This window comes from Tursiops truncatus, chromosome 10, assembly GCF_011762595.2.
Source record: "Tursiops truncatus isolate mTurTru1 chromosome 10, mTurTru1.mat.Y, whole genome shotgun sequence".
Taxonomy (NCBI): Eukaryota; Metazoa; Chordata; class Mammalia; order Artiodactyla; family Delphinidae; genus Tursiops; species Tursiops truncatus.
Window position 1 is genome coordinate 100,854,551 of NC_047043.1, and position 127,182 is coordinate 100,981,732.

At 47.8% G+C, this 127,182-nt stretch overlaps 4 protein-coding genes across 10 annotated transcripts; 2 read left to right on the forward strand and 2 right to left on the reverse strand.

Annotated features, from left to right (window-relative positions):
• Nucleotides 1-956: 956 nt before the first annotated feature.
• ISY1 (ISY1 splicing factor homolog) lies at nt 957-18,716 on the reverse strand. The gene is made up of 11 exons (XM_004313041.4): nt 18,408-18,716; nt 16,439-16,461; nt 15,880-15,931; nt 14,845-14,910; nt 14,624-14,666; nt 11,664-11,776; nt 8,577-8,694; nt 5,557-5,679; nt 4,089-4,204; nt 1,914-2,000; nt 957-1,592 (listed from the first exon to the last, which is right to left on the reverse strand). Exons 1-11 carry the CDS (start codon nt 18,408-18,410, stop codon nt 1,485-1,487), a joined length of 852 nt encoding a protein of 283 aa, XP_004313089.3. The 5' UTR covers nt 18,411-18,716; the 3' UTR covers nt 957-1,484.
• A 10,945-nt stretch (nt 18,717-29,661) lies between these two features.
• On the reverse strand, nt 29,662-78,419 carry CNBP (CCHC-type zinc finger nucleic acid binding protein). 5 transcript variants are annotated; one of them, XM_033865533.2, is made up of 5 exons: nt 78,265-78,419; nt 32,126-32,263; nt 31,935-32,027; nt 31,584-31,785; nt 29,662-30,732 (listed from the first exon to the last, which is right to left on the reverse strand). In XM_033865533.2, the coding sequence occupies exons 2-5, from the start codon at nt 32,247-32,249 to the stop codon at nt 30,615-30,617; spliced, it is 537 nt and encodes a 178-aa protein (XP_033721424.1). In that variant the 5' UTR covers nt 32,250-32,263; nt 78,265-78,419; the 3' UTR covers nt 29,662-30,614. The 5 variants fall into 5 exon arrangements, with proteins under 5 accessions (XP_033721424.1, XP_019802842.1, XP_004313091.1 ...); XM_019947283.2 differs by lacking the exon at nt 78,265-78,419 and adding an exon at nt 39,563-39,720 and having other exon boundaries at nt 32,147-32,263; XM_004313043.3 differs by lacking the exon at nt 78,265-78,419 and adding an exon at nt 39,563-39,719 and having other exon boundaries at nt 31,584-31,782; nt 32,147-32,263.
• Nucleotides 78,420-79,001: 582 nt separating this feature from the next.
• Nucleotides 79,002-103,408, forward strand: COPG1 (COPI coat complex subunit gamma 1). Of its 3 annotated transcripts, none has more exons than XM_033865529.2 (24): nt 79,002-79,157; nt 80,051-80,103; nt 80,767-80,847; nt 81,087-81,158; nt 81,287-81,366; nt 82,781-82,856; nt 83,067-83,159; nt 83,582-83,668; nt 84,807-84,964; nt 85,059-85,192; nt 86,800-86,867; nt 87,053-87,241; nt 89,159-89,254; nt 91,235-91,478; nt 92,272-92,347; nt 93,611-93,738; nt 94,122-94,247; nt 94,559-94,627; nt 97,182-97,324; nt 97,610-97,781; nt 98,383-98,480; nt 100,569-100,707; nt 100,942-101,040; nt 102,925-103,408. In XM_033865529.2, exons 1-24 carry the CDS (start codon nt 79,121-79,123, stop codon nt 103,053-103,055), a joined length of 2,649 nt encoding a protein of 882 aa, XP_033721420.1. In that variant the 5' UTR covers nt 79,002-79,120; the 3' UTR covers nt 103,056-103,408. The 3 variants fall into 3 exon arrangements, with proteins under 3 accessions (XP_033721420.1, XP_033721421.1, XP_033721422.1); XM_033865530.2 differs by having other exon boundaries at nt 93,635-93,738; XM_033865531.2 differs by lacking the exon at nt 80,051-80,103 and having other exon boundaries at nt 79,025-79,157.
• A 948-nt stretch (nt 103,409-104,356) lies between these two features.
• HMCES (5-hydroxymethylcytosine binding, ES cell specific) lies at nt 104,357-120,721 on the forward strand. Its single transcript, XM_033865532.2, has 7 exons — nt 104,357-104,440; nt 104,859-105,066; nt 111,646-111,789; nt 112,575-112,700; nt 115,212-115,393; nt 118,391-118,583; nt 120,068-120,721. The coding sequence occupies exons 2-7, from the start codon at nt 104,884-104,886 to the stop codon at nt 120,299-120,301; spliced, it is 1,062 nt and encodes a 353-aa protein (XP_033721423.1). The 5' UTR covers nt 104,357-104,440; nt 104,859-104,883; the 3' UTR covers nt 120,302-120,721.
• Nucleotides 120,722-127,182: the final 6,461 nt, after the last annotated feature.

A 127,182-nucleotide genomic window follows, 5' to 3' on the forward strand; every position in this document is an offset into this window, starting at 1 on the left:
CCAAACGCTCCCCAGGGGCTGGCTGTCCCAAGGCCCCCCCCTTGCCTCTGCCCACCCCATGGGACTGCCCAGACCCGGGGGGAACTCGGACGGCACCAGGTCCAGTCCTGGCCTTTAAGACAGGGCACCTGAGGCCGGTGTCCAGAGGGACCTGCTCCAAGTCCCCACTAAGTTCGCTCCTGAGCCCCTGCCTGGGGCCAGCCCCGGGCTGGGTGTGGGTCCCAGGGCTGAGTCTGACCCTGCCCAGCCCCGGGGCTCCCAGCGCTCCAGCCCTGACCCTCTCTGCTCCCGGCACACACTCGCCCAGGGGCTCGGCCGAGGGGCGCCTCCAGCCCTGCCTCCAGGGAAGTGAAGCCCCCCCACCCCCGCCCCCGGCCCAGTCGTGGGCCGTCCCCTCCCCTCCCAGCTCTGAAGCCCCAGGTCGCCTTCCCCACGGCCACTCCCCACCCTGCCCGGCCTCCGCCTGACCCCCTCCACCCTGGCTCGGGAACATCCTAAGGCAGGTCACACACTGACGGTCAGCCCCTCGCTCAGGCTGGCACTGCTCCGCTGCCCCCAGTCTCCTTCAGGAGGCCCGCCGGACACGCCCAGGACCCCTCCCGAGGGTGGGGAGCCCCCCCACTCTGCCTGGAGCTGCGCCCTCTGCTGTGGGTTCTCCCCACCGGGAGGGCAAGACTCGGCGATGGGTTTGGACCGACTCCCGGGCATCCTCTGTGTGCTCCCCAAAGGCCGGCGCCACGGGCCCTGCCGCTTCAGCCCTGATCCGCAGCCGTGGGTGCGGAGGCCATGGGAGGACGGCCCCACTACCTCCTCAGCTCCCAGACAGGCCGCCGCTGGTCCCAGCCCTCCCACACCAGGGCTGCGTGTTTCGGAACCCCGTCCCCTGCGGTGACTGTGAACCTCACTTAGGTCCCAGTGCAGACACGGCCTCAAGACAGGCAGCCCAAACCCGGGGGTTGCCTTTCACACAAAAATCTTTAATAAAAATAGCTCTCTGCAGAACCAGTCCTAGACAGCAGTAGCAAACTCAAACTCCTGCCACCTGGGCAGGAAGGAGCAAGGCCAGCTGAGGGGTCTGAACTGAGGGCAGGGCTGCCCCGAAGGTGGAGCTCCGCGGGCTGCGACGTGTGGGATGTGGGCTCGGGGCCCACACACCTTCTCATCCTTCCAGAGGAGTTACAAACACATCTGCGTTTTTTAGGAGTGTCACTAACTGGTCGCCCTCCCCACCAAATGACAGGAGGAGGCTACGTGAGACACTCAAAGGCTGACAGGGAGCAGCGTGTCCTACACACTCAAGACAGAAGTAAGTGGGTTCACACGTCAGCAAAACACCGGTACGAGGTGACACCGGGGCATCCCGGCAGGCCAACGGCCCTTGGTCAGCACACAGGCGAGAGCAGGGGAGGGAGGGAGGAGGAGAAGCGGCAGGCAGCCCGGGCTGCTCACCCACCACGGCGCTAGGTGGAAGCCCCAGCTCGGCCCTAGTAGCCCAGGAGCCGCCTGGCCTCCTCGCTCTGGGCCTGCAGCGTCTCGCTGGTGTACTTCTGCAGGAGCTCCATCTTCTTCCTCCGCACGAGCGCCTCCTCGATCTGCGGGCGGGAGAGCGGAGGGCTCAGGTCGCAGGCCCCACAAGGCCAACACGCTGCCTGGGCCCGGCCGGGAGCCCAGCACCCTGTGTCCGAGGGCCCCGATCTCCGCCCGGGGAGCAGGTGAGCGACAGAGTGCTGGACTGCTGCCTCCAAGGTAGACGGAATGCTGCCTCGTCTGGACGCCTCGCCCTAACCTGAGCCCAGGGACCAACGCCCTGTGGAAGGGAGTGAGAGCCGCCCAAAGGGACAGGAAGGACCAAGAAAACCACACAGCGCCCCGTGGGGCCCCTCGGAGGCCAGGCGGCCCCCAGCCTGTCCTACCTCTTGCTGCGACGGCACCGGGACATGAGCGATGAACTTCTGCTGCCCGTCCTCCCCTCCTTTCTCCTGGCCGCCCTCCTCATCAGACTGCAAAAGAGCACAACCAGAGGCCGCACAGAGGAGACCGTTAGTAAGTGCTGGCATCGCCATAACGTGCACCAGCCTGCAGCCACTGAAGAGGAAAAACAGTGACGAGGAAGCTCTGTTCTCAGACACAGAGACACCCAAGACACAGCGTTAAGCACAAGAAGCAACAGAACACTGTGTTTTGCGCGACCTCTTGTACGAGGAAGAAAAGAGAAGCCAGTGATCTCAGTGAGAGCCAGCGGACAGAGGACAGGGCTGCGAAAGATAAGCTCTGTTAAATCTCTGTATACTTTTTGTGTTTTGAGAATACATTATCTATTTTTTTAATTAAACTTGAAAAAAGCATATGTAGAAGAAAGCATCACTCAGAGGCTGCCTGTGAGTCAGTAGAGATCGCTCATAACCTAAGGAATGACGTAGCCCTGGAGGCATGAGGAGAAAGGAGGCCTGTGTGGAGGCAGGTCCACTGCCCACAGGTCTCTGGGCCGGACCCTGACCCCACCCCCCGCCGCAGGTCACCAGCTGCCAGGAAAGCCGCGGCGGAAGCTCTCAGACGCCGCTGGTAGGAGAAACTGGTCCCAGGGCTCTGGGAAAGTCGGGCTGCATCCACCGAGGCGAGCCCAGGGTGGAAGTTCCACTCCTCAGGGCAGACTCCAACAAGGAAGGCTGTTGTAGCCCCAAAGAATCCACACATGTGATGAAAGACACAGCACTGCCACGCGCGTCACACCACGTCAGGTCCCTCGGTGGACACTGCACTGTCACTGTGCAAGCCACTGGGGACACTGGGTGAAGGATGACACAGGACCCTCGGCAGCAGCTGTGCAACTTCCCATAAATCTTAAGCATTTCAGGATAAACAATTTTTACATCCTCTGATGGCTTTCCATCGCTCTCATGGTAAAGGAAAATGCTTCCCCAGGGGAGCCGGGGCCCTTGCTTGGCCCACCTCCCCTCCCGCAGCCTCCACTCTGCCCTCCAGCCACCGGCCCGTCCTCTGTCCCCCGCGCTCCCATGGGCTCGTCCGCTCACGCTGTTCCCTGCTGCCTCTTCGCTTGGTTACCTCCCCCTTGTTTCCGGATCTCAGCTGATAGGTCACGTCCCCAGCAAAGCCTTCACTGGCCCTGCCTTCACCATGTCGCTAACCAGAGCTCCTATCACAGCTGCCATTTCCCACGGTGTCTGCTGACCAGACTGTCCCCCAGGGCTTCAAGCTACAAGCGAAGCGTGTTTGCTGTCCTGCCCCTCGAGTGGGCCTCACAGTAGCCACTCATTAAACAAACATCCCTTGAAAGAGGCAAATGGATTATTTGTACCTAGAGAAAATCTTCCTAGGACACGCTGCCATCCTGTTTCAAATGCCTGCCTGAGGGCACGAACCTCAGGTCTGCTAGATCCTGTGTGACGGTGACTAAGTCACTAAGCCTCTCTGAGCCTGCTTCCTTGCCACTGACATCATGGCAAGCCATGTGACGTCACACAGGGCCTGACCCATAGTCCAGGCATGGGTGCTTCCCTTCCCCTTGCTCAGTCGAGCAAATCAGTTCCATCCTGGACCTGCCCAGGGAGTAAGGCCTGCAGGGGTGCTGGGAGCAAGGGGGCTCTGCCTGAGGGATTACAGCTCCATCCCCAACCGGGACCCCCCGAGGAAGTCCCTTCTCTGCTCTGGGCTGGTTTCCAGCTGTAACAGACGGTGGTTAAGACTACAGAAGAGTTACCGACACTGCCATTTAAGCAGAAACAATGAGGTCATGGGCTAAAACACACTGGCTTCAAATGTGTTTATAAATCCGATTCCAGCATGTTCAGGAGGGCCCATCTCTGAGATGCACGTAAGTCATCCCCGGTGTAAAGCAGTTTAACAAGTGCCCTCACAGCCATTCCTCTCTGAAACCCTCCCTGTGAACCCGGAAGGTGCCCTTCATCCCCACTGTCTAGGAGAGAAGGCCGAAGCCTCAGACGGCGGCAGGGGCAAGAGCCGGGCCTCGACCCTGGCCCCTCGTCTGCGCTTCCTGCTACCGTGCCCCCATCCTCCGCAGCACAGAGAACGCGGTGAGCGCCAAGGGGTCCCGCGCCGCCCCCCAATACCTCCTGGTCGGCAACGGCGTAGATGTCAGCCTCCTCCTCCTCCTCTTCCTCCTCCTCCCCTCTTGCCAGCCGGGCCTCTCTCTCTGCTTTCCACTTGTCCACTAACTCGGCTCTGACTGCACACAAGGGAGAGCAGGCGTTACTCACTCTGGCCTCTAAGAAAGCGTCAAACCCCATGCAGGGCGAGGGCGAGGCCAAGGCCTCCCTGCTGGAAAGAGTCACCTTCATCCTGCCCCGGCGGGCAGGAATCAGACAGGAATCAGATGGGAGGGCAGCTTTTAGCGGACACACCCAGATCCTCCCCAGTTCAGCACCCTGAGGTTCTCAAAAAACTAAAACTAGAACTACCATGTGATCCAGCAATTCCATTCCTGGGTATATATCTGAAAACAACAAAAACACTAATTCGAAAAGATACATGCACCCCAATGTTCATAGCAGTACTATTTACAGTTGCCAAGATATGGAAGTAAACTAAGTGCCCATCAACAGATGGATGGGTAAATAAGATGTGGTGTATGTAAACACACACACACAGACACACACACACGCACACGCACACACATACACACACACATGCATATACACAATGGGATCCTACTCAGCCATAAAAAAGAATGAAATAATGCCATTTGCAGCAACATGGATGGACCTACAGATTATCATACTAAGTGAAGTAAGTCAGATGGAGAAAGACAAATACTGTGTGATATCACTTATATGTGGAATCTAAAAAATACAACAAACTAGTGAATATAACAAAAAAGAAGCAGACTCACAGATATAGAGAAAAAACTAGTGGTTACCAGTGGAGAGACGGAAGGGAGAAGAGGCAATTTAGCGGTAGGGGATTAAGAGGTACAAACTATTAAGATAAAATAAGCTGGGGCTTCCCTGGTGGCGCAGTGGTTGAGAATCTGCCTGCCAATGCAGGGGACATGGGTTCGAGCCCTGGTCTGGGAAGATCCCACATGCCGCGGAGCAACTAGGCTCGTGAGCCACAACTACTGAGCCTGCGCGACAGGAGCTTGTGCTCCGCAATGAGAGGCCGCGACAGTGAGAGGCCCGCGCACCGCGATGAAGAGTGGCCCCCGGCTCACCACAACTAGAGAAAGCCCACGCACAGAAACGAAGACCCAACACAGCCAAAAATAAATAAATTAATTAATTAATTAAATTTAAAAAAAATTGGATTAAAAAAAGATAAAATAAGCTATACAAGGATATATTATACAACATGGGGAATACAGCCAATATTTTATAATAACTGCTAATGGAATATACCTTTAAAAATTGTGAATCTCTATACTGTACACCTGTAACTTACATAATATTGTACATCAACTACTTCAATTTTTTAAAAAGCCCTAAAAAAACAATGTTCCTTATAAAAATAAAACCCCATTTCCAAGGGAGAGAAAAGAAACCAGATGCCAGCAGCAATGAAATGAAATGCCCGCAGACCTACGTTTCTTTTCATATTCCTGTTCCAAAGGCACAATAACACCATCGTCTTCATCTAGGTAACCGTAGTATTCAAAATCGATCGCCTTCATGAGCTCAGCGCGTGTCTTTCTTGGAGGAGGAAGAGCTGAAAGAAAGAATTCACCAGCTTAGCTGAATTCCCCGTCATAATCTCACTCAAGCCTTCTCCTCATACAATGTTACGCAGGCATATAGTAGGTGTGTTCATCAAAATATCATGAAATAGGCACTTCTCTACACTAGTAATGGGATTATATACGTGGTACCACCCTTTTTAAAATCAGTGTTAAGGGCTTCCCTGGTGGCGCAGTGGTTAAGAATCCACCTGCCAATGCAGGGGACACGGGTTCAAGCCCTGGTCCCGGAAGATCCCACATGCTGCGGATAGCAACTAAGCCCTTGCGCCACAGCTACTGAGCCACAACTACTGAGCTCACGAGCCACAACTACTAAAAGCCCACACACCTAGAGCCTGTGCTCCACAAGAGAAGCTACCACGATGAGAAGCCTGTGCACTGCAACGAAGAGTAGCCCCTGCTTGCTGCATCTAGAGAAAGCCTGCACACAGCAACAGAGACCCAATGCAGCCAAAAGTAAATAAATAAATAAATTTAAAATAAATAAATAAGTAAAATTAAATAAGTGTTGAAATCTTTGACCCAATTAGTCCATTTAGAAGGAATCTATCCTAATTTAAAAACAGAAACAAAAGCTGGCAAAGCTTTACGGACAGAGGTGTGCATCACAGCGTTATTCATACAACAATGAAAACTTGGACAGCCAAGGACTGTGATCTGCAATTCAAGCATGGCGGAGGGGAGGCGATTCTGCAGCCCCAGTAATGCTGCTTCACAGGTGCTTTAACAACACAGAAAATGCCATAATATTTAATGAAAAAACTAAGAATACAGATAAAACAAAAGAAACTACAAACACAAAAGATAAATGAGAAATTCCTGAAGAAAATACTTTCAGACTAAGAATTACTATTCAGAATATTTAGTAATACTTGAAAATCAAAAGGGAAATGACAATCCAACAGATTAGTCAAAGAATGAAAGCTGATAATTGAAGGAAAAAAACTCTTACGTATGAAAATTTCATTTAGTAACTGAATTCGATTGTCAATTTCATTAGTAATGGGGAGGAAACAAAAAAAGAAAAATAATACATTGTTTCAAGCACCAGATCAGCAAAAATGTTATAATTATAAACATCTAGAAATAACTAAATACCAAAGGAGGGATGGTCACACCAAGTACGGTTAATCCCTGAGACTCTCTAATCCGTCACATCACTTGGCATTCTAAGGAGAACCATGAGAGGACATGGACGGACTGCACACACAACCCTGTCCACCCCTCCACCGCGTGGGCTGCATCCAGGACGGGGCTGAAACCTAGCAGGCTCAGAGCACTGCATGCATTCCGGCCACAGGATGGAGCTGTGATCCAACCAAAGCCAACCAGACTCAATTCTGGGAATTCTGCTTCAACTGTTGGTGGGGGGGTGGGGGGAAATCTGTTGCTGAGAGAGAACAAAATTTAAGTCGATGACGGACAACCAGCCACCACAAGAGGAGAGTGAGACAGAGAAAAAAGCTCACAGGATGGAAGCCAAAACTGCAAAACGGAGCAATGTGACCTGGAACCGGCCATTCCTGAAGGCAAACCTGTCAGTTATGTGAGCCAATAAATTTATAGACTTTTCTGCCTAAAGTAACTGGGGTTGAGTCACCTGTCACTTACGCTGATGTAATTTAGTTGATAAAATAAGCATGGAAGTGCATGGAAAAGGCTGGAAGGGAACATTCGAAACAGATAATACCAGTGACGGGTCATCTCTAGCAGGGCACTGGGATGGGGGTCAAGGGGACTGTGCTACTATTTTTATTGTTTTTTTGCCGTGCGGCATCTGGGATATTAGTTTCCCAACCAGGGTTTAAATCCGTGCCCCCTGTAGTGGAGGCACAGAGTCTTAACCACTGGACCACCAGGGAAGTCCCTGTGCTACTATTTCCATTATACGCATTAAGACTAAGTTGCGCACTTTCTTGGTTAAAAAAAAACAAAAAACACTGTATGACTGGAATAAATAAAAATAAATTTAGAAACAATGTAAAATCAGAAAAAAAAAAAGTAACATACACAGCACACTCTCATTTTAGGAGCCTTAAAACTCTGGAAGGGGATACACCCCAACATGTCAACAACCATCATCTATAAGTTGTGAAAACGTGGGTGTTTTTTCTGATTTTCTGTATTTTACAACTTATCTATAATAAAATTATACTGCATTCATAATAAACGGCATGATATTTAAACTCTGAATTATTTTAAGTGATGTCAATCATGCATGCAAAACCAGTGTGTGCGTAATGAATTTAAGAATGAGCAGAATTGTATTTTTAAACAAATAGGAAAACCGACTGGAAGGAAACAGCAGAACGCCAGCAGTGGGAGGAATCCTGGTCTCATCCTTCTCTACTTTCCACACTGCTTTCTATAAAATGCTTGGACTGCTTCTTGAAAAGTCAAAATTAAGATACACAGAAATTCCAGACCAGCAGTTTTCAACTGCATTTTGGAGGCTCCCAGGGCTGTGGAAGGAAGGGCAGGAGTGGAGAGGGTACCCGGCTTGGATTCATTCTCTTCCACTTGTGCATTTCAGGGTTTGGCCCAAGGTGTCATGTGTCCTTCAGTTAAGAGTTTTTTCAACTAAACACGTAACTGAAAATGAAGCTGACTGAACTGCAAACAGGGAGATTCCTCGTTCACACTCAGACGGGTATGGGCAGAGCCTACAATCTGACACCTGTCAGTTCTGGGTTCCCGTTCTCACCCCAACTGTGTGCCCACCTGAGAACGATAATCCTCTGAGGACACGGGGCTGCTGTGCGGCTAAGAAATGGCATAGGAAGAGTGCCCTGCAGACAGCATGTCTACTGTTACAAGCAGGACCAAGAATTCCAGGCTAACATCCCGGCGAACACCAGTTACTTACGTTCTCTCTCAAACAGTTCTCTGACGCCAGGCAAGTCTTTCGCTGCTCCGAAGTACTTGTAACCTCGATTTCCTGGGACTTCTTTCCCTTCATGATCCAGCATTTTAGGGCCAACTTTCTTATTGGGAAGGAAGAAGAGAAAATGGATCTGATCCTTAAACCCAGTATTTCCATGTTTGCAAATAGATTTAAGATAATAATGCTAAAGGGAGAAAATATTCATGTACAACAGAAATATATTTAGGTACTTTTTTTAATCCCTTAAAAATCAACCTAAATACCTAACAGTAAGAGGATGATTTAAGTAAATTATAGCATATTCAGGATGGAATATATCCTATAGCTTAAAAATGATGGTTCGTATGGAACTCTTTTATTGACTTAGAAAAACACAATATAACGTTAAGTGAATAAAAGCTTTAAAAAAATTGCAAAAAACCTAAATGACAAGCAGTAGAAGACAAATGAAATATCCAGAAGGTGGAATTCTCTCCACTAAAAATGATGATGTTGACAACTGCATACAGTATGTGACCCTGGACAAGGCTCTGTACTATAAGGGGAAAGGCCATAAAGGATGAAAATCAATAAAACAGCCAAATGATTGTATCAAAGTTAAATGTCTTAAACTCTACCATGGTTATATAAGAGAACATTCTTATTCTTAGGAAATACACACAAAAGTATTTCTTAGGAAATACCCCTTAAGTATTAAGGAGTAAAGGAACATGATGTATTTAAGCCTCAAACGGTTCAGAGAAAATAAATCTCAAGGTACACACAGAAAATGATAAAGCAAATAGAGAAAAATGTTAAAAACTGGTAAATCTGTATAAAGGGTACATAGGATTTCTCTATACAATTTGTAGAACTTTCTATGAGCTCAGAAATGCTTTTTGAAACAATTATATAAATGATTATTTACTGACATGAACATACGTGTCTGATAAACTGTTAAGTGAACAAAGCATATAGTTAGAATAATGAACCATTATCTGTAAAAATAAATATATATGTATATAGAAGAAATTCTAGAAAGATAAGTAGAAAATGTTAATAGCAGTCATTTCTCAGTGGTAGGAAAATATATAATGTAATCTGTACCACACATAGAATATATAAATTTTTTTATACTTTAGAATTTTTATATTTTTTGTTATATATTCTTTTTTCTTTTACATAAAAGTAGGTACTCTTTATACAATCAAAGTTACCATTTTGAAAAGAAGTATAAAACCTAGAACCAAAATTGTACATACATGAGTATGACCTCAGTTACAGGACTCATGGAAAAACAATGGACAGAAATATTCCAGAAGTTGCTCCTAGTTAAAAGGATCATGACTGCATGGTGTTCTGCTCTATACTTTTCTGAACTTAATAACAATATATTACTTCTTCTCTTATTATTGTACTAAAATACACGTAACATAAAATTTGCCGTCTTAACCATTTTTAAGTGTCCAGGTCAGTGGTATTAGTACATTCATAGCGTCATGCAACCATCACCACCATCTTGTAAAACAAACTCTAAACGTGTCACTTTTTTTTTTTTCAGCTGCACTGAGCGGCTTGCAGGATCTTAGTTCCCCGACGAGGGACAGAACCTGGGCCACGGCAGTTAAAGTGCTGAGTCCTAACCACTGGACCACCAGGGAATTCCCTAAATGTTACTTTTGTACATAGAAAATGAAAATAAAATTCTTTAGCATTAAAAAGACGATAGGGCTTCCCTGGTGGCGCAGTGGTTAAGAATCCGCCTGGCAACGCAGGGGACACGGGTTCGAGCCCTGGTCCGGGAAGATCCCACATGCCACGGAGCAACTAAGCCCATGCGCCACAACTACTGAGCCTGTGTTCTGGAGCCTGCGAACCACAACTACTGAAGCCCACGCGCCTTGAGCCCATGCTCCGCAACAAGAGAAGCCACGGCAAGGAGAAGCCCGCGCACCGCAATGAAGAGTAGCCCCCGCTCACCGCAACTAGAGAAAGCCCACGCACAGCCACGAAGACCCACCGCAGCCAACAAATAAAAAAAATTAATTAAAAAAAAAGACTCTACAAGGAAATACATAAAAACATTACTGTTGACTCTGGGTGGTGGAACTTAAGAATATTGTACATATTAATTTTGTAACCCTTCCAGGAAGGGTAATAAACCCCTGCACTAAAGCAGTCTGACAGGGAGCAAAATCACCATCACAGAACTACTGAAGATGCAGTGAGAACGTTCCTAGCACAGGTACTCCAGGAGTGGAAGTGCCTTTCCTTCTGCAACAAGAATAAATGCCTCATTTTTAGGCCAGGTACTAACGTGAGAACTGTGGTTTTGCATTAAATACATAGAAAAACTGCATGTATTTTTTCCATAACATACTACAGTCCACTGACTACATACTACGGGTTCAAATGACCTGGGAAAATGGGGCAGGGCCTGGGGCAGCATTTTTCAAAGTTGACACCCACTGGCGGGTCGTGGAATCCATTACATGGGTCATAATCATCAATTTTTAAAAAATCAAGATAGAACAGAAAAATAAAAAAGAACAGAATAGAAAATATCAAAGTGCAGCAACATATACCAAGTATTTTTTCAGTACTGTGTTGTGATATAGTGAGTGAGTGAGTGAGTGTGTGTGTGTGTGTTTATTTTATAGTGGGTCATGGGCCTAAAAGCTTGAAAGTCACTGTTCTAGAATACTGCATTTAAAGAATCCAGAGAAAGGAAACACAGCCATGTCCCCAGGGCCCCCTTGAGTACAGAAGCCGACCATGGAATGGTTGTCCCAATTCTCAAGGAGTTCAGAGAAGGCTGTGAGGGGCCAAGGTCATTTCAAACAAGAGGCCCAGGGAGCCTGAGCGGCTCACTCTGGAACACCTGGCCAGTACACGTACTGAGGCCTGCGCTGTGGACCTTTAAGCACCACTAGCCCGTGCTTTCACGTTTCCTGTCCACGCGCAACAGGCACTTTCAAGCCTCCTTTCATCTCTCCAGTGCCTGCTCTGTGGCAGGGCTGCGGGGGCAGCAGGAGCCACCCTGCAGGCAGACAGCACCCGAGCTCAGCCCCAGGGCTGCGGCTTGCTTACCCCATAGTCAGGACCACCGAGCTCCTTGATCCGGGCCTCCCAGTGTCCCTTCTCTCTTAGCAGCTTGTTAATTTCATCATTCAGGTCACGAATTCGGAATTCACCTAGACCAGCTAGAAAACAAAAACATCCTATCGTTTCTTGAAAATACCAGTCGATGTGTAGCCTTAAGAATGAATGTCAACACCTAAAAAGGTGCATAACACAAAGATACTATTTCAATTTGTAAGAAAGCACACCCACACCGAAATCATGGAAGGGCAACAATCATGCACAGTTTCAGCAGCGCTGCGGGGGAAGGAACTTCATCCTCATTAGCAACCACAGAAATACAAACTGAAGCAATCCTGCAGCTCCATTTATACCACCACTGAAACAGTAAACTCTTAGAGGTGGGGACACAGCGTCCAATCAATGTCAGCCAAGATGCAGTGAGGCAGCGTCAGCATCAGGGTTGGCGGCAGTCTGTGTTAGTCTAGTCCTTTCAGGAAAGGGCTTGTTCCCACCTTGTTAAGTGGGAACATCTTTGAGAAAGGCTAGGGCCTGAGAACTGAGCCTAAGGGACAGATTCTTTATTTTTTACTTATTTTTTGGCCGCACTGTGCAGCACGCTGTATCTTACTTCCCTGACCAGGGATCGAACCCGTGCCCCCTGCAGTGGAAACACGGGTTCTTAACCACTGGGCCGCCAGGGAAGTCCCTAAGGGACGGATTTAAAGGGATGACGACAGGGAGTTTGCTGAGGTGTTGTCGTTGGCAGATGGGAGCCGGGAGCAGTTGGGGCTATTCCAAGGGAGAAACCCTCCCTTTCTCCACTGAATTGCTTTTGTACTTTGTGAAGTCAACTGACCACATACGTGTGCCCCTGTTTCTGGACTTCTTACTCTGTTCAACTGGTCTGTGTGTCTATCTTTCACCAATACCCAATTGTCTTGAATACCTTTAGCTTTACATTAAATCATGAAATTAGGTGTTATGAATACTCCAATTTTTTTCTTTTTCAAAACTGTTTTGGCTATTCTAGTTCCTTTGCCTTTCCATTTAAATTTTAGAAACAGTTCGTCAACATAAACCAAAAACCACTGCTGGGATTTTGACTGTGATAGATTTTGAAAAGAAAAAGAATCGACACCTTTCCTATATTGAGTCTTCCCATCCACAAACACTGTCTATGTCTCCATTTGATTGGTTCTTTGACTCTTTCATCACTGTTTTATAGTTTTCAGCATACAGATCATATATATATTTTGTTAGATTTATACCTAAGTATTTCTTGTGTTTTGATGCTTCTGTAAATAACACTTTAATAAAAGTTCTAGTTCCAAATGTTCACTGCTAGTACACAGAAACAGAATTGATTTTTGTGTATTGACTTTCTATTCTGTGATCTTGCTAAACTCATTTATTCATTTTAGAAATCTTTCTGTAGATTCCTTGGGATTTTCTACATAGAAAATTATGTCACCTCAGAATAGAGCATTTTTCTTCCCTTCCAATCTTTGGGCCTTTTATTTCCTTTTCTTGCTTTATTGTACTGGAAAGGAATTCCAGTACAATACTGAATAGAAGCGGTGAGAATCGATATCTCCACCTTGTTCCTGATCTTAGGAGGAAAGCATTCAACCTATAGCTGGCTATAGGTTTTTTGGTAGAAGTGCCTTATCAGGGGAAAAAAAAAGTTCCCTTCAATTCCCAGTTAGCTGAGGGTTTTTTTTTTTGGTTTTTGTTTTTATTTTTGCCTGCATTGGGTCTTTGTTGCTGCACGCGGGCTTTCCTTGCGGGGCTTGTTGCGGCGTGTGTGCTCTTCTTTGCGGTGTGCGGAGTTCTCTCTTGTTGCAGCGTGTGGGCTTTCTCTCTCTAGTTGTGCAGTGCAGGCTCCAGGGAGCATGGGTTCTGTAGTTTGTGGCACACAAGCTCTCTAGTTGTGGCAAACGGGCTTAGTTGCCCTGCGGCATGCGGGATTTTAGTTCCCCGACCAGGGATTGAACCTGTGTCCCCTGCACTGGAAGGCGGACTCTATACCGCTGGACCACCAGGGAAGTCCCATGTGTCTTCGTTTTTTCTTGATCAGTCTGTCTGACTGGAAGTTTATCGATTTTACTGATCTTTTTATTTTTTTAATTTTATTTATTTATTTTTGGCTGCGCTGAGTCTCCGTTGCTGCTGCGTGCGGCACGTGGGCCCCTGCATTGGCCGGTGGATTCTTAACCATTGCGCCACCAGGTAAGTCCTGATCTTTTTAAAGAACCCGCTTTTGTTCTATTTTCTCTATTCATCTTGTTTCCAATTTCATTGACTTCTTCTCTTTATTATTTCCTTCCTTCTGCTTACTTTGGAATTAATTTGCTCTTCCTTTTTAGTTTCTTAGGGTAGAAGCTTAGATCACTGACTTGAGACCTTTCTTATTTTCTTTTATTTTGATGCTATAAATTTTCACCTAAACACTGCTTTACATGCATGCCATAAATTTTTTTGTCCCCTGAATTCTGACATTATGTTTTCATTCTCATTCAATTCAAAATATTTTCTAATCTCCTTGAGGTTTCCTCTTAGATATATGGGTTGTTTAGAAGTATGTTTAATTTCTAAATAGTTAGGAATTTTCCAGATGTCTTTTTGTTATCCATTTCTATGTTAACTGTGTTAAAATCAGTGAACATACTTTGCGAAATTTTAATTATTTTAAGTTTGCTAACATTCATATTATAACCTAAAATATGCTTTATTTTGGTGAATATTCCATTTGCTCTTAAAAAAAGAAAAGGTACTCTTTTCTGTGAGGTGGACTGTTCCATAAAGGTCAACTAGGTCAAACTGATCGATATTATTGTTCAGTTCTTCTACGTTCTTACTCATTTTGTACCTACTTGTCCTATTGATTATTGAGAGAGGAGGCTGACGTCCCCAAGGCTAACTGTGGATTTGAGAATCGAGCACTTTAAACAGACAAGCTAGCTTACCATTCTGAATTTGAGCCACTTTTTTTGAGATCTCTCCAATGATCTGTGAAAAAAATAAAAGGCAATATATTTTTGACTTTTGAGTAAGTCTGAAAGCATAAGAAATATATAATTCAAAATGCGTAATTAAAAATTCTTAGAATTCTGGTTGAAGAGTCATGTAGGTACAAAAGCCATCAGAGACCTGTTCTCCTGTAAGATCAGATTCACCCAGCACGTACCTGTCGTCTCCACTTCTCGGCTTTGGGCAGCTCAGTGCACTCCGAGGCAAGGAAGGGTCTTCGTTCCTAAGGAAAAGCAAAACACATGCTGCCGCTGTACTGTATGAAATTACAAGCTTTGTGCAACATTCATGACTGACTCAGGCCTGAAGCCTGAAATGTCTAACAGGCTAAAGACATCTGCAGCTTCAGTTGCAGGTGCTCTTCTTCAAGCCTTATGGCTCACGCTGCAGCCTCTCCTTAGGAAAGAACTACACAGGCAAAAACATTCACTGCATTGCACCTGGTACAGGCAGCCACTGGAAACAACGTAAAAGTCCAGTACACTTGACCCTTGAGCAACATGGGGGTTAACCTAAGTTAACTTACAGTCGGGCTTCAGCATCCGTGTTTCCTCCGCATCCACAGATTCAACCAAGCACAAACCGTGTAGTTCTGTAGTATTTACCGTTGAAAAAATCCGTGTATAAGTGAACCAATGCAGTTCAAACCCGTGTTGTTCAGGGTCAGTTGTTACAGAGAGATGGCGAAGTACACCGGTTATACCCATTTCATGGCATACTTATACTACCTTAGGAAATGACAGCTCTCAGTGTTTAGAACAAACATAAACATACATGCATGTCTGTGTGTATACAGGTGTGTGTGCGGGTGTGTGTATAATTAAAAAAAAAAAAATATCCAAACAACAGTACATATCACCCCTAACCTGGCTGAGTCTCCATGAGCTAAGGTCATTACTGGTTTCAGGTTAGAGCTGCTCCTCACAGCACACCCCACTTTGTACTATTCCGTATTAGACAGTGCTGGGATAACATGGAAACCCAATCATCATATTACAGAGCAGACAGAAGCACAAGTAGTCAGATCATCACACTGCCCCAGCTACCTGGGATTCAAGTGTACAGACTCATAAGACACAGGAAAGCATGGACGAGAAAGAGGAAGATCTGGAGTCCGAAGTCTGTTCAGGAGGGAGTTGTACTGCACTTCTTCTCAATAATTTAAAAATTCATGAGGAAGATTTAAACCAACCTTTACTTTTCCCTCTTCCAGCTGAGCTTGGCGAAATCTTGCTAAGGCCGTCCTACCGGGAACAGAGAAGACTCCGTTAGATGCTGCTCGAAGATCTCTTATCATCCAAGTTCCTGGATGGGTAAATCTGCTCATGACCATATTGAATGTCAACCATCACTCATAAACATATATACATATTGCAATCAAGAAACCACAGAGAAGTTATGGGTTTCCATGTTCCAAAAAGTAGCGCTTATAAGGATTTGTGTTCCTTTCACCCATACGGCGTGTAAGGACTGGACTGTGGGAAACTCTACTCATCAGGCCACTGTGGTGAGCAACACATTCAGATGTTAAAAAGACTAATATTATGGGCTGTCACTCTAACAGCCCCTGCACCACCCCAGGTGAGCCAATGTTCATCCAGAATAAGTTCTGGGAGCTGTCAGAAAACACTATGGGGAAAACAAATGTATGCGCAACTACTATACGAATACTATTTCAACACAGGTAGAGAAAGAAAGCTATATCAAAAGACCAAACAGAAATTTACAGACGAAATCGAGTTGATACGTACATGGCCTTTTCCGCATTTCGGGCCTAAAAGGAGAGAGAAGGGAAGAAAAACATCCATGTTTAAAGAGCTTTTTCTTTTACTCTCTAGAAAAACGTTTCATTTACTTTGTAGAGAAAAGTTTCACAAGGACACAGGCACAAGCGGAATGCCTACACTAGTACATGAACACAGTAACAATCGCAACATCAATCACAAGATGCCCACATCCTGTGACCTTACTTATGCTGCTCTCTCTACCTAAATTCTTTACTTCTCCACTCCCCCAAACCCCGTGGATCTGGCCACTCATCCTTCAGAATTTACCTGTGTTATCACCGTCCCAGACAATTCTTCTGTGGCCCCTTCATCCCAGCCAGGCTGCCCCCCTTTGTCTGGGTTTATACCTACCACACAATTTCCACCCAGCACACAACTGTCTGTTCCCTGCCAGTGAAATTTGAGGGAGGAAAGACTGACTTTTACAAAGTGAGTTTTATATAAATACTGTTGCACTAATGTCAAGTCAATTATCCCTGAAACACAGTGCTAGGCACGAACACATTTTCTCGGTTGTAGTGTAAGTAGAAAGAGTACTTGCTGAGTCAAGGACTTGAGTTTCACTCCCAGCTCTCCAACTTACCATCCCTGAGAAGTTGTCTCTCTAAGCCTCAGTTCCCCCACCTTTACAGCAGGGATCATACCTTTTATCTCATAAAGATGTCACGATGATTTAATGAGATAAATACATGAAGTCATCAGATGCTCAGCAAAAGCGAGCTCAATTTAAATCTTTTTGACTCTCCCTTTCAATGGATACAGAAACAAACTTGTCAAGTTTGTTTGGTAGATAAATGAACACAATACCTACTAAGGAATAAAACAGAGGTTCTCCCAGGAGAAGCCATCATCTTGAGGGCTGAGGCTGTGTCCTACCTATTTCATTAAAGCCTACAGATTCTAAGTATTTAATTTAATATTTCTCAATGCTTACTCCATACTTGAAACACCACGCTGGGTACTAGGAATTTGGTCACGGTTCTTCCTTTTGTGGGAACTCATAGGAATTTCCCCAAAAAAACCATAAATCTTGTGATAAGGGCATGTACCAGGGGTGATGGAAACCCACAAATATGAATGTGTGTGGTGACAGTTTGCCAGAAACATCCAGGCCCAGGGATCCTTCTGTCCTGCTAGGGAACGGAGACCGGCGATTCCCTATGTTTGTCAGAGTTCAGAAACAAGAGGCAGAATCAAGAGGCTGAGCCGGCTAGTATGAAGCAGTAATACGGGGCATATCCTCCGAGGGCTGGAGAATAGAAAGGGCTGCTTTTTGTCCACCGGTTTCTCTCGTCCTCCGGATCTTGGGCTCATCAGTCTACAGTGGCATCCAATACACCTTCTACCATTTATTACGGAGTCGTGTGCTTCGCTTAATGAGACCATCATGGTAACCAACATGTAAGAGTATCTCCCTTGTGCCGGCACTCTGCGTGCTCCGTCGTGAGCGCTTCTAGAACAAATGAAGCAGCCGACCACCGGCGCCCGACCACAGCGATCACACCCTCCTGCGGTCACACGACGCCGGCCATTCGTCCATCCCTGGACCCCGACAACGCGCCAGACACCGCGTCAGGCGTTAAAGAGGCAGAGGTGGGAATACCCTGCCCTCGGGAAGCTCCCCGTTGGGGAGCCGGAGAGCAGACACAAGGCAAATAGCGCAGGAACCGCTGCTGGGCCCCCCACGGGACGCGGCGCCGGCCCTGCGCCTCCCGGAGCCTCGGCTTCCCGGTGGGGAACTACAGCGCGCCGTCCGGACTAAGCACGGCCTCGGACGGCGCGGCGGCGCCGAGGCTCAGCCTCCTCCGGCCTCTGGGCTCACGCGGCGCGAAGACCCCCGCGTCCCAGCCGCGGATCCTGTAACCCGCAGGGGTCCCCTGGGCGCCCCGAACCCCGCCCGCCACTTGCCTCCCTCACTCCCCGCCCCACTCACCATGGTGCGAGGGAGGGCGCCGCCCTCAGGCCGCGCGCGGGCCTAGCCCAGGGAGCTTCGCCGCCCCAGGCGCGGCCGACCCGGACGGGAACTGAAGGTTCTAGGTGACCGCACCACCGGCTTCTGAGTCGGAAGGATAACTGGGAAGGACCAGAAGTGAGGGACCGGAAGCGAAATGGAGAATTGACCCGGGGAGGGGGAGAAAACGCAGGCGAGCTCCCGTAGGCGGCCCTCCCTCGGCGTCTGGACCTCGCACCGACACGCCCTTACGGAAAATAGGGGCGCTGGCAGAACCGCGCTTGCGCAGTGGAACCGACGTGCCTCTAACTGGGCGCGGGGCGCTGGTTTTGCTCTCGCGATAACAACGGCGAGACGTCCCGCGGCAACTGTTGGTACTGCACACGCGGCCCCGCAGTTGTGTGTGAGGCTACCCGAGACGTGTGTGCAACTATAGGTGCGCATCCCTCCTGCCCTGTCTGGTTCTGCGAGCAGACACGCCCTGTGGAAGTTACTTGTCCTCATCCCTCTGAGTGGACGGGGCCGCTGGACTGGGCCCTCCCCCCCGTCTGCGTGCTCTCCAGGGGCAGGAGCTGGCTCGGCCTCGCCAACCCCCACTCGCCTCCCAGGCGTTTACTTGCGGCCTGTGCTTTTTCTGAGATTTTCTCCTCCTGGAATCGAGGGGTCTGTCGGAGCTGGACCAGGGCTTGAGGTCACCCTTTTAAAATAAGAAATGTAAGGTCCAGGGGAGATGAGAGAGGAACAGTCAGTCGGTGTCTGCTGGGCATGTTGCGGGGATCAGAAGGGCCACAGATCAGGACCAGGGAGGCAGGGGAGAGGCCACCGGTAGGGAGGTTCTGGTGGCTCCTCCCTCAGGGTGTCAGTGATGGAGCGAGCTGTGGTGTGACATTAAGGCGGGGGCCAGTGGCCACTTCAGCCATTTCCAGCGGCTCCCCCTTTGCAAGCATGGTGCTTCGCTGTGGCGACTTGCTCCGCCACGGGGCCTAACCGATGCCGGGAACTCCGGCTGCGGGCGGGAAGCACAGGCCAGCGGGAGAAGCAGCTGACGTGTGTGGTTCAGGATCAGTCAGGACAGACATGTAGTTGGGATAGACACCAGGAGCTCGTGCCTGAACCATGACAAGTTTTCTCCTTAAAAGTTTAGGCCGTTCTTCTAGACTCCATCGTCCCACCTCCCTGACGGCTAGGTGTGGGTTTGCCAGTAAATAATGGCCAATGGTAATTGAATGAAAGGAATGTGTGCCACTTAGGCGGTGCCCTGAAAAGTATGGACGTGCCTTTCCCTTTTCCCCTCTCTGCTGACTGGTGACTATGGGAGCAGCCACCGTGAAGGAAGAAATGAAGTATTTTGAGAATTGGGGGGTTCCCTTCCAGGCTGACAGCCACTTTCAGACTCCAAAGGCAGATAATCCTTAGTATTTGGTGACATCACTGAGTTGTTGAGTCTTTGCCTGGAGCCCACTACTCAATCTTCAGTTGTATAAACCAATAAATTCCCTTTAGTGTTGCAGCCAATAGTCAGACTTTCTGGTACTTGAAACTCAAGAGCATCCTTCCTGATCCACTTACCTTGCCACAGTCTGCTAAGTGTCCTTCCTCTCTAGGCTCACACTGATCCTGTCTTTGTCCACATCAACTGTCCCTGTTGCCTGCAGAACCCTTCTCCTCCATCCAGCCACCTAATCCCCTGTTCATGCCTGCTTATCATTTAAGGCAGTTCAGACAGCCTGGATTCATAACCTGATTCCAACACTTCTTAGCTCTGTGGCCTCAGATGACATACTCAACCTCTCTGTTTAATTTTTACTCTGCTGTGAAATTGGCCTGAGTATTTACCTTCCTGTTCTCATCTTACCTCATCCACGAAACTGGGATATTTGCCTTAAGGAGCTGTGGTTTTAAAGGAGACACTACACACAAAAACTGCTCAAAACAGATCTATGTAAAGTTCTCAACTATTTCAAATACAAAAGCCCCATGCACTGCAGTCAGATCTAGTGTGTGGGCTCACCTAACTCCCATGTACCGTCAGCTGGCCAGGCTCAGGGGCTTGCAGGGCTTTGTAAAAGCTCTCTTAGGGGCTTCCCTGGTGGCGCAGTGGTTGAGAGTCCGCCTGCCGACGCAGGGGACACGGGTTCGTGCCCCGGTCCGGGAAGATCCCACATGCCGCGGAGCGGCTGGGCCCGTGAGCTATGGCCACTGAGCCTGCGCATCGGGAGCCTGTGCTCCGCAACGGGAGAGGCCCCAACAGTGAGAGGTCCTCTTACTGCAAAAAAAAAAAAAAAAAAAAAAAAAAAAAAAAAGCTCTCTTAGCCTTTAAATCACTATGTTTAAGATCGACAGGCCTGCCCTTACTGTAATCCTCTCTTTGTTTTCTATGTCCACCTCCACACCCACCTCAGGCACAGGTCTGACATGGAAGATTATATGGCTGAATAAAGGGCACATACAACAAGGCTGTGCTGCCTTCTGTTCGGGCCAACAGCCCCAGCTGATGCTGCTTCCTAGCGACCCTGTGTGCTGTAACAGCGTTAGTAAGCGTCTCTGTACTCATATCCTAGTATCAACCATCTATATGTCTATATATTTTATCTATATATCCACAGTAAAACTGTAAAAGATGCTAAAACTAGGAGATTCACTATCAAGGGACGTGTGCTCTGGAGGAAACGCCAAGGGTGTGGGTGGGCAGCCCTTTTCTAGTGTCTCAGAAGGATTAAAAGGACAGATGGCTTTTGGAAGAGATTAGGTGTGTGACTCATGGGTCTCTTCAACCATTTCAGCAGAAGCCAGGAAGAGAGAAGGGATTATCCAGAAATGATCCGTGGAGAAACCTCTTGTGTAACAGAGTGAATTCCCATGACATACACAGGAGACCCCCTAGGCTGAACATTTTACACCAGCAGAACCGCTGCCAGCTTGGACTTCGAGGGACAGAGAGGAAACAAAACGAAAGGCTGTTCAACTCCCGAAATCGTAGGGGCAGCAAACAGACCGATGAAAGTAGGCAACCGTATACCAGTGCCACCCTTCATGGAAAGAATGGATGGCTCTGGGGGAGGCAGCTCAAGCAGAGGAAATGCTCAGGCCTTAAAACCTAATACTGTTGGGCTTCCCTGGTGGCGCAGTGGTTGAGAGTCCGCCTGCTGATGCAGGGGACACGGGTTTGTGCCCCGGTCCGGGAAGATCCCACATGCCGCGGAGTGGCTGGGCCCGTGAGCCATGGCCACTGAGCCTGCGCGTCCGGAGCCTGTGCTCCGCAACGGGAGAGCCCACAACAGTGAGAGGCCCGCGTACCGCAAAAAAAAAAAAAAAAAGGTCTTCCCTGGTGGCGCAGTGGTTGAAGGTCCGCCTGCCGATGCAGGGGACATGGGTTCGTGCCCCGGTCTGGGAAGATCCCACATGCCGCGGAGCGGCTGGGCCCGTGAGCCATGGCCGCAGGGCCTGCGCATCCGGAGCCTGTGCTCCGCAGCGGGAGAGGCCACAACGGTGAGAGGCCCACGTACCGCAAAAAAAGAAAAAAAAAAACCTAATACTGTTTGCCCTGCTGGATTCTGTAACTGGTTGAGACCAGTGATGCCTTTTCTTTCCACTGTCTCCCATTGTCAAAGGTGGTGTCCTATGCCTCCCATTGATTTGGGGGAGCAGATAACTTTAAAACAAGTTATAAAACCGCAGACAGGAGTTTTGCCCTGGGATGGATCATACCCAGATCTCACCCATACCTGACTTAAGACAATGAGATTGGGGACTGTGGAGCTGATGACATTTAGATGAGACTTAAAGACTGTGGTAGGCTGGCACTCTCAGTGATGTTAGGATGAGGTGAATGCATTTTGCATGTGAGATGGCTGTGAATCTTGAGGGAACAGAGTGCAGCCTGAGGTAGTAGCATACCCTCCCCCTTTATGTACGTGTCCTGATCCCCAAACCCTGTGAACGTTACCTTATATGGCAAAAGACTTTGTAGATGGGAAAGTAATACAGTGGTTGATTCCTTGTAATCAGAATAGATGTTGGAACATTCTGTTCTTAGGGGAAAATAAGGATGTGACAATATGAGAAAAAAATAATAAAAAATAATTCATAAAAGGCCATCACTTTGTAATTTTGCTAAGTAAAGGCAAACGTTTACCAAAAAAGTTATGGATACTTCTGATTATACAGGTGTGTACCTATTTTGCCTGTGAATAAGTGAACAGAAACGTATCAAACAATCCAGAAAATTCATAAACTATACAAAGAACAAAAAGCATGCTCCACACCTGTGGCCTACTATAAAAACATATTTTAAGAACCCTTCGTTTCTTGAAAAAAGGGTTCCAACATTTAAAATGTCTGAAAGATAGTAATTAAAAGAGACTCATCATGTATTCATGTATTAAGAGGAACTGTTCTGAAAGAGGATTCAACCTCACTTCTAGAATCTCAGGTTTTAATCGACTTTGCGCTTCTGTGCCCCAAACTAGAGTTAACCAGCCAAAAGTACCAGAAACTCCCATGCTCATGATGAGATGGCATTCTTTTGGGTCTCATAGGAGTATTAACATCCAAGAAAAGAATAAAAATGGAGTATGGTAAAAATCCTTAGGAAGGGGTATGACTGGAGCATCCCAAAGTTATAAGAAAAATTTTAGTTATTAACAAAACTTTAATCCATTATATTTGTAGTGTTTGTTTCAAATTGTCAAAGCCAAATCGCGTTTCTAACCAAAGTTTAAATTGTGAACTAACTGGGAATCAAGATCTAAATGCCCAAGAAAAACTGATTTTCAAAACGTGGCTCAGGTTTAGCCCAGAATGCATTAAACACACTTTAGAACAGTAGCTGGCTCCCCCGGCGCACCCCAGCCCTGGAGTGTCTCCGCGGCAGAGCAGAGCCAGGGAGCTGCTGTCATCCCTGGCGGGACAGGGCTCTTCTCCAGTTCCCTGCAGCACCACCTCCCCCACTTCCCAGCTCACCAGCTTCACCCACATCAGCTTTTGCCTTCCAGCCTCCAGAGTTAGCGGCTGGACACTACGTGTCCCAGAGCTGGCTCATCCAGTCCCATTTCAGACTTGCCCAACACTGAGAGGTATTCCTCTCAAGTGGCATGCAATCTGGTGACACAGCAGGAAGAGTTTGAAAACAAACAATAGGTACCACTGATTATTCTACCAAGTGCTAGGCCCTTTACCAACAACGTCTCACGTCACCCATCATAGTGATTCTTCACTATAGGTTTTTTTTCCACTTTACAGATGAGCTTAGAGCTACTGGCTCAGTTTCAAATACGAGTGAACAACTGACCTACAGCCAAGATTTCAATGAGGTCCACCACCACAGCCCATGCTGCCTGCACGATGCTACGTAGCTTCAAACACGAGCAAGGCCCTGCTGCTAAAACCAGAAGGGTTTTGGAGGCCTGGGTACAGAGGCACCAATAATCCTTGGGGGAGGTGAGAGATTACTTAGCCCCGGTTTTTAGAAGTCACACATAACTCCTGGGGTCTGTGACTGAAAACTCTGACCTTTGTCTTATCTGCTCAGGTTCACGTTGTAGAATATTTCACCCAAAACATTAGTGGATAAGCAAATGGTCTCAGCTTGGAGATGAGTGTCACCTCATCTGTAGTAAACAGACCATATCATTTGCAGTTTCACTTTCCCAAATTAAAAATACCACCTGGAGGCAATGAAAGAAATGCCCATCCCTCTACATCAGCCAGAAATCTTCTCCTGACCTTGAAACATTCATCCAGGTCTAATCAGTTCTTGGTTCGAAGGCTCCCCAAAGCTCCAATGATCAAATAAGGCAGCCTCATAAATGGTAGGAACATCACCTAAGCACCAAGTACTGAGAAAATGTGCCTAATGCATGAATCTCTGTGGCCTGACCAGGAAGTATAAATGTAGGTCGAATGACACAAGTTCCCCCTTCTCCTTTTGGGGAACTGCTCCCCACTCCTCCCCACATGCATCCACCTTAAGTGGAGGCCCTGAATGCAATAACCTCGCTCCAATGACTACCACGACAGGGGGCACAAGAGGGCAAGCTAACTGCAACTAGTAACATGTAAACTGAACCTCATGGAAGTGGATGGCTACCGTGGGAAGGAAAAGGCTCGAGGGAGGACGACTACAAGCGCAGGTAGCCGTGCTTATGAAAGAAGTCCATCTCAGTGAACTGGGGGAAGTCCTACTGAGAAGTCACTGAATTCATTACCTCTGCCACCAAATTATCTTTGCCCAAGCTTGGTGACGTAGTCATGTCCTCTGGGGAAGACAAGAGTAGTCAGGTTCCAGGCCATGGTTCACATCATGTTGCGAAGTGTCTTCCATGGAAAATGCAATGATGAAAACGGGGAGCCCGGACGGACGGAAGCGCATGCACACTACTCAGTGCAGCTGCCTTGTGGTCGCCTCAGGCCCACTTAGGAATTTTTTCAAGTGTAAGAGTAGAAATGGAAGTGTGAAAAAGACGTTTATGATTTTGAAGACACTGCTATGACCATCCTTGCCATCACATACGTATCAGTTAGCTCAGGAGACAGGTTTGACACCACAACTTGCTACCAAAACCTTTACTAAGAGATTACAAGTAGTTAAACTCCTTGCCAAGGTTTGTAGTGGAGGTGGAAATGGATAGATGGGAAGCAGTTATGTTTAACGAATGCTCTTTCAGTTCTATGGCAAGCAGAAAGGATAATTACATGTACATAAACCACTGTAATTTACAGCATCAGCTCTGGACTGAGCTGTTCTCAAATTCCAACCATGACACTGAGGCCATGACGTTGCTTCCTTATCCCGGTAGCTGTCAATCCAGCAGCACCCTAGAATCACCAGGAAGCTTATAAAATACTGCTCAGGACCCACTCTGAGAAATTCAAGCCAAGTGCCAACATCTCATAATTCTAGTAAAGAAGTTCCTTAACACCTACTCCCTAAAACTGCTGTTAGGACTGACGCTTTTAAACGGCTTTAGCAGTTACATGCTCTGCATGGCACGCACTTAAAAGGTCAGAGATGCAGCCCATAATACTTCAGGTCACATACAGCAAATGGAATGCCTAATGCTTACTACATATCAGAGTCCAGTACAAAAACAATGTAGTCAGAATCTTTTGGAGAACTCAGACTTTCTTCCAGTTTTAAAATTATGGAGTTAAGGGACTTTTCTGGTGGTGCAGTGATTAAGAATTCTTCTGCTAATGAAGGAGACATGGGTTCAAGCCCTGGTCTGTGAAGATCCCACACGCCGCGGAGCAACTAAGCCTGTGAGCTACAACTACTGAGCCTGTGCTCTAGAGCCCGCGAGCCACAACTACTGAAGCCCGCGCGCGTAGAGCCCGTGCTCCACAACAAGAGAAGCCACTGCAATGAGAAGCCCGCACACTGCAACGAAGAGTAGCCCCCGCTCACCACAGCTAGAGAAAGCCCACGTGCAGCAAAGAAAACCCAATGCAACCATAAATAAGTAAATAGAAAGATAAACAAAAATTTTTTAAAAATTATGAAGTTTAACTTAAGACTGTTGCAACCAGTACTAATTCATATTAAGGCAAACACATCCCAAAACAGGGAATAAGAGACAGATGATAAAAGACAAATATGTGCTGAAAACTTCTTTGACAGCCCAAAATTCTCAAGATTTTGCTTCCAACACTTAGAGTAGACAAGGTTACAAATGTACTTGTAACAGACAGCATATTCTGAATGTTTTCTGGAAGAGTAAACCACCCCAAAGCCCTGTGCTACTAATCAAAGGTAAACGTGCAGTTTTTTGTTCTGCACTGGACTCCTGAAAACACAAAACACTATGCACAGGGGATGTTACCAAGTCACTAACTTCATTCCATCACTGTGGCCTTTCACTGCAACACAGCATACAGGTTCTGCGGGGAGGACTGGAATTCCTGACTTATCTACGGCAGGGAAAGGGAAGAATCTTCTCAGTTGCTTTTTCTTTTTTTTGTGGTATGCGGGCCTCTCACTGTTGTGGCCTCTTCCGTTGCGGAGCACAGGCTCCGGACGCGCAGGCTCAGTGGCCATGGCTCACGGGCCTAGCCGCTCCGCGGCATGTGGGATCTTCCCGGACCGGGGCACGAACCCGTGTCCCCTGCATCGGCAGGCAAACTCTCAACCACTGCGCCACCACGGAAGCCCTTCTCAGTTGCTTTTAAAGTGTCAAAGCAAGAATGCACCGACCAGTAAAATTAGCATTTCTAAAACTTGTTTTGCTAGATAAGCAGTAAGATGCAGGCTCTGTGGTTCGTCACAGCTAAAAACTATTAACAGCGTGGCTTTCTTTGCTATGTGTATCTAAATTAGATGGAATAGAGAATTAAATGAGCTAGCCACCTGCAGCTAGGTGGACTTGATCTCCTGGGGGACAATGTCTCACTGCCATGATTAGAAGCCAGGAACCTGACCTCCTGACCCTGGAACTGCTACATGCTAAGGACAGACTATTCCATGAATAATTTAACATATAAAATAATCAAAATAACTGAAGCTCAACAGCCACAATCTTCCCAGACAAAATCCTTCAGGGCACTCTTTTCCCTACAACCTCAACAGAAATTTGACTATTTCTATTAAGAAAATCAACTTTTCCTTAATGGGTAATATTCAGTATTTACCGGGAACCTCAAAACCATGAAGGGCACTGTATCACTCAGTACCACCCGGTTTTGCTGAACCAGGGAACGAATTCTCCATTTCTCCCAACTGCGTAACAAGTTTATGAACTCAAATCAATATCTGCACGGGGGACAATAAATGCTAAAATCATCAAGTGAATGGATAATGAAGACCAAGATATTCCTATTCAAGAGAAATGCACACCACTACAAAGCAAAAAAAAAGAGGCTGCCTTAAATGATCAAGTTCTGTATCAAGAGTAAAACTGATGTAATACAACATTACACACTTTGAAGACATTCTCGCCAACACAAGTTCAAGCTGACCCTAATCATCAAGCCTGTAGACCAGGAAATAAAGGGGATATAAACCAGTGAAATGACACCAAAGAAAATCAATTAGTAAACATAGGACACTCAAGAAAATCGTGCCAGTTTCAAAAAAAAAAAAAAAATCAAGCTTATGAGGCGGGAAAAGTTGGTAACTGTTAGGAGAGACTGAGGAAACGTACCAACCAAATGCAACTTACAAACCCTGACTGGATCCTGGTTTGGGAAAACTGGCTATGCAAGGCTTTTTTGATACAACTGGGGCTATCTCAACAGTTGTATTAGGGATCAGATGATACTAGGGAAATAATGTCAAATTTCTTAAGCATGACAGTGGTATCGTGATGCTGAGAGAGGACATCCTAGTTCCCACAAGATGCATGCCAAAACAGTCACACCTACTACTTACTCACAAACACCTCTGGATAACTGTTTGCTGTTAAATCTAGGGGTGGGGACACGTAAGTGTTCGCTGTACTGGTTATTCTAAATACTACTTACAAAACCCTTCAAAACAGGCTTGTAGGCAAGAGCTCCTCCTGGTCCACTCACTGAAGTCCCTGATCAAGAAGCTTCAAGAAGTTGAGGAGAAATAGCTATTCTACAACTACGCAAAAGGGAGGCAAACGCTAACAGATGAAAGATGCTACCTCCAAACAAGCCTCACTTTTGACAAAACCATTCATGTATCAAGGCAATGTTACTATCTGAAAACTGTTTTTAAAAAGTAGTCTTAAGGACTTCCCTGGTGGCACAGTGGTTAAGAATCTGCCTGCCAATGCATGGGACACGGGTTCGAGCCCTGGTCCGGGAAGATCCCACATGCCGCGGAGCAACTAAGCCCGCTCGCCACAACTACTGAAGCCTGTGCACTCTAGGGCCTGTGTGCCCCAATGACTGAACCTGTCTGCTGCAACTACTGAAGCCCACAGGCCTAGAACCCGTGCTCAACAAGAGAAGCCACTGCAATGAGAACCACACGCACCGCAACGAACAGCAGACCCCGCTCTCGCCAGAACTAGAGAAAAGCCCGCACGCAGCAACCAAGACCCAATGCAGCCAAAAAATAAAGAGTTAAAAAGATATCTAAAGAAGCATTAAAAAAACCACAAAGTAGCCTTAAAACCAAGTCTGACAGCACTTAAAAGCCTACACAAAGTGCTCATTGGCTCCTAGCAATTAGCTCAATATCCCTGTAAAATACATTTTCTCACTGGACTTGTTCAGTCATCAAGGTCAATGCAAAGAAATGCTACCTTATGAAAGCACACTTTGTGGTCTGTTTCAAATAGGTCCTTAATTATGCGCATCAAAGGGTCTCGAACAAAAGGCAACTGCTAGGTACTACAAACGTAGCGTGCTACATTGGAACAAAGCAGTTTTAAATATCTCGTTTGCTGTTTTATGTTTCCCACTTGAGGTTGGAAACATTGGGGGAAAATAACCTCATGTGCACTGGCCCCCAACCCTGAATTTAATCACATGTAACAGTGATGTCTTTGAAAACAGGGCTTCCCTTACGCTGTCTCATGCTTGTGCTAGAAACTAAAAAAAATTCAAACAGAAAGTAAGCCTGTACTCAAAAGGAAATGAACCCATGTCGTGATTTCATTTTCTTGCCTACTCTGGACTATTAATTTGACCAAGCTGGAATTAGCACAGCACAGCTGAAACACCAAATCTTAACACTGCAGTGATACACCAACACAAACTGACCAGACTTTACATGGAGGGTGAAAAATGCACGATACATCCAAGGTGAAATCACATGGTGGTGTGAAGGAGGAACAAATGAACTAACCTGGGGAAGCATGTGCCACTAACTGTATGTAGTTTGGGGTGGGGTGGGGGGATGACAAAAAAGTATAGAGGGCATAGGGTAGGAAGCTTACTTCAAGTTCCCGGCTCTAGGCACCCTTCAAGCAAGTTAAGCTTCTAGTAACTCACCTATAAAGTGAGTTTATTAAACCAGGTAACTTCGAAGGTCCATCTCAACTCTAGCTCAGACCCTAGGAAAAAAAGAAGGAATCCAACATTTCAGATCCCCGTAAAGCCCAGGAAAAATATGAAATGCTAAAACAGCAATGGTATTAGAACTGTTCAGAATGAACACAGAGCTAAAGGCCATCATTATAATGAATGGATTAGAGCGAATTAAATTTTCTATATCCCTGCAAAACAACTGACCCCAAAGTATCTGAAGCCTGTGCTTCCTTGTAACAGCTATTTTTCATTACTGAAGACATGACTTAGTACAAAAAGAAAAGTCCAAACTGTGAGCTTTCAGTCCTCCACATTCCCCTGTTTAATATGGCATTTTGCACTATATACATTAATGAAAATCTGAAACAAACAGAAAGAACTTTAGTCAAACTCCCCTTCCTCCTCCAGCTTTATTGGATAGTTTAAAATTACATTTCTATTTTCTAGGACTTCAGTTGCTTTTTCCATCTGACTTTTAAAAACTGATTACAGCAAATGAAACACAGTTGTCTAAGTGATATAGTATACAAAAATAACATCTTGATTTCTGTGAAAATGCATTTCTCTGCAATTCCTGAATAGCTCCAAATTACGCTAGCTCTGAGCATAGATGTTTACTCTGGGTTTTAGATTTAGTCTTTGAAAAAATGTGTTCTACACCTTTGCCATCGCCATCTGTTTACCCAGCATCAACGCTGCGGGGAAGTTGTTCCTGTTCAGGCTTTTATCCCAAGTTTTCTCGCACAGCCGTTAACACGCATGTTTGGTTTTTATTTTGTTTACTCCCAGTCAACTGTATGTCCTATGTAGGGCCTGATACAGATGTTACTTGATGTTATTTAACAGCTACTGAGGTCAGACAATCCAAGGCAGTCATTACGCTAAAATTAAAGTTATTTATGGAAGAGCTCATGGACACTTCCAGGATTGGTTTTTACCTCCTACATGGGAACATATTCGAGAAACCCAGAATGGGCTTACTGGTCTGACTCAACTCTTCCCATTCATCAATCCCTATTCACCAGTGGCGCGGAAAGGGGGTTCTTTAACAAAGCATTATACGTAACACCTCTACCAAACTAAACATAAACTTTTTTTTGTAGTTAAATGCAGGAAGTCGGTTTTTTTCCACCCCTTTCCTCCTTTTACACGGCAAGTAAAGCTCACTGGCCTGGGAGTAGCCTCTATCTGCCAACCTTTGGCCAGTGAAGAGGATTCAATCAGAAAAGGAGGGGCGACAGAGGACAGTAATTAAGCCGTGGCCTCGATCGTGCACTCCCGTGCAAGGTGCCCTGACTCGCCACAGCGGTAACAGTTGACTTCACTCGTCTTGCTGCAGTTGATGGCTACATGACCAGTCTCGCCACACCTAAAGAAAGGAAAGTAGAACAACTTCATAATAGCGCTCAGAAAATGCCCAACTGGACTAAAGCAATAGTTGCTGCAGAACAAAAAGCAACAATAAACCAGTACAGTTTTGTTTTCAGGACAGTAAGTCTTATTATCCCCTAAACTAAGACCAAAAAGGAGGAATTTGATAGCGAAGCTACCCAATTGTGCAGCCTAAGGCATAAAACCAAAACCTTTGCCATAAGAGTCCAACCAACACCACAACCAAAACACTGGCCAATGTTTTATACTTTCACACAAATTAACCCCTAAGATTTGTTATATACATATCAAAACTTATATAAAATTTTACACTTTCACGTGTACATATTATTATATGTCACAGACAGGCAGAGTCTTCTGGTTTCATGACAAAAGATTTGTGTGTATGAATTACACGGTTTTCTACAAAGTGTCTGAAAACCCCAAATTATTATAACAGAACTTTTTTTTTTGGTGGGGGGGGGGCCCACCCTGCACAGTAGGCGGAATCTTAGTTCCCTGACCAGGGACCAGACCCATGCCCCCTGAAGTGGAGGCACGCACGGAGTCCTGACCACTGGACCGTCAGCAAAGTCCCAACATTCTTATTTTGAGACCATTAAAAATTCCAAAGTTGTGCTGCGTGCCGCCCAGCTGCTATAATCCACCAGGCATCACGGTAGGACACTGCCCAAGGCAGACAGTTGGGCTACGCAGGCCGAAAACCTTTCCTACGGTCGCAGCCACCTCAGGGAATGTACTACCGCCAAGGCCCTCCCATTTACAGCCAACTCACTCTCCAGGAGCCCCTGCAATGAGCTCTCCGCCAGCAGCACGCCAGCAACTCACCTATAGCACTTCACTTTGGTGCAGTCTTTCTGAATGTGTCCGAACTCTCCGCAAGAATAGCACTTCTGCTCGTCTGCGTGGTCACAGTCGCGGGCCAGGTGGCCGGGTTTGCCGCAGTTGTAGCAGCACTGCTCTCGCTCCCGCTTGGGCTCCTTGCAGTCCTTGGCAATGTGACCTCCCCGGCCGCAGTTATAGCAGGCTTCAACAATAAGGAAAAGAAGCAGACCAAGACTATAAAACCTTACAGACGCCGCTACATGTCAAACCACACAGCACACACCCTCAGAGGTGGAAAATGTCTTCCAATGCAGTAGAGCGTGCTCGCACGGAGAGGAAGTGTTAAATGCTTACCATCCTCCTGCAGATCACAATCCTTGGCAAGGTGACCAGACTCACCACAGCGGTAACAGATGTCTGGAAGCGATGAGGAAACAAACTGGAAACCTATTTTGGGCAGAAACAAAAAGAATTTGGCTAATTAGACCAGTCTTGATACTTACGAATACTGAAGTACTTCGAAATTTTTTATTCGACAAAAATACCTCTATCCGAGGTAAAACCACCTCTGCCACGGCTTCTCATTCCACGACCACGGCCCCCACCAGTGGGGCATTCCCGGGCCCAGTGGCCAGATCGTCCACACTTGAAGCATTCATTACTGCTCATGGCTGCAGCCAGATCTTCAAAACATTAAAAATGACAACATTAAACCACTTGAAATTACTTTTAGCTTTTATTCCCCGTTTAGTGTATTTCTGGATAATTATTCTGAAGAAAAAAAATATATTTTTTCTAACCAAAATATTGGTTAGAAAAACAATCACGTAACTATATATGTAGGCATTATATATCTATTATGAGATATATTAAAAGTGAAAAACACATTGAAAACATATATTTTCATAAAACTTGTGATCTTTACAATCATTAAGATTATGCATACATGTTAATCCAATTATTAATGAGATGACGGGACTTACAGGGTTAGTATCCATGAATATCCATTATTAGAAATAATTAGTAATACCTCATTCCAGGTCCAACTTAATGGACATTTTCATGGTTACAAGCCAGTAAACTTTACTGTGGGCAACTGGAAGTCATTTACTGGTTATAAAATTGGAATAACCCAGTGGAGCTGTAGTATGGATTCTGGGAGTGGACGAAGAAACATTCTCCTCTGCGCCCTTAGCACCTAACACAGTGCCTAATTAAACTGCAGCACTACGTGGTGATTCAGTATTTAGAGCAGACACGTTAGAAGAAATGCAGGCAATTTTGTCTCTAGATGGCAGGGTATGTTAAAAATATTAGAAAAAAGACAAAGAGGAACACCAAAGTAAAATGCCAGTAACACTGGGACCATTTTTTCCCTCTTCTATTCTCCCATTTCCAAATTTTTCTGTAATTTTACATTTAAAACAAGGTTACTTGGAATTTCATAGTAGACTCCTTTATTGGGTATTGTTTCAAAATAAAAGCAAAACTCCAACTAAAGCAAATGCATTTTATACTTCTTATGTAACAACCTAAAAATAAGCACGGGCTATTTCTAGAATAGAATAGAATGGAATGGAATAGAACAGAATGGAATGTTGCAGGACAAAGTCCCAGTAAAGTGGACTTTAAAAAACAAACTAGTTAAAAACAATGTAACCTTTACATTTCCACACTTCCATAGCTAAACAGTTTTACCCTTAATTCCAGTGTCAAACAATGGTAAACAAAGTTTTTAAAACACGTTGTAGAGAAATCTAGTGACTAAAAATTATGCTCAAGTTTCAAGTCTCCATCATCAAATATTGAAAAGAACTCATTACCTATCCCAACTCTCTGCAATCAGAGCCAGGATAAATCTTCAGAGGAATCTTTCTACCAACTCTTGCCACTTGCCATATAAACTTATTATCAAAAGGGGGTAGGGGAAAGTGCCTGAATGCGTAATGCACATTTCTAGTCAGATGAAACCAGTCAGCGAAGATTAAAAACGTATTCTTGCAAAATTACATTTGCCTTCTTATACGGGTGCTGGCATTCTACGTTATGTGGAGGGCTGGTTTCCACCAGAGAGAATACTCATGATTAAAAAACGAATGGCACATAAAATGATCACAGAAAAATGCAGCTTACGGTATGTCATCCTCCCCTCAACCCCATTTTCATTTTGCATCTTCTGTTTACTCGGGACCAATTTGAGCACATTAACTCTTGGTCCCAAGGAGTTCTTTGCACAAACGATCACTTCCTTTCACAAGGTAATCCAGGCAATTTGACAAGTTCTGAGTATTTTATAATTTTTTTATTTCAATAAGATACTTATCTTTTAGAAATATGACAACCCAATATTCAATATGCATTGTCAAAGATAAAGAAATGATAGCTCCGGGCAACCTCCCTTTTAGACTGCTGCTTTAAAAGGACCTCTTGTTTCATAATGGTAAAGTACAAAGGAAATATGTTACAATGAATCATCAGATGTTTGTCAGTGTATTGAATAAAGACAGCAGTTAAAATTTTACGTTTACTTTTAGCCTACAAATATTAGTTTAAAAAATTTAGCTACTCAAGAACTGATAAGCTAAGTGTGGATTTTCCATGAACTGTTTCTCTCTTTGGCCAAGCCGACCTCAATCAGCTGGTCTACATTTACTCCTTTATGACAGAGAGCTCTTTAGTAACATTAACCCAACTGATTCCCACTATGTTTTTAAGGCACACTACTGATCCTGGTACTCATCTTACATACAAATGTCCTTAGTTCTAAGGTCTTTAGAGAATGGCACGCTATTATTCCTTAGGAAAATTAGAGGCGGTAAGACAAAGCTGCAAACCTATCATGGCTCCCTGACTCCCACTGCTCTTGGCTGCGAGTGTGCAGCACTGCCCTGCCCTGCCCCCGCCTCTCCCGCTTGTCACAACCTTTTGCAGCCTTCCAGGGCCAACTCTATAAAAGAACCTGACCACACCACCCAGCCTGGAGCTATCCTTAATCCCTAGTAAGACCCAGGGCACTCTGCACTACCATTTTGCTTTTTATCATATTCCTTCAGAGCAGACACCAAGTAATTCACCTTTGAATCATAATATCCCATACAATTATCCTTTTAATAGCAGTATAACAGTATTTTTAACCGCTGGGTTGTTGTTGTTGGTTTTTTTTTTGGGGGGGGCACCAATAGTCATTTGCTGAATGAAACCAATTGTGCTTCTGGTACAGACCAGATCCAATCCAGAAAGTACTGACAATAAAACACCTGAATTCTTGCTATCACAAGAGGTGCTGCACCATTAATTTAAAGTAGTGATGCTATGAATTCCCTGGCGGTCCAGTGGTTAGGACTCAGCGCTTTCACTGCCGGGGCCCGGGTTCGAACTAAGATCTCACAAGCCGTGTAGCATCGCCCCAAAAAAAAAAAAAAAAAAAAGTTAACGATGTATTTTCAACTACATACTCAATAAGGATTGAGTACAATCACTCTAAATTCAGTATGTATTTCAGATTGTCTAGTAAAATCCCCACATGTAACTGAGAAATTTTTACTCCTGGTCACTAAAATCAGCAACTGAGCCAGGACCCCTAATTTGCCATCCAGAGTCTCAGCAACATTTTATGGAATGCTACAAAACATATATACGAATTTAAAAAACAAATACCGTATTTTCACTGTTGCCAGGCAGTAGGAGAGCATATTTTTCTTCCTTTTGCTGCTAAAAATCATTTCTGTATCTACACCCATGTATCCTCACACAGTATAAAAAGACTTGGGGACTATAGGGCTAACCACTTAACCGAGCTTAACCACTTGCTGCGTTACCTCAAGACACCTGACCCCTCTCCTGTCTTGAGGAAGATAAAACTGATCTGTAACGAGATTACTACCAGGTGCCTTGTGCTTAACAGGTGCTCAATTTTAAAAAACGTATGGATATATGTACACTGCTCACATTTATTCCTGCCTTTCCACTCTTCTCCCAGTTAAGTTGGATTGTAGACAGATAGATGAGCACTCAGTTCAGGGAATTCCCTGGTGGCCTAGTGGTTAGGATTCCGGGCATCCATCCTGCAAGCCGCACGACACAGCCAAAACAAACAAACAAACAAAACCAACCTACACAGCAGGCTTGAAATGGGCCCAACTCTGCTTATACTCAAGCTTCCCATCTCATAAAATCTACTTCCTGAGGGGAATGGATTAGAGGTAAGACAAGAAAAAGGGTGAATTCCTAATGACTTCACATTTTCAACAACAGAAATCAGGATCTGTTTCCATTTCGATTGCTGTGTATTGAATTTTCACTGACATAAATCACATGTAGAGATGTGGTAGGAGCACAAGGCATGCCAGGCAGCAGGAGGAGTAAGGCAGTCAAGATACGGTTTGCAAAGACGCACTTGTGAGGCCGTGTAAGCCAAGCTATGAGGCCTCTTTTTTACAGATACTGCACTCGTCTAGGCTTTAAGGCTTAAATCCTGGAATCGGTACCAAAACGCAAATGGTAATACAAATGTCTTCGTGAATGTAATTCTGCCATATTTTTGACACTAAGAACAAAGCCAGTAAACTACTTAAAACTTAACGGCATACGGTCGTTCCGACGACTAAGAGACCATGACTCTATAAATACATTTAAAATAAGTAGCAACAGGCAAGGCGCGTGCCATAAAGCAGTTGATAAGGATCGGGTTGGATTGTTTTCCTAACACAGCCACATCGACTCACATTTGCTGTGTCTCCAGTCACCTTCCCCAAACTCAGGGTTACCCGACTCATCCACGTTGACCTAAACTGCACTGAGACCACAGTGGAGCTTCTGCCCCTTGAATGCACTCACCCATTTTTACACCCTAATAAGTTGGTTCAGAGTTCCAACATGGTACTGAAACACTTCCAACTGTTGAAGTAAAGATAAACCACAAATAGAATGGAAGGAAGCAAGTTATACTGTGCACTACCTGCGTTCTGGCCAGAATACTGTAGAACAGAGTACAGTCCTGGGAGCAATGCTACTCACACCCATTTCTGCCTGCTCTGAAGGGTTTTAATCAGTAGCTGAATACCTACTGTAAGTCAAGGATTGATAAACACATTATCTGTAATCCCTACAACCTTGCTAGTCATGTATTCTTGTCCCCATTTTACAATAAAGAAACTGAGCATCTGAGACCAAATGACTTCCCAAAGCTATACAACTACTGGGTTGGCCACAAAGTTCGCTCGGGTTTTCCCATAACATCTTATTTCTAGAACTTTTTGGCTAGCCCTACAGAAAGTTCTACACTTGATCTTAGCCAAAAGGCCGAGAAGCGATTCAGAAAGTTCTAGAGTCAGGATTTCAACAGTTGGCTCCAAGTCCTCTGCAGAGGCTTTTGTTAGGTTTAAGTGATACTGTACATGAAAATGCTATCAGAAAAGCACACCAATTTAGAGAAGTCAAAATAAAACTAGAATCGATACGTTTCTAAAAATCCACACCCATGAATGAATTTAAAGCCACTTTAGATTTTAACCTTTTTCCTGAGGCAGAACTTAGGAGTGTCACCACAGACCAAAGACTGGCAACCTGACTTCACTAGTTAACACCCTCATCTGCAATTATGGAGCAACTCCAGGTGACCACCATACTGCACTCTGTCCTGATTAACACAGCCCATCCACTCACAACGTGAATGCTGGTAGCCACAAGCTCCATTTTATTATTCCAGCAGTTTTTTACAACATGAAAACGGTGTACACTTTACTGTGAACCTCTCAACAGCATGCCCTTACTGCAGCAGCATCTGACACTGCCAGAATAAGAGTTCTATTAAATGAGACAGTACAGAAAGAGTGTTCTCCACAGAGCAGGCCAGGATGCCTTGGCATCAGTCTTCTGCTCTCCACTTACTGTCAGAAGGCTAGGAAGAGGAAAGAAGCCAGCAATTCTTAAAAGAAACTCTCACTCCTGCAAGGGGAAGAAAAAAAAAAAAGCAAAATCTCTCTTGTGGTCAAGCATTTAGACAACAGACCAATCATTCCAATTAGTCAAACTGTGGTTCTACTGCCTTTAAGTACCCATCTTAAGCCTCCATTTAGGTACCACAGACTTCAATTAGGTTTTAAGAAAGGTAAAAAGAATCCAATCACAAAACTGTATTACAAAACTCACTTATAATACCTTAAAAAAGATAGCATTCGGCCTGTTCCAGATGTTCAAATACAAGTGTAATAAATGCCCCTTAAGTTTTCCACTGATTTGGCTCAAAATATTTTAAAGAGACTGCACGTATGAAATACCTAGCTTATCAATATGAAAAGGAATGTGGACCTTTGGTTGCTGAGAAAAACATACCCAATTTATCTGTGACATATTAGATAAGTACATAAATATATACTGTTAGCTTTTTTCAAATACTGTTGCCAAGAGGTGCGATTTGGAAAAATTTTAAGTCCTTAATTCAGCCCTTGGGAACCTAATAAATTATTCCTTTTATATTCCAGTACAGAGAGCTCCTTGTAGACAAGAATCAGGCTCAACAAACTAAAAACAGCGTGAAACTATGTACAAGGCACTTTGTAGGTGTTTGATTAAGCCTCCATCACAGTAATTTTTAAGAAGCATTTGAAAATAACTGCTTTGCAGAGGGGAAAAAAAAAGCCTAAGAGGTAGGAACTTCTTTTCACCCATCTCTTTAGAACCTCAAAACCTTACACTCAACTTATAGGGCTTGAGCAAACGAATAACAAAATTCTTAATTTAAATTAAAGTTAATTCACTGATGCAGAAATTAACTGGTTATGTTTCTCTCCCCAAACTGCGTCAAACAATAGGAAAAAGGGAAAAACCTGTTTTTAAAAGCTTGTCATTTGGGGGTACAAGATGAGAACGTAAATTAATCCTCCTGAAAAGAAAAAAAAACTAATCCCGACTCTTGGCTTCTTTACCCTACCCTTTCTGTGGATCCTTCTGAATAATGCCTGAAACACACTATCTGAAGTCACAGATGAAAACTGAGCAATGTTTTCTTTTCCTAAGACCCCTAAAACCAGATGTAGTCACTTCCTTTGGAAGTGCCCTGTGGCTGCGGCCATGTGGTTAACATGTGGCAACAAGCACAAGCTTTACCCATAATAAAATCAACACCCAAACCCAAATGTGGGCCATTATGCCATTCTAAAATAGGTTTTCACGTTTGGAAAATCCAAATGGAGGTTGGCTAATTAATTTTCTCGCCTCGTTTTTAGATTAAACTGTATTCGTTTCACCTGTCCAAGAGATGATGCAAAGGTTACTACTGCTGCCATGATTTTGGAAGTTTGACAAATTCATGCTTTTTTCTGATAACGGGGTTTTCCAAAAGCCTCCGTAACTTAAATTAGTGTTGACTCAAGAAAATTGGGCCTTATCTGCCCCTTCCCGAACTGCACCGTAAAACAAGTAACTTAGCATGTCAATGACGATAAAAATTCAAGAAGCGAGAAGCTATCGGGAAGTAGGCAGAGCGAGTCCCGAAGCCACACGGGCCTTCCGGCGGGGTGTCCCCCCACCCTAAACGGAGGACTTCTCCAAGGCCCCAGCTAAGCCCACACAGCCCCTGGCACATGGCCCGCGCCAGGCCCAGCCCCCGTGCCCCCCGCTGCTCCAGGGCCCTCCCCCACACACGGCCCCCTCCTCGCACGTTCCCGCCAAATCCACCCCCGCCCTACGTTCCGCGACCCCGGAGCCCCCGCCTCGGCCCCAAGGACGCGCGGCCTCGTCCGCGGCGAGGCTGCGGCCTGGGACCGGCGGCCCGATTGCGGCGGCCCCGCGTCCCGGGCAGCAGGCAGGGCGGGAGGGCGGCCGGCCGCGGGGCGCAGTCCGGGGCCGGGCGGTGGCGGCCCGTTTCCCGCCTGACGCAGCAGCGGCGCAGGCCGGAGTGCGGCCGCCATCGCCGCCTCCCTGCTCCCGACCCTTCGCCCGCGGCCCCCGCACCGCGGCCCCCGGCATGCTCGCGGCCTCACCTTCGGCGTCGGAGGGGCCCGCAGCGGCGGAGACTCGGACGCAGGCCGAGAAGGCGGCTCGCGAGGCAGCGGCTGTTTATTTTCAGGGTCCTCGCCTGCGCCACACGCGGGTCTGCACACGGCCCCACACACGCCGTTGCGCACGGCTCTCCTCCGCCTCGCCCACGCAGCCAATCAGCGCGCGGGGCTCAGCCGTCCAATTAGGGCCGCCTGTGGGGAGGGCCGCCCCGCCCGACGCGCCGCGTCGGGCGGGGCTCTTCCCCTGAGCGCGCGGCCCTTCCCGCCGTGCCCCGCGTGAGGCCTTCCCGCCCCGAGAGCCGGCTTCTCTGGATCGGGGATGTCGGCATCCTGGCTCAGCGACCGTTCTGGCAGCAGCGCCGAGGGGCGCCGAGATGGGGTCTCAGGGAGGCGGCTGTGGTGCGCGTGGGGCCGGGAGGACTCCTCCCGGTGGCGGGCTCCGGAAAGCGTGTGCCCGCGGACCCTGCAGGAGCCCGGCCCCACTTCCGGGGCCTCTCGGTTTGGGGAAGTCGGACTGCCCAGTCACGCAGGTGGCCGTGGCTGCGTGGGCCTGAGATTCGTTTGGGTTTTTCTGCGGCCCAGGCAGAGCCCCGGAGGCCTCGCAGCTCCCACTTGCAGGACTGATAACACCCCCTTTCAAATAAAAGTCCCTCACTGGGGAGCGGGCGGGGGTGGAAGGACGGCCCGCGACCTCGGTCCCAACACCCTTGTCACCGGAGGAGCATGTGATGAGTGACGTTCCCTGCGACAGGAGGGCCACCCGGCCTGGGCTGTCACGGTCCCGAAAAGCCTTTAGATTTTCTCCAAAAGACATTGTATATATAGCATAGATATTCTGTCATGGAGGAGTAAAGTCAAACTATTCAGCGGTAAACTCAGAAGTTACAGAATTTTGTGTCCCATTTGGGAATGGCCTTTATTAAAAACATAAAATTAAAAAAAAAGTAAGAGTCCCCAGTCTCTTGAGCCCTAAAAGGCCCTAAAATCACTTCAGTCTCATACTAAACTTGGCGTGCTCTTGAGGTTAGTCTGCGGCCCATGTTGGCTGATGCATGCCAGGAGTGTATTTTTCATTCTTTTAATGACTTACACTTGGAAAGTAAGCGCTCCTATCTTTTGTTATTAAGATGTTAAAACTGGGGTGATCAGACCTTGTTTGCAGCGTTAGTTCCGCAGGTGGCTGTGTAGACTTGAGCTATTCATTTGCCCCCGGTTTCACCTCATTTGAATCCTAGTCGCAAGGCTGTATGGCTTCTTAAATCATGTTGTGAGGAGGTAGTATAGCAGAGTGGTTAAGAGCTCAGATGCTGAGAGTCAGGGTTAAACCTGATTCAAATCACTTAATTATTGTAAAGCATTTAGCAGACTGTGTTCAACGTAGTGCTCAAGAGAGGGTAGCAATTATCAGAGTGGATGGACTATTTTAAGGGCCAATGATTTTTTTTTTAACTGTTGTTAATCAAGGCAATTTAAAGTCAAAATATTTTAAAATTAAGTATGAAAAGTCCCCATTTCCAATAAGACTGAGTTGCCTGGCACTTTATGCATTAAGTTACAACATGAGAGTGACCAATAATAAAATGGTATTTTGTGCTTACATAGTTTTACTACCAAGAAGCTTATACAGCTTCATGGACTTCCCCTCCCTAACTGCTGAATCTTTATAATATCTTGAGGTAAGGCGTAGTGTGGTAATTGCAGACACAACTAGTGATTTCCTAAGCCCTAACAGTGAGTCAGTGCAACACAAGAGTCTATGTAGGAAGTCCAGCCTGGGTGCCTCCACGCCACACCAGGAGGATGAATTAAAATTGTCGTAGGAACCATAAATTAATATTTTCTGACTTGATTTTTGTTTACCATTCCAACCACAGTGCTACATAAAATATCTGCTATTCATTATAGACGCAGGGACTGAATGTTCCTAATATTTAAAAAAACACTTTAAAAAAAAAAAGGTGGGTGGGGCTTCCCTGGTGGCGCAGTGGTTGAGAGTCCACCTGCCGATGCAGGGGACACGGGTTCGTGCCCCAGTCCAGGAAGATCCCACATGCCGCGGAGCAGCTGGGCCCGTGAGCCATGGCCGCTGAGCCTGTGCGTCCAGAGCCTGTGCTCCGCAATGGGAGAGGCCACAGCAGTGAGAGGCCTGCATACCGCAAAAAAATAAAAATAAAAAAATAATAATAAAATAAGGTGGGTGTGAAATAAAGATATTAGACATAATGTTCTTCTATAGGTTTAAAAGACTTAAGTAGAGGAATGGAAACATAATGCGGTCTTTGCTGTTTGGCTCTGGGAGGAACAGCTAATGGCTTTTCTCTACCTGGCGTCCAGCTTTCCGCAATGACTACTCTCGACCTGGCGTCCAGCTTTCCGTAATGACTATTATTAATAGAGCCAGTCTGGTAATGAGGCATTCTGACTGACCCAGAGAAGGTCTGGGATGGAGCTGAACTACAGTGACTCGTGTTGCGTGGATATGTGCCTCGGTACACCTGTTTCACTAGCGATGTTTGAAAATAAAGGGAAAAGGCCACCCCACTCAAAAGATAAGCTGCCAAGTGTATTTGAAGGAAGAGGCTCCTATTATGTTTCCCTCCCCTGGAGATGTATTTTATCCCCTCCTGCCCTCCAATGTTCAGTCTAACCCAGGGTATTGTGCGCAGCATTGCAGGGGTTACAAAGGTGAGTCAAGACACAGACCATGCCCTTGAAGATCTTGCAGGATGACACAGGCCAAAAGAAGTATTCAGTGTCCTCAAAGGACCAGCTAAAATGCTGTGATTCAGCATGATTCAGGATTCTTTCAAATGAGTGCCAGTTGAGCAGCAATATCTGCCGACTCCTAATTTCTGCCTAAAAGGCCTGACTGTCCAGCACAGGCCTTAGATCGTGCTGTTAAATGGAGATGATACCGTGTATATCCTTCTAAACCCTTCCATGCCAACAGGGAAATAGTCTCTGACTTTGCTTGGAAAGTATGCAACTAAGGTTAAGGAGGATAAATTGTTTCCACCTCTCATGTCGGCTTCTAAAGCAGAAACATAGCTTACTAAGCTAAATCCTGAAATAGGAAGCAGTTATACAGTACTAATAATAGCTAATAGGTGGGCTTCCCTGGTGGCGCAGTGGTTGAGAATCTGCCTGCCAATGCAGGGGACACGGGTTCAAGCCCTGGTCTGGGAAGATCCCACATGCCGCGGAGCAACTAGGCCCGTGAGCCACAACTACTGAGCCTGTGCATCTGGAGCCTGTGCTCCGCAATAAGAGCGGTGCGGTAGTGAGAGGCCTGTGCACTGTGATGAAGAGTGGGCCCTGCTTGCCGCGACTAGAGAAAGCCCTTGCACAGAAACGAAGACCCAACACAGCCAAAACTAAATAAATAAATAATAAAAATAAAGGAATTCCCTTAAAAAAAAATAGCTAATAGGTAATATAGAGAGAGTTCTTGTTACAGTGCCTGGCATAAAGTAATTACTATAAAGTATTATCCATCATTATTGTTATTATCATTATTTACTGAGTGCTTACTATACACCAGGCATTGTTTATAACCTCTTTGTAAGTTTTCACAAAACCCCTATGAGATAAGTACTTTTATTATCCCTATGGGGAAATAGGTCCAGAGAATTTAAGTAATCTGCCCAAGGTCAGACAGTAAATAAATGACTGGGCAGTCTTCAAACAAGGGCGGCTGAAGTGCTTCACACAAAGCTTCCAGCCTCCCAGTAGTTATTGAGACTGAATCCTGCAATTTCCCATTGACTCCTTAAAGTGACAGAGTGGGGAAGGATAGCTGATGACAAGGAAAGTATGAAACACTGACTAATCATTTAGTGAGCTTTCCATTGGTTGGCTTCCTCCTCTGTGACCTTATGTTGAAACTATCTCTACTTCTGCAAACTAACTGGTAAAAGAAAAACTTTATCTGCAAATAGTTTAAAAGTTTCAAAATAAAACCACCCATCTTTTTTTTATTAATAGAAAAGTAGATGCATTCATTTTAAAAAAGTACTTTCAGGACTTCCCCGGTGGTCCAGTGGTTAAGACTCCGTGCTCCTAATGCAGGGGGCCCGGGTTCGATCCCTGGTCAGGGAATTAGATCCTACATGCCGCAACTAAAAGATCCCGCATGCCACAACTAACAGCCCGCATGCCGCAATGAAGATCCCTCGTGTTGCAACTAAGACCCAGTGCAGCCAAATAAATAAATATATATATATATATGTTTTAAAGTAATTTCATGTCAAGCATCTACTTTATTTAAACTTTGAAATAGTAGTGAATAGCAAGATAATGGTGTGTTTAAATTGTTCCCAAAGAGTATTTTACAAGATGCCTTACGTTGTGTTTTGAGAGAGCATTATACAGTGTAAAATTGGATCATGTAGCTCTCATAATCTATAAACATAATGTAATTGATTTTTAAAGATTAAATTTTAAAAGAACTATTATATAATTGGGTGAATTAGGATCTAAAACCTAGAAGGACATTTAGTCTAATCTCATAGTATTTAGTCTCATTTTAGTTTCATTTTAAATTTAAATTTAAAGAAGACCTATAGAGTTGCACAGAGTTCCTGCAAGTGCTAAAAAGAACTGATGTTTCTTCAGCCATAAAACAGAAAGAAATAATGCCATTTGCAGCAACATGACTGGACCTAGAGATTATCATATACGTGAAGTAAGTCAGAAAGAGAAAGAAATACCATATGATATCATCTATATGTGGAATCTAAAATATGACACAAATGAACTTATGTACGAAACAGAAATAGACTCACATAGAGAATAGACTTGTGGTTGCCAAGGGGGAGGGATGCATTGGGAGTTTGGGATTAGCAGCAAACTGGTATAGATAGAATGGATAAAGAACAAGGTCCTCCTATACAGCACAGGAAACTATATTCAATATCCTGTGATAAACTATAATGGAAAAGAATGTGTGTGTGTGTGTATACATATATATACACACACACACACGCACACACATATACACAACAGAAACACTTTTCTGTACAGTAGAAATTAACACATTATAAATCAACTATACTTCAATACATTTTTTTAATGTGAAAAAAAACTGATGTTTTTAATATGAAAACAGGTGCCACCCACATGTCATAAGGGCTGTTAGCTGTGCTTGTGCCCTGATTAGTCCAGTTAACTGCAGAGGAGGCAAGAAAAGGAGGGCCCAAATCTAATACTATACATTTCTTCATTGTGTCTCCAGCCCTTTTCTGTGGAAATTTACACAAATGGCCATTCTAGTTTATAAATTAGTAACTTCTGAGTTTGGCAAGGATGAATCAATAATCAATTTCTCAATCTTGAGAAATATACTCAGACTTCAATTTAAGAAACATAAACTTTTAGACTCTACATTTTCATAAGGACTATGAAAATGTCCTCCAATTATGTATTATAACTACAAAAGAGAATGTCTGAATGTATACCTGGCTGAAGAATGGCTTTTAGGTAATTAAATATTACAGTTACAGCTAATGTTCCCTTTAACCATCCCCACCCCAAGTCCCACTTCTTTCTCTTCCTCCCAATATCATGCAAATGGTATATATCCTTCTGGTCCATTTTTTATATTACATAAATAAATGTATGTATACATTAAATGTATAAACTTGGGCAGACTATTTAAATATAAAATTTTTATAAATATGTAAAATTTATAATATTATATTGTATTATATATTCTATAACTTATATATTACCATATGTATAAATTATATAAAATTTATATATAATCTATAATATGAATAATTTAATTATATAAATATAGGTTTATATAATTTTTATATATGGTTTATATATATCAAACAATACATACATAGTATCATATCTATCTGCTTACTTGTTTGTGTTCCCTTACAAGAACCTAAAAGCTGCAAGGCAGGGACTTTGTCTTGCTTTGTCTGTTTTCTGCTATACTTCCACCTCCTAGAATGGCTCCCTATACATGAAAGGCACTCAAATAGTTGCTGAATGAATAAATATCAATCTTTATCTTGCTTTTTTTTTTTTTTTTTTTTTGCGGTACGCGGGCCTCTCACTGTTGCGGCTTCTCCCGTTGCGGAGCACAGGCTCCGGACGCGCAGGCTCAGCGGCCATGGCTCACGGGCCCAGCCGCTCCACGGCATGTGGGATCCTTCCAGACCGGGGCCCCTATCTTGCTTTTTTAATTTGGTATTATGTTTCTGAGATCTGTCTATCCATATAAATGTATATACACACATATATCTGTATTCTTTTCTAGTTCATTATTTTTTACTGCTGTGTATTATAGATATACTATATTTTATTTATCCATTTCCATATCCATTTCCCTAATGGAGGGTATTTATGTTATTTCCACTCTTTTGCTATTATATAATGTTGTAATAAGCACTCCTGTGTACAGGTCTCCTCAGGCACATGTGGGAGACTTTCTCTACGGTATACAAACCCAGAGGAGAGGTGCTGGCAGTGAACAGGCTGTATTTTACGTTTCACTGGTTGCCTGCCATGTGACTCTCAAAGTGGCCATACCAAAGTATACTCCCGGCTGCAGTGGCTAAGGGTGCCATGTTTCTCAAATCTTTGCCAACGTTTTATACTGTGAGATGATTTAATTTTTGCCTATCTGATGGGTGAAACATGGGGTCTCTCTTGTTTGTTTGCTTCTATTGAGATAACTGTAGATTCACGTGTAGTTGAAAGAAATAATACAGAGAGATCAGATGTACTCTTTACCCGACTTCCCCCAATAGTAACATCTTGCATAATACAATGTCACAATCAGGATATTGAAGTCGATACTGCCCACTGATTCTGTTCAGCCGTCCTCAATTTTACTAGTACTCTGTGTGTGTGTTGTTTAGTTCTATACAAGTGTGTCTCATGCACAGGTCTGTGCATCCATCTCTGCACTCAAGAGACTGAACGGCTGCAACGTTGAGTTCCTGCAGAACTCAAAGACATGTATGTTATGTATAACTCTTGAGGAGGAACTAGGACTCTATTTTATTGCTGAACTATTGTTTCTTGACTGCTTTTCCTTTATTCTTGCATTCCCTCACTTCCCTTAAGATCCTTAATTACTGAGACCTGTTCAAGGGCAAGCACTGTGGCCAGGCTTCGATACCAACATGGCTTAGACCCAAAATGGCTTCTCTTATGTCAAGAAAGCCATGCCTGGTTCTCTTTCTCCAGAGACCACCTGCCCTACCTGGTTACACAATCTTCAAGCATTACAAATAAAGCTGCTGTGAACATTTGTGTAAAGGTTTTTGTGTGCACATGTTTCCACCCGGTATCTTGTCTTTTTCCCACATCACAGTGAGGTTGAACATACTTCATACATTTGTAGGCCATTCAAGTTTCCTCTTGTGAGAAAGGCTGAGTTGCTCATTTTTTCTATTTTGTTGTTTACCATTTTCCTACTGACTTGAAAGAGTTCTTTATATGTTCTGGACACCAATCCTTTGTCAGTTATACGATGTTGGGCTCATTGATGGTTTAGCGATAACTGTTTCTCAAAGTGATGTAAAGAGTCGGAATTGATAAAGAATTTCTGAAACTTGCATTTGGATGAAGGGACAGAGGGGTTTCATTCAGGCTGCCCACACTGCGTTTGCGGAGACGGCTGCCCTCTCCCCAACGCTCTGTAGAACCACCTTTGCCTCTGTTACATGCCAACTATATGTTTTAATGGTGGCATGCAGGATGCCAGCCAGACAGCATCAAAGCCTCTGCCTGCTGCAGGGCAAACGCCAGGCATCCTTACGTTTGCTTTTAACAAACCCTTTGCCTCATTCAGAGGAGGCATTCAGACGCATTATTGCATCACAAACCCATGCTTCTCAGCATTTCGACCCTCGGAAGCTGCTGACTTCATGACGTACTTTCTTCACGATGCTGCCATTTTCCCCAGCGCTGCAGCCAGAATTTAGGATCCTGACTCACCCTCCAGCCAGCCACCGAGAATGCTGATTATTCTGGTATGGTCAGTGCTCTCCAAGTGACTTTGACGGGGGAAATAGCTTCTGGACAAGCCCAAGCCAGTGCAACCTCAGGTAACAGGGAGGCCTCTTCTTTCCTGACTCTCATCTGCTCAGCCTCTTGTTCCTTCTGCCTTGGCAGATGCAGAAGCCGCGCTCCTGCAATCCTGGCCAGAAAGCTGCAGATTGTACGAGCTGGCAGAGCCTGCACTGTCCTTCTGAGCTCAGAGAGTTATCTTTCCCATCAGCACCGAAGTCCCGGCTGGGGGGCAGCACCCACAGTGCAATGGTCTGTAGAACTGAGTTACAATTCCAAATTCAGTTTGCATTTCGATAGATTACCTTATAAAACATTCACTCACCAAAATTATCTTGATTATCTTTTATGCACACTGCGGTTCCCCAAATTGCCAATGGAGAAACTGATACACAAAGTTTCTTATAATCTCCCCTCAACCCATAGCAAAAACATAAAGGCAGGTAATAGGATTTCGAGGAGCATGAAGTCTATACCTATGAAGTGTTATACCAAATAGATATTAAAGAAAAGAAGCTTTGGATATTCAAAGGCCTGTGGTGAAGGCCAAATAGTTATAATATATGAAAATGCTTTGCAAATTCCACACTGTTTTACCAAGGTAAACTGTGATTAAGATCAATTTCTGTTAGCCTGACACATGTCATGAAATTCTTTTTCTAGGGCTTCCCCGGTGACGCAGTGGTTAAGAATCTGCCTGCCAATGCAGGGGACACGGGTTCGAGCCCTGGTCCCAGAAGATCCCACATGCCGCGGAGCAACTAAGCCTGCTCGCCACAACTACTGAGCCTGAACTCTAGAGCACGTGAGCCACAACTACTGAGCCCACGTGCTGCAACTACTGAAGCCTGCACACCTGGAGCCCGTGCTCCGCAACAAGAGAAGCCACGACAATGAGAAGCCTGTGCACCGCAACAAAGAGTAGCCCCTGCTCGCCGCAACTAGAGAAAGCCTGCACACAGCAATGAAGACCCAACAAAGACAAAAATAATTAATTAATTAAAAAAAAAAGAAATTTTTTTTCTACACTGATTTATTACAAGTAAAGAAAATATTTTGGACACATGAATAAGCAATCATAGTATTTCTCTTGCATTTGAAGAATGATTGGTAGTAATTTTTCCCTTTATTTAGGGGTTGGTTTCCTCATTTAATGCAATAAAAGTTCTCTGGGGACTACAACTGACTCTAAAAGTTACTGGTGCTGAAGATTTATCCAAAATGAAGTCTGCTTTGAGTGGCACAGAATTCAAAGACAGCTCTGGACCAAACTGAAGTGAGTGGTGAATTCGATCTTTTCTGTGCTTCCTCCTTTCTTCCTTTTGGACACATCAAATCCACATCTAGTTTCCTAGGGATTTCCTGAGTTGACCACGGCCACTTTCTTCTCTCTTCCAGGTTGACCAGCCCCGTTCCATCAGGGACTGTCATTTTATCAACCCACGCATGCTACGATAATAATCACCTCATTTACATAGTATTTCATAGTTTGCACATAAAAATTCAGTGAGAATTTATTGTGAGATTATTATGTGCCACACTCTGCTGGGCAGTTCCACCTTTGTTACATTATTTAGTCATTTGTAATCTTATTATTTGAACCTATGAGGTTTTTTTAAAAAATAAATTTATTTATTTATTTTTTGGCTGCATTGGGTCTTCGTTGATGCGCGGGGGCTTTCTCTAGTTGGGTGAGCAGGGGCTACTCTTTGTTGCAGTGAGCGGACTTCTCATTGCGGTGGCTTCTCTTGTTGCAGAGCATGGGCTCTAGGCACGTGGGCTTCAGTAGTTGTGGCGTGCAGGCTCAGCAGTCATGGCTGGCGGGCTCCAGAGAGCAGGCTCAGTAGTTGCGACGCATGGGCTTAGCTGCTCCGCAGCATGTGGGATCTTTCCGGACCAGGGATCGAATCCGTGTCCCCTACATTGGCAGGCGGGTTCTTAACCACTGCACCACCAGGGTAGTCCTGAACCTATGAGGTTTAGAAATCTCATAGATTCAAGCATGACCTCTCTAGGTGGGATCTAGATATTTAAGTAGGAGGCATTAGCACCCTAATGTTTTTCACAGCGAGAGATGCCTGGATGCTTTAGGTGGTAAATGACAGGGCATCAACTAAAATTGCGCCGTATGGTAATAAAGTGTCATCTCAAGGACGAAGCCTCAGTTTGGTGCTTACCAGCCTTTAACTCCTCTGTGACACTTTACCTACCCTGTGTTGAGCAGCCGTCTTGGATGTTATCATTTTATTGTGATAACACAATATACAAGTTATGCTCTTTTCTCACTTGTACAGTAGAGTCTCCTCTTTTTTTTTTTGGACATACACACATAGATGTTTTATTTTATGGCTGAACCATCTGAGAGAAAGTCGCAGATTTTGTACATTGTTTTTATAGAGATTATAATTGACATATAACATTATATTAGTTTCAGGTATACACCACAATGATTCCATATTTGTATATATTGCAAAATGATCACCACAAAAGTCTAGTTAGCATCCTTCACCACAGTTACTCATTTTTTCCTTGTGATGAGAACTTTTAAGACCTATTCTCTCAGAGGGATAAATTAGGAGTTTGGGATTAACACATACACACTACTATATATACATTAGATAACCAACAAGGACCTACAGTATAGCACAGGGAACTCTACTCAATATTTTGTAATAACCTATAATGGAAAGGAATCTGAAAAAATAGATATATATGTACGTATGACTGAATCACTTTGCTGTATACCTGAAAATAACAAAACACTGTAAATCAATTTTACTTCAGTTAAAAAAAAAAAAACACTTCATACCAAAAAAAAAGACCTGTTCTCTCAACAACTTTCAAATACGCAATACAGTATCATTAACTATATTCCTCATGCTGTACATTCTATTCCCAGGACTTATTTATTTTATAACTGGAAGTTTGTACCTTTTGACCCCCTTCACTGATTTTCACCTACCCAACCCCTCACAAGCCAGCAACCACCAATCTGTCCTCTGTTTCTATGAGCTTGATTTTTTTTTTATTTCCACATATAAGTGAGATCATATGGTATTAGTCTTTCTCTGGCTTATTTCACTTAGCATAATGCCCTCGAGGTCCATCCATGTTGTTGCAAATGGCAAGATTTCCTCCTTTTTTACGGCTGAATAATATTCAGTGGTTTATATGTACCAAAATTTCTGTATCCATTCATCTGTCAAAAGACACTTAGGCTGCTTCCAAAAGTTTCCACTTAAAATAAGAATAAAATGTGAGTTAATCTAAAAATAAACATGAAGTAAATAAGAGCAGAGGAAGTACACAAATGTGAAGAGTCAAAAGGATAGGTGGATGTGACAAAAGGGAGTCACGGCTGTGCCAGTGGAGCCAGTGTGGAAACCTAGTGAAATCCAAAGGACCCGTCTATCGGCGGAGGAGGAGAGGAAAGTACCCAGGGCAGCACCTTCAGAGCCTGTCGCCTGGCCTGGGGTCTGCTTTTGGGCTCTGACGGGCCTTCAGGGTCCGCTGTCAGAGTAATCTGTGTGATAATCAGGGTGGAAGAAAAGAGCCTCAAGAAATACACTACTGCCATTAAGCGTAAAACCCAAGATTTTCTTGAATATGGCAAGAAAGCTGTTGAAGAATCAACACAATGGTCAGCTATCCTGGAGGACTGACAATGTTTTAAATTGAGGGGAAAATAAGAGGACAGAACCAAGTTTCTGCCGCTTCCATCTTCTGTGTGCAGAGTCTTCAGACAGAAGAAGCTGGAGCAGGGCTGGCGCTGGGGCACTCGAATGTCTGCAGACGCGCAGGTCCACCAGCTTTTCCTGCTGCCTTGCTCTTAGGGGCAGCTGTCTGCAGGGCTGTTGGGTGGGGGTGGGGAGGGGGTGAAGTGTTAGCAGAAGGGACTTTGGAGAGGCCCAGCCCCTGCATGTCGTGTATGTCTAAAAATCCAGTGTAGGTGGTAGGTGGAAGGTCTTTTTAGCCATAGGCGGCATCTCAAGTGCGGAGCAACAGACTCACTCTGTGTGTGTCTGTGTGCGTGCTCACACGCACACTCCTGCATGCAGCACCCTACACGCCCTCCATGATTGGAAGATTGGAAGAAAAACACAGACGGTAAAACCCCCTCTCAAGATAAACAACCCCAAATGTGTTGACTGGGCCTCAGGGGGATCTAAGACTCCACTGGAGGTGAAAGTTGTCTTTGATTTCTGGTTTTTATTTCCTCATCACTCCCTTTCCCCTTCCTTACTATTATCTTTCCAGTACTCTTAGGTAGTGGCCCCAGCTGAACAGAGCCAATAAATCACTTTCCCCAGAGAGGTTAGGGGACATTAGCCAACAGTCTTAGCTTTCCCAGGGTTTCATCCATGGGTCCTTCTTGGAGACCCCATTACAGCCTTTGTGGCAGACTTCACGGAGAGGCTAGCAAATACAATCTCCTCAAGGCTGTTCACATCATAACCACAGACCCTTACCTACTTTCTTCTCCTGCCATCTTTTAAGACCTTTATACATTCTATAAATGACAGAACTTTGGGTTATTATATAGGGACATAAACAATAAAACTGTAGTTTAAGATCTGCAATAGGGAAAAGAAGAGAATTCCGAAGAGTCAAATCATAGGAAGTTTTGGAAAACACACGGCTTAGTTTCATTACATGATTCTAAACTGTAGACCCTCCGAGGTCAAGGGGAGGCAAGACGTGACTAAGGTTTACAGTAGCAGCTCCTAGCAGAGGCCTACAGGGGATCGTTACGGAGTGCACGAAGACTGTCCTCGTCCACACCACTCCTGAGACTGCCCAAACCGCCCGTGATCCTCAGAGCCAGCATTTCTCAGATCTCACTAGAAAGTTGCTAAGACAAGTCATCTTCCACAGGCTTTTCCTGTTTCCTAAGTACCTCCCAACACCATTCCGGTGACAACGTCACTGGCATGGGTTTTATGCTGCCTTTGCGATGATACAGCAGACAATGTGGAATCTCCAGAATCGATATTAATACAAATAGTTTTTAAATGGAACCACCACACAAAGGGAAGGCTGACACTTACCTCACCAGAGAGGGTTGTGAGTTTAGAATAATGTATGTCAGAAGCGCTTTTTACACCGTAAAGTGCTATCCATTTATTAGTTATTACTGGAATATCAGAAAACAACCCACAGGACCTTACAAAGAGTCATTATTCCAGGTCATTTTTACTCTCTATAACAAAGCACTGATTCTCCAACATTTGTGGTCAGTTAATCATTTTGGCAAAAATACCTCAAGACTTGCCATCTCGTTCACTCTTACCATCCAATCCAAGACTTCTATGAGAATAAGTGGGAAGAATAGAGCTATTTTTAATATCCAGATATGCTATAAAAGTCACCCTTTTAGGTCTTCCCTGGTGGTGCAGTGGTTAAGAATCTGCCTGCCAATGCAGGGGACACAGGTTCAATCCCTGGCCCGGGAAGATCCCACATGCCGTGGAGCAACTAAGCCCGTGCACCACAACTACTGAGCCCGCACGCCTATAGCCCATGCTCCACAACAAGAGAAGCCCCACCGCAGTGAGAAGCCCGTGCACCTCAATGAAGAGTAGCCCCCGCTCACCACAACTAGAGAAAGCCTGTGCACAGCAACGAAGAGCCAGTGCAGCCAAATATAAATAAATAAAATAAAATATTTTAAAAAGTCACCCTTTTATAGTGTACAGTTCACTGGGTTTCAGTACTTTCACAAAGCCATGCAACCATTACCTAATTCCAGACATTTTTTTTTTAGGGCAGCTTTAGGTTCAGAGCAAAATTGAGTGGCGAGTACAGAGCTCCCACATCCCTGCTCCAGAAATACTGGCAGCCACCACTCATCTCACTATCTCCCTGGTTCTGCCTTGTCCAGCGTGTCCGAGAGTTGGAATCATACAGTTTGTAGCCTTTTCAGATGGGCTTCTTTCACTTAGTCATATGCATTTCCGTTTTCTCCACAGATTTTCATGGTTTGATAGCTCCTTCCTTTTTACTGCCAAATAATATTCCGTTGTCTGAATGTACCACAGTTTATGTATCCATTCATTTACTGAAGGATGTCTTGGTTGCTTCCAAGTTTTGGCAATTATAAATAAATCTGCTATAAATGCCTGCGTGCAGGTTTTTCTGTTGACATAAATTTTCACCTCCTTTGGGTAAATACCAAGGAGTATGATTGCTGGATCATACAGTAAGAGTATGTTTAGTTTTGTACGAATCTGCCAAACTGTCTTACAAAGTGACTGTACCATTTTGCCTTCCCACCAGCAATGAGTGAGAATTCATGCTCCAGGTCCTCGCCAGTGTTGTCAGTCTTTGGTTTTTGGCCCTCTGACAGGCGTGTAGTGATATCTCATCACCGTTTTTAATCTGCAGTTCCCTGATGACGTATGACGGTAAGCATCTCTTCACATGTATACTTGCCATCTCTACATCTTCTTTGGTGAGGTGCTTGTTCAGCTGTTTTGCTCTTTTTTTTTCGGTACGCGGGCCTCTCACTGTTGTGGCCTCTCCCGTTGCGGAGCACAGGCTCCGGACGCGCAGGCTCAGCGGCCATGGCTCACGGGCCCAGCCACTCCGCGGCATGTGGGATGTTCCCGGACCGGGGCACAAACCCATGTCCCCTGCAACGGCAGGTGGACTCTCAACCACTGCACCACCAGGGAAGCCCTCATTTTTAAATTGAGTTGTTCCTTTTCTTATCGTTGAGTTTTAAGAGTTCTTTGTATATTCACAATATTTAAAAGTTTCTTTGAGATTTCTTCTTTAACCCACATGTTATTTAGAAGTGTGTTGTTTAATCTCCAAGTATCTGGGGGGGGGGCTTTCCAGATCTCTCTTTGTTACTCATCCCTATTTTAATCCCACATGGTCTGGGAGCAGGCTGGCATCACGTGGCCACCCCGTGTTACAGGGCAGAGTCATGGCCCTGAGTACTGACATCACTGAATCTGCAGCATCTGAGCTGAGTCTGACTATAACTTTAATCTGGAAGGATTGATCATCTAAAAAAAAAAGTCCAAATCTCCACCTCTCTCTGTTTTAAACTGATTTATACAATTGAAAATAAAAGGCTCAGTGTTCAGTAAAGGAAAACTAAGCAGATTTCTGTTTAACAAACCATGGCCTAAATGTACCAAGCCACGTGGATGGGCGGTAGACTCTCCTTCTGAATTTTTTTATTGTGGTGAAATAGACTTAACATACAATTTACCTTCTCAACCATTTTTAAGTGTACAGTTCAGTGGCATTAAGTACACTCACGCTGTTGTGCATCCATCGCCACCATCCAGCTCCACAACTTGCTCATTTTCCCAAACTGACACTCTGTCCCCACTGAACACTAACTCCCCCTCCCCCTCCCCCAGCCCGTGACACACACACCCCCCCATCCTCCTTTCTGTCTCTACGGATTTGACTGCTCTAGGGACCTCATGCAAGTGAATCATACAGCATTTGTCTTTTTGTGACTGGCAGAATTTCCTTTCTTTTTAAGTCTCCATCTGAATTTTTATTTCTCCATTTTGTTTCAAATTAAAACTACAACAGTACAAATCAGTCCTGATTTAGCAAATGAACGTGCTGTGTGCAGCTGACCTAAAGACAGGGTAACCACCGTCTCCAGAGGCTGCTGCCTTTGCAAGGATGGTCATTTGCACAAGGAGCTCAAACCTCTCTATTGACCGTGGCTGAGAAGCAGCAGAGCGTTATTTAGTTTTCTTTGCCAAAAGAGAATCTAAATTGTGCTGAATCAGAGCAACTATAAACATTGCTTGCTTTGAGATATTTCACTTTATCAGGCAGGCTTGGAGATAATCAGCCTGTGTCCTGGAACTGTGCTTCTGAGAAACAGATACAAATGAGTTGGCAGAGTCCATAAGCAAAATATTTCAGGCCCTCCTAATCTAGGACAAGCCAACTAACATAAACTGTGGTTTGTATTATACAAATCTTTATAAAAGGCGAGCATTAACTGGTGCAAGGAAACTTCTAGTCTATAGAAAACGGCAGCATATAAAGCGGTTAATGATTTATTCTTGTACTTCAATATTTTACTATATATACTTTTTCATATAATATTTTCTAAGTACCATAATTTTATCACCTCTTCCTATTGTAAATTTATCAAACTGAAAAGTCAAAGCAATAAATGCTGGTGCATCTAGAAAAAAATCCAACTGCTTTCTTACACTGTATCACCATAAAAAATGCGGTTATAGTCTGTATGTGTAAGTATATATGTTGCATATTTATATTATTATGAAGAGTATAAATATATATTTATGTATGTGTATATATGTAAAATTGCATGGTATTTACTGGTTTTGACCAAATTTAAAAGATGGCCTCCAGGCTTCCCTGGTGGCACAGTGGTTGACAGTCCGCCTGCCAATGCAGGGGACACAGGTTTGTGCCCCGGTCCAGGAAGATCCCACGTGCCACGGAGCGGCTGGGCCCGTGAGCCATGGCCGCTGAGCCTGCGCGTCCGGAGCCTGTGCCCCGCAATGGGAGAGGCCACAACAGTGAGAGGCCCGCGTACCACAAAAAAAAAAAAAAAAAAGGTGGGGGGGATGGGGGAATTGAGTTCTGACACATTCTATAACATGGGCAAATCTTTAAAACACTTGTAAGTGAAATAAGCTGGACACAGAAGGACAAATACTATATGATTCCACTTATATGAAATACCTATCGTGAGAAAATTCATAGAGTCACAAAGTGGACGAGAGGTTACCAAGGGTTGGAAGCAAGGGGGAGTGGGAGCTATTACTTCATGGGGACAGAGTTCCTGTTTGGGGTGATGGAAACGTTTTGGAAATAGATAGTGTTGATGGCTGCACAACACTGTAATTAATGCCGCTGAATGGCACACTTGACAATGGCGAGTTATATATATTTTCCCCCACCAAAACAAACAAATAACCAAAATCAAATGAACAAAAAACCTTCAGTGGCTCCACAGCTTTTTAGAACTCAAAGTGCATGCATCCTGGCTGGTGGGCAGGGCCCTTCTCTGCCTTTTCAGGCTCCTCAGCTGGTCCTGGCCGACACCCAGTCCTTCTGGCCCAGCTCAACTGGGCCTTCTCCAATTCCCGGTTTGAGTGTCTCACCCAGTCCAGTGAGTAACTGGCCAATCCTGAACCACCTACTGCCCCACCCTGCCCCCTCCTAGGCCTCAACTCTGAGTCATCTGGGCTCGCACAGGGGCTGTCTGCTCAGTAATCTTAAGGACCCAGAGAGGAAGGAGAGAGAGAGCAAAGGTAGGGGCTGGCCAAGGTCATGGCTTAGGACACAGTGTGTGCTCCAGGAGAAAGGCCACAGGACTTGGCATCCGAAGACAGAGGTTCCAGGTCCCCTCTGCCACCAGCTAATAGGGTGATGGTGGACCACCCACTGCCCCTCTCTGGACTTGCTTTCTCTTCTGTAAAATGAGAGGGTTGGACTGGGATCTCCAAGAGTGCTTTCAGTTCCAGGCTTTGGGGAATAAACTTGGGCACAGAGTACAGCAAGATAAAAGCAACCCTTTTTCTTTTTTTAATTTGGCTGCGCCGGATCTTAGTTGCGGCATGCGGGCTCTAGTTCCCTGAGCAGGGATTGAACCCGAGCCCACTGCATTGGAAGCGTGGAGTCTTAGCTGCTGGACCACCAGGGAAGTACCAGAAGCAACCTTCTTCAAAGGAGAAAGTTTTCCTGAAATTTTCAATTGATGATTTTCTTCTCATCAGAGCACCTGGGGCAGCCTTTAAGGTTTCTTGAGAGAGAAATGAAAAAAATTTAATGTGTCCAAGTTAAGAGTTTTGAGGCTGTTACACAATAATTTCAGTTATGCAATAATTTCAGTCCATTACAATATTAGGATTTTCATAAAAGAAATTTTCCAGAGGAAATAGCAGTTATTCTTTCTACTCTTAGCCTACAAATGTAACCCTAAGATGTTGAGTAGAATCTGGATATTAGTAATGCATCATTGAAGGTAGAAGCAACTAAGAGGAGGCAGTAAAACAGGTGTGGCAGTGGAATACTATACAGCGGTGATTCAGAACTCAGCACAACTTCCTACCACAACACAGATGAGTCTCCCAACCATAGACGCTGTACCACTCCCCTCTGTGAAGCGTTCAGAAATGGGTGAAATTAATTGACCATGCTTTTCCTGATTCCACAGCATTCCAGCATGAGTTAACTTTGGTTTTAAAAATAAAATATGGAACAACTGGAAAAATATTTAAGATAAGATTTTATTTAACTCATCAATTTCACTTCTGGGTATTTATCCTAATGAAATATTTAGTGATGTGTACAACTATTAGTTATATGCATATTCACTGAAGGATTGTTGTTACAGACTGAATGTTTATGTCCCCCCAAAATCTGTATTGAAACTCTAATCCTCAGTGTGATAGTATTGGGAGGTGGGACCTTTGGAAGGTAATTAGCTCATAAGGGTGGATACCTCATGAGGGGGATTAGTGCCCTTCTAAGAAGAGGTCAGAGAGCGAGCATGCTCCTTTTCTGCCATGTGAGGATACAATGAGGGGACAGCTGTCTGCAAACCAGGAAGCGGACCCTCACTAGATACCAGCTCTGCCAACACCTTGATCTTAGACTTCCCAGCCTCCAGAACTGTGAGAAATAAATGTCTGCTGTTTAAGCCAGCCAGATAATTTGTTATAGCAGCCCAGATAAGACTAAGATAATTGTTTATAATACCGAAAAAGAAACAACCTAGATGTCTTAAGGAATTGGTTTTATATGTATAATACATATATGTATTGATATAATAGCATACATATAAACATATGGCAGTATATACATATGCCATTATATCAATATATCAATTCATATGCCAGAGATATATCACATATATAAGTAAATATAATATAAATTACATGTAAATATAATTGTATTATACTGATATATATTTACTTAACAGATGTCAGTGTATCAATACAGTGGAATGCTATACAGTCATTTAAACTTTTGGAGAAGAATATTTAATCACTTAATAATAGTAACTAACATTTACTGGACTCCAATCAAGCATATATATTATCTCATTTAATCCTTACACTATAACTCACTGTGATAAAATACTTGTATTTATAGATGAGAATACTAACACATAGGGAGTGAAGTAACTTGCTCAAGAAAACCTAGTTAAAAAGTGACAAGCCCAGAAACATATCCACTAATTTCTGCTTAAGTAAAAAATCAGGTATGTAACAATATGTGCAGTATTATCCCATTTTTATTGCTGTAATTTTTTGTTTTAATTTTTTCAAAATATGTGTCTGCGCACATATGTAAGACATAACAACATATACATACATACACAACACACACATAACCTCTACAAAATGCAGTGGTGGGATTATGAGAAATTATGCTTCTCCTCCTTTTGATTGACGTGTGTTGAGTGGGTCTGTCTATGAAATATGGTGCAGGGTCTTACCGATTACCAGCCCCTGGGGACTGCCCTATCCAGGGTGAGTCAACATAACACAATACACGGGGGTTGCTGTTTGCATGTTCCTAAGACCTACAGCAGGGCCAGAGGTGCACCTGTCATCCCTAGGACCAACGTGCCAGGGGTTGCTCATTTGCATGGAGCCTATCAGATCAGAGGGCCACGCCCCACTCTGGAGTTCAGGATCCCTGAGCATGGTGGCATCTATACCCAGCACAGCAGGGCGGCACGCTGTCCTCCACACTCCAACTCTAGAAGTGGGGGGAGTCTCTGGCTGCAGGCTCTGGCCCTCCCTCCAGTGGGGGAGCCCTTGTCCTGGATCCAACCCACAGTGAGCAAAGGCCTAGAGAGCTGCAAGGAGGGGCCACCCTAACATGATACCACCTAGAAGTTACGGTACCAGGTATGGCCTCTGACCCTACCTCACAGAAATCTGCCATGTGTGCTGTTGTTCAATAGGATGCTTGGGTAGATTAGATACTTGTATCAATATATTGGACAATTTTTGTTAGGTTGAATAATTTTACAATAAATACAAGTCATTTAAAAAGGCTGCCCAAGTTACCACATCACTCTATTAGAGCAAGTGGTGCGACTATAACTCAATTCACTAAATAGCTTTGACAACGTCTATTGGCTAAAGTTTCTTTAATGAAGCATTTTTTCACAAAAACATAATCTGGGGGGAGGGGCAACATAGGGATGGGGGGAGTGGGAGGTACAAACTATTGGGTGTAAGATAGGCTCAAGGACGTATTGTGCAACATCTTGTAATAACTATAAATACAAAGTAACCTTTAAAATTGTATTAAAAATTTTTTTAAATAAAAAAATTGCAAATATGTTTTAAACATTTTGGAAGCATTCATTCATTTAACAAATATTTGGGAGCTGGCCACAAGGAGAAGACACAAGATTCATAAGTTGTGCGTTTATGGTGTGCACATGGAATCCCATTTTCCTCTGCACCCCTGACAAGGAAGCCCCTAGATTCTCTGCGTCTGTGTCTCTGGGGTGCAGGCGCCCTGCCCTCCCTCTGGCTCTTCTCTGACTCACTCTTATGGCTGCTTGAGGCCAACGGGAGCACTCCCCTCCCTGGGCTAACTTGTAATATTCTGATACCCATGATATCTTATATTTATTGGGTGCTCCGTGTGTGTCAAGCACTTTGTCTTCCTCAGCTCTTACCCCTCCCAACAGCACAGCGAGATGCTCTTCTCACTTTAATGCTGAAAGGCACTCATACACAGAGAGGTTGGGTATCACCCCAGGCAGACCGGCCCCAGAGCCTGCACCCAGTCTCAAGCCCTTAGCTCGATGCCATGTCCACCCCCAAAGCATGTATACAGCCCACCCTGGCTGGCCTGGAAAGTTCTCAAGGGAGAAATCCATCTAGGCGTTCCCGAATAGCCCCAGACACTACAGTGGCCAAGACTTATTGTTTCAAAATCCAGTTTTTCTCTAGCACTGTTGGTGAGAATGTAAATTGATACAGCCACTATGGAGAACAGTATGGAGGTTCCTTAAAAAACTAAAAACAGAACTACCATGCGACCCAGCAATCTCACTACTGGGCATATACCCTGAGAAAACCATAATTCAAAAAGAGTCATGTACCAAAATGTTCACTGCAGCTCAATTTACAATAGCCAGGACATGGAAGCAACCTAAGTGTCCATGAACAGATGAATGGATAAAAAAAATGTGGCACATATATACAATGGAATATTACTCAGCCATAAAAAGAAACGAAATTGAGTTATTTGTAGTGAGGTGGATGGACCTAGAGCCTGTCATACAGAGTGAAGTAAGTCAGAAAGAGAAAAACAAATACTGTATGCTAACACATATATATGGAATCTAAGGAAAAAAAAAGGTCATGACGAACCTAGGGGCAAGACGGGAATAAAGACGCAGACCTACTAGAGAACAGACTTGAAGATACAGGGAGGGGGTAAGGGTAAGCTGGGACAAAGTGAGAGAGTGGCATGGACATATATACACTACCAAATGTAAAATAGCTAGTGGGAAGCAGCCACATAGCACAGGGAGATCAGCTCGGTGCTTTGTGACCACCTGGAGGGGTGGGATAGGGAGGGTGGGAGGGAGGGAGACGCAAGAGGGAAGAGATATGGGAACATATGTATAACTGATTCACTTTGTTATAAAGCAGAAACTAAGACACCGTTGTAAAGCAATTATACTCCAATAAAGATATTAAAAAAAAAAAATCCAGGTTTTCTCTGCAATCCAGACCCTTCCTTTTCTTTCAGCCCAGCTGCCTCTGCTAGGCCCTCACTGTCACCAGCCTGCACACAACCACCACTCACTCAAGTGGAGTCATATTTAAGCCCCTCCATAGGCTCCATACTGACCCGGGGACAGAGTCCAGCCTGTTGTGTGGCAAGCAAGGTTCTCAGTGACCCAGCCCCAGCCAGCCTTCCCAGCTCCATCGCCCACCTCCATCCTGCCACCAAGCTGATCTCACCACGCTGGAGCCCTCCTGAGGCTCCACCTGCAAAGGCACTTCCTGCCCTCCTCCAGAGAGACCCACTGGGCCAGAGGAGCCGGGCGTAGTCAGAGGGACTGCTGTAAAGGACAAACTAAAATACAGTGTGTAAATGGTAAGACCATCCCGAGAGAATGAGGGAAGACTGCTCGGAGGAGGAGATATTTCCCCTGTGTCTTGAAGAATGAGAAGGTATTCACTGGGCTGAGAAAAGCAGGGAGGGAATCCCGTAGTTAATGGCTGTGAAAGGGCCTTTGTAAACTGTAACGAGATCTGTGCTCTACAAACATTACTTTATTCACGGTCACAGCCCGAGGACCAGGCTTTGGAGTCAGTTCAGAGCTGGGATCCAGTCCTGGCTCTACCCACTCAGCTCCGAGCTTGTTTACGCAGCTGTAAAGAGGAGGTGGGAGTGGGGAGAGGGGAGAGACGGGACCCCTAAATGAGGTATGGGGATGCCTAGAGCAGGTAACATCGTTTCTGGTTTTTTTCTACCACAAACCAGACAGCAGAGGGTTCTAGGCACACATGGGGCTGCTGTGTCATCCCTTGACCCTCTAGATCTATTATTAGCCTCGTTTTACACTCAAATATGAAATCATTAATGACGCTGTGCCAGTATTTCTCTAGATTACTGATATATTTTATAAAAGACATAATGAGTAATGCTGGGCAGTCCAGTGGTTAGGACTCTGCACTTCCCCTGCCGAGGGCCTGGGTTCAATCCCTGATTGTGGAACTAGGATCCTGCAAGCCGCATGGCGCAACCCAAAAAAAAAAAAAAAAAAAAAACCACATAATACATTCAAAACCTAGGGCGTTACTCTTGGGAATTTGTTGAAAGTAATTAAATTAACAACTAGAAAAAGGCATGTGCACAAAGATGTTTCACTAAAAAGTAAAAAGTCGAGTATCCAAGAGAAGAATAATTTCCATTAACTTATGGGCTATCTCTGGATGCGATATTGTGCAGCCATTAACAATTATAATTTTGAGGACTGTAATGCATGAGAAATGCTTACGTCTTAAGTGAAGAAACAGAACACGAAAGTACATAGACATTATGCTTATCAGGGAACCCAGAAGCTATAAAAGCAAAGATTCTCATATTTGACTACTTGAAATTTTAAGTTTTATGACCAAAAAACACTTAAAAAGTTAGAAGACAAAGGATAGATCAGGGAAAAAATGATAATATCTACAACAAAGGTTAACATCTTTAGTAAACAAAGAATTGCTAGAAATCAAAATCCAATAGAAAAATAGGTAAATGATCTGTACAGACAATTCATAAAAGAGGAAATCCAAGAAGCACAAGCTCGGCAGTCGGCGAAATGCAAACTCAGGCAATAATGAGATACTCATTTTCATCTGTGGAATTGGCAAAAACTGAAAAGAATGGGAACACCCAGTGCTTGCAAAGATTCAGGGAAAAAGACATTCCTGTTCATTGCTGGTAGGAATGTGGCCAGCTATGACCTCTTTGGAAAGTAACGGTTCTCTCAAAATTACACTCGGCAGCATAAAGGAAGAAACTTCCTAGATGAGCCACGAGGTGGATGAATGTCCAGGTCGTAGGGCCAAGTGAAAGAGCCAAACCCGGGCAGCTACACACTGAGTGATCCCAGGTACATGAAGTCCCAGGAAATGGGAAACTGCATGGGCAGTGGGGGAAAGGCTCTCCTGCGAAGGTGCAAGGACCTTGCGGGGTACAAAGTTGTGTATCTGGGCTATGTTGGTGGTGATACTGGTGAATACGCTTATCAAAACTCACTGACTCATACACTGAAAAGGGGAGCATTTTGGGTTTCCCTGGTGGCGCAGTGGTTGAGAGTCCGCCTGCCGATGCAGGGAACATGGGTTCGTGCCCCAGTTCGAGAGGATCCCGCATGCTGCCGAGTGGCTGGGCTCGTGCGCCATGGCCGTTGAGCCTGCGCATCCAGAGTCTGTGCGTCCGGAGCCTGTGCTCCGCAACGGGAGAGGCCACGGCAGTGAGAGGCTCGCGTACCGCAAAAAAAAAAAAAAAGGGGGAGCATTTTATTGCATGAACATGGTATCTGCAAAAAGTTGATTAAAAAATTTAAAAATACAAATAAATATGTTTTCTGACCTTGCAAATCCCATTTTGGAGAATCAGGCTCGCAGATATAAAAGTACCAGTATATCTTTTTTTTTTTAAATCTTTATTGAATTTGTTAAAATATTCCTGCTGTTTTATGTTTTGATTTTTTGGCTGCAAGGCATGTGGGATCTTAGCTCCCCAACTAGGGATTGAACCGGCACCCCCTGCACTGGGAGGTGACATCTTAACCACTGGACCGCCAGGGAAGTCCCAATGTACCAGTATAGAAGAATATACGTAGATGGATGTTTTATTGCAGTACTGTTTTTAGAGGCAAAAAAACTGGAACTGATAGGAATGTTTATCATCAGGAAAATATAATATATTACAATAGATCCTTAATGTAAAATATTATAAACCCACTTCAAAGAATAAGTTAAATTAGTATCTGTCGGCCTTGAGGAATATGCACGCTATGGTTAAAAAAAAAAAAGTGAGGTGTCAAGAAATGTGCATAGTATTCCATTTTTGTAAAAAAAAGTGTATATTTTTTGATATATCGTTTATATCTGAAAGATAGAGGAAAAAATATGGATTGAGCACTTCAGGCTGTTAATATTTATTTATTACTTCAGGGGATGGAATTAGAGTAGGGTGTGGGGTAGACATAATTTTTCTTTCACAAAATTTTGAATGATTTCAATTGTAAAAAATAAGCATGAATTACCTTTGTAATTCTTTCAAGTCTTAAAGAAAATTGCAGAAAAAATTGATAACGAGTATAAGGAATCATTAAATGTTTTATAATATAAAATAGGATAAAAATATTAAATTGAATTCATGCTTTAATTACAACTGGAAAAATGAAATATGCATGTGGATAAGGACTGGTAAGGAGAACTCAAAACAGGTTTTTAGAGTTTTGTACAGTGTAGGAGTAGGTATTCTTTTTTTTTAAACCTGTGAATGCTTCCGGGCAATAACCAAAATAGTTCTATTATGTAAAATATGCAAAATATGGACGCAGTGAACAAAGTATAGATAGAAAATGCAAAACCTGAAGTGGTTCAGTAAAGATGGCAGGCTTATGAATAATTGTTTTCCATTTCCCCAAACTTTATGTAATATTACAGCATCTTAGGATAAAAAGTAACTCCTCCCCTCTGAGAAGCTACGTACTCTTTTCTGGAGTCAGTGACATTAGGAGAAAAGAAGAAACAAATGTTATCAGCTTTGTCAACCCAAACCCCTATACGGACAAGGACTAGAAAGAAGAAGGCTTGGATGGTTGAGGTTTCTAATTTCTATTTCCTTTACTGTTAAACTGCAAAAAATACAAATCAAGAGTAGGGGGGAAGCCATTCGCAGCAATGTGGATGGACCTAGAGATGATCATACACTAAGTGAAGTAAGCAGACAGAGAAAGACAAATAGCATATGATATCACCTATTTGTGGAACCTAAAAAATAATAATACAAAGGAACTTATATACAAAACAGAAATAGACCCACAGACATAGAAAACAAGTTTTTGCTACCAAAGGGGAAAGCTGGGAGAGGGATAAATTAGGAGTTTGGGATTAACATATACACACTACTATATATACATTAGATAACCAACAAAGACCTTCCGTACAGCACAGTGAACTCTACTCAATATTTTGTAATAACCTATAACGGAGAAGCTGAAAAAATAGATATATATGTACGTATAACTGAATCACTTTGCTGTATACCTGTATAGCTGTATATCAACTATACTTCAATAAAAATTAATTAATTAAAAAAAAGAGTAGAGGGAAAAACTTTTAATTTGTGTTTTCCCAGTTGCCAGAGGCTCTATGTTCTTTTTCCAATTATAAAAAGTCTCTGTTTTAAATTCTAGCTGATCGGGTCGTCCCTGAAACACATTACCTCAAGCTGCTGACCTTTGGAAAGCAAATCAGAGACCATGTGGAGATGTGATCCGGCTCCAGCTTCAGTGAGGGTGATTCACGCCCGGTTCCAGCCCCGCCCTGGGCAGGGGGGGTGCTGGGTCCGACACATGGAGGGGACACCGGAGCAGGTCTGAAGCTGATGTTCCAGGAAGGAGGCCCGGGACTTCCCTGGCAATCTCCGCCAAGCTCGCGGAGGATGTTTGTGCCATGTCTAAACACGGACTGCAGATTGAACGTGACCCAAGCAGGTCACTTTCCCTGCAGTTTTAAAAGCAAACTCAATCCAAGACTTGATATGGTTCAAATCAGCTGGATCAGGGGGCCTCTTGGGTTGAGAGAGGCTCCAGCCACTTCTAATTTGGTTTTAGAATATGAAGAAACATCAAATTGGTATTCAAAATCGTGATATATTTTAAATATTTAGATAATTAACACTTTCAATACATTTGCATTTGTAATAGTGCTATCCTAAAGATGACTACAGAATTATATATACATATATATGGCTGGAGGTACATATATTTCCTTTTTGGAATGTATAGATATATTTTAAAGTCAGGAAAAAGGATAAGTTTATTTTATTTTTTTGCTTTTTGTTTTTGGCTGTGCCATGCAGCTTGCTTTAAAGCAACAGCTCCAACTGTTTATTTGAAAAAGTACAGTAAATACACAGGGAAATTTTTACACATATTGTGTAATAGTCTCTCACTATATATCTGCTCATGGTATACCACAGGTGCACTGGTTTGATAAAGGAAGGCAAATTCAGGGTAATACGATAAAACAAAATACATTTTTTTTTTAATCCTTCTTTTCACGAAGGTCCTTGTATGGAGATGGAGCTCTTGGAGAATGCGCAACCTGGACACCTGCCCAGGGCAGGCCCTGCTAGGAGACAGCAAGAGCTGCAGGGGGTGGAGCCTGTGACTCGGCATCAAAGGACTCAGGTTGGAATTGCAGCGCTGCTCTTTCTTGTGTGACTCTGAGCCTATATCCTCCACAGCGAGATGGAGATAGTCGTAAAGCCTGCACAGGCTTGTGGGGAAGGTAAACTGAGATCATGCGCAGAATGGCTTAGCACGAGATTTAGCACAAAAGTTGCTCAAATGTTTACTTCCTTGGACCGTCTCTCTCTAGCTGGACGTGAGGATTACGTGGGATGATATATGTGAAAACAAATGTTGGTTATAATTAGAAATGGGCAACAGGGACCCGGAATCTGTGTCAAGGCAGCATGTCTGTGTGTAAGACGGTGGTGGCAGGAGCTTTTGCACGGCCTCTCCACTTCCAGCACAGGGATGCTAGCCCTCAAATGCTAGGATATTTTTTTAGCTTCCTTCTGAGCTCCCCTGACCTTCTGGCAGTTCCCAGATCTAGCGAGCTTCTTAGAATGCTTCTGGAAATGCAGAGGAGCACAGGAAAGGGGCAGGCCTATGGGCAAGGAGCTACAGGTCGCAGCTCCTGACACTCAAGCAATACTTCTGGGCTGCACCCAGAGGCTCAGCAAGGCCTGGCCTGCGCCCTCTGACCTTCCCTCCCTTCTTTTATACTCCAGCCACCCTGGCCTTTCTTCTGTCAAGAAGAAACACGTCAAGCTGAGTCTTAGTCAAGGTGTATTCCTGCTCCTTCCTTTGCCCTTGGTTCCCTCCTCCTAGAACATTCTGACCCAGATCTCCACAGCCTGGCTCCCCCTCATCATCTAAGTCTCAGCTAAGCTACCTGCTGCAAGGAAGGCCTCTCCTGACCCCCATAGCTAAAGCATCCACCCCTCAACCCCTGCTCACTCTCTGTCCTATCGTGCTATTTTATTTTCTTTACAGCACTTGTCATCATCTGAAATTGTCTTATCTGTGTATAGGTTACTTGATACCCCACAGAAGCAAGAGCTCGCCTAATGTGTCCAAACTGAATCCCCAGCATCTGCACATTCAAGAAATACTTGTTAAATGAATGAACGAGTGAAGTCCTTCATGGCATCTTCATAGCCGAATGGATAGCTTCCTCCTGGGTGATCCATGGCAGTTTATTTACTCCTGTATGCAGTACTCTTCCTGGTTGTGGTGGTTCAGTACATCAGTGGTCTCCAATGAACATCAGCCCCTTTGTGGTCCCTCAAGTGTAAATTCCGGGATTGGCCACGTGACTTGCTTTGGCCAATGGTACGGTAGCAAGTGTGCTGGGCACAGAGCCTTGGTAAGTACTTGAATGCTGGGGTCTGTCCTCTTGGGACACTGTCTCTTAAGGTCTTGAGTTACTCTGTAAAGAGGTCCAGCTACCATGATGAAGAGAAGAGACCACACAGAGGGACAAGTGAGCCCAGCCAGCCCCCTTTTCCAGCCATTCCAGCTGAAGCCCTAGAAATGTGAGAGAAGACGCTCTCTTCACTCACCTTCCACCACAGGAGATACCAGGTAGGGCGGAAGAACCACCCAGCTGAGCCCAGCCCAGAGGGCAGAGCCAGGAGAAATATGAAATCACTTTAAAAATAAGTTTGATTTGCTTACTTCAGCAGTAAGTAGCTGAAACACCAGCTTACCTTCCATTATTAATGGTCATGTGTGAGTCTATGACCCAGAGCCCAAGGCAAAGAGCTGCAACATAGTTCCCTTTGTCTTTCGCACTTTGCCCGGCATCCCACACAAATTAGAGTCAATAGTTCATTCAGAAGTTTATTGAACTTCTCTCCAAGCTAGTCTCTGTGCTACTTGTGTGTGTGATGGAGAGGGTGCCAGTCATTTTCTCCGTGATCTTTAAGGTCATCCCAGAGGTGTCAGTAGGGCCGTTTCCCGGCTTGTCCTTGGTCACAGAGCTTGTGAAGGTGTTCCCTGGGTGGGGACAGTTGGACTGAGGAAGGACATGAGGCTCAGGCAGGAGGAAATTCCTGGCTGTGTTAACTGAGTATGGAATGTGCTGGAGGGGCACCTCGCTCGTGCACCTCTGCCAGCTCGGGGGGGGTGCCACAGGGGAGGCTTCCTGGCCTGGAAGGTTTTTGCAGAAGTCCTCTGTGCCTTCTCTGCAGCCCTATCTCCGTTCCTCCACCCCTCTGGCTCCATCTCCCTCACAGACTTGTTTTTCTTTATCTGAGTCCCTAAACGTCCTCATCCCTGTAATGCAGAGGCGATATCTGCTTGCAGGGCAGTTCTCGGGCAGGGCCACATGGGGTGGGGTGGGGTGGGGTGGGTGACCATGGCTGGCACATTGTCAGGCACCTTAAAACAGGCCCTAAGTAAATGGTGTCTGAGTCATTTCCTGGGGAACCCCCGCCTTGCTCACAGCTGGGTCCAGCCAATGGGAGATACCAGTGGGGCTGGGCAGGCAGGAGGAGGGAGAAACCAGGGTTCTTCTCCCCTTCTCCCTGGCAGGGGGTGGGGTGGGAGCTGACCCTCCTCTGTCGTGCTGGCACCTGCCGACAGCTCTCCCTCTGTGCCCCAGTGCCCAGCAGGCAGCCCCACACCTGAGTCAGCCTCTGGGCTCAGGCAACACCACCCCTTGTCCTGGGGCAGCAGAGGTCTCCCCGTTGCTGCTGCTGGTTTCTGGGTTCCCTGCCTCCTGCATGGCTTCCCAGCTCTTCAATCACCTGGGAGACCAACTCCTTGTATTAAATTCTGTCAGTTCGAAATACCTACAGTGGTTTCAGTTTTCCTGGCTGGACCCTGCCTGGTACACATGGTAAGTATTCAGATCAAGTATGCAGTAAAGGGATAACTCAGCAGGCTTGGGTAGCCCAAACCCCGCACATTCCATGGAAAGCACTGCCCTTGACTGGCTCCTGGGAGCTAACCTATAGACTCTTGGAATATCCCGCCTGGTAAGAGTGCCTTTGTGTACCTGGAGTCTGGGGCCACGCCAGACAGCTAATGCTAACAATGCGATTTATGGTGAATGCTTATTTTTATTTTCCTGGGACCTTGGGCCACACTGTTTTAGTTCGACGTGGTTGGGGGGTTGGTAGTAGAGACCGAATACCTGTGGTCAGTCATGGGGTTGCTCCCTGCCTACGAGACTAGCCCTCCAAAAAATCCCCGAACTCTGAGGCTCAGATGAGCTTCCCTGGTTGGCCACATTTTGTGCACATTGTCACACATGGTCGCTGGGAAAACTAAGTGCTGTCTGCAGGTCTCCTCTGGGTGAGGACAGCCAGACGCTCTCACTTGGTCCCTCCTGGACCCTGCTCTGTACATTTTTTCCTTTGCTGATTTTACAAATTAATTAATTTATTTATTTATTCCTGGCTGCATTGGGTCTTCGTCGCTGCGCACGGGCTTTCTCTACTTGCGGCGAGTGGGGGTTACTTTTCATTGCGGTGCACAGGCTTCTTGCTGCAGTGGCTTCTCTTGCTGCGGAGCATGGGCTCTAGGCGTGCTCCGTACGTCAACAGGCATCTACTGAACTCTTCGACTAAGTGACCACTCGCTAGCCAGGGAGTGACCAGAGTGGGTTCGTGTGGGTGAGGCCACTCTAGCTGCAGAGTGAGGGAGGACCAGGAGTGAAACAGGGCGACTGCAGAAGCCCAGAGAGACAGGCTGGCGTGTGGACCGGGGGGGGCTCAGTAGTTGCGGTGCACAGGCTTAGTTGCTCTGCCGCACATGGGATCTTCCTGGACCAGGGCTCGAACCCATGTCCCCTGCATTGACAGGCGGATTCTTAACCACTATGGCGCCACTTCCAAAGTCCCTCCTTTGCTGATTTTAATCTCTATTCTTCTGCTATAATGAACTGTAACCACAAGTTTAACATTTTTTCTGAGTTGTATGAGTCCTCCTAGCAAATCACTGAAGCTGAGGGTGGTCCTGGAGACCCCCAACACGCTAATTAAACAGGAAACTTTGCTCTTCCCAGAGACAAAATGTCTAAGGTCCCCAGAACTTAAGTAACTTAACTGAACTGGATGCAGGTTCCACTAGACTCCAAAGGCCTGGACCCCGTCACCACACACCATGTACTGCCTCTGGCAAGGACGGAGCAGGGGGTGAGGAATGTGGAAGCAGGAAGGCCACTTGACTGAGGAGCTGAAATAGGGACGGCTGAGGCCCCTCCTGACTCCAACGACTCATAAATCCATACGCCAATAGGCATCTGTTGAACTCTTCGACTAAGCGACAATTTGCTAGCCAGGGAGTGACTGGAGAAGGTTCGTGTAGGTGAGGCCACTGGAGCTGCAGAGTGAGGGAGGACCAGGAGGGAACCAGGGCGGAGGCGACTGCAGAAGCCCAGAGAGACAGGCTGGCGCGTGGACCGGGGGTGGCAGTGGGGAGAGAGAGGCTGGGTGGATTCAAGCCACCAAGGGAAATGGCTGTTGGGCCTCTCCACTGGGAATCCCCCCACTTCCCCAAACCGGTGGCGTCCCGGCTTCAGCACTGCGGTAGGTGATACAGGATAATTAGAGTGAGAAATACAGCATCCTCTGGTCCCTTCCTTCCCCTTGCTTCACCCACATGCCAGCAAATCATATCATGTCTACTTCTGAAATCGATCTGCAAGGGCCTTCTTTTCTCTCTCTCCACCTCCACCACCAAAGTCCAGACTGGCGCCCCCTTTGCCTCTGCACCACCTGCTCCGTCCCGGGATGCCTGCCTGGCTACTTCCTTCTCATCCCTCTGGCTTCGTGCAAAATGTGGCTCCACAGAGAAGCTTTCCCTGCCCACCCAGGGAGAGGAGGCCACGCTGTCCTCTCCTACAGCCTCCTCTTTTGTTCTCACTTACAACTTTTCTCACTTTCTCCGACAATCACAGCTAGGACTTGTTGAGCATATACTGTGTGCCAGACACTGCTTGAAGCATATTACTTCACGTTAGTTCACTTGGTCCTCATTTACCCAATTCCATTTTAAATTAACTTTACAACTAAGGAAACAAGTTTAAAACTACTGCCTCAACAAGCCTGCGGGCACGAGGAGGGCAGGGAGCCTGCCTGTCCAGGTTATTGCTGATCCAGAAGCTGGGAACACAGCCTGGTCCATAAGCAGGAACTCTGGATGTATTTGCTGGAGAGACAGAGAAGCATGCGGATGGACTGGATGTGGAGACGGGGGAAGGAAGGTGTTGAGGATGGATCTCGGTCTCTGGGTGAGGCAACTGGGTGGTACCGTTGACAGAGGTGCGGAGGTCTGCCGGGTGAGCCGCTGTGCAAACCCTGTGCAAAGCCCTCTCGGAACGCGGGCTGGACCTGATTACTTGATTCTACCAAGTAGGACATGACAAAAGTGATGTGATGTCACATCTGTAGTTAGATTACAAAAAATTCTGACTTCCATCTCACTAGTAGACTCGCTCTATTGCCCTCCTGGTTTGCACACTCTAAGGAAGTGAGCCGACATGTGGAGAGGACCGCATGGCAAGGGGCCGAGGGCAGCGTCTGGCCCAAGCCATTGAATGACAGAGGCCCTCGGGCCAGTGGCACACAAGGAACTGAATCCTGCCAACAGTCACGCAATTTTGGAAGACCTTTCCCCAGCCTTCAGATGAGACCCCAGCCCCTGTGCAGCCTCGTGAGAGAGCCTGAAGCAGAGGACCCGGCTGAGCTGGGCCCAGATTCCTAGCCGCACAAACTGTGAGATAAGAAATGGATGGTTTTTAATTTTTTATTGTGGTGAAAAGCACGTAGCATAAAATTTACCATCTTAGCCATTTGAAATGTCCTGTTCCGTACTGTTAACTACATGCATGTCGCCCCAGGGCTGAACTTGCTGGGGGTTGCCAAGTCACGGGCCCTTTACAAGCTGCACCAGGGTCACCCTCCAGGGGAATGCCAGTACCAGGTCCCTGCACATGAAATGTGTCCCCGCCTTAGTCACACAGTGTGACTTGTGTACACGCCACGATACCGTGCGTGTGTCTTTTAGCTGTTCATGCAAAGGCAGACTTGCTCTGGGGCCTTTCTGACTACAGAATCCGCAGAACCACGTACAACCCAAGGTTGGTGGGCCCCGTGGGGTGGGTGTAGGGCTCGGAGGGCTCATCACAGGCACTCCCTGTTGGTTTATCGAGCTGTCACTATTCTGTCACTGTCCTCCAGTCTGCTGGCGGGTGGAGATGTGCTCAACCCTTTCTATTTACTGTCACCAGCTCCTGGTGAGTCACTAATAAACGATCCCGGCCCCGCCACCCCTCCTGGAGGGTGAGAGCCTGCAGAGGACTGCTTCTCCTCCTACTTTGCAGCGACAGGAAAACTGTCTCTGGGGAACCTTGAAGCTTTGTTGCAGGCCTGTCAGGCTTACAGCCACACAGCCAGAGAAGAGCAGGATAGGTGTTAATTTTGTTGCTTGGGAACCGAGAAGCCACAAGAAGCTGAGCTGCCTGACACTCCCAGGCCGGGGCTCTTTCATCACACAAAAAGAACACCATGCATTTGCGTGCGGACACTGATTTGACTGCAGATGTTATGTTTTTCTCCTCAGTCAACCAGCAGTGATCAACATGAAGGAATGTCTCATTGCAGAAAACGAATAAACGTGGGATCGCTCAGAGCAGGGCTGGAGTCTGGGCTCTGTCATTCATTCATCCCACTGCTATTTACTGACCACTTATTATGTGCCACATGTCAGGAATATGCCAGACAAGGAGCTGCCTTAGCAGCTGAAGGTGGAGAGATGACAGTAAACAAGTGTGATGGTTAACTTTATGTGTCAACTTGACTGGGCCACGGGGCACCCAGATATCTGGTCAAACATTACCCTGGGTGTTTCTGTGAGGGTGTTTTTGGATGAGATTACGTTTAAACCACTAGACTGAGTAAAGCCAACTGCCCTCCCCGATGTGGGTGGGCCTCACCCAAACAGCTGAGGGCCTGAGTAAAACAAACAAACAAAAAAACTGAATGAGAGGGAACTAAACCTGCCTAACGGCCTTTCAAACTAAGATATCAGCTTTTTTCCTGCCTTTGGACTCAAATTGAAACATCAGCTCTTCCTGAGTCTGAAGCCTGCCAGTCCTCAGAGAGAAACCACTACTCAGCTCTCCTACTCTTCAGCCCTTTGGACTCGGACCACAACTTAATCATTGGCTCTCCTGGGGTGAGTCTGCTGACTCACTCTGCAGGTCTCGGGACCTGCCCACTCCCATAACTGCATGAGCCAATTCCTTACAGCAAATCTCAACCTCTCTGTCTCTCTGCCTCTATATATACACACACACAAACATACACATTCCATTATTTCTGTCTTTTTGGAGAATCTTGACTAATACGACAGGCCAACAAATGATCAATTCGGACAGTGATAAACTGCCATGAAGAAAGTAAAACAAGACCGTGGAAAAGAGAAGGGGTGGTACTTTAGCCACAGAAGTCAGGAACGCCTCTCTGAGCAGGTGGCCTTTCAGCTGACCACAGCAGGAGAGCAACAGGCACATAAAAGCTGTAGGGGACTGGCTGGGCAGAGGCCTTGCCCACAGGGCAGGGTCACAGAGAGCTGGAGGAACAGGAAGAATCCCAGAGAGGCTGGAGGGGACCATGGCAGGAGAGTGAGGCAGGATGCAGGGTGTTAGGGCCTCACAGGCCACGGGGAGGAGTCTGGATTTTATTCCCAGTGTGAGGGGAATCCTCTGGAAGCTTTTCTACTTTTTTGGGGGGGAGGACCGCACCTCACAGCATGCAGGATCTTAGTTCCCTGACCAGGGATTGAACCCATGCCCCCCGCAGTGGAAGCACGGAGTCTTAACCATCGGACCACCAGGGAAGTCCTGGAAGCTTTTAAGAAGTTGTTAACCCTCTGGCTGCTTTGTGTCCCTAGCTTGCTGTGTGATCTTGAGCAAATGAATGTACCTCTCTGAGCTTCAGTTTCCTGGTGTTGTTGTGACGATCAAATGAGATAACGTAAGAGAATGAGTTAGCGTCCCATGTGGCGCAAAGAAGCGGCTGTGGAAATGTCAGTTTCTTTTGCTGGTTGTTCAACGGGGGCACTGATTGGTAAATGCTGACACTAGAACTAGCTGGGGAAGTAAAACTGACATGAACTTTCTGGAAACAGGGGCAAAATATATACCAGAGATGTTTATCACAATGTCGTTTACCCGTGGAGAAACTGGAAACAGCTAAATGCCTGAGAGGAAGACGCTTTGGTGCATTAAAGCTAGAGGCGTGGGGACTTCCCTAGTGGTCCAGTGGTAAAGAATCCACCTTGCAATGCAGGAGACACAGGGTTGATCCCTGGTCAGGGAACTAAGATCCCACGTGCCGCAGGGCAACTAAGCCCATGCGCCACAACTACTGAGCTCGGGTGCCTCAACGAGAGAGCCTGCGTGCCACAAACTACAGAGCCCACGCGTTCTGGAACCCCTGCACCACAACTACAGAGCCCACGCGCCCTGAAGCCTGCACGCCACAACTAGAGAGGAGAAAACCCGCACGTCACAACTAGAGAGAACCCCACGCACCACAACTAAGACCCGATGCAGCCAAAAATAAATAAAATTTAAAAATAATAAATACATCTTTAAAAAAAAAAACTTGTAGTCAGACAGACTTGGGTTCAAACTTTGGCTCTTCCGCTGCCTCCCCCGGGCAACTTTTGTCAAATCATCAAATTCTGTCAGCTTCAGTGAACTTGGAAAATGGAGACTGTGAGAATTAAATTAGAGAGCTTGTGCAGCCCATAAACACAGTACCTGGCACCTGTCAGAGACACTGGGGGAAATGCAAGTACCAAGGTTACCTTTATTTTTTTAATTTATTTATTTTTCATTTTATTTATTTTTGGCTGTGTTGGGTCTTCGTTGCTGTGCGCGGGCTTTCTCTAGTTGCGGTGGGGGGGGGGCTACTCCTCGTTGCAGTGTGTGGGCTTCTCATTGCAGCGGCTTCTCTTGCTGTGGAGCACGGGCTCAAGGCGCACAGGCTTCAGTAGTTGTGGCATGCGGGCTCAGTAGTTGTGGCTCGCGGGCTCAGTAGCTGTGGCGCATGGGCTTAGTTGTTCCACAGCACGTGGGATCTTCCCAGACCAGGGCTCGAACCCGTGTCCCCTGCATTGGCAGGTGGATTCTTAACCACTGCGCCACCAGAAAAGCCTGATTTAATTCAATTCTAATTAAAATCCCATGGTTTGTCTATGGAACAAGCAGAGGCAAGACATGCTCTGAGAATAAGATGGAAGGACTCGCCTTCCTAGATACTAACATCAATGCTTATCCTGACTATGATGATTAACGCAGTACGGAATTGACACAGGGATAGACAGACTGACAATGATACAGAATAGGAAGCCCAGAAACAGACCCACAGAGATGGCCCTTGATAGATAACATACAAACAGCATATAAATGGAAGTTTGATAGGGGGCAAAAATGGCATTGCAAATCAGTGTGGAAAGAAAGGATTATTCAATAAAATGTGTTAGGCAATTGATTATCCAAATGGAAAAAAAATGAAATTGACTCCTTACCTCACACCACACACACAAAAAAATTATGATGAAGTCAGAACTTAAATGTGAAAGGCAAATTTAAAATCTTTGGAAGATAACATAAAACTGTGCTGTTCGATACAGCTCAATATAAAAAAACCAAACAACTCAATCAAAATATGGGCAGAAGACCTAAGTAGACATTTCTACAAAGAAGATACCCAGATGGCCAACAGGCACATGAAAAGATGTTCAACATTGCTAATCGTTAGAGAAATGCAAATCAAAACCACAGTGAGGTATCACCTCACACCAGTCAGAATGGCTATCATCAAAAAGTTTACAAATAATAAATGCTGCAGAGGATGTGGAGAAAAAGGAACTCTCCTACAGTGTGGGTGGGAATGTAAATTGGTGCAGCCACTATAGAGAACAGTATGCAGGTTCCTTTAAAAAAAAAAAAACTAAAAATAGAACTACCATATGATCCAGCAATACCCCTCCTGAGGGGTATATCAGGAAAAGACGAAAACTCTAATTCAAAAAGATACTTGTGGGTCTTCCCTGGTGGCGCAATGGTTAAGAATCCGCCTGACAATGCAGCGGACACGGGTTCAAGCCCTGGTCCAGGAAGATCCCACATGCAGAGCACCTAAGCCCGTGCACCACAACTAGTGAGCCTGCGCTCTACAGCCCGAGAGCCACAACTACTGAGCCCACACATCGCGACTACTGAAGCCCACACGCCTACAGCCCGTGCTCCGCAGCAAGAGAAGCCACTGCAATGAGAAGCCCACTAGAATGGCTATAATCAAAAAGTCAATAAATGTTACTGAGGATGTGGAGAAATTGGAAACTTTAATACACTGCTAGTGGGAAAATAAAGTGGGGCAGATGCTTTGGAAACCAGGTAGTTTTGCAAAAAGTTAAACAGAGTTATCATATGACCAGCATTTCTACTCTTATATGCTCCAGAGAAATGAAAACATGTGTCACACAAAAGCTTGTACACAAGTATTCACAGCAGCATTATTCACAAGAGTCAAAAAGTGGAAACAGCCCAAGTGTCCATTAACTGATGAATGTTAAATAAACAAAATATGTGTGTGTGTGTATGTGTATATATATATATATATATATATATATATCTTTGGGGTAATGAGAATGTTCTGGAAGTAGTGGTGATGCACGCTCAACTGTTTGAATATACTAAGAACCACTGAAGTGTACACTTATAAAAGGGTGAATTTTAAGATATGTGGATTATATCTCAATTTTTCAAAACGAGTAATGTTAACAAAAAAAATACCACAAGCAGGTTATTGATATTGGTACAACCTACTAATCTTATTCAGATTCCCTAATTTCTCCTGTACTTTCAGTATCCTGTGTTTCTACAGAGGACTCAGCAATTATCATGAAGAATGTATATTAAAGGGACTTCCCTGGTGGTCCAGTGGGTAAGACTCCACACTCCCAGGGCAGGGGGCCCCGGTTCCAAAATAAATAAATAATAACTAAAATTTTTTTTTAAAAAGGAATGAAGTACTGATACATGCTGTAATATGGATGAACCTTGCAAATATTTTTTAAAAAAAGAATGTATATTACAGTTTAAAAATAATAAAAACCCTACAGTTACGTATTAGCTTATACAGAAAACTGGACTCACAACCCACAATTCTCATTATAAAAATGAGGTATTATAAAAATTGCCCTTGGTATATAGTTCTATAGAATTAATATCATAATATAAAAGGATATTTATCTCAACACACTTTATCTGTACTTCACGGTCTTAACACAACAACGAAAAACTCTGGGGTTCTTTTCTGGCTTTTAACCATGAGGCATACTTATTTCACCTTAATTATGAACACTTTTACACCCTGCTTTTCCCCTTTAACGTCTCATTTTGTTTAAGAAGTTTGGACACTGCCTCCCAAGTCCTCAGAAATATCCCTTTAGAAGGGTGTGGAATGTTTCATCCGATGGATGCACCACAATCCCCTTAATCATCCCTTTACTGCTGGGCATTTAGGGTGTTTCCAATTATCTTGCTCCAAACTGCTGCAGTGAGCAACTTGATTTTCTTCCTTTGGATGATTTCCTCCGGATAAGGAAGGGGTGGGGTTACTGGTTAAAGATTTTGCACATCTTTCCGGCTCTTGACAATTTCACGTTGGCGCAAGACCCCCGCCCCCCTCCCCCGCGGCCCCCGGGCCCCAGCTTCTGCAAAGCAGGACTGCAGAGGCGGGCGCCTGTGCGTCCGGAGTCCCGGCGCGTTGCGGTCCACGCCCCCCGCACCTTGGGCACCGCCCGCGCCGCGGCTCACCTGGACTCCTCCCCTCGGGCCAGGGGACTCCGTCTCGGTGTCGCGCAAGTCCTCACCTTGGCCTCGGGGTGTCTTCCCAGGTCCGTGGAGGTAACCCTGGGCGACGTCCGTCTCTCCTTCGCGTCCTTTCCCTCCCCCAGCGCCAGGCGGCGCATCCAGTAGGTGCTCGATAAATACCCACAGATTTCAAGAGCAAGTTAACGTTGCCGCGCCGACCTTTCACGCTAGTCAGATCCCTGGAAGTTAGCCAAGTACCAAGCAGTTCGCACCGGGAGCGGATGTGAGGGGGGTGGGCAGAGTTGAACTGTAGAAGCCCATTCACGCAACAATTGTCTGAGCACCTACTGTATGTGAACATCATCCACCGCAGGGAATAAAAGACAGTCAAAGCGGTAAAGTAAGAATGTAGTTAGTGTGTCAGACGGCGATTCGAGGTAGGCAGAGAAATCCGGCAGGGGAGGGGCTGAAGTGAGGCGAGGCTGGCGGGCCTCCGGGAGGAGGTGACCAGAAGAGGTAGCACCTCGGAGGTGGGCGGCTGCTCGGGCCAGCGTGCTAGGGCCTCGCCTCCGAAAGCACATTTAAACTCCCGCCACAGGCATGAGGCGGGAACGAATGCACCGAGAGGAGGGCGTAAGGCCCCGAATTAAGCCCCGGCCCCTCCCGGCAGGGACGGGGTTACGCCTGACGGGGCGAAGCGTCCCGGATGTGCGCATGCGCGGAGCGCGGAGTGCGCCTGCGCACAGCGCCGGGCGACGTGGCCGGCCGGAAGTGGCCCGTGCGGAACCTCCGGAGGACCACCGTAGTCAGTCTGTCAGTCCCGTGCCAGGTGCTGGTTCGCGCCCCCGCCGGCACCACCATGCTGAAGAAATTTGACAAGAAGGACGAGGAATCGGGTGAGGGGGGCGAGGCCTGGGGGAGGCCGGACCTATGCCCAGGCTCTCGGCGGCCTCCCCGGCGGCCTCTGTCCCGACCCGAGGCCCCGGGAGGGACGGGGGCTTGTGCGAGGGGCTGCCGCCGGTCAGTGGCAAGCCCTGGAGAGCCCGAGCAGGCTCCACTGCCCCGCACTCGTAAGCTCGGACCGCGATTCGCTGGGTGACCTTGGGCGGGTCGCACGCCTCTCTGGGCCTCAGTTTCCCCATCTGTTAGGGGAGGGCGCCGCGCGCGATGCTCTTGTGGGGATTCGCTGGGGCTGCGTCGGTGCTGACCGGACTGGGGAGCACAGTGTCCCGTGGCTGAGAACCCTGACTCTCATGCATTTACCCAGTAAGCATATATTGAGCGCTTACTGCATGCCAGGCTGTACTGTGCCCTGACATTGCAGTAGAACAAGTGAGACGCTCAGTGCTCGAGCCCAGAATATTAGAATGGTCGCGACGTAGTGGAGGAAACAGACGTCAGTCAGATACTGAGGTGTGTAACTAATTACACGTGTGATATCTGCCAAGCACAGACTCTAGTCGCTGGAAGTGGTGGTCCCGCACGTAGTAGGAACTCAGTTAAGTACCAGTTGCATAAATGAATGCAAGACGTGACACTCTGAGAAGCACACAAGGACTGTACCAGGGCTGCTGGGTGACTGTGAGTCAGTGGCTTGGGATGGAGGGAGCTCCCCTTGCAGGAGGATGGCTGGATCTACTGGCAGTTTGTAGAGCTTTGGTTGCCACTCAGAGGAGTTGGAACTTGACTAGGTTGGGCACTGGGACATGTTTCCCTTGGCTACGTCTGAGAGAGTTCTGAAATTCAGGGTCGCAGCCTGTGCTCAGTCCTGCCTGTGCTCTGACTGTAGGTGGAGGCTCCAACCCGTTCCAGCACCTCGAGAAGAGCGCAGTGCTCCAGGAGGCAAGTGTCATTTGCTTCTGTCTCTTCCGTCACGAGTGTTCCTAGTCGGCGTGCGGGCGCGTTCAGAGTGCTGGTTTAAAGGACAGCAGGGGAGAGACCTGCTCCTGGAAAGACGGGGGCACTTTGTTCCCGGGGAGTGTTCATTAGGCCTGTCTTTTTCTTTGTCTTCGTTTCTTCTTCTAGTTAATTAACAAGCGTTGCCAGGCTTCCCTGGTGGCGCAGTGGTTGAGAGTCCGCCTGCCGATGCAGGGGATGCGGGTTCGTGCCCTGGTCTGGGAAGATCCCACATGCCGTGGAGTGGCTGGGCCCGTGAGCCATGGCCGCTGAGCCTGTGCGTCTAGAGCCTGTGCTCCGTAATGGGAGAGGCCACAACAGTGAGAGGCCTACGTACCACAAAAAATAAATAAATAAAAATAAGCGTTGTCTGACTATCCATTAGTTACTAAGTCAGCACATCCTCAGCTAATATTTAGGGAAAATTTCAGGAGTTGTTAATAGGTAAAGTAAGAAAAAAGCAAAACAAGACTCTTTCCTTATGAAAATAAGGTTGAGCAAGTGTATTTATTTACGCTGGGCCTTCTCAGACCTCGACGTGCTTGAGGGCAGTCAGGGAAGGGAAATAAACTCAGCCAGAAGGTAATATCCTTGGTCGCTTCTTCCTAGGCCCGCGTGTTTAACGAAACTCCCATCAATCCTCGGAAATGTGCCCACATCCTCACCAAGATCCTCTACCTCATAAACCAGGTAACAGGGTGAGGCTTGGGGGTGGGGAAGATGGTACTGGGGTGTGTTGGGGGCAGGGGCACAGACCCTGTGTAGTTGTAGCCAGCGGCCCAGCTCTGGGTCCCCTCAGCGTCCCAATCCGATGTGTTGCCCTTGACGGAGCCTCTGCAGGGTCCGAGGGTCTGGCCTGGGCTGATCCGGCAGGAAGAGTATTCTGGCTCGTCTGTCCCAAGCTGAGACTTCTTTCTTGATTAAAACAGGGGGAGCACCTGGGGACCACAGAAGCAACCGAGGCCTTCTTTGCCATGACCAAACTCTTTCAGTCCAATGATGTAAGTGTCCCCACCCCAGCCCTCCTCCAGAGGGGGCAGCTCTGACAGGGTGGTGGGAGGGCCTCCTGTCAGCAAGGCTGCCTCATGCTGTGCCAGGGGTCAGAGGGCTTTTCGCATCTCTTGCGCAGCCCACCCTCCGTCGGATGTGCTACTTGACCATCAAGGAGATGTCCTGCATCGCAGAGGATGTCATCATTGTGACCAGCAGGCAAGTCTTGGTCTCTGAATGATCCACCGACACAGAGCCCATCTTCTCACGAGTACCAGGCGCTCAGACTTCGGCTTACGCATTGCCTGCGCCCTTTTTCTTTTTTTTTTTTTTAAATTTTTAACTCAGTTCTTCCTTCCTTCCTTCTTTTCTTTCATTTCGTTCATTTTTGGCTGTGTTTGGGTCTTTGTTTCTGTGCGAGGGCTTTCTCTAGTTGCAGCAAGCGGGGGCCACTCTTCATCAAGGTACACGGGCCTCTCACTATCGCGACCTCTCTTGTTGCGGAACACAGGCTCCAGACGCGCAGGCTCAGTAGCTGTGGCTCACGGGCCTAGTTGCTCTGTGGCATGTGGGATCTTCCCAGACCAGGGCTCGAACCCGTGTCCCCTGCATAGGCAGGCAGATTCTCAACCACTGCGCCACCAGGGAAGCCCGCCCGTGCCCTTTTCTCCTTTGCTCTCCTGTCTCCCTCGTCCTTCAGTTACCCTGCCCACCAGTGGCGACCTCCAGGGTGGGCGGTTTCCCTTTTAATTCTCTGGCCTGAACTTAGGCACAGAGCCTTCCTTCCCTTGATTCCTCTCAGTCAACTGAGGCAGCCGGAAGTTTCACAAAGACTCTATCGAGTACCAAGAGAAAGCCCAGGGAGGATACACCTAGGGGTATATATACACGGGGAGCACAGGCAGACTCACTCACTAAGGACTGCTTTGCTCACTAAGTGTTAGGCTGAGGGATTCAGGGGACAGAGTGGACTGAAATATAATCCCTGGGCTCAGTTCTTTTATTGCTTCTTGCCACAGTTTCGGGGGGGACGTTATACATTCGTGTGTAGGTTCATTTAGACAATATTTATCGTCTGTCAGCCCCCGTGTAACTCCGGGAATAGAGCAGCAAACACGACAGGCATGGCCCCTGCAGCCCCAGAATTTACCGAGAAGTAACCCAGCAGACAGGCATTAGGGAAGTGTGACGGCTCTGAGAGCAGATCAGGAGGACAGCCAACTTGAAATTGGGTCAGGAAAGGCCTCCTGGAACTGTCTGAGTGGAGTCCTGAGGGCTGAGTGAGAAGTAGCAGGACAGAGGTGGAGATGAGGGGGGCAGTGCGCTCGGCTGAGGGGACGCAGGTGCCAGGGCCTGGGGTGGAGAGCACGGCCTGTTTGGGGACGTCTCTGTGAGGGGCTGATGGGGATGGCAGCAGGAAGCCTCTGGAAGGTTTCAGTCAGAGCAGGGGAGTGACCCGGTCTGTTCAGTTTTATGAAAAACCCTCTGGCTGCTGTGTGGTGTTTGGTGGGGAAGGGTTAAGAGCACAGGGAGGACGCCCATTAGGAGACTGGCGTGGTGACCTGGGGTGGGCAGGGCAGGGCCGGGGGGGCAGGCCCGGCCCCTGCGTGAGGCCATCGCCTTGTCCCTGCAGCTTGACGAAGGACATGACTGGGAAGGAAGACAGCTACCGGGGCCCGGCCGTGCGCGCCCTCTGCCAGATCACTGACGTGAGTCCCCCTTGGCCAGCTCGGTCGCCGCGGGGTCTCACCCTTCACGTGCTCTAGCTCGTCCCCCGGCTCCTGGGAGGGGTGCGGGGACGCAGGACATGAGCCTGCTTCCTCCCTCCTGGCCATCCCTCCTCCACACCCTGTCTCCTGCACTCCTGAGGGCGGCAGGGACTGACCGGGCCCCCTCCCACCCACCCCTTGTCCCCGCAGAGCACCATGCTACAGGCTATCGAGCGCTACATGAAGCAGGCCATCGTGGACAAGGTGCCCAGCGTCTCCAGCTCTGCTCTGGTGTCTTCCCTGGTGTGTAGCCTCAGCAGGGGCTGGGGGCGGGCGCTGGATTGGGAGACTGAAGAAACATCAAAGTCACTTTCCAAAAGAAAAGAAAAGCTTCGTATCCCCAGATCTGAGAGTCCCACCCCCTTCTCAGTGAAGAGCTCCCGGGGAACTCTGGGTTAATTGAGGGGCCAGTTGGACAGCCTTGACCCATCCTTTGGGGTGACAGATTTTTGGAATTTGAGCCTGGCAGGAAGTCTGCCAGGGCAGGGAGAGTGAGGGTGGGAGCTCTCCCGAGTCTGTGCACTTCTCAGAGGACCCGGACGACAGAGGGGCCCTGGGCTGTGTCTGAGGGAAGACCCAGAGCCAGCTGAACTGTGGCCAGACCGGGAGGTGTGATGGCAGAGCATCCTGCCTGCCCACCCCTCAATGCGCCCTGTGCCCCACAGCACCTGCTCAAGTGCAGCTTCGACGTGGTCAAGCGCTGGGTGAATGAGGCCCAGGAGGCGGCATCCAGTGATAACATCATGGTCCAGGTGAGCAAAGCAGTGATATTGAAGATACTTAGGCTGGTGGCGCTGTCCTGGCCAGACAGCATGGACTCTTACCACGGAGATCCTGGCGGCCCCTGGCTGGAGCAGGCTTTAATCGTTTTGTCGTTGTGGGGAGACTTGGGGGGTTTGGGGAAAGAATCCAGGGCACCACTTGCAGGGGGAGTTGGGTTGGAGACGTTACTAGCTGGTACCGAAATAATCGAGTGTTTTGATAGCCAGGGTGTTGTTTTGGGGTATGCGACGCAGCTGACCTGGCCCAGCTGGCTTTGGTAGTGATGCACGGAAGCATCCTGGTGGGGCTTTCGTGTGCTGATCTCTTCCTCAGTGACTTCAGCCAGGAACCCCTTTATTTCCGTGAGTCTCAGTTTCCTTGTCTGTAAAACAGGAAAGAAAGTCTTCGCCTCACAAAGCTGTGAGGATCAAATGAGAGCCTCTGTAGCCTCTGCCCATCTGCCTACCTGCAGCCTCCCTGTGTGGGCATCTGTTCCCTCCCTCTGTGCCCTTTGTGCTGGGTCTCATCTCCAGGACCAGCTGTGGCCCCTCAAACCCTTCCCAGGGTCAGAGAAGCTTCCCACATAGAAGGCCCTTGAGTGTCACCCCGGTAAGGAATTAGGAAAGAGCAGAGGGGACAGGAGGTAACTCCGTGTGCCTTCCCTCTGCAGACCTAGCCTTGCCGGCAGCAGCCACAAGTCTTTGGGCAGGGCAGTGGGGGCAGAAGTACCTGTCACACGGTGTCACACGTAAGGTCTGACGCTGTGAGGGCTCACATCTGCACAGCACCTTACGACACGTGTCCCCCTCGAGGCCTGGCTCCCGCTTTCTCTATCTGGTCAGAGACACCTGGTCTCCTCCTGGTCTTCCATCTGTGGCACCCGTTGTCCTCTCCACACCTGCACTCACGCTGCCTGTCGAGGCCCTTGCTGAAATTGGGGACAGATAAGGACCGCAGACACCCAGGTGGCTTGTTGGGCACGGTCGTACCCAGGCTCTGGAGGAAGCGACCACGATGCCCATCCCAGAGATGAGGCCAGAGCCCAGAGGGACCGTGACCTTCAGAGCCCCACGGCCAGGGAGCCCGGCCTCACAAGCCCGTGCTCTGCTGCCCTTTCCCGCTCTCTAGTACCACGCGCTGGGGCTCCTGTACCACGTGCGGAAGAACGACCGCCTGGCCGTCAGCAAGATGATCAGCAAGTTCACGCGGCACGGCCTCAAGTCCCCCTTCGCCTACTGCATGATGATCCGCGTGGCCAGCCGGCAGCTGGAGGAGGAGGACGGCAGGTAGTGGCACTGTGTCCCCCCTCATGCCAAGCGAGGCCTTGCCCGTCTCCTGGACGGGCCCCCCAGCGTCCTCTTGCCGCTTGTTGTCCCGCAGCCGCGACAGCCCGCTGTTCGACTTCATCGAGAGCTGCTTGCGCAACAAGCACGAGATGGTGGTGTACGAAGCCGCCTCGGCCATCGTCAACCTGCCGGGCTGCAGTGCCAAGGAGCTGGCCCCGGCCGTGTCAGGTGACCAGGCGCTCCCCACCCAAGCCCCGCACGCCTGTGCCTGCCAGGAGCTAGGCCCTGGGCCAGGGGGCACGGGAAAGAAAGGAAATGCCCTCAGGCGGGCCGCAGGCTACGGTTAAGAGAGGGCATCAGTCCCCAGGCAGCGCCTGCTCCCTGCCGGGCCAGGGCCTCTCACCTGGGCTCTGGCGGGTGGCGGAGGCGAGGTTCAGAGGCGCTCTGCCGCCTGCGGGTGGCTGCCGTGGCAGGAGGGCCCGGCGGAGGAAGCTCGCTTTTATGAAGCCAGGGCCCGGGCCGTCTCAGGGAGGAGAAAGAGGGCTTGGTCAGAGTCTGGACAGGAGCGTGGGTTGCAGTACTGGCTCTGTGGCAGGGCAGCTGGGCGAGCCTGGGCGAGCCAGCTGTCCTCTCTGCGGGAAGGATAGCAATCGTGCCGTTACACTGGCAGCCTGATGCACGCGGCACCTGCGCTCTGGGCGGTCGTGCAGCAGAATCCGCTGGGCTCCCGCTGCTGTCGGGCCAGCTGCTGAGTGATCAGTGCCTTGATCGTGCAGGCCCCTGTGCTGAGCATTGAGATCTCACTACATGTCGGGGTAGCAGGCACGTGACGGTGGGCTAAGTGTTCGGTCCTGGAAGGCGGGTGCATTGAGAAGTGGGACTTGGAGCAGGAGGGAAGGGGCAAGCGTCCCAGAAGGACAGGCCTAGTAATGGAAGCCATGATGTTCTGCCAGAGAGTTCCAGCTGCAGAGGTTGAGGAATGGTTGGCCCTCCTGCTTTTCTTATGCTCTCCAGAATAAGGTTGCAAACCTGTCAGGCAGAGAGATGGGGTTCACATTTGCAGAGAGAAGTCTCTCCTCCTCCTTGGCGACAGAAGCAAAAGAACTAAATGAACTCATTCCCTGGTTCGAATGTTTGTTCTTTCTTGTTCTATTACTCATGTTCCAGAATAACGAAAGTCAAACAGAGAGCTTTTAAAATAAGGGTTGTTTAAGAAAACCGTAAATAAGTGCTGAAAAAGTATAAGAGAATGGAAGCCAAGTTATGAGGAGAGGAGCGTAGACACCGCAGAAAACAGCAGTCATGTTCTCCGCTCCAGCGAGTGCACCCGGAGCCTGAGCTTCCTGAGCCAAGGCACGGGCTGGGGCGGCCGGGACCCCGGGTGGGGCAACGGCCTGGGCCCCGGGGCAGGCAGCCCCGGATGTCAGTCCTGGATCTGCTACTTCCTGGCTGCTAGCCTCGTTCCTTCAGTTGCTCTGCCCCTTTGTGCCTTGGCCTCTGTGTCTGTGAAATGGGGAGATACGGGAGCTGATTTGCAGGCGTGTGGGGACTCGCGGGGACACGGCAGGCAGTGCTCAGCCCTCTGCCCGGCACTCTAGGCTCCCACGTGTGAACCGCTGGGCGGTTGCAAGTGTGTCCACGGGTCCGTGCGAGGCTCAGGTGCCCACGCAGAGGATGGCTGTCTCCTTGGTTGGGGTGGTGGCACCAGCAGGAAGACAGCTGGACGCAGCCTCAGAGCCCTTGCATGTGTGCCCCGCCGCTGTGCCCGGTCCCTGCCCCTCGCGGGGGCCCCTGGGCTTCCCGGCAGCCCAGCACCCGTATTTGTCTCCCCGCAGTGCTTCAGCTCTTCTGCAGCTCCCCCAAGGCTGCGCTCCGTTATGCCGCCGTCCGCACCCTCAACAAGGTGAGTTCGGAGTGGGCGGAGTGGGGCTGGGGGAGTCTCCCGGCTCCCGCCCTGCGGGAGGTGCAGCCCTGGCCCGCCTCTGTCCTCTGGCAGTGACCTGAGCTCACCCGAAGGACCAGCGGAACGGTGGGGGACCTGCTGTACCCCGTCCCTGTCCTCATGTCTTTCCTCCCGAATCAAAACAGGTGGCCATGAAGCATCCATCTGCGGTGACAGCTTGTAACCTGGACCTGGAGAACCTGGTTACAGACTCGAACCGCAGCATCGCCACGCTGGCCATCACCACTCTCCTCAAGACGGGCAGCGAGGGCAGCATCGACCGCCTCATGAAGCAGATCTCCTCCTTCATGTCAGAGATCTCGGACGAGTTCAAGGTCCATAGCCCACGCCTGCCGCGTCCCCACTCCGAGCCGGGGCGGAGGTTCTGTGGGGCTGGTGGGGCGGAGGGCGGGCAGAAGTGCGCGCGATGCTGCTTCCGGCTTTTGTCCAGCGAGGCCAGGAGCCTCCAGGCCAGCTTGTTAAGTTCTTCAGTGTTTCTTGTGCGTTTGCCATGTGCTGGGCAGAGTTTGGAGAAAGGGGAACAGAGCAGTGGACAGACCTGTCCTGCTCTCGTGGAGCTTGCTTGCTGAGGAGGGGAGGGGGACAGTCAACAAGGTGGGACACGGTAATTTCACACACTAGTGCAGGGAGGAAACCCCACAGGGTAGAGGTTCCCAGGAGGAGCTGCACCGGGGAGGTACCTGAGAAGACATGGGAGAAAAGGCAGAAGCAAGTGTGTTGGGAACAAGAGGAAGGGGCTGAAGTGCCAGGTTAGGGGCTGAAGTGCCAGGTTGGGGGCTTCGCGGCCAGTGGAGGCCATGAAGTCGGAGCAGGTGGTGGCGAGACCGTGTGAGGCCCGGGGGCTCGTGATAAAGAGCTGTGGCTTTAAGGAAGCTGCTAAAGCGTTTTCTGTAGTGTTCTCTAAACTTTTATTTTCAAACAATTCACAGAAGGTTGTAAAGAAATACACTGAGAATTCCCGTGCTCCCCTCCCCCAGCTGCCTCGTCCTCCAGCACCCGCAGGGCCACAGGACAGTGTCACAGCACAGGCACAGGCCACAGTTTGCTCACCAGTTACACGTGTGTGTGTGTGTGTGTGTGTGTGTGTGTGTGTGTGTGTGTGTGTGTGTGAAACTGCGTAAGATACTGGATGCTCAACTGCACCACCACCAGGAGACTCCCATCCCCTCCTCCCCTCCCTACACGCTGTTCTCAACTTCTGTAACAATGTTATTTCACAACAGTTAACATAAACGTTAGTGTGTTGTTGGAGAGCTTTAATCAGGGCAGGAGGCAGACAGACGGCAACGTGAATGACTGTGATAGAGCATGGTGAGTTCTGTAGCAGGAATGATACAAAGTAGGCGGAATCAACTCTGCCTGTGGGTTGTAGGAATACTTTGTAGACTGTGGAATGACACAGCGAGACTTGCATATAGAGAGATCCTTCCCAAGCTGCTGGAGGGTGAACTGGACTGAGGCTTGGTTGTGGGAGCTGGGCAGAGAGGCGAAGGCACCCGCAGGCCTGGGAAGCGGGAGGGGGGCTGGTCTCAGAGCCCCTGGGGAACAGAGCCAGGTGTCAGGGCGCCATGTGACAGCTGAGGGCATGAACGTCCTCAGAGGTGAGTCCGTGTTCTAGTTGGGGTTCACGGTGCTGTGGATGCGTTTGGGGAAGGAGGGAGATGGTCAGGGCTGAGAGGAGGGAAGCGGGGGTAATGGTGGTGATTGCGGCCAAGTTTGAGGTGCCCATGGGCACCAGGTGCAGTTGTGTGGTAGACATTTGGAAGCACTGCTCTTGAACTCAGACCAGAGACAAAGATTTGGGCGTTGGGGGCATAGAAGAGGTGGTTAAAACCACGGGAGGAGATGAGATTGCCAAAGAGACCGAGAAGAGTAGAGGGCTGGGGCCAGAGCACCCCAAGGGGCAGCCTGAGCTGGAAGGCTCAGGGGTGGGAATGGTGGGGGAGGGGAGAAGCAGGACAGGCGGGATGGAGGGGCTGGCGGACTTTGCTTGAAGTCTGAGTAGAGGGACCCAGAGTCTGGATCTGGGCCTCGGGACTTCTGTGCATGCCTCCCTGTCTGGGGGGCTCGGGGCTGTGGGCCCCCCGAGGGTGGAGGTAGGGCTCCCCTCGCGTCTTGGCCTGTTGCTCCCAGGGCCTGGCCCTGCCTGAGGAAGGACTCTGCTGGCACTGGGTGCATGAAGTAACCACCAGGTGGCAGGGCTGCCGCTAACGCATGTCTGTTTGGCCCAGGTGGTGGTGGTCCAGGCCATCAGCGCACTGTGTCAGAAGTACCCTCGCAAGCACGCCGTGCTCATGAGCTTCCTGTTCTCCATGCTGCGTGAGGAGGTAAGAGCAGGGCGCTCGGGCGCCAGGTCTCCTGTGCGGGTGGTGGCCTGGCCGCTGGCTCCACACCCAACTAGTTCTCGGGTGTACCCAGTCCACCTGCTGGCCGGCTGCTTTCCCGGTGCCCGCGGCCCTTGAAACTCCTCATGGGCTGGCAGTGTAAACATGCACCAGTCACTGTGATCACACTGATAACCCTAATGGCACGCTACCCGGGCTCTAAAGACCCAGCAGATGCCCCAAGGTGACGCTTGTGTAGAAGATGGGAAACTGAGCTCTGTCTGGTGTCATCTCGCGTAGAAATATTCCAGCCGTTCCAGGAGCTCCAGGGTGGTTTCTTGGGAAACTGAGGCTAATAACGTGACATCGGTTCTTTTTGTTCCTGACGTGAATTCGTGATTCACGTGGGCCACCTTTCTTGGTTGTCTCAACAAAACTGGTCCGTTCAGAGGAGCAGAAGCAGAGTGTTCATGCAGTAGATTTGGTCCCCAGATATTTGCTGGCCCTTTGCCCCAGCCCCAGATGGGCCCTTGGACCAAGGCAGTAGAGGAACCGTTGCCTTGGGTGCCTTTGGGGTTCCCAGGAATATGAGAAGGGAGCAGGGCTTAGAGTGCCTTCAGCTGACGGCCCAGCACAGTGGAGACACCACACAGCATAAACCATTTTGTGATCCTCATAACAGGCCTTGTCGTAGACGTTATTTTCTCCCTTTAAAAATCAGGGATCTGAGACCACCTGCCTGTGGCCACCTGGTCAGTAAGTGTCTGGCTCCAGAGCCCGTGGTTTTCTCCCGGACCTCCCTGCCTCCCAGGACAACGTGTGGCTCCACGGAAGACAGCGTGAGAGCTTCACTCATTAGAACACAGCGCTCAGACACCGAGACCCTGTCTGCTAGAAAAGGGTCTGTCCCTCAGCCCAGGGTGTGTCAGCCATGTGCCGCTGCAGGCAAAGCCCTGCAGTTACTCTGAACCTGTCAGTGCCCAGTCGGCGGGCAGGCTGCAGAACCGGTATCATAGCGGGGACACCTGCTGACCGAACAGCCTTATTGAAATGTAAGGCGCGTGTGTAATTCACAGAGCGTATTTATTCTTCACAGTAACCCATGAGGTCAGTACACTAATGGTCCTTGTTATGAAGGTACCTGAGGCTCAGACAAAGAGAGTGACTTATCACGGCCGTAACACAAACTAATCTGAGAACAGGGGCCAGATTTGACCCACAGACAAGTTCTACTTCGGTTGTGCAGAGTTTTACACATTTTGAATTAGTAGCCGTTATTTAAAAATCAGGAAAACCACCTCGATAGATTTCCAGTTTCTCTTTAAAAACTTCTAAGACCTGGCAACGCTAGGCCGCGTGGTGATTTCGCTCCTTAGGTGGGATGGGCACTATGCATGCGCCAGCATCCCATCCCGTGTGCTGCGCGTTGCCGGGTTACGGCCGGGCGCCTAGCGGGTATCTCACTTGCCACTTCTGTCATTAAAGTCTGTAAGTGGCAGAGCATAGATTTGACCCGGGATCTTTTGTCTCTCTACTGCCCTATTCTGCCTTTTTTAAACTGTCATAAAATACCCACGACATAGAATTCTATTATCTGCCTTTAAGTGTAGAGTTCAGTATTGTGAAGTACATTCACACTGGCGTGCAGTTAACCTCCAGAACGTTTTCATACTGTGAAACTGAACTCTGTTCCCATTAAACACTAACACCCCACTCCTCCAGCATCCACATCACCCATTCTGCCTTTATCTCAAACCTGGAAAGAAAATGAAGTCCCAAATATTTCTCTTAAGCCATCTACTCTTAGAACCGGCAGGGCCCCAGCGAGCATTCAGCCCGAGCCTTTTGTTTTACGCAAAAGGGAGGTCGAGGCCGGGAGAGCCGGGCCCTCGTCACCGGGTTCAGTGCCTGGACCGCTGTGCCGGGTCCCGTTAGGCTCTGGAGAGAGCAGCCTCGGCACTCAGCTCGCCCCTTGTGCTGCAGGGCGGCTTTGAGTACAAGCGGGCCATTGTGGACTGCATCATCAGCATCATCGAGGAGAACTCGGAGAGCAAGGAGACGGGGCTGTCGCACCTGTGCGAGTTCATCGAGGACTGCGAGTTCACCGTGCTGGCCACGCGCATCCTGCACCTCCTGGGCCAGGAGGGGCCCAAGACCAACAACCCCTCCAAGTACATCCGCTTCATCTACAACCGAGTGGTCCTGGAGCATGAGGAGGTCCGGGCAGGTGGGTCAGCAGGGCTGCCCCTGGGCCCCGGGCTTGCCCTGCAGTAGACCCCCCAGCAAAGGGCCCTGAGCCCCCGGGGGGACACGGGCCCCTGCCTCACAAGCTCGGTGTTTTATAATCTTGTAGCAAGGACCTTAGATGTTTGGGCGTCATCTAGGTGAATGGTTCTTAACCTCTAATTCGGCTTAGTGATTTTTTTGTTTTTAAGTGTCACTATATGTCGTCGTTTAACTTTCTTTCTCTCTTTCTCGCTCCCTTTTTCCTTTCTTTCCTCCTTTCTTTCTTTCTTTCTTCTTGGTGTTTAGTTTTTTATTTTTAGTAATAGCTTTGTTGAGATATAATTCACATACGATAAAACTCACTCTTTTAAATGAGTGTGCAATTCAACGTGCAACCGTCATATTCTTAACTTTACTTTTAATTTATTGCTCTTTTTTACTCAAGCCCTCTCTGGACAGATGTTCCTCTTTCAGCAGTTGTTACTCATTCAGTAGTAGTTTGTTCTCTTGTTTATGGTCGTGTACTGCTTCACCGTGAGCTGAGGCCATTTGGATACAGAAGTTGAGGGCAGCTCTCGTGGCCTCTTCTTAGTTAATACTGAAAAGGACTCCTGGGACCCAAGAACAGGGCTGCCTTCCCCGTGAGAGGCGAGGAGTTGAGGCCGGGTGGTGCCCACGTGACCGAGGCTCCTTGTTTCATGGTGTCGGGTTGGGCCTGCTGGGTCGGGGCTGCTTGGCTCTGGATGGCCCGTTCCGAGCCCTGGCAGTAAATCGTATTTGCTTCGTAAACACAGGCGCTGTCAGTGCTCTGGCCAAGTTCGGAGCGCAGAACGAAGAGATGCTGCCCAGTATCTTGGTGTTGCTGAAGAGGTGAGTCCAGGCCACGGGCCTGGTGGACAAGTGTTCCCTTGGGCCCAGGCCGCTGTCCTTTGTATCTTTTTAATTGAAAAAGGGGAGAAAAGATACACAACTATTGATTATAGGAAAAAATGGAAACACAGAAAAGTATGGGACTTCCCTGGGGGTCCAGTGGGTAAGACTCTGCCCTCCCAATGCCAGGGGCCCAGGTTCTATCCCAGGTCGAGGAACTACATCCTGCATGCCGCAACTAAGACCCTGAACAGCCTAAATTAATTAATTAAAAAAAAAAAGAAAAGCATGAAAAATAATGTCATGCAAAAATCCCTCCACCTAGGCGTTAATTTGAGGTGTTTTCTATTTTTAAAAAACAGCTTTATTGAGATATAATTCGAGACCCATACGATGTACCCATTTAAAATGTATAATACGATGGTTTTAGTATATTCAGAGTTGCATAACGATTGCCACAGTCTAAGTTGAAAACTTTTTTTTTGGGCCATGTCGCATGGCTTGTGGGATCTTAGTTCCTGACCAGGGATGGAACCTGTGCCCCCTGCAGTGGAAGTGCAGAGTCCTAACCACTGGACCACTGGGGAAGCCCCGACAACATTTTTAGCACCCCCAAAAGAAACAGTGTACCGATGAATAGTCATCACAATTCCCCCCAGCCCCCCAGCCCTAGTCAGCCACTCGCTTTTCTTCTGGCTCTGGATTTGCCCGTTCCGGACACCTCATATAAACTCAGGCATACAGTGTGTCGCCTTTCATGTGTCTGGCTTCTTCATGATGTTTTCAGGGTTCATCCGTGTTGTAGCATGTGCCAGAACTTCATTCCTTCTTATGGGCAGATAATATTCCATTGCATGAATAGACCACATTTTGTTTGTCGGTACATCCGTTGATAGGCATCTGGGTTGTTTCCACTTCGTGGCTGTTGTGACTAGTGCTGCTGTGAACAGTTGTGTGCGACTTTTTGTATGACGTGTTTTCGGTTCTCTTGTGTGTATACCCAGGAGTGGAATTGTTGGGTCATGTTAAATTCTTTTGTGATGTATGCTGTGGATATAGGAGATTGCCTCCCTCACTGGGTGGGCTCTGGGGAGAGGGTCCAGGGAGTATGAATACGGCCACCTCCTAGTTAATTAGAGTCCCGTGGGCCCTTCTGGCATTTAATGCCTGGGTCCACATCCGAGGACTGAGCTTTAAGAGACCTGCTTCCTCTCACTGACCTCTGCTGAAGCCCTGCAGCATCCCTCCTACCACCCTGGTCAGGAGGACCTTGTGTTCTGGCCACAGGTGTGTGATGGACGATGACAATGAAGTAAGGGACCGGGCCACCTTCTATCTCAGTGTCCTGGAGCAGAAGCAGAAGGCCCTCAATGCAGGCTATATCCTAAACGGTGAGTCTTTTCCTGGCTGAGCCTGACGCAGCCCCGTAACGGAGCTGCAGTCTCGCCAGGCAGGGGGATTCGGAGGCAAGACGCTCTCGGCTGGGCTTTCATGGCAACTGCACAGCATCACTGTGATCTCAGGAGACCCAGGGCCCTGCGTTCACAGCCCTGTGGGTGGAAACAGCCCAGTGAATTGAAACACTAGTTAGTCATAAGAGCCTCCATTTGCAGAGTGCTTTACCCTTTATAAGTCCCTCTCCTATGTCCGTTTACTCCCCACATCAGTCCTGCAAAGGACGATGTCATGAGAAAGTGGGACCTCAGAGGCCTAAGTGGTTTCCCAAGGTCCTACAACCTCGACCCCAGGACCTCAGTCTCCCACTGGCCTCTAGGTCTGACCGTGTCCATCCCTGGTCTGGAGAGGGCTCTGCAGCAGTACACTCTAGAACCATCAGAAAAGCCTTTTGACCTCAAGTCTGTGCCCCTGGCCACCACACCCATGGCAGAGCAGAGAACAGGTAAGTAACACCTGCACTCCTTTCATAGACCCTCCGGTCCAGGCCTCCGCTGGAGGGTCTGCGTTGGCTGCAAAGTCACTAAACCTGCCCAGGATGGATGGGGCTGTGCTGGGCGGAGGGAGTTATCCCGTCTGCCTCTGGCCACAGGAAATGAAGACACGTAGGCACAGACACCTGCTCTCTTCCTCACGTGCTCTGTACTTCACACTCTGCGGGGTGGAAGTTATAATCCCTGAGTAACAGCACCGTGGTCAACACTACCCTGGCCCGTTCCTGGAGTTGTGGGTCACCATGCATGTTTGTTCCTGCAGAAAGCACCCCCATCACAGCAGCCAAGCAGCCTGAGAAGGTGGCAGCCACCCGGCAGGAGATCTTCCAAGGTGAGTAGTGGTGCTTGGCGGGGCTTCCCGGGGCCGCGGCTAGGGTAGCGGTTCTTCTCCAGGGAATTAAGAGTAGGAACTGTCATTGATTGAGTCTCTCCTGAGTGCTGGGCTCTGAGAGTGTTTAGACAGCATGTTTGACCCTCAGGTGGAGGTTATTGGGTCCATTTGATATTGGAAGATTCGGACGTTCAGAGAGAGACAGTGATTTGCCCAAGTTTGCACAGCAAGAAGGGGAGGTGTGGGGGTGGCGGTGGAATTAAGATCCAGCTCCAACTGGCTCAGAGCTGCCTCGGCCCTGGTTCTAAGGCTCAGTTCCCTGAGGCCCAGGCCAGTTCCGGATGTCTGATGCCATATAGGTGACTCAAGGGACACGGTCCTTTGTCTCGGGTTCCAGACGTGTTCCGTCCACGTTGTCTTGCAGGGTTTTGTTTAGGTTTTCATCTGTCCCTCTGCATTTTTTAAGGGGAGAGGCTGCGTGTCCAGTTGCCAGACCACGTTATCCACTAGATTCCTACCTTTGAGGCCTAGCACGTGTCCCTCGCCCTTGGTGATGCCCTCCCCGAGCTCCTCTCTTCTCCTCCGTGGTCCTGTGCAGTTCTCCACGTTCTGTCGTCTATATTCTCTGTCATTGCACTTAGTGCCTTCCTTCCCCGCAGTAGGCTCCCAATTATCGTTGAGTTAAACAAAATCCCACCTTTTCCATTCCCTTCCCGAACCCTGTCTTCCATCAACATACTGTCTCAGATTCAGCAAAACTAGGATCCTGAGCTGAGTGGGATCACTGTAATCCGAAACGTTTCCTGTGTGTTAGTTCTCTCTTGCTGCTGTCACAAGTTACCGTGAAGTTAGTGGCTTAACGTAACACAAATGTATTACCTTGTTCTGAGGACAGAAATCCAAAATGGGTTCCGCCGTGTTGGCGGTGCCAAGCTCCCTCTGGAGGCTCTGAGGGGTTCGTCTTTGGCAGCCGCCTACGTTCGCTGCCTAGAGCCCCCGTCCTCTGTCTTCAAAGCCAGAAGTACAGCCACAGTCACATCTCTCTGCCTCTGACCCTCCTGCCTCCCTCTCACCAGGACCTTGTGGTCACTTTGGGCTCACCCAGATAATTCAGGAGATGCTCCCCAGCTCAAGATGCAACGTAATCTCTGCGAAGTGAGGGAACATACTCACAGGTTCTGGGAATTAGCTCGTGCACATCTTGGGGGCTGTTGTTCTGCCACGCCCTCCAGGGAAGACTCCTTTGAAGCCTCTTCCAGGGACTCAAGCCCATTTGTAAACAACCTTCCGAAGCCTAATGTTTATCGATCACGTGTTAAGTTCCAGGTTCTTTGCTAGATCTTGACCTCTATTGCCTCTTCTATCTTCACAACAACCCTGTGGACAAGATGATTGTATCTATTTTATTGATGACGAGTCTGAAACTCAGGGGCGGTAGTTTATAGCTACTAGCAGAGTCCCCCAGGCAGTAAGGGGCAGCGTGTCCGCAAACTTGATGCCCAATGAAATCAGTTCCCATAGAAAAGCACTCTGGCGGCTGATGCCCACAGGGGGCCTGAATGTGCCTCCTAATACGTAAGCTGGCTCTCTCTGGGCTTCTTATCGCCTGCACGTTCAGACGGCTGAAGCAGGCACACAGGCTGCCTCTTTGTGGGGGGAGAAGGACAAATAATAATAATGCCTTCCTTCTCTCCCTGTCCCTGAAGTGTGAATCGAGTGCCTGCTCAGGCAGAATGTCAAATCCCTGGCCTCAGGCACAGTTCTTTTCCACATGGAGTTCAATTTAACTGGGAAGACAAATTAAAACTCTTGAGTAGTGGTCTTCAGATATCAGTATACATCAGAGTCATCTGAGGAAACTTGTTAGAAATGCAGATTGCTGGATCCCAAACCCAGGAATTTTGATAGAGCCGATCTGGGATGGGTCCAGGAATCTGCGTTGTTAACAAGCCCTCACCCCCAGGTAATTCTGACACAGGTGATTCATGACCACTCTGTGGGGAATTCTGCCCCTGCCGTAGAATAGGGGCAGCTGCCAGACGCCTTGTTCACCTGGACTCGCCAGGGCTGGAACCTGGCTGTGGGCCGCAGGGAGAGGCCTTACCAAACGCCCACCGTCCACACCAAGTTGTGTTTTCTGCAACACTCTGAATCTGCAGCCTGTCCTTTTGGGCCACCGTCTTAACTGCCCCATGTCGAAGACCAGTTTGTTCTTTCACCTGGTTCCGTGGCCATCACGGCATTCAGCTCCTCGTAGCCTTTTCCCAGTCTCCCTCTTTTAAGAATCCTTGCTGAGCTTCTAAGGTTGAGGGAGTCTCCAAATGGCTTAGGCCTGGGACGTTGGGCCTGATGTCCATTGGTTGCTCTGGCGTCTTGTGTGGGACAGCGGGGCGGGGTGTTTCATGTGGGTGGCACAAGCTGAGCAGTGAGGGAGGTGAGGAAACGCTTGGGTTTGTTCGGGAAGTCGGGAGTGACCACTGCAGTGGGTGGGAGAGCTTGAGGACCAGGCCTGAGGATTGAGCAGCTGAGTGAGCGTGTGGCCTGGGGGTTTCAGAGCAGCTGGCGGCAGTGCCCGAGTTCCAGGGGCTGGGGCCCCTCTTCAAGTCCTCACCTGAGCCCGTGGCCCTCACTGAGTCGGAGACAGAGTACGTGATCCGCTGCACCAAACACACCTTCCCTGAGCACATGGTCTTCCAGGTGAGCCGGAGGGAGGCCCTCCCGCAGGGCCCTGGCACCCCACACCGGTGCTTGGAGCCCAGCCCGATGCCAGATCCACGACCAGCTGCTGTGTCCCTCGAGTCCTTGGTGCAGGGCCTCTGTGGCTCCTGAGTGTCCACGTGCAGACACGGGGCCTGGGACGGGGGCCTGGGATGGGCGTCGGCGTGGCCCTGGGGTGAGAGGCAGGACCTCCTGGCTGCTCCTGTGCAGCAGGCTTGGGTCCAGGGCAGTGTCTCAGCGCCCACCCCCCGCTCCCTGGTCCAGTTTGACTGCACGAACACGCTCAACGACCAGACTCTGGAGAACGTCACAGTGCAGATGGAGCCCACGGAGGCCTACGAGGTGCTGTGTTACGTGCCCGCCCGGAGCCTGCCCTACAATCAGCCCGGCACCTGCTACACGCTGGTGGCCCTGCCCAAGGAAGACCCCACGGCGGGTGAGCCCCTCTGCAGATGCCCCCCGGCCTTGTGGGAGCCCCTGGGGGCGGGTGGCTTGTGCGCCAGCTGTTTGTTTCCTGTCAGAGCTTCAGCTCCTTGAGGTCAGTCCCGAGAAGAAGAGAAGGACGGCTAAGTCCTGGGGCTTCTCACGCATCCGCTCACTTCCTCCTCATAGACCCCTGGGGAGCAGGGAAGTAAGACTCGGGTCAAATGGCTTGTCTGAGTTCACGTGGCTGGTAGGACGCCTGGTCCTCAAACCAGGACTCTCTCATTGTACCAGGAGAGAGCACAGAGGAAGGCCCAGAGACAGGTACAAACATGGACCGTCCCAGGTCCACTCCAACCAAAGAAACCAGGTGCTTTCTCCAGGAGCCACCCTGCAGCATCTCTGCATTCCTCTGTCTTCCTTCCCTGTGAGGGCAACTCCTGGGGGCTGCAACCTGGCTCTCCTGCCTTCTACAAGCCGGTGCCCTCTGTCCAGATTTGTGGGGCCGGGTGGCATTTGCCGCTAGTGCAGATGCAGCTGAGGCCTAAAGGGCAGGCTGTGGCCGCGTGCCCACAGAGGACCTCGCCCGACTGCCTGGCCTTCCCTCCCCGCAGTGGGCTGCACGTTCAGCTGCATGATGAAGTTCACTGTCAAGGACTGCGATCCCACCACCGGGGAGACCGACGACGAAGGCTATGAGGATGAGTATGTGGTAAGAAGCTGGGGCAAGGAGGCTTCAGGAGCTGACAGCCAGTCTTGAAGCATTTTCTTGCTGGTTTTGGTTTTGAAAGAATTTTTTTTTAAACTTAAAAAATATATAAAAAGAAAACTTGGGAAATACAAAAACAAAGTATACAGAAACAGGAAAACATTACCCATAGTCCTTGGGAATGACTGGGGGGGGCGGGGGCAGCTGTATCATTGCGGTTATTCTGTACATTACAGATCTTGCTGTGCTCACTTAGAACCAGAGTGTATTATCCTGTCATTACAAATACTTCATAAACACAATTTTTAATGACTTTAAGATACTCCCTTATCTTAATATATCCTAACTCACTTGACCTCGTATTCCTTAAACGCTTGGCATTTGTGATTCCAAATTTTCACTTCAAAAAAAAATTTTTTTTGGCCGCACTGCACGGCTTGTGGGATCTTAGTACCCCAACCAGGCATTGAACCTGGGCCCTTAGCAGTGGAAGCGTGGAGTCCTAACCTCTGGACTGCCAGGGAATTCCCAAATTTTCACTTTTTAAATGCTACATTAAGCATCCCTTTGGGTACAAATTTTTATCTGCATTTCAAGTTATCTTCTTAGGACAGATTCCTAGAAGTAGAATAATTAGGTCAAAGGCTAAGTCTGATTTTAAGACTTTTTTGAGGGACTTCCCTGGTGGCACAGTGGTTAAGAATCCGCCTGCCAGTGCAGGGGACACGGGTTCAAGCCCTGCTCCAGGATGATCCCACATGCCGTGGAGGAACTAAGCCCGTGCGCCACAACTACTGAGCCTTTGCTCTAGAGCCCGTGTGCCCTAGAGCCCATGCTCCGCAACAAGAGAAGCCACTGCAATGAGAAGCCCATGCACCACAATGAAGAGTAGCCCTCGCTCGCCACAACTAGAGAAACCTCGTGCACAGCAGTGAAGACCCAACACAGCCAAAAAAAAAAAAGGACTTTGATTCATACTGTCAAATTGCTTTCTAGAGAAATTGGATCAGTTTGCATCTGCTGGACAGTCCTTTCATGCACTGAAACGTCCCTTTCAGTTCCAGCTCAGAGCTTGCATGGAGCTGAGTGCAGGGTTGTTCTGGGGTTTGCCCCGGTCACAGTGGCTCAGTGCCATCTGAGTGCAGACCCTGATACTAAACCTGGCATGGAGATTATCAGAGCCCTCATGTCCAGAGGGGCAGTCACCGAATAACAGCTGATGGTCACTTGTGTCCTCCCAGGTCCATTGTTGAGGATGGGCCTTCCCTGAGCCAGCAATGACCTAAGGGCGGGAACTGCCCCAGGACAGGAGGGCTGGGTCTGAGGCATAGCTTCTACCGTAGGAGCTGAGTCCTGCTTGTGAACACCTTACACGTGCACAGGGGTGGGGGCTCAGTGAAGAGCTGTTGGGTGAATGAATGGGGAACCTTTATGTAGTTAGTTCAAGGTGGAGGGCAGTACAACGTGTCGGCCCCAGGGAGGACACGGCTGAGTCACAGGATGCAGGCCTCGCTCCCGTCCAGTCTGGCACTTACTCCAGGCTTCAGAGTGATGTGTTCTCATAGCTGCCACCCGAGGATGAGGACAGTGGGCCCTCCACATCTGTTGGTTCTGCCTCCATGTGTTCAACCAACAGATAGAAAGTATTCAGAATTGGGGTGGGGGGTGTTCCAGAAAATTTCAAAAAGCAAAACTTGAGTTTTCCACACGAGGCAACTATTTCCATAGTGTTTGCATTGTACTTACAACTATTTACATAACATTTACATTGTATCAGGTATTATAAGTAACCTAGAGGTGATTCAAAGTATAAGGGAGGATGTGTGTGGGTTAAATGCAAATACTGCAGCATTTTATATAAAGGCCTTGAGAATCTGCGATTTTGGTATCCGAGGGGGTCCTGGAACCAGTCCCCACAGATACTGAGGGATGGCTGTAAACAGGTGAGGGTTTTCCGCTGAGGGGCCACCACTTGGCTGTGAGCACCTGTGGCTGCGTGGTGGGAAGGGGCGGGTGGCCAGAGTGGAGCAGAGGCTCGGAGGTGTCTCTCCCCTAGAGCTGTGTGCCTAACGCGCCCCTGCATCTCCCCAGCTGGAAGATCTGGAAGTCACGATAGCTGATCACATCCAAAAGGTCATGAAGCTGAACTTTGAAGCAGCCTGGGATGAGGTAGGGGATGAGTTTGAGAAGGAGGAAACATTCACCTTGTCCACCATCAAGACACTTGAAGGTAAATCCTGGGGATGCCATTTCCAGCTTGCTTGCCTTACAAGATCCTTGGCTACTGTTGAAGAGCTCCCCCCGTCCCCTGCCCCCAAGTCCCCAAAGATCCAGGGCCATGTCTAGAGCACGTACTTCAGATGCCACTTCATTAAAAACTGCAGAGTGGGGTCAGGGGATGGGGGAGTGGTGGTGGCACCAGGGGGAGATCGGGGGTTAATAACACCGGGATTTCTCCCCACAGAGGCTGTGGGCAATATTGTGAAGTTCTTAGGAATGCACCCTTGTGAGAGGTCAGACAGAGTGCCAGACAACAAGAACACGCACACGCTGCTCCTGGCAGGTAAGCGGCATTTCTGGTGGGAAGGGCCTTGATGCTACCGCATCCTGGGCTGAGGGCGCCCCCTGGGAACCTGGGAATTCAGAATTCACAGCGTTGAATGTTCACAGGGCATAAAGAGACCTGCAGCGAAATGTCTCCCTCCCAACACTTGCTGCCAGTCATTCAGTTTCCCTTCCACCAGGCAACCAGTGTTATATTATAAAGCGCGCTGTATATCCTTCCTGTGACCGTAGGGGTGTAAAAGCAAACGTGTACGCATTTCCCTTTTTAAACTCAAATGTTTACATACAGGTGGTGTATATGTTGTTCTGCACTTGGTTTTTCGCTTGACAGTGCCTCTTGGAGAACTTCCTTATCGATACTCAGAGCTTCCTCCTTTTTTTTTTTTTTCTTAACATAACATGAAATTTACCATTTTAACCGTATTTAGGTGCACAGTTCAGTGGCATTAAGTACATTCACATTGTCGTGCAACTATCACACCATCCAACTCCAGAACTTTTTCATCCTCCCAAACTGTGTGCTCAGTCTTTTTTGTAGTTGATTACTATTCCATTCTATGGATGGACCATATTTTGTAGAACCAGTTCATGTATTGATGAACATTTAGATTGTCCTAGTCTTTTTTTTTTTTAATAAATTTATTTATTTATTTTTGGCTGTGTTGGGTCTTCGCTGCTGCACGCAGTCTTTCTCTAGTTGCGGCGAGCGGGGGCTACTCTTCGTTGCAGTGCGTGGGCTTCTCATTGCGGTGGCTTATTGCGGAGCACGGGCTCTAGGCATGCGGGCTTCAGTAGTTGTGGCTCACGGGCTCAGTAGTTGTGGCTGGCAGGCTCTAGAGCACAGGCTCAGTAGTTGTGGCGCACGGGCTTAGTTGCTCCGCGGCATGTGGGATCTTCCCGGACCAGGGCTCGAACCCGTGTTCCCTAGCATTGTCAGGCGGATTCTTAACCACTTAGCCACCAGGGAAACCCTCCGCATAGCTTTACTTTACATTTCTTGTATATTGAAGGAAGTTAAGTATCTTCTCAAATGCAAAGTGCCATTTGTATTTCCTTTTCTGTGAATTGTTTTCAGATCCTTTGTCTAATTTTCTATTGGGTTGGTTGGTCTTTTCTAATAGGAGTGGGATTTTAAGCACTTACAGAAATTTTCAAATTTACACAAAAATGGGACCCCCCCAAGTACTCATCCTCCATCTGCAACAACAGATAGTGTCTCTACCTATACTCATTCTCCACCCCCAGATTATTTTAGAGCAAACTCCATATATAGACATTTCATATGTAAATGTTTCTGATCTGTATGCTTCTCTAAAAGCTAATGACCCTTTGTCATTAGCAGTACACTTACCACACCTAAAACAATGAACGAAAGGAAATTTTTTTTTCTGAGTGTTTATAAACAGGGTTAGGAAGTAGTTCTGCTTCAGTGCCCTGCTCACAGCTGACAGCCCCCAAGCCCATCATTTCTGACCACAGTGAAGCAACCCAGTCCCCCGGGTTTTGCAGACACCTGCGCTGTGGTTTTGTCATGGTGGGGCTGTCCCTTCGTCTGTGCTCTTAGATTCCATTAGCGTGTGTGAGCGCCCCTGTGATGTCAGACACAAGCCATATGTGTCCACTAATTCATTTTAGCTTGGCCGAAGCGTGAAATACGGCTAGTAGAGTGATCTCTACTGAGATCATTGATGATGCTGCAGCTCAAGAGGTAAAGTGACGTGCCCAGGGCCTCACGCAGGGATTTCAGCCAGTGCTCCTGGTTGCGGGCCCCTCCCATCTCAAGCCCCAGAGCTGCCTTCGCCAGTTGTTGCAGGTGGCCCTCTCAGCCCAGCTCTCAGCCCCCTTCTGCCTTACACACCTGTCCTTTTCTCTTCTCTTCCAGGCGTCTTCCGGGGGGGTCATGACATCCTGGTGCGCTCCCGGCTGCTGCTTTTGGACACAGTAACAATGCAGGTGACAGCCAGAAGTTCGGAGGAGCTGCCAGTGGACATCGTCTTGGCGTCTGTGGGCTAAGAGGCCAGCCTGCATAGGACCAAGTCCTACCCTTTCCCCCCAACACTGTGCAGAAGTCAGGCCTTCCTTATGAACCCAGTGGAAAGTCCTTTCCAAGCCAATTGTATTCAAAAACAATTAGGAATCAATGAGGGGGGTTGTTTTTTTTTTTTTAATTTAACCCCTGCCCCAAAACTCCCTGCTGAGGGTAACTTTTGAAAGAGGGGGGTGGTTTTAGCTTGTCCTAGAACTTGCTGCCTTGCCTGCCAGGGAAGGGACATCTCAAATGAATAAAGTGCTTGCACCACCTCTTGAATTGATCCGCTAAGGAACCATCTTATCCCTATAAATAAAATCAGCATGTATTTATTGAATGACTGCTACTTCTGCAGACTCGTGCTTAGGGGTCCGGCGTCCCTACCCCCAAGGACACCTCTGCGTCCCGTTTGCACCTGCAGCCCTTTGCCACTGTACTTAGCATGAGGCAGGACCCTCTCACTGGCCCCCGCCCGAGCCCCATGCCCAGGGGCAGGAGCGGTGCAGGTTTGATGAGGGAATGACAGCAGCTGGCAGGCGTTGAGTCTTTGCCCTTAAACCACCCTCCTTTTGTAGGAGATCAGTGAGGCCGGAGGGTCTGGGTGGATTACCCGGCTGTTGCCTAGTGCCAGCTCTGAGGTGGCCGTTGCACTTCTGCCGGAGGAACAGCCCTTACAGAGCAGAAGTCCCTGGTTTCCTCTGCTGGGCTTTTAAACACAAGCCAGGTGTTTTGCCAATTTTGTGGCTGAAATACACCTGTAAAGCCTAGTTTTAAAAAACATAGGCCTCAACCCTTAGAGATTCAGGTTTGGGGGTGGGGGAAAGGTGGGGCCTTGGAAAGTGTTCTGGTGCCCACCGAAGTTTCAGAGTGACTTGCGTGATCCATGGCAGTTTTCCTGATGGTTTTTCAACTTTTGCCCGAAGCTATGGGCCGTTAGTAGGGCTGCGAAGTAAAGAAAATTTCCCGATTTCACCCCTACGAGAACCTGGTGCCCTGGAGTCGTGGTTCCCGCTGTACGGAGAAGGGGCTGTAGGCCTCCGGGTCGCACCTAGGGTCTCTGCCAGCCTGCACCCTCGGGACCCTTCCCGTCCCATTCCCGAGGTTCGCCCTGGGAGGGAGTTAACCCCGCAGGGGAACGGCCCACACGGAGGACGAGTCCCCGAGACAATCAGGGGCTCCTGCTCGGGCTCCTTCAGGAGAGTCAGGTTCCGCAGTCCCAACGCTCTGCAAGATGTGGGAGGGGAAGACGCCCCAGCGCTAGGCGGAACCGCCGGCCGCTGGGGGGCGGGGCCGGCCTGCTGGGGGCGGGGCCTGGTGCGGGGAGCGCGTTGGCGCGGGCAGCGACGCGGCCGCTGGGTCTGAGGTGGAGGTGAGGTGGGGAAAGGCGGACGGGCAGGCGGGCCTGAGGGGGAGGCGAAGTGGGACGGACGGGGGCTGAGCGGGGGTGAGCGGAGCCGAGGCGGGATGGGAGGGCGGCGGGCCTGAGGGGGAAGTGAGACCGGACGGGCGGCGGGGATGGGGGTGGGGCGCGGTCGTCAGGGTCAGCGGTCCCGGAGGGAGCGGGGAGGAGCTGGGGAGGCCAGGGCCGGCTAGGCAGGGGGAGCCCCCGGCTGAGAAGCTTCCTTTCCTCGCCTGGCCGGGCCGCGGGGCGGGAGGTGGCCCTGTGAGCCCGGCGCGCGGGCCTGGGGTGGGGGTAGGGTGGGGCGGAGCGGGGCGCGGAGGGAGACCCTGGGGGCGGAGGCCCGAGACCCGCGTGTGAGGCGCTCGAACCCCGTCCTCGCGTCCAGGGCCGCGGTGTTCGCAGCGCCGAAGATGTGCGGGCGGACGTCCTGCCACCTGTCCAAGGAGGTCCTCGCCCGGGCCTGCGCCTACCGGGACCGGCAGGGCCAGCGGCGGCTCCCAGAGTGGAGGGACCCGGACCGGTACTGCCCGTCGTACAACAAGAGCCCGCAGTCCAGCAGCCCGGTGCTCCTGTCCCGGCTGCACGTGGAGAAGGTGAGCGCTGACCTGCCCTGCGCCCGTCGCTGCGCCTGTGCTGAGGCCTCCGGGACGGGTCACTGTTCCTGGGGCCCCAGCTGAGTGCTGCTCTGCAAGAGGCGCGCCAGCCCTGGTGCCTGGCCGGTTCATATGCATTTGAAAACACTTTAAGGTAGCGTCTTTCACACCTCACTGATCATCAGGGACTTTTCAATATCTTTAAAAAAAAAAAAAAAGGATTTCCATGCCCCTTATGAGTCCATAAGCGAAGTCAGAATCTCTGGGCTTAGGGCAGGATTAAGACTAGCTAGTCTAAAAACACCTCTGACGTTTCTTGAACGTTTAAGTTTCTATTCTTTCTGATTGCGTCTTCAGTCTTTTTATGTTTGTCTTTTACTGAAGCTAGGAACAGAGGTATTTGGTTTGGTGTTCTGAAGTTTAATTGCATTTTTTATCTTTGTGGAATCTACTTCTGTAGTGTTGGAGTGGCCGATAACTTATAATCATGTTTTGGTTCTTGGCTTTATCTCCTGAAAGGGAGGGAGTATGTGCCCGTATGCATGCATACCTGCAGTGTAATAAAAATGCTTCATTCCAGGACTTCCCTGGTGGCGCAGTGGTTGAGAGTCCGCCTGCCGATGCAGGGGACACGGGTCCGTGTCCCGGTCCGTGAAGATCCCACATGCCGCGGAGCGGCTAGGCCCGCGAGCCATGGCCGCTGAGCCTGCGCGTCCGGAGCCTGTGCTCGGCAACGGGAGAGGCCACAACAGTGAGAGGCCGGCATACAGCAAAAAAAAAAAAAAAAAAAAAAAAGCTTCATTCCAGAAATCAGTAGTTTTTCCATGTCTTAAATATGTTAAATATCTTTGATATGTTTTTTAAAATCCTGATTGTTTCCATCCTGGATATTTATTCTATCTGATCCATAATGCTTAAGTCACTTGATACAATTGATTATACTACCCTGCTAAATACTCTTCAGAACTGTTGTGATAATATGGTAGTCAAAAAAGATTCATTTTTCCGTTGTGGGGATCAGATTATTTTGAAAAAAAAAATACCAGACGCCTTTGATCTTTTTGGTTGAATGAAGCCATTTACATGAAATAGTTTATTCTTGAGCCATTTTTAGTGGATGCATACTTGTTGAAACTAAAAGAACTTTTTTTAATGAGAGGCAAATCAAAGTAAAAACAATATCATGGGGAACCTTGACTGGAAAAGGAAAAAATAAAACGTTTCAGAGGGAGGAATAATTTGAAGAGAAAGAAGGATTAACTGTTTGAGGTTTCTTATTTTTTTAGCCTCGGTTCTCTTTGTACCACGTCATTAAAATTATAGAATGAATGTTAGCTGGAAGAAAACTTTAACAGATGTAAAGACAGAAGTGTAGAAAGATTGTGAGTGGTCCTGGGTTACCCAGTCAGTGAGGGAAGAGCTGGTACCGAGGTCCAGTCCACTGTTCCCACTCCAGTGGATACTTCCTGGAACTAGGAACGGGGAAGGTGGAGCCCCTAAGCACAGCATAGCCCTCCTCTTCTGTCAGTGGTGTCAGTTTGCTGATGGAATGTTTTGACTCCACATCTCTAATAAATTTTATAAAGGTTGCTAGGGGTTTCCTAATTTTGATAAATATTTGAGGTGTCATTTATCTGAAAGTGAAAATAGTAAATTGTAAAGTGAAAATAGAACTATTTCAGGTCACTAATCCGTATCATCAGTGTCAGCGCATGTGTATAGATTGTAACATTTGCATTTGAAGCCACTGACTTGCAAATTACTTCCTCTTTCATTTATCTACCCCCAGTGCTACCAGCTGTTCAGGTTACAAGTCCAAGAGGGTAGAGGAAAAGATGACTAATATTGAGCAATATTTTCAGTATTTTGGCTTAGAAGCCGCTTTCTATTCATTGCTCCCAGTATGGGGCAGCCCTGTATTTGGGTTTGGTTTACAATTGTCCATTGAACACACTCAGGTTAAAGGTGATCAGTGGAATTTTTACGAGCATGATTTCTCAGCCTTGGCACTATTGACATTTTAAGTGGGATAATTGTTGTGGGAAGCTGACCTGTGAGTTGTAGAATGTTTAGCTGCGTCACTGGCCTCTACCCAGTAGATGCCAGTTTTCCCTAGGTCATCATAACCAAAAATGTCTCCTGACATTGCCAAATACCCATTCGATATACCCACTGGATGCCAGTGGGCCAGCCCTCACCCCCGGGCTTGGTGAAGTGAAGGTGGTGGGGGCGGGCAGTGTCAGAATTGCCCCATGTCCAGAACCTCAGATTTAGAGCTTTGTCTTGTAAATTTCTGATGCAAGATTGTTTAGTTGGCTGTGAGATAATGTTATCTCTTATTTTCATTTATGGTTTGTACTGGGGGCCCTTCTGCTTGGAAGGCACATTTGACACATTTGATTCCGGAAGGGAAAGAGGATTTACAAAAGTTCTGTGTTTTCACACATTCTTTCTCTTCCTTCATTCTCTACCCTACCATTTCTTCCAGGGCCACCTTTTCCTTAGTTATCCTGCGAGCTCATTTATTGGTTTTAAAGGCTGCTTCTGTCTTTAAGGAGAAGGAAACATATATGTATATATACATACAATTGACCCTCATTCTTCGTAGATTCTGTTGGTAAATTTGCCTACTTGCCTACTTTGTAACCCCCAAAATAATACTCATGATGCTTTCGTAGCCATTCGTGGACATACAGAGTGGTGAAATATTCAAGTTACCCAAATACGTATTCCTAACTGAGATCAAGTAAGATGAAGTTCTACTTTCTTGTTTCACTTTTCATACTATAAACAAGTGTCTTTTTTGAGATCTGTTTATTGCCATGTTTTTTGCATTTCTATGCTTCTTGTTGGTGATCTTAGTGTTTAAAATTGTCCCCAAGCATAGTGGTAAAGTGCAGGCTAGAATTCGTAAATGCAAGAAGGGCGTAATATGCCTTACAGAGAAAATACATGTGCTAGAGATGCTTCGTTCAGGCGTGAGTTACTGTGGCTGCTGGTCATGAATTCAACATTAATGAACCAACAATATATGTTAAATAAAGTTTAACATATAATAATAAATATTTTAAACAAAAACACACAGAAGACAAGGTTGTATATTGATCAGTTGATGAAAATGTTCTCACTATAGGTTCCTGGCAACCTAACGGTGTTTCCCCTAAGAGCTGCAGTTCAGTGTTCCCTACTTCAGTGTCATGGCAACTTTGTACAGCCTACCTGCCATGTATAACAAGAATGGTTCTGTGGGTGTGTGTGTGTGTGTGTGTGTGTGTGTGTGTGTGTGTGTGTATGGCAAGGGGATTAACTAATACAGGCAAGATTTTGAAAGAAGTGGGACAGGATCCTGTGAAGAGCACAGTGGAGGAATTAGCTTTAAACAAAAGGGAAGCCCGGGACTTTCTTGGTGATCCAGTGGTTAAGACTCCGCGATCCCAGTGCAAGGGTCCTGGGTTCGATCCCTGGTCGGGGAACTAGATCCCGCATGCCGCAACTAAAGATCCCATGTGCTGCAACTAAGACCCAGTACAGCCAAATAAATTTAAGAGAAAAAAAAAGGGAAGCCCTTCTAAGACACGACTACTGACGATTCCTCTTAGAATTCCATCCTTTCAACTTTTTTCATTCTGCTTTTATCTCTCTAGGAACTTTTTGTTGGACTGCACTTTTTCCTCATTTCTCCTTTTTGTTTTTGTACCCCCGGGTTTGATCCTGTGATTGATTTGCTCTCTAAGAAACTTTATCCTAATGGCTTTACCAGTCACCTTTGTATAGAAGATTTTGCTGTTTCTTTTTCATCATAACCTCAAAAAATATTAAACTACAATTAGTGTGCCTATTCCATGCCACACATCTAACCTCATAAGTAGCGGAGAAGGGACTTTTGAACCAGGGTCTTCTTACAAAGGCCATGTTCTTTCCTTTATACCAGAGGTTGGCAAACCGTGGTCCTCAGACCAAATTTGGCTCACTGCCTGTTTTTATAAATAAAGTTTTATTAGAATACAGCCATGCTCACTTGTTCTTTGGCTGCTTTCACACTACCAGCGGTGGCAGAGTTGAGTTGCAGCAGAGACTGTGTGGACTCAGAAAGCCAAAAATATTTACTGTCTGGTCCATTACAGAAAAAGTTTGCTGACCCATTCTGTATACCATGCTGCCTCTCTCCTAAGCTTTAATTCCACATGCTTGTTGGACATAGTAAACCTCTGTCTGTGGATTTTATTCTAGAACTAACTCAGAACAACCTTTATATTATGTTCACCAGTGAGGAATTAGGACAGGGCATTGCAGGTATGGTTTGTCTCTTCCCTGGAGTCTGGGGCCTCAGCTGAGAAGGCATTGGGGCTAGAATCATCTAGAGCAGGAGGCAGAAAACTAGGGCCCTCTGATTATTTTTGTAAATGAAATTTTATGGGACAGAGCAACATCCATTTATCTATTGTCTATGGCTGCTCTGTCCCTATAATAGCGTTTATAACAAAGACTGTCAAGTCTACAGTACTTAATATTTAGCCTTTTAGAGAAAAGTTTACCAACATCTGATCTAGAGGCATCTTCACTGTCTTATCTGGCAGTTGATGTTGGCTCTGAACTGGGGCTTCTGACCAAAGCCCCTACATGTGGCCTCTCCACAAAGCCTGGGCTTCTTTACCAAGGTAGCTGGATTTCTTATATGGCAGCTCAGGGCAACAAAGGCAGTGTCGCAGCAAACAAGGAGGAAGCTGAAAAACCTTTTCTGACTTAGCCTTAGAAATCATGCAGTGTCACTTGTGCCACATTCTGTTCGATAGAAGCAGGTCACAGGCCCGTCCAGATTCAAGAAAAGGGCACATAGGTCCCCCACACAGCTCTTGATGGGAGAAGCGTCGAAGACTTCGGGACCATTTTTCCAAGCTGCCACAGACTTCCCACTGTTATCTGAAATTCAGTGTGTGATATTTCCCCACATCAAACCTCTTTTCGGACTTTTCTCTTTTGTTCAATAGCACCATCATTATTTCAGGCTTCTGGGCCTGAAACCTTAATCATCCCTGTTTTCTTTGTCCATTTGACACCACAATTTCTTTTTTTTTTTTCTTTCTATCTTTTGAATGTCTTTTATTCTCACTACTGTCACCAGACCTACTGTACCACCCTAGTAGAACCTAAAATGCACTGTCTGCTCACTGGTGTCTTCCAGCTCAGTGTAGTACACCGTGAGAATTGTGTGTGTGTGTGTGTGTGTGTGTGTGTGCGCGCGCGCATTTTAATCTGTAGATTTCATCAAATTCTCAAGGGGCCAGTTACCCCAAAAGAGTTTAACAACCATGTGTTGAGGGTGAGGCCCTGAGACTACCCCCACATTTGGAGATGCGTTCGAAGGACTCAGCATATGACGTGGCTAAGGTTTATTACAGTGAAAGCATACACAATAGAATCAGCAAGGGAAAAGAAACAAGTAGAAATCTGGAGAAATTTATGCACAAGCTTCCTTATAGTCTCTCCTTCCTGTGAGGGGACACACCAAGCATGTTTTCTCTCCAGCAGTGAAAAATGTGGTAACTTTGTGCACTGTTTCTGCCCAGGGAAACCCATTAGAAACTTAAGCCCAAGGTTTTTGTTGGGGGCTGGTCATGTAGGCACTCTCTGCCTAGCAAGTACCAAAATGGTAGACTCCTAGAAGGAAAGCAGGTGCTCGGCATAAACCTCATTTTTTGCACAAAGTAGGCATAGTGTACCATCCTTATCAGTTAGGGGAAGGTGGAAACACAATCCACGTTCTCAGATCCTAACTGAGGGCCAGTCCTGTAAGCAGGCCTTCCTAAAAATAGCATCCTCAGGCTTGCTATAACTTGGCTGCACAAAACCACTTCCTGCACATTCTTGACACGGCCCCTAATTTCATATCTGGTCTCTCCTCCCATCTCTTCTCTGTCTGATTCCTGTACCTCTTGTGGGAGCCAATCCAAGATCCACCTCACCCTATTCCCTCCCCTTCTGCCCCTCCCAAGGAGCTGATAATACTTCTTCATTCCATCTCTCACAGAGCACTCTCCACTGAACTTTTTTGACACTCCTTGTACCACTTATATGGCCCTTAGCCTATAGTATCTTAGTACTTCATATTTTTAATGTCTGTGCGGCCTCACAAGTTATAGTGCAAGCCCTTTGAGGTTAAGCACCTTTCTTGTGCCCCCGTACTACCCTATGTATCCCTTAATCATAGCATGTACCGTTTTACATGATGGTTGCCTGTAACGTGTGCTTCTTGAGAGCTGGGGCCATGTGAAGTGTGCAGGGCCTAGTACTATGTCTCTCCTGCAGTAGGCACTAATTAAAAGTTTACAGAAATTAAACCTCTTTGTATCCCCCATCCTGCCCAAGCAGAATGTCATACATTCTGATAAATATGATTGCTAGAGAACTCAAGTTACTCACATCATGATACATCATTAAAATTGTTTTCAAGTAGAATATTTCCCTATTAATAATCCTCTTTGTATTTTGAGACTCGTAGTAATGTAATGCATGTACTGAATTAGGTTTTCTAAATTTCATTATGATCTCCTCACTGGATCTTCACCTTTTTCGTGGCAGGGCGCAGACTCATCTGAGCGTGTCATTGCTCCCATGCGGTGGGGCTTGGTCCCATCTTGGTTTAAAGAAGCTGATCCTTCCAAGCTGCAGTTCAACACTAGCAACTGCCGTAGTGATACCATAATGGAGAAACGGTCCTTTAAGGTAGGTAGCTGGTCTAGGGAAAAGGCACATATTCGTTATTTTATCTAACAGAACTATTAGTGCCTTATATACCTGAGAAATAGTTCCAAAGTGTGTTCCCAGTTACTAATGTAGAGTGTTGTTCTGTTTATTACTGTGTGACAGAGCATGCCAAGACAACAGTTTATTATTTCTCATAATAAACCATGGGCTGCCTGGGCTCAACTAGACAGTTTTTACTCAACCAGAGGTTCTCATGTAGTTCTAATCAGATGACAGCTGCATGTCCCAGGTGGCTTCTTAACCCACGTGTGTGACACCTCAGCTGGGCTGAGTAGAACAACTGGAGGCCTTTCCGTGTGCCTGCTGGGGGTGTCAAGGTGGTCAGGCATCTCGCATGGCATCTGGCTTACCCAGAGTTCACCATTCCAGAGAGCAGGGCACGAGCTGCAGGGCTTTGTGACCTTGCCTTGGAAATCATAACAGCTTCGCTTCTGCTGCGTTCTATTGGTCATACAGAGCCAGCCTGACATCACTGAGGGAGGGGACTACTTAGCATGTGAATATTGGTAGGCGTGGTTCTCTGTGGGGCCAGCTTTGGAGACTGGCTACCACAGTGCCTGTTTCCTGCTATGTACATTATTTAATCTTTTCAGCATCTGTGTAAGTGTGACTTTATACGTAAGAAATGTGACATACAGAGGAATTAACTGCTCTGAGGTCACACATTGGCAGACCTGAGATTTTTAAGTCTGTGAAATACGTTTCTGTCACTAAGACCATATCTTGCTCATGTTTTCCCTCAGGTGCCTCTGGGAAAGGGAAGGCGCTGTGTTGTTTTAGCAGATGGTTTCTATGAGTGGCAGCGATGTCAAGGAACAAACAAGACGCAGCCCTACTTCATCTACTTCCCCCAAATCAAAACAGAAAAGGTATCATCAGCAGTGTGTATCTGTGACTATGTCTTTGTGTGTTTGGTATGTTCTCTGAGCTTCTTGGATTTTTGGTTTGATGTCTTTCCTGTTTTTTTGAAAATTCTCAGCCATTATCTATTCAACTATTTCTTCTGCCCCATTTTCTCTTCTCTTTCTGACATTCTAATTATATATGTGTTAGTTTGATATTGTCCCGTAGTTTTTGGATGTTCTTTTCTGTATATTTCATTCTTTTTTCTCTGTGTTTCAGTTTGAGTGATTATTGACCTGTTTTTAAGTTCAGTCTTATTTCACTGAAATTGCTTATCTGCCTGTTCACGCATGTTGTCTACCTTTTCTATAAGAGCTATTTTATATATATATGTAATACGTAGCTAATATGTATATATAGTAATTACACTTAAATTCCTGTCTGATAGTTCAGCATTTGGGAAATGTAATCTCTTGAGTCTGGTCCTGTTGATTTGTATATATCTTGGCAGTTCATTTTTGGCTTTTTGTATGTCTTATAATTTTTTATTGATTGCCAGACATAGTAGATAGGACAGAGACTGAGATCAATAATATTTATGTCTGGAAATGGATATGTTTATTCTTTGTTGCTGCGCATGGGCTTTCTCTAGTTGTGGCGAGCGGGGGCTACTCTTCCTTGCGGTGCGTGGGCTTCTCATCATGGTGGCTTCTCGTTGCGGAGCATGGGCTCTAGGCGCGTCGGCTTCAGTAATTGTGGCACGCGGGCTCAGTAGTTGTGGCTCAGTAGTTGTGGTGCACGGGCTTAGTTGGTCTGCTGTATGTGGGATCTTCCCAGACCAGGGATCGAACCCATGTTGCCTGCAATGGCAGGCGGATTGTTAAACTGCGCCAGCAGGGAAGCCCCTGTTTATTCTTTTATTAGGCCATTAATGTCCGAGGTTGAGTTGATCTTGTCCGGAGCTGAACTGGGTTTGGTTTTGTTGTGCATCACAGGCTTTAAATATTTCTCTGCTGTCACCTTGTGTTCAGGGTAAGGGTTGGTTTTCCAGAGGGTTTTTCTCAATAGCCCTGCTCCCTGCAGCTCTTGTTACTTCCCTTTGAGCCTGTGCCTTCGAGAGGATCTCTCCATGCTCTTGCCGCTCCCCCAGAAGCAGACTGCTGTTGCTTGTCATCTGGTGTACAGGGAGGTGGAGAGAGCTCTCCGTGGCCTTGGTTCAGTCTCAGGCTGAAGCAGAACTGTGTCCCCGGCTCTCAGGCTCAGGCTTTCTCAGTGATCCTGCTTCTCCAGGGGCGTAGAGGGTTTTTTCTTTTGCCCTTTTCCAGCCTCAGGGGGTCTTTACCTGTATCTTAGGAGCGATAGGATTTATCACTTTTACCCTGGCCCCTTAAGCTTTTTGTTCCTTAGAGGAGAAGTGACCAGGTAAGGCCTCTCACCATCCCTGAGGCAAAGGAGCTCCCCGTGTCTAGCACACATTGGCAAAGAAGCTTTCTCCAGTCTCCTGCCCCCAGTCTCTCTCGTGAGCTCCTGTGGAGTGTGGTCTGCAAGCTGAGGCAAACTTCCCTGAAGTTTGCAGCCCCCAGGGGTTCTGTGCCCTCAGGCTAGCCCACACTCTGCATCGAGCAATTTGTTGATAATTTTATCTGAATTCTTACCTGCTGTTTGAAGGAGGCCTTGTTTTCCTTCTGTTACCACTGGGAAGCCAGGACTGGTGTCTCATCTCCTCTTGGATGACCCTGTCTTTCCATAAAGTTCAGGCTAATTGGTTGCCCTGTGACCTCAGTTCTCTGATGAGTTTAAGTTACGGTTATTTAGATTCTCTACCTTTTTTTTTTCTGCGGTACGCGGGCCTCTCACTGTTGTGTCCTCTCCCGTTGTGGAGCACAGGCTCCGGACGCGCAGGCTCAGCGGCCATGGCTCACGGGCCCAGCCGCTCCGCGGCATGTGGGATCCTCCCAGACTGGGGCACGAACCCATGTCCCCTGCATCGGCAGGCGGACTCTCAACCACTGCGCCACCAGGGAAGCCCTCTACCTTTTTTTTTGTTAGGGTGGAGGTGACACTTTCCAGCTTTCTGTATTCTAGGCCTTGAACTGAATCTTAAATGGCAAGTAGGAGTTGGCATGGTGAAAAAGGGAAGGAAAGACCTTTGGGGCAGAGGAAAGTTGCTTCTGCGAGATACAGGGGCATGAAATTGCATGAGAGCATCATCATTTAGAAATAGCTGGGCTTAATTCAAGTTAACATTGTAATTGAAAGCCGGAATCATGATCCAGGTCATGGAAGGCTGGAATATCCACTGAAGGTGTTAAACTGTATTGTGAAAGCGTTAAGGAGCCATAAATCTATTGCCTCAGTGAGTATCTGCCACCAAACCTCTCTCCTTCCGCGACGGTGGATCAAGAGGACCCATGCTAAAGGCACGGGCTGAATTCCTTCTAAAATGATTGCCGTGCTCTCGAGTCTGTAATAGTACCCAACCTGCAGAGGGGAGGGCGGCTGCTGAGTATCTAATCTACCATGGATTTTGCTTCCAGTCAGAGAGCATGGGTGCTGCAGATGGCCCTGAGGACTGGGAGAAAGTCTGGGACAACTGGAGGCCGCTGACGATGGCCGGGCTCTTTGACTGCTGGGAGCCCCCGGAGGGAGGAGACTGCCTGTATTCTTACACCATCATCACAGTGGATTCCTGCAAAGGCTTGAATGACATCCACCACCGGCAAGTCACACTTCTCATGCCTGGGTCCAAAAGGATTCAGGGCAGGGTTTGTCCTCTTTGCTTTTAGATAGGCAGCTTCTGTACGCACAGATTTAGAGAGTAGGAAACTAAGACAGTTGCTTCACAAAATACAGTCAGTTTGGCTGTAACATGACATGCATTCCTAAAAATCACCACACTATGCAGAATTGCACTATGAGAACCATAGGACTTACGGGAAATGTGGGACTAAGGGGACTACACTTAAAAATTTTGTCAGTGACACAGTAAAACAAAAAGAAAATAGGAATCTAGTAAAAACAGTACTATCGTTCCATGCATTAAGTGGTTAAGAAGTACATAGATACTACAATAAATATGGCATTTTACCTTAGAAAGACCTGAAACTGACTTGTGGAAGTGAGCGTCGGAAGAGTTGCAGCTTGTGTTGTTGTGCAGTGGTAGAAGGAAGATTCTGCAAAATTATCATCTTTTGCAGTCTTAAATCCTGGGGCATGTTCTTCTGCCTTTGAAACGTTGTTCCTTCGAGGCGTGCCTTTACGTATTTAATCAAAACTGAACATTTTGGTGCAATGTATGGCCTCCTCCAGTTAACTTCAGTATCACTAGTGGAAATTCCTTAGCAGCATCTTCATCTGTGCTCATGTCTTCTCCCAACAGCTGAGAGCTCTGGAAATTGCAGCAGTGTTTGAGGCCACCAAAACAGCCATTACTAGCGCTAAGAGGAGCCACCTCTGTGGTGTTTTTGTGGTCTTTGTGTATAGAGAGGGCATTCTCTTTGTGAGAAAGCTTCCAGTTTTTTAGTTTTTTTACTGTTCGGCTTTCAGTCCATATACTAAATCTTGCCATTGCTTCTATTCCTTCAGACCTGGCTGGTATTGACTTTATAACACTTCTTGCAATTGTTCCAGCCGTGGATGTTCCTTTTCTCCCAGCCCTGTTACTGTTGTGGATCCTTTATGTCTGTTGCTCAGGAGATGTCACATGTTCTCTTCTTGCTTTCAAGACGCTTTATTATTATTTCACGCTTCTCATCAAGACTTACAAGTTTTCTGTTTGCATGCACTGCTTAGCGTGTTTGAGCCAGGAAGCTTAGACGTGTTTCAGATGTTGAACGAATGGTTTTTTTAATATAGAGAAAAGTTTACAAATGCAAAGTAAGAGCAGAGCACTTCGGAGGATAATGTGCAGTGAGCCAAGGTAGCCGTCAGTGTTTGAGATGTGTGCGTTTTGTGTGCTCTTACAAGGCTCAGTTCAGCAGGGTGCAGTTTTCTGTGTTCACTTTGTGTTTCTCACAGACAAAACCGTATATAAGCAAAGGCAAAATTAGCATTATGTTCTAAAAAAATAATAGATCAATCACATTGGAACAGATTTTCATTTTAAAAACAAGCGTTATGGGACCTCGCTGGTGGTCCAGTGGCTAAGACTCTGTGCTCCCAATGCAGGGGGTCTGGGTTCGATACCTGGTCAGGGAACTAGGTCCCACATGCATGCCGCAACTAAGAGTTCACATGCTTCAGCGAAGATCCCGCACAAGGCAACAAAGATCCTGTGTGCTGCAACTAAGACACAACGCAGCCAAATAAATAAATATTTTAAAAGATATTTAATAAAGTAAAAAACGTTAGCAGAACTGACTAGTGTAACGTTTTCACAGTTTTTGCCAGATCTGAGTGTCCTCAGAAGTAATTTTATGATTTTTTGCTGAAAAGAATGCAGTGCTGCACAAACTGGATTACCTGTTTTAGCCCTCTTGTCCTAAGCGTTCTGTCTGAAATGATGCTTTCATGGGATATAATAGTTCTAGTTTTTGCTAATTCACCTTAAAATAAATTCCTATTTCATCTAATCTAAGATGTTGTACCACTATTTTATACATAGTTAAGAAAAATAAAGTGCTGCCAATTATTGCCAATTAAACTGTGATAGTGCAGAGATGCCATTCATCATAAAATGCATCTGGATTTAAAAGATCTTAAAATACCCTTTTTTAAAATATTTATTGATTTATTTAAATTTATTTGGTTGCCCCAGGTCTTAGTTGTGGCAGGCGGGCTCCTTAGTTGCAGCTTGTGGGCTTCTTAGTTGTGGCAAACTCTCAGTTGCAGCATGTGTGTGAGATCTAGTTCCCTGATCAGGGATGGAACCTGTGCCCCCTGCATTGGGAGCTTGGAGTCCCAACCACTGCACCACCAGGGAAGTCCCTTAAAATACTTTTTAAAAGTACATGTTTGGAGGAATTCCCTGGCGATCCAGTGGTTAGGACTCCGTGCTTCCACTGCTGAGGGCCTGGATTCGATCTCTGGTCGGGGAACTAAGAATCCCATAAGCCATGCAGTGCGGCCAAAAAAATAAATTAAATTAAAATAAAATAAAATGTTTGACTTGTTGAAGTAATAATAATTATTAAAATAGATGTTAACGCATTTATCTCCTATCTGTACCACCCACCAATGAAGTGTGTACATTCTTTGCATTGGCCTAGAACATAACATTGGGGGCTAAACAAGGGATCTTTTCCTAACATCTGCTGGGTACCAGGAGTCATCTGAGGCAGGCTCTTTGCTTTTCTGCCATAGTTTCCTTTTGTTCACAATTATATAAATAGCTCTTTCTTAGATAAATCTTCCATGGGTGATAAGGCTGGAGAGTATTGTTGATAGACAAGTTTTCCAGGGTTTATTTTCCCTTTAAGTCTAGGCTGGAGTGTCGTAAAGGTCACCAGTTTGCTAGCGTGTACACTGGAGTGGATCCACTCATAGCACGGGGCACTGTCTTTGCCATCTGACTCTGTTAAGCTGGGTCTCCTGGTGTTGAGTTTTGTGCCCTGTGGGTGGCGGGGGGGGACACCGGGCAGCAACTGGCACGTGAGGCGCGGAGAGAGGGTGAGCTGCTGCTTGGGGCAGTTTGCGCTTCAACTGACCGGGCCTTTCTCCCCGCCCCCCCCCCACCCCACCCGCGGCTCCCAACCACTGTCTTCACCTCGCGGGCTAGGATGCCTGCCATATTAGATGGAGAGGAGGCAGTCTCTAAGTGGCTGGACTTTGGGGAGGTCTCAGCTCAAGAAGCTCTGAAGTTAATTCACCCCACAGAGAACATCACCTTCCATGCAGTCTCTTCCGTGGTGAACAACTCCCGAAACAACACTCCTGAGTGTCTGCTTCCTGTTGACTCGCTGGTCAAAAAGGTAGGGCCTATGACTATGATAGTCCTTTCTGAGCTTTCTGTCTTCTGTCAGTGTGACCTGTTAATTTTATGCCATGAACTTTCACAATCAGAGATTGAATACAAACCACCCCAAATTCACCTTCCTCGTGCACGGCAAGGTGGACCAGAGCAGTGACTCTCAAAGCTGGCTGCGACCCGGGAGTCCTCAGGAGACCTGTTTCAAAATGTAAATGCCAGCCTCTGTCTAGACCTACTGCTTCAGTATTCAGGGCTGGGCTTGGGCTTCTGTATCTTTAAGAAGCTGCCTTGGTGGGTCTGATAATAACCCAAGTTTGAGGATTCCTCATCTAGAGGGCGATTGTGAGAAGGACAAGGAGCCCTCGACCATAACTGCATCTCTCGCCAACCAGATGTGTGATTTATGTCTGTTTTCTGCACCTCTTTTCCCAGCTACAAGATGGAGGAATTCCAATCATCGTTCTCCTTCAGGGGGATCTGAGAACATTCCTGCAGTGAACTTTAACTTCTTAGAATTGGCAGGGATCCAGATGATGTATTTTGAAGGGAAGGTGAACAGGCAAGAGGCCTCAGTGAGAAGGAAGTTCCAGAGTAGAAGCTGGCCCCTGCTGATACCCGGGGTGAAGATTTAGGAGTAGCAACTGTTTGTAGGTGGCATAGAGGGACCTGAAGTAAGACATGGATCTGAGTGTTCCAAAGTAGGCGTCTTAGGGTGCCTGAGAAGTGTGAAGGACAGTGATGGCTAGAACAGCTGCCCCCTTCCCCACTCTTCTAAGTTTATTAAGTTTTCATACTCACTGTCAGTGTCATCTTTTTTCTCTCAGTTCTGTCGAACTCCTGCACCCCTGACACTTTTTTTCATTACCCGTCTCTAAAAATGTCATTGTATGCATTCCTTTTGCACTAGACACTGCCCCATTTCTGCCATGGTCTTTCCTCCAGAAGAATTCAAAAAAAAAAAAAAAAGAATTCACATTCTGGAGAGGTGGCATCGTGTGAACTCAGAAGCTTCAGTCTGGGGTTGGCGAAGGTGTAGAGGAAGCGGAGGGAGCGGGGCTGGTGGGGGGCTGTGCGGAGGGCGGTGCCGCGGGAGAGAGCTGTGCTCCGGCCCTCGGCCCTCGGCTGACTCCCGCCCTGCGACTCTCCTCCCCACACCACACTGCCTGGTCCTGCTGAAGCACACACTTTTCCCTGACACTGCTTCATTGTCTGCCCGTGTTTGGAGTGCCCAGCAGCTCTCTTCTCTGGCTGGTCCCACACACCTCTGGGAAGCCTCCTCTGAGAGCTGCTCCCTACTCCTTGCAGCCCTTGGAACGCACTCTGCTCCTCTTATCCCACTCCTGATTAGGGGCCCCATCTGGCCCTTGGTGACATTTTCCAAGCCTAGGTCAATACCTAATGCCTCTTCCCCTCTTTCTTCCCTTGGAGTTGGCCTGTTTCCACAAGCTTGAGCTGGTGGTTTGAGCTTTTCCTTCTTTCTCCTAGGAGCCCAAGGCAAGTGGCAGCAGCCAGAAGATGTTGCAATGGCTGGCCACAAAGTCGCCCAAAAAGGAAGACACCAAAGCACCCCAAAAGGCAGAGTCAGATGTGCCCCAGTGGTCCAGCCAGTTCTTGAAGAAGAGCCCGCTCTCCCACAGGAGAGGCGCTGACCTCCTGGAGCGATGGCTGAAGCGGGAGAAGGAGGAGGAGCCTGTGGCCAAGCGGCCTCACACCCAGTAGCGCAGGACTTACAGAGGCCAAGGCCAAGGCGTGCTGCGCTGAATACCATGGTGATGACAGGTTGGGGGGGAGGTGTTCCTTGGAGGAGGTAGCACGGTGTTAACAGTTGTGGCTTCTTGGGGGAAGGGGTGTCCTGACTGTGACCGGGGAACCCCAGTGGGGTGGGTGGGCAGCCTGGGAAAAGGGAGAGGTACCACCATCAACTCATGATGGGGGGCGGGGGGGCCTTGTGCCCACAGCTGTCTCCTGGTGGCCCAGGGACCTTCCCTCAGAGTCTGACCCTGCTGGCGGTTCTCAGCATGACCTGGTAGTGCTTAGCAGAGGCTGTTTTCTGTTTAGCCTTCGGGCTCTTTCAGTGCTTTGGAATTAAGTTCTTAACACATTGTATTTTTTTCTGAATAAAGTGTTTGATAAACAGTTTACATTTCAGAAAATGCTGCTGGGGGGAGGAACTCGGGATCTCACTGTTTTCTCCTGGCATAGTCCTAGGGAATGGTTTTGTCACAATGTGGGGCACTGGGGTTTTTGTGGACAAAACTTCCTTTCTGGAAACAAAAAGACTTGGTGGGGCACTCTTCATTGAGTCTCTGTTCACTCTTAACACTTGGAAGTTGCCCGAATCTTTTAGCTTAAAACCAGCCAGAGTGCCTGCCAAATACGAGGGGTTGCAGAGGCCAAGACCCCTGCATGGGGAGTGCAGGATCTGGGTGCGAGCCCTGCCCAGATTCGCGGCCCCTGGGTGGAGCAGGGCACGGAGGGTGACACGGGTTTTGGGGCCATCCGCCCCAGCCTGGTCAGCGCCCCCGCGGTTTGTTCTGCAGGCTCGTCCCAGGCACCACTCTGTAATTAGATGTTTGGGTGGTTGTGACTGTACGCCTCCCCACCCAGATGACTGGATCCGTGAAGGCACGGACCGCTTTCGGCCCACGTGAACAGGAGGCCTGCCAAGGCTCCTATAATGTAGCTGCGCGCTAATGCGCGCGCAGCCCTCCAGGCTTAACCGGATGCCACGCCTCGGGGGGCGAGGAGCGGGCCGCCCACGGTGGGGACGCCGAGGCCGAGGGGCCTTCCCAGGGATCCGGGGACAGCCTCCAGGAGGGCCGCGCCGGGCACGCCCCCTCCCCCCCGCATCCGGGCGTCCGGGAGACGGAACCCGCCAAACGCGGCCCTGGCGGCGGGATGGATATGGCGCCTCCGCGCGCAGGCCGACGCGCGCACGCCGCCGCCGGGCCTATGCAAATCAGGGATCGCAACCTCACCAATCAGAGCGGGGCGCCGGCGCTGTTCCTGCCAATGGGGGCGAGCGACGCCGGCGGGCGGGATCCCCGCCCCAGACCCTAGGCCTCCAAACTCTTCTTCCGGGGGGCGGCGGCGGCGACGGGGTGGCGGGTGGGGTTTGGAGAGCAACCTCGGCGCGAGGGGCGCGGGGCGCTTTCCCCGGGCCTGCAGTTTTCTCTGGGCTCTTTGGCACGGGGTTGTAGTAAGAGATCTTACAGATACCTTACTACCAGAATGTTGACTGTTAACGACTTTTGTCGTATTTGCTTCAAGTTTAATGAGCGACAAAAGTAAAACTCCCTTTGTTTCTCCTCGCTTTTCCCCACTCTTTTTCAGGGTTCAGTTTGGTGGGGTCGTTTACCAGGCAGAATAGAGTGTTCTCAGGAGCCTGTGTCCTTTTCATTCAGGTTTTTATACTTTGACATAAATGTGATGTTAAAAGCACATTCTTGTATCAAAACATTGTTTTGTGATATTCAGGTTTACATAAATGGTATCATCTTGGCCATTTCCTTCGGCAGTTTTTTCCCCCTATCTGAGTCATCAGCTTTACTAGGTATTGCCAAGTTGCTCTCCAAATTTTCACTAGTTTCAGGGGCATGTGATTACCGTTTTCCCACCTTTTGCCAATACTTACTCCTGCTTGTTAGAGCAGCATAGCATCCTGTCCTGCCCTGCTCTTCCTTTTTTTTAATTATTCATTTTTTATTTTATTTTTTATTTTTGGCTGCGCTGGGTCTCCTTTCATGGTGTGATCTAGTAGACCAGGACCCCAACTGTTCTCAGGGCAGGAGGTACAGCTCTTGAATGAGGCTGTCTGGCATCTCAGCTGGGCTCCCAGCTGGCAGGCCCTCCTCACCCACCCTACCTGCACGATGACCAGGCTTGCTCCAGGCCTTAGGGGACCCTTTCCTGCTCTGAAGCCTTAGAGCAGGCAGAGGGTCCCCTAGACTCCAGATTCTAGTAGACGGGTGTCTCCCCCACTGCTGTCTGCGGTCCCTCTGGATCCATCTCTTCCTGCAAAGCTTGTGTACCTGAAGCACGGTCCTGCTTTGTATAGAAGCAAGCAGAACAGACGGAGGCAAGGGAGGGGCTTGGCCCACAGTGCACAGCTTGGCATAGGTAAGTTGAGGGCAGATCTGAGGGGCTCCTGGCCTGGGAACGGTGTCTCAGTTTGCAGAGTTTAGACAAGACCCTGCTTGCTGCCAGGAGAGCCCAGAGGGTAGGTCGGTGGTGGGAACCAGAGAGGGTAATGCGTGGACTCAGACTCTCTACCTCTTCTTAGCCAGAATGAGGAGCAGTCCGCGATGGGAGGTGTGGAACCTCATTCCCTGGGGAAAGGAGCTTTGGCTCGGGCTGTATGGAAGGGTCCCTAGTACATACAAAACTGACCAAGTCCTTGGCTCTCTCTGAGACTTGGTTTGCCCGTCTCTGAATCAGGAGAGTAGGTGCTCACAGTTGAACTCCCAGGATCCCACAGCCACAGGCGCTGGTTGTTGGAGACCGAGAACCTACCTCTTGTCATGGTGTCCCTCATGTGGTGATGGGTGAGGGTCCCCCTTGCGTCCCGGGGCTCCAGGGAAGAGAGGCATGCTGCAGGCTCCGCAGGCAACACTCCCAGCAGGCAGCGGAAGCTAAAGGACTGTTTGGAGGAGCTGGGGCTTCAGTGAAAGGGGTTGGATAATCACACTGAATAACACAAAAAGTTTTATAGGGCAAGCCAGGCTGGGGCAGGGCCCCAGTGCCACACTTTTTGCCCCTGATGGAGGCAGCTGGAAGAAAGCCAGGAGCTGGGAGAGGCAAGAGGAGGTGAGTGAGAATAGGGAAGCACATATGTGCAGGGTGCACTGTGCGAGGCTCTGGGGTCCTAGGAGCAGCCCTGTGGGAGGAGGTGGTCACCCTGGTGCAGGCCCTCAGCACGGGCAGCCTGGTCTCTGCTGTCACCACTGTGTGGTGTCCTTTGGCTCCGGCTCCATCAGGACACCACCATTCGAAGCTTCTTGTCTCGTGACGCAGCCAGAACAGCCCACACAGAAGATCAAGGTGAGTGATCGCAGAGGTGGGGACCGAAGGCCACATGGAGTCACACGTGATTTTGCTTGGGCCATACAGTGTTTATTTATTTTTAGTTGTGGTAAAATACACAGGACGTAAGATTTACCATCTCAACCATTTTTAAGTGTCCAGTTCAGTGGTATAAATACAATACATTCACATTATTGTGCAACCATTACCACCACCCATCCGCAGAACTCTTTTCATCTTGCAAAACTGAAATTCTGAGCCCATTAAACACTAACTCTCCATCCCCCGCCAGCCCCTGGCACCCACCATCCTACTTCCTGTCTCTGTGAAGCTGACTCCTCTAGGAACCTCATATAAGTGGGATCATCCTTGTCCCTTTGTGACTGGCTTATTTCACCGAGCACGCTGTCTTCCAGGTTCATCCGTGTTGTCTCAAGTGTCAGAACTTCCTTTTAAGACTGAATAATATTCCATTGTGTGTAGAGACCACACTTTGTTCGTCCATCATCCATTGACAGACACCTGGGTTGCTTCCGCCTTTTGGCTGTTGTGAATAGCGTTGCTATGAACATGGGTGTGCGAATCTCTCTTTGAGTCACTGTTTTCAGTGCTTTTGGGTGTGTCCCCAGAGGTAAAATTGCTGGATCAATTCTACGTTTGATTGAGGAACCTCCATACCGTTTTCCAGCAGCTGCAACATCTTACATTCCCACCAACAGGGCACAAAGTTCCAGTTTCTCCACACCCTCACCAAAACTTTTTTTTTTTTTTTAATGGTAGCCATCCTAATGGGTGTGAGGTGGAATATTTCTTTTTTTAAGCCCACATTTTAAAAGTGGGAGGTTTCACAAAAAGAAGTTTATAGTTTCCACATAAAATATTCTCAGGAGGGACTTCCATGGTGGCACAGTGGTTAAGAATCTACCTGCCAATGCAGGGGACACGGGTTCAAGCCCTGGCCCGGGAAGATCCCACATGCTGCGGAGCAACTAAGCCCGTGCGCCACAACTACTGAGCCTGTGCTCCAGAGCCCTCGAGCCACAACTGCTGAGCCTGCACACCACAACTACTGAAGCCTGCATGCCTAGAGCCCGTGCTCTGCAACAAGAGAAGCCACCACAATGAGAAGCCCATGTACCGCAACAAAGAGTGGCCCTGCTCACCGCAACTAGAGAAAGCCCGCGTGCAGCAACAAAGACCCAACGCAGCCAAAAGAAATAATTAAAAAAAAAATTCTCAGGAGGTGGCTCTGATGACTGAGCCCCATGTGGGACCACTGCCGGCCGGGGCACCCTCCTGCCAGGCCTCCCTGGATGGCCCACGCCCCTCCATGCCTCGGGAGGGGAAATCAGAAACTTTCAGGAGGTGCTCCTAATAGGTCTGAGAAGGTGGGAAGCTCTGTCCACATTCCGCTGCATTGCTGCCTGGAGACCATCAGCAGGACTGGGTGGTCACTGCCCCTCTTCAGGGGGGTCTGTGTCCTCCAGTTGGGCAGGCTGTCCTGCCCGGCCTGGGGCCTGTGCTCCTCTGTGTCTGAGACCCTGGTGCAGTTCACACGCACCCATTCTGTTGTGGGGAACCATGATGGCTTCGTACTGTGTCAGTTTGGCTGCACTGCACTACCTCTCCCAGAGCGCCCTCGCTGCTAGGTTTCCCGGTAGGGTGGGCCACAGGCAGATTCTTGCCAGATTTGGAAGGAAGCAACCATTTTGGTTGGTGAGCTGCTGATTTACCTCCTTGCTGGGAAGTGGCACCTGGGCCTGCAATTACTCTACTTTCCCTGGACTCTGCTTCAGTTTTTCTGACTACTGGGCCAGGTGTGGACATGTTGAGCTCTGGATGAAAGGTCTCAGCTTCTGCAGGATACCCTCATCGCCAAGGTCAGAGGCAACATGGACATGGGTTTCAGTCCTGTGCTAAGTGCCAGGCCCTGCCCTGGCAGAGGACAGCTTTAGCTGGGTTGGTCCCCAGCAGTTGAATGGGTGGAGACCCCATCCTTTGGGTCGCTCAGGCTGCTCGACCTGGAAAGGGGCCTTTGCAGTGTGTGCAGAGCTGTCCGGGGCCCAGGGAGAAGTAGCACCCAGGAGTGCAGAGGGTAGAGCCGAGATCCTGAGGAGGTTCACAGGGAGGCAGGGTCCCAGCCCTGTGAGGGGAAGGAAGCGGCTTCACAGGAGGAGAGAGCGCTACCCAAGGGGTGCAAGAGACCGAAACCTGAGACCCTGGCCAGGGGTGGTGTGTTCAGACTGCCCTGGTCAGCAGGTGAGTAAGAGAAATCTTTTTTGGCTCTGTTTATAGGTGAGGGCACTGAGGCTTGGAGAAAACAGCCTTGCCCCAGAGAAAAGACCATGGTGGACCCAGGCTCAGAACCCTGACCTCATCCTCTGTGGGCCCCCCACCCAAGTCCCCTCCATCGGTGGGTGTGGGCGTGGGCTGTTGCTGTGCCCTATCTTACAGACAAGAAAACCACCTAGTCCTTTGTCTCCTTTGCTGCACAATGGATACCTCCTCCAGGGCCTCAGTGTCACGTGCCTTCAGTGTTCACCTGGAATTGAGGCCCCTTGAAGCCAAATGCAAGAGACAGTAAGTAAATGAGCTCCCCCGCTCTGTGCAGGAGCTGAGTGTGGTGTCAGGGCAGAAAATACACCTTCAGCACCAGTAAGGTGAGTGTTGGAACACCTCCCTCGCTGGGCTCTCTTGAGGCTGAGGTCTCTGCCCTTCCTCAGAGTGCCTGGCACACGCCGAGTGTTCATTCAACTTCAGGATGTGGGGCCCACCTACAGAGATGCAGCTCAGCCGAAGGGTCTGAGTGAGCAAGTTGGGAAGGTGGGGGACCTGTGGGTGGAGGACAGTGGGACCCTAGGAGAGTGGTTTTGAGGAAGAGCAATTTGAATAGATGACAAGGTCCAGGATATGGGCATGGGAGGATAAAGTGAGTTAAAGGAATGAGAGACCAGATTGCAAGGGACATAAACCCAATTTCAACTAGCTTATGTGAAAAACAAGTATCAGCTCACAGAATAGCCAGGTCTATGTAGCTTCAGGCATGGCTGGATCCAGACGCTGCATTAATGTCCTTTGTTCTTGGCTCCACCTTTATGTCTTGGCTCTTTTTTCAGGTGGGTTTTCCCTATGTGTTGACAAAGATGGCCACTGGCAGCTCTGGCCCCAGTGTCCCTACCCTTAGTGATCCTGGGTGAGAGAGCACCTCTTTCTCACTAGTTCCAGCAAGTCTCAGGATTGACTCATTGAACTCACTGGGGTCAAGAACCAGTTTCTCCAATCATTGTGGCCAAGGAACAGACGAAACACCCAACAGCCAGGTCTTTGGTCACGCAACCATCCCTGGGACTGGTAGGGTCAGACCCCCCAGAGCCATGTGGCCTGAGAGTAGGGGAGCGGTTTGTCTCCAGAAGAAAATTAAAGTGCTTTTTATTATCAGAAGAATGAGCCATGCTACCTGGAGAAGACAGGCCTTGGCATGGACAACAAGCCAGAGGCTAAGACTTCAAAGTATGGAGGGGGGCAGTGGTGACAAGGGTGTGGGGGTCAGCATCAGGGCCAGAGGCTGCTGGAAGAGC

Bases quoted from the DNA above. Each gene is read 5' to 3' on its own strand.
- ISY1 (XM_004313041.4), bottom strand. The intron at 8,695-11,663 runs GTAAGCAAGCCG...CTTCCCAATAAG, and splicing joins TCGGTGGTCCTGACTATGGG to AAAGTTGGCCCTAAAATGCT. The intron at 2,001-4,088 runs GTATTGGGGGGC...GCTCTTTTGCAG, and splicing joins ACGCCGTTGCCGACCAGGAG to TCTGATGAGGAGGGCGGCCA.
- CNBP (XM_033865533.2), bottom strand. From the start codon at position 32,249: ATGAGCAGTAATGAATGCTTCAAGTGTGGACGATCTGGCCACTGGGCC. The intron at 31,786-31,934 runs GTAAGCATTTAA...TCCTTATTGTTG, and splicing joins TTGTGATCTGCAGGAGGATG to AAGCCTGCTATAACTGCGGC. The intron at 30,733-31,583 runs GTGAGTTGCTGG...TCCTTTCTTTAG, and splicing joins ACCAAAGTGAAGTGCTATAG to GTGTGGCGAGACTGGTCATG.
- COPG1 (XM_033865529.2), top strand. From the start codon at position 79,121: ATGCTGAAGAAATTTGACAAGAAGGACGAGGAATCGG. The intron at 81,159-81,286 runs GTAAGTGTCCCC...TCTCTTGCGCAG, and splicing joins AACTCTTTCAGTCCAATGAT to CCCACCCTCCGTCGGATGTG. The intron at 98,481-100,568 runs GTAAGAAGCTGG...GCATCTCCCCAG, and splicing joins GCTATGAGGATGAGTATGTG to CTGGAAGATCTGGAAGTCAC.
- HMCES (XM_033865532.2), top strand. From the start codon at position 104,884: ATGTGCGGGCGGACGTCCTGCCACCTGTCCAAGGAGGTCCTCGCCCGG. The intron at 111,790-112,574 runs GTAGGTAGCTGG...GTTTTCCCTCAG, and splicing joins TGGAGAAACGGTCCTTTAAG to GTGCCTCTGGGAAAGGGAAG. The intron at 112,701-115,211 runs GTATCATCAGCA...TTTTGCTTCCAG, and splicing joins CCCAAATCAAAACAGAAAAG to TCAGAGAGCATGGGTGCTGC.